The 144,179-nt window shown below is 34.5% G+C and overlaps 3 protein-coding genes across 3 annotated transcripts; 1 reads left to right on the forward strand and 2 right to left on the reverse strand.

Moving 5' to 3' along the window:
* Positions 1 to 18,807: 18,807 nt before the first annotated feature.
* Positions 18,808 to 107,173, reverse strand: LOC111061528 (LHFPL tetraspan subfamily member 6 protein). The gene is made up of 6 exons (XM_022349227.2): positions 107,055 to 107,173; positions 84,692 to 84,816; positions 79,643 to 79,758; positions 28,382 to 28,548; positions 26,573 to 26,671; positions 18,808 to 22,541 (listed from the first exon to the last, which is right to left on the reverse strand). The coding sequence occupies exons 2-6, from the start codon at positions 84,791 to 84,793 to the stop codon at positions 22,423 to 22,425; spliced, it is 603 nt and encodes a 200-aa protein (XP_022204919.1). The 5' UTR covers positions 84,794 to 84,816; positions 107,055 to 107,173; the 3' UTR covers positions 18,808 to 22,422.
* On the forward strand, positions 29,885 to 65,097 carry LOC111061520. The gene is made up of 3 exons (XM_022349214.2): positions 29,885 to 30,034; positions 55,779 to 55,908; positions 62,182 to 65,097. The coding sequence occupies exons 1-3, from the start codon at positions 29,979 to 29,981 to the stop codon at positions 64,942 to 64,944; spliced, it is 2,949 nt and encodes a 982-aa protein (XP_022204906.2). The 5' UTR covers positions 29,885 to 29,978; the 3' UTR covers positions 64,945 to 65,097.
* A 7,837-nt stretch (positions 107,174 to 115,010) lies between the features above and the next one.
* On the reverse strand, positions 115,011 to 133,366 carry LOC120352709. The gene is made up of 3 exons (XM_039434615.1): positions 133,263 to 133,366; positions 118,454 to 118,635; positions 115,011 to 115,207 (listed from the first exon to the last, which is right to left on the reverse strand). Exons 1-3 carry the CDS (start codon positions 133,310 to 133,312, stop codon positions 115,098 to 115,100), a joined length of 342 nt encoding a protein of 113 aa, XP_039290549.1. The 5' UTR covers positions 133,313 to 133,366; the 3' UTR covers positions 115,011 to 115,097.
* Between the last annotated feature and the right edge of the window lie 10,813 nt (positions 133,367 to 144,179).

The raw sequence follows: 144,179 nt of genomic DNA on the forward strand, positions 1-144,179 counted from the left end.
TATTTATTTTGTGGAAGGCAGTTGTTTTACTTATGCCACAGCCCGGCTCTGGGCAAAGGAATGGCATACTAGAACCCCGCTTAGCAAGCTCATCTGCACGCTCATTACCTCCTATGCCTACATGGTAAGGTACCCAACCAAGATGCACAGAGTTGAGCGTTGCAAGCCTGCTGAGCGTTTTGTGGCACTCCCACACCAATTTGGACTTGATTTCATTGGAGTCAAGAGCCTTGAGAGCTGCCTGACAGTCTGACAGGTTTACTATATGCTTGTTGCAGTAGCGCCTGGCAATGCCTATGTTGGCACAAGCCATGATGCCTCAAATCTCTGCCAGAAAGATGGTGCAGTGTTGTCCCAGATTTGCAAAGACATGTGTTCTAGGTGAATCACTGTACACCCCGTAGCCAGATTTCCCTTCAATGAGAGAACCGTCTGTGTACCAGTCAAGGCTGCCTCTTTTGGGATAGGGCCCTTCCTCGGACTTCCACTCCTCTCTAGAGCAGAATTGAACAGAGAAAGGTTTAGTGAAAACCTCGGCGGAGTTAATAATAATTCGTCTTCACTGATATCAATCATGGCTGCATAGTGCAGAACCGGTACAATTAATCAATTACCGACTTTTTAGGTCTGACCTACTTTTGGCGAGCTGCTTACCATCAGCTGATTAGCTAGCGTAAAGGAACTCTTCTGCGCATGCGCGAATTATTAGCAAGCGTAAAGAAAATCTAGTGATAGATACAGATAATCTACAGATAGATACAGATAATCTACAGATAGTTAGCGAGCGAAAAAGTAGATTCTCGTCAGAAATAAGCTGTTTTACAAGGAGAATTGAGTATGTAAATTCTTTTTTCACGCGCAGTTGTAGAAAACTATTATTACCTGAATCGTTAATTAGTCAAACTTAGCTTATGCAATGAATATTCTGTGTCTGAGAAATCAACTAGTATTCAAATGCAGGACTATGATGGAATGTGAAAGAACTTGAAAACTAACTTGAAATCTGTAAAGATGACAACGTAGATTGGTAATATTATTAGCAATAAATTTTTATTGAATTTAGTGTTAGAAGCTGTACTATTATGAAAAGGGCTACCACCGATCTATCTTGGGACTACTCTTATCTTGTTGAGTCCTGCGGGTTGCATATTATGCGCCGTAAACATTATTTCACATTACCAGTACTCTACAGTAAGCAGTTTTCGTTTTATTATGTAATATATTACTGCTTATAATACTTGCAGAAATAACAATTCCCAATTCCCTTGCATAATACTAGAAATACAAATTCATAATTGAGCTCAATAATTCTGAACCTATCTCCTTGTCCGTCCCATAATCTTCTTGCTTTCATGCTCTATTATTATTTATAATTCACCTGCAGTTTGATAGCCAATATTCTATGTTGAATGATTGTATATACACTTCTCTGCGTCATCATTTATCAAGGAATTAAATGTAGTAACTCATAGGCTCCAACCCTTACTTCGCATTCTGCTGGCAGAATCCACTTCATTACTATACAACAAAAAGAGCGGCATTACTCAAATGCACAAGAAAGTATACAATGATTATTCGTGAAGCTCTGAAACGGTGGTAAACCCATTAACACTAATCTGCCAGAGGGCTCCTCACCCTCTTTCCTCCCCAGGCGAAGTTCATGCTTGAGCGTTAAGCCTAAGTGCAGGCCTCCTACGTTTTGTACAAACGCTCAGTTGCTGTAATGAGAAAAAAAGTCACGCGCCATTCAACAAGAAACTGAAGAGTAATGAGTTTCTCGAGGTAGCTGAAACAAGTTGTCTTTAAGTGAACAAAGGGTGGATCAAATTTAACTCTAGAAATTCAATACGTATACCATTTTCTTCCTACCTATACAGTCACCTTAATGTAGGCTACATAATCTTAGAATAGTTAAGATCACACTTATAATCATATTGTAAACTGGTAATTTCATTTTACTACAAGAAATCTCCAGCACGAAATACGAGAGATGGAACGATAGTTCGTGCAGGCCTGGAATCAATTTGGAGTGATTTGAGTTGGGTAGAAATGGAAAGAAACTCTATCAGAAGAACGAACTTCATAGCTTGCAAAATCCGCATCAGTTGTTATGAAGTGTGTTACAAGTGTTCTGAGTTCACATCATGTTGTGTGTGCCAACTTTCTGCTCCTCGTCCTCCGTCACTATTGTTTGAAAACTTGTAGAATCCTGTTAGCACAATCTCTATCGTACCTCAATACATTTTGTAACATTAAAACAGGATATCCTTCAAATTGCACATTCTCATTAACATAATTTAAATACGAAGTTGCTCTCACAGATTAATGCAATGGATATTGTTATTTGATTTTCAATGTAATCCCAGGTCAATAGATTGAACATAATACAGATAATTAGAAATATACTGATTGAATTCCTTTTATTCTCTTCTTTTGGTGAGTTGTATTATGAAGAATATTGGAAATATCTGGAAGATTATACAGTGTTGGAGATGAGAAGAACATGAAGATCTGGATTTTACCCTTTTATTTCAATGATACCATATTACCAAATCGTTGCAATGTGGTACTAAAAGAAGAATATCTTTCTTGTCTGCTCTACAGCCCGGGGTGGACCTTGGCAATCTCTACCTATCTCCTTCACTCATCTCTGTCAGCAGTCTTAGATTGCCATCTTCTCACCTTTAAACCTGCCAAGTCCAAGAAGAAGTATTCAAAATAAATTAGTGTGAATTTTAATATTATTATGATAATTGATGTTTCTGAATACTTATCCTATCATTTGTAAGGGTCAGATTTTGTCCCTTACAAGGATTTTATGTTTTGATGGATATATTTTTTTTCTCTCTTCTCCTTTTTGTACATAGTTTTACGTTGAGTTGGATAAAGGTCTATTTATTGAAAAGGGGCTTATTCATCACCTGCCTGACAAGTGTTCCAAGTAGATGGTTCAAGATAAGACGGGAGTCGAGAGCGATAAGGAGTGATTGTTGCCAGTTGGTTTCTCGGTTTGTCATGAAGGATCATGTACTTTTCTATTTTGGGAAATGACTGCATTTTGTCTACCACGTGGAAGGGTTCAAAGTCCACAATTTGGTTTACTATAAAAGGGCTCGACCTGGACAGCTCCTTCTCTTTCTGCTTCGAACTGTGTGACCAGTAAAGCGAGACTCTGGAAACCAGGTAAGTGGCTAGTATAAGAGTGCTGTTTTATGATTCTCGATTCTATTAGAACCCCTGTTTTATTTATTTGTTATAATCTTGTGTTTATAGGTTATTACGTTTGTAGTTATTGAAGCCCATAAGTAGAGGGTGGTTGAATTGCAACGTATTCTTTGAATTATACATTCAATTATTTCGAACTGTTCCGTATTAGCATTTCGAGTTTAAAGAGGCACATTGTTTGATTCAAATAATCACTCCAGTTTCCAGGCTCTGCTAGGAATTGTGATTTATTTCAACGTTTCACTTATTGGGTGAATATTGATTCCTGATTTATTTTAAGTTTCATTTACTACGTGATTACTGAATTGTGATTCATTTCAAGTTTCACTTATTGGGTGAATATTGATTTCTGATTTATTTCAACGTTTCACTTATTGAGTGAATATGGATTCCGGATTTATTTCAACGTTTCACTTATTGGGTGAATATTGATTCCTGATTTGTTTCAACGTTTCACTTATTGGGTGAATATTGATTCCCGATTTATTTCAACGTTCCACTTATAAAGTGAATACTGAATTGTGATTTATTTCAACGTTTCACTTATTGTGTGAATATTGAGTTGTGATTTAGTTCGTCGTTTTATTTATCAGAGGAATAGTCAACTTTAGATCAGTTTGATGTTTTGTTTATAAAGTGAAACAACGTTTGCTAGTGAATATTTGATAGGGTGTTTCATTCTTTTCGATTTGATAAATTGTAGGTATTAGTAAAAAATCTTTCAAGTGGGTTTCATTTTGAGTTATAGAATGGGTCCCCATTGATAGTTTTGCATACCCATTTGGTTTCGACTGTGTTAGCAGTTTGATTAATTGCCAACATCTGAGTATTAATTGTATCTCGTTATTTGTAGCTTAACTACATTTTCGTTTCTACACAGGGTTTGTGAGATTTATTTATTTATTTGAGATCTTAAGTAGTTTTGTGATCAACTGACTTGATCTGAGTTTTGTTCGAATTCATTGATATTGAATTGAAGTTTTCTTGTACTTTTAGTTACAGTTTGCAAACGTATTATTTTATACCTTGCTTTGATTGTTATTATTGGGCTTTAAACCCATTTTTTAAACAGTTTGTTTGCACTTAGACACTTGTCCACTGCATTGTTCTTTTACCTCCTCTCCTTCTCTTGTTTCATTGTAGTCTAATAGACCCCTCCCATTTGAATTCATCCTCGCCTTGCACCACCACTTCCCTCTCGTTTCGGTTGTGGACGAATAGACCGCTCCCACTCGAGGTCTCCTTTTCCTCTCGTTTCGGTTGTGGACGAATAGACCGCTCCCGTTTGAGGCTTCCTTTTCCTCTCGTTTTGGTTGTGGACGAATGGACCGCTCCCATTCAAGGCTTCCTTTCCCTCTCGTTTCGGTTGTGGACGAATAGACCGCTCCCATTCGAGGTTTCCTTTTCCTCTCGTTTCGGTTGTGGACGAATAGACCGCTCCCACTCGAGGTTTCCTTTTCCTCTCGTTTCGATGTGGACGAATAGACCGCTTCCGCTCGAGGTTTCCTTTCCCTCTCGTTTCGGTTGTGGACAAATAGACCGCTCCCATTCGAGGCTTCCTTTTCCTCTCGTTTTGGTTGTGGACGAATAGACCGCTCCCATTCGAGGCATCCTTTTCCTCTCGTTTCGGTTGTGGACGAATAGACTGCTCCCATTCGAGGTTTCCTTTCCCTCCCGTTTCGGTTGTGGACGAATAGACCGCTCCCATTCGAGGCTTCCTTTTCCTCTCGTTTCGGTTGTGGACGAATAGACCGCTCCTATTTGAGGTTTCCTTTTCCTTCTCGTTTAGGTTGTGGACGAATAGACCGCTCCCATTCGAGGCTTACTTTTCCCTCTCGTTTCGGTTGTGAACGAATAGACCGCTTCCATTCGAGGCTTCCTTTTTACATCAGTGCAAATACACTGTTACCAACATAGACCTAAATTGGTCCATTTATAATTACTTCTTGTTATTCAGTTCAAGTCAGTGGTATTTATTGATTAGAGTTGAGTCCCATTCTTGATTAGCATATTACCATTATCTTAGTCTGCTGGTTGTGGTTGAAAAGCCGCTCCCAATTCCTGCTCTACTGATTACCCGAATAAGATCCCATTTCTCAAAATAGCCACATTTCTGTAGCCGGAGTTTGACAATGATGAGCACTTTGACCAAGAACTAGTTTTCTTCCTTTGGTCCCCGAATAAGAGCTGAGTCTACTCCATATACAAGACACATATTACTCACCAGATCAATTAGTTCCACAGACCCCTGGAGTGTATCCCAACATCCTGAACCATCCGGCACATGGTTAAAACAGGTTGTCCTGTCACATGCTGGGCTAACCAATCAACCACGAACAATCGAATTACACAAGAGAAATTCCACCCTTACACATTGAAATTATATTATCTTCCGATGATTCTGTTTTACATTGATTCCAGCATTGTTTGACTAGGATAATTCAGCTATGGAGAGAAAAAATTAGTGGGGAAAATCCATAGTAATAGAAATAGAAATAACTGTAATAGAAACAAGTTACAATCCACAGGACTTTGAAACTTGCGGAATTGAACTCATTTATTTGTAACTGCCCTTGAACTAAGCCAAACTCCATTCACTGGAACTCAGGTAAAATTCACTACACTGGAGGGATCAAACTCAGACAGCAAACGAGAGAGAAGCTGCAGTAGTATTAGGTTGGATACTGTTGTTCTTGGCGGAACGATTTATTAGAAATGTCATAACAGCTTGTTGAACTTATATGATACAACATCCACTGGCAGCGTTAGTCAGTAATACAGAAACCAAATCCCCTCAAGTTGTGAGCCTCAACTTTGCCACTCTGTGAGGAAAAATTTCATTTTTCTACGCGAGATTTATGAGCCGTAATTTGAAGTCCGACTATGACGGATGGTTGGCGTGAGCTCACGCTTGCTAACCACAAACTTCAAACTGTGGCCAGCCTTGGGCGCATCCACTACACTCTCACAACACAGCATGTATCACACGCCAGTAATTGAGTGCCTTTCTCTCAATACATGCTCCGTTATGATTCAAACATTGAACCATGATCCATGTGGATACTTCAATGATGAAAATACATAAGAAATTCACAAGAATTCAAAAGAATTGTTTCGATATTACATTACTAATTTGTATTGACTGAAGCATGTTTTGAATTTTTTTACCTTGGCCACTTTCTGCTGAGGATGGTTTCCTTTAATGTCAGTTGATTCAATTCGATTCTATAAAATAATTGTTTTGATATTACATCATTAATCTGTATCGACTGAAGCATATTTTGAAACTATGTAACTCTGGTGTGTTTCTGCTAAGGATGATTCTCTTCAATATGGGTGGATTCTACTGTGTACCAGATTTACACTTCATCAAGTTTTGTAACACTGTGAATGATTTTAGTTGCACTAGATTGATTTTCGCTCGTTGATTATACTCACAATTTTCCTAATATTTTACTTAAAACACCTCACAAACAAGACTTAATATCTATCATGAATATGCGCACCTAAGAAGCTGCAATGGAAATTGTGTGTTTTTTATGATTGTATGATAGAAATATTATAAAATATCAGAATCATATTTAAAAAGTCCGTATATTTCACGAAACGTACGTTATGAAACTGCCTGCATTTCTGTTCTCCTGAAGGGAAGAAACGTTAATGGACGACTGTGATCTCAGAAAACGACCAATCCCTAACAACACCCTCTCTTATTGAACTCAGTTCACTACTTTCATTTTCCAATTACCTGGGCACAATCAGCAAGACTGCCAATACAAACTCCGCAAGCAAAACACATTAACACTATTCAGTGGAACGAAATTGATTTTATGTCTCAGTTGAAAATCATTCTGAATCATTTATTAGTATCAAAACCATAGAAAACTTAGTCTGCCCTCAATGTAGCTCCCCCCGGATTAATAATATATACGTTTTCGACTTATTTTACAGTCAGTGTCAGAGGCATAGGTTTTATTTGGAAACGTATTTCTTGAATAAATTTCCTTTGACAGTATGTTGTTGTTGAGACCAGATGCGATTGAGTATTGAGATCTCACATGCCAGTGTACGTGAAGTGAATCAGGCCGCGCTGACAGCCCTATAAAACAGAGCAACCAAAGCAAAGCAGTGGCGGGGTGGCAGACTGAAGAGACTTGGAAAGGCATGCTACATAAATTAGGGATTGGCAACGAATTGGATTTGCCATTCGCTCTTTTTGCAACTTTGTCATTCGACTCGGCTGACAAACAGCCGGATTCCGGCGACGGCAACGCTTTGGCCAACTTTCCAAAATACAAATTGGAAAAGTTCGTCCCATATGGGTCCACCCTGCTCTGAAGCGAGCCACTTACGATCGATTCCTGGGCTCACTTCAGGCTCTGAATATTCCATGTGGAGGTACAGTAGTGGCAAAGTGAAAGTGGTGGTTCAAGTGTAACAAGTAGCATAACTTATGTAGCCTGTTTAATGAAAAAACACTTCACTTTCATCTAGCATTCGAAGTGAGAATTCTGGGAATATTCACAACTATTTATAAGCAGTCTCGAAATTTAGCGGAATTTCCAGCTGAATTTTACTGTGGACGAATAATACATATAGTTAAGGTAACGAATACCCAAAAAAGGTATAGAGGGAGAAGATTGGAACACAATTTTTGACCCCGAAGCTCTTTTAAGGATCGTAAGGGGGTAAACATATCAAAAGTCCTCACTCCCACCCCCTATGCTAAAGGGGTGGGGTGCTTTGAAAGTACCATATTTTGAAAGTACATAACACTGAAGCTGCTATAACAATCGATGAAGAGAGTGATACGACATGTTGTCTCATGACAGTAAATCAAACATAAGGATGATGATGAAGCTATATGAATTCTTTTGACTCATACTCGTAGCACACTTCACGATTTGATCAAATTTGGGATTCTGACAACTGTGCACACTATTTTTCTATATTGTAACAAATTTTCTTCTCTTATATTGTTAGAGACAATGTGGATTATAATATTATGAATGATACAGTGGAGATTATGGCTATGAATGGATAATGATGATTTCTGGATGATTAGAATCTTAGAAATGAAATTGTTAATCGAAACAAAGCGTGCACTTCGAGAGAGAATGGAAATGCAGTGTTGATTGATTGACAATCAAGCAGATGATGAGGAAACGCGAGATGATTCGAGTGAAACGGGTGACAAAGCTTTGATGAAGGCTGGTCGGTTAACAGCCAACAATGCCCGCCTAAATCCACTTGTCGGCCGAGAAAGGAGCTCGTTTTTCAGGCCTCTCTCTTCTCACTGTTCGTTTCAAGCTTTCATCGTCATCCGCATCTGCCATTTATCAAAGCCTGAAAGAATGAGCTGAGCGGTGTCTGTCGCTGAGCTTCCTCTCTGCTACGTGAAAGAATGGGCACTCACGAGTGAGCTTCCTTTGAACAGCGTTGATATGAGTAGGAAAAGCGAAAGAGGGTTTCCCTATCAAAAATGCGGTTGGAGTCACTGAAGACATGCCAAAAAAGTCTTGCAGCTTTCCTTTCGATTTCCTCTATACTAAAATCCTCTCATGTGCATCACTATAGGCAAAAACCATATTCCTATTGCATTTTTCCAAGTACGTGGTTTATCTGGGGATTAGTGGATCCGTGAAAGGGTCGACGCGAATGAATGAATTCAAGAGCTTCGCAAACACTATTGGAGAACGATAGTGACTTCTGGACTCCATTACTAAAACCAATAAGACTCCCATCCTAAACATTATTTTATATGCTTTCCACTTCTAGAGGAGGTATTTATTTATTTCTAGAAGAGGTACCAATTCACCATTACCACTGTATTCAATATTATTCAATGTTAAACTTCTTGAGAGAAATAACTTGAAGAAATGGATGATGGTATATATTTCCACAGACATAAAATATTAAGAGAGAAGAAAACGTTGTTTTTATTTTTAAAACAGGTCGAGTAGATAAAATGAATTTGTATGTATGGGTTTGTAATATCTCATTACAGAAATAGTACAAAAGGTTGCAATTAATTCAAGATGAACTATTAAACGAGTTGATTCCATACATTGCAATTGATCTGTGTGATTAGAGTAGAATGACCAATAAGCTGACAATTTTATCTGCAGGTTATCCCTCACTTTTTCCATTCTCATAACTCTGAATCAACAACGCCGTTATTGATCATTATTCTCAGAACAAATTTCACTCCTCCAAATTTTAAAAACCCTCATCCAATTTATACAGCTCACATAGGAGTTGTCATTGATTTCCTATGAAACGTATCATTTACTAGCTCTTTTGGAACGTCAGTCACTTATTTTCCTAATCAATTCACCAATGTAGCTAATTACTGCGCGCTTTTTCACGATACGATTCATTGCCAATAATATAGTTGATTGCTTGTGTTCACTGACCCGCTTCATTGAGTAGTAAGCTGACCAATTACTTTTTCAATTGTTCGTCTCGTTGACGATGTCCCATGCTGTTTCCAAAATTCAATATATTTGTGAATTGAATCAATAATTCAGTTGAGCTTCAAATTGTTTTGATAGAGTTTATTGATCAATATTTTTTTGAATTTGTTGCATTATTAAATTCTACTCATACTGAGAATTATGTCATTAGAAGGCTTACTTCAACAAAGCAGCTATATAAAAATTCGTCCCAATTTGGTGAGAATACATTTTGATGTTACCATCAGGCTACGTAGGTAACAAATAACTGAATATATCAAAATATAGTAGGACCTATTCTATTTTCTGTTAAATGGGTGATTCAATTAATATTTTTACTCAGGCTGTCCACTAACGGTAGAACATGCATGATAAACAAGTGTGTTCATGCCTGTCTATCATGCATACACACACATATGATATAACATGCATATACACACACAAATCATGCATGTTTTGTCATCAACGAGAGGCTCTAACATGGAAGAAAACAATCAATGACAGTTGATAAACCACTGAAAAATCACGAATAATGATGCAAAATAATTCATCCTCAAATAGAGAGGTGAAGCAAAAAATAACAACAATGAATCCAAGATACAGAATCGTGATCTTAAAAAAATTTGTTCAAGGCCTTTCACTGTGATGACGTAGCAATGTATGACGACATAGACATGTTGTATATACATGTTCATATTTATGTATTTTGTGTACATTTATGTTCAAGTGATCAACACACTTGTCCTCACAGAGAAGAAGTAAGAATGTTCTCCTAGTTTGTGTTGTCCTATAGTTAGTGGATATCCTAAGAGACTATATGCAGTTGAAACACAATAATTTGTATGTATACACATGTTCATCATCCTTGTCCTGTCGTTAGTGGTCAGCTTCAGATCGAGTACTGTATTCATAATCGATTATTTAAGATCGTACTTATCTAGACAATCACGGTTTGTAAGCTTGTCAACTATCTGACCTTTATAGTAACCAACAGTAGAAGAATCATTCATCCAGGTAACTAAGCCGAACTGGGCTTGATTCAATCTAAAGAATAGTTCACAGGAATGACCTCCTAGACATCAAGACTTGTTCCAATCAAATAAAAATTCGTGTTGGAAAATTATCTTTCAAGAAATTCGACCAATGTGAATTGACCTTCTCATAGAAGCTGAAAGCAGAGAAGCATATCGATATTGATCGCGGTTGCTGCAAACTAATTTGTCTGAGTTTATTCATCATTGAGAGGCAAATTGAATTTACTTAATAATTATTGGCAAATTCAAGAGACTGGTCAGTTGAGTGTGGGCGTTGATAATACTCCTAACAGAATCCCTTCTGAACCCTTCAAAAGCTTACTGAGAATTCTATCAACCAACCGTTGAAACAGAATTTCCAAAGGTAGAAAGAGACTTGCACTTATCAGAGTTCATCTAAACGACCCTTTTCCACGAAGTCCAACACTGCAGAGCAAACGGAAACCAAACTAAGATTTTTTACTCTTAGTGAAGTTCTCTTCGCTACTCTTCAAAGTGTCAACTGAGAGTAGAAAACATTCCAAAAAGCTTCTTCAGAAATTTCAATGCTCTTTGAGTGAATGAGCTCCATGCTTACATTTACATAGTACAACCTGGAACTCTGTAGACACTATAGTATAGACAGTATCACAGAGAAGAGGAGAATGTTCTCCTACTTTGTGACAGTATACAAATTTAAAATGCAGTAGTTTGATTTTGGAAGAATTCATAGCATTCTAAGAAATCTAGATCTCTCAAAACATAAATAATGGGATACTTGCTGGAATTCCAACATGGAAGCTGGTAAGAGTGAATGGTGTATCCAAATATCCAACTAAGTGAATTTCATTCTTCAATTCAAATATGATGAATTTTCATTGAGATGTTAATACAAACTAAACAGTCTGATGTTGCATTTATAAATATGCCAGTGCTGAGCTACTATCCTTAGCTTGCAAATGAATTTTCAAAAAGTTAAGGCCGTCCAGCTCACAAAAAATATACTGGGGTTCTGACCACGGCTTTAGCTCAGTGATGCATGTATGAATATTTCCATCATAATGAACCACCATGGGTTCAAGTGACTGATAATCAACAATTCTTACCGCTGCTCTCTTGATGATATTGAAGAATACCAGTAAGGAAATCGAAAAGATAGTCAGTGACTGATTATCAGTAACCATATATTCAATTAAGAATAATGAAAATCAACTATTATTCTACTAATTGAGTTTCAAAACGTTCATCATGAATACAGGTGTGCATTAATTTATCCTTTCGAAATTCCTTGAGACTTACTACGCCAGTTCTAGAAGTTCCTGGATCCTTATATGATATATTGCAGACTTATTACTATAAATATCAGTAATTATTTGCTGACTGGAGGATATTACTATCATCAAAGGATGATAGATATTGGTTGCTCTGAATAAGATCAATCTTGAATAATTCACGGATAGTATATGCTGCAGAATAAAAATGCTTGGTACCAAGACAGCTCAAACTGTATATCACGAGATAAATTAGGAAAATAATAAAAACTTCTGATATTTTGTATGCTGACAATAAACATAGATATATTCCCATAGAATATATAAATATAAATTTTCATAAATATAATTCCATATAAATAAATTCTTTACTATCTCAAATATCACAGAAGTTGCTAGCATTCACAATACTGTGAGCTATAAAATATATTTTTAATAATACTGATATGTGAAATTTCAGGTTGATTCAGAATTTGACAAATTGGAACCTGTTCTGTCTATGAGTTCAATAGAATATTTCAATCAATAATTAATAATTAACAGTATAATCATTCAAATCTCAGGGTAGATGGATTCGTGCCATGCACGGAAATAAGCTTCCTACATATATCAAATATATTGATGAAAAGAGTTCTTATTAAATATATTACAGTGTTCGACACGTTGCGAAATTTTCAAAATTGAACCAAATCTATATAGTGCTTTCAAATAATTCACTTAAATGCCTTAGTGTTAAATGAGCTCATTTAAACTTTACACTCACTCAAACGACGTTTGCTGAAGTTCTTATAGAATAATTAATTATCTCCAATAATTAATTAGTCGAATCCTTTCGACTCCGCTGGGCTCATGTATGGTCCAGATTGTTTGCAATTTTCTATCAGTATATGGGAATATTCTACAATAAGAACTCTTAACAATCACTGAGTTCATTAACAATCAAACCTTAATTACAAAAACTTGACATTTAAAAAGGGACTGGCTTGATGCTTTTTAAAAAATTAATTGGAAGGAACCCTATCCTCATGTGCTGCCATATCGGTCAAGATCACAAGCCAGAGAGAGCATTTCTTGGAAAAATGTTCATCTCTTCCTCTAAAATTTGTAAGCCCTCATCTGATTGGTTTTCTAGTCTTTGTAAGACGTGATGTGATTGGCTATTTAAGATTCAGGGTTTCCTTAGCTTTTGTTATACAAGATGAATGAGATTATACTTGAATAAATTTTATGATAGACTGTAAGCATTCCAATTGAATAAGTCTTAATAATATACTAATAAAATAATGAATACATTTACTTTTTTATGTGAGCTTTGTAAACTCTTGTTTTTTTCATACTTTTTAGATATCAATAAATATTCAAATAAATATAATAATTGTTGCTTTTCCAGTACATAAACCTTTCTCTACATATAATATTTAATAATAATTATTCAAATAAAATTTATATTCAATTCATAGTAGTCGAGTGATCAGTCAGCTGATTTGCTCGCATAATAAATCAATACATATTGTCGACTGATCTAAGATCATGTGACATGCTAAATCAAAACAAGTATTCTAACCTCAAATCGTGCAAGTGTTTCTCTTTTTTATAATCTGCCAATAAATAAACTAAGTCGCTTTATAATTTTATTTCTGCCAAAGAATTCTCACTAATGCATAATTATATTTTCCATGGTTCTCTTATCGCTTCATAGATAGTACGACTGCTCCTTATCAGAAAGAAGATTCGATTTTATTAGAGTGTTACCTCGACTAGGCTAACTGTTCTTTCAATTTCATGATTCTATTAAAGATAGTTTGTTTCTTCTGAATTATTTTATTGTCTCAAACGGATCGTCATAACAGCTATACAATACATGTTATGAAGATTCGAATTATCATTGAAATAAGATGAAGGATGAAGGAGCTTGAACATTACTATTATGAAATATTGATCGTTGAAAGTAAACAAAATATAAAATAACACAAAATAAAATAACAAACAAAAATCTCATTCATGAAATTAATCTATATAGCATCGAATTTTTCATCAAGCTGTTTACCCTGTTGTCAATATTTGCAGTAGCAGAAGTCTTCGGGTTGAAATAAACATTTAATTTGGATTTTCGTTTAATACTGGAAGTTAATTCATTAGCATTTGAATAATAGCAATATCTCAGTGATTTCCATCTGTAGACTGGCTGTCCGCTATGGCTTCGTTTAAAAATGAGCGCTGCTATCCAGAGATGGTCAGTTTGGTGTGAGGGTAAGCATTCCTGACCGGCAATTAGGAGGTACTGGGTTCGATTCCCGGGCTGACAAATAATTTTTGAACAGTGTCACTCATCAAATTTTCCATCAAGCTGTTTACTCTGTTGTCAATATTTGCAGTAGCAGAAGTCTTCGAAGTGAAATACAGCATTCAATTTGGATTTTCGTTTAATAATAAAAGTTAATCTATACAATCCTAGTCAATCGTGTACCCCTATATCCACAGAATATATATTTTGAAGAAACAGGGGTTCTCGCGAATTTTTCGGGAACGGCTCCAACGATTTTAATTAAATTTATACCTAAAATAGTCATTGATAAGCTGTATCAACTGCCACAAGTCCCATATCTGTAAAAATTTCAGAAGTTGTGTCCCATCTAAGCAAGGTTTGATTTTAGATTCCTAATTATAAGGCTTCAGATACAATTTGAACAAAAAAAATCGCGTGGATAAGAATGAACATGAAAATCTCTACAATTAATGTTTAGTAACATTAATTGTCACCTAAAATGAAAATAAGCTCGAAATTCGAGAAAATGTGATTATCCAATTGCAAACTGTTGGCAATTGTTGATTGTTGATTGTTGATTCTATCGAACGATTCACTGTAAAGAGATAGCAGACCTCGTATGTCTCCAGCGTTATTGTCCTGTAACCAGCTGGCTCAGATCTTTGTTAATAAGTAGACTTGAGATGCGCGTGAACACTAGCGTCAGGTGATCATCTCTCATAACGGCAAGGAAAGTTGTGTGAGTGCGCCACACCAGATTTTTAAATGTTGTATCATCATGAATATCGGTCGCAAAGATTAATATCACGTATCACTTTCCTTGCACTATTACCATAGGTAAGGAAAGTATTGCTTTCTGAAAAAAAATTAAGGTACCCCAATTTCTTGAGTCCAAAAAAGTGGTTTTCGGGCATTGGTCTTTATGTGTATGTGTGTGTGTGTGTGTGTGTGTGTGTGTGTGTGTGTGTGTGTGTGTGTGTGTGTGTTGTGTGTGTGTGTGTGTGTGTGTGTGTGTGTGTGTGTGTATGAGTGTATGTGTGTCTGTGTACACGATATCTCATCTCCCAATGAACTGAATGACTTGTCATTTGGAAAATAAGTTCCGTACAATATAAGAAATGGACACGAACAATTTCCATCAAATGCAATTCAAGATGGCGATTAGAATGTTGTCAAAAATGGAGTTTTTTGCGGTCTTCTCGAAAACGGCTCCAACGATTTTGATCAAATTTATACGTAGATTAGTAATTGATAAGCTCTATCAACTGCCACAAGTCACGTATCTGTAAACATTTAAGGAGCTCCCTTTGCAAAGTCTGATTTTAGATTCTCAATTAATAGGCTCCAGATACAATTAAAACAAAAAAATTCAAGTGAAATAGATTGAGCATGAAATCTCTACAATTAATTATCAGTAACTTTTTCACTTCACCTAAAATCAGAAATAAGTTGGAAATTCGAGAAAATGTGTTTATTCAATTGCAAACTTTTGATAACTGTTGATTCTTTCAAAGCATTTACTATGAAGAGATAGCAGACCTCGTGTGTCTCCAGCGTTATTGTGCTGTAACGAGCTGGCTCAGATCTTTGAATAGTAGACTTGAGATGCGCGTCACTAGCGTCAGGTGATCAATTTCCATAACGGCAAGGAAAGTTGTGTGAGCGCGCCAAACCAGATTTTTTTGTTATTAGGAATGATATAAAATAATTTGTAAAATTAGATTGTAAAGAACTGACAATGCTAAAAATAAAATAAAAAATTATACTGTTGAATTGAACTTAACTTTGACAAAACTTGAACATAAATGACTAATCGTAAAACAAGATAACAAACTTTTAGTCTGAAGAGTAGTCAAGGCAACGAGTGCTAATGACATGGAAGCCATGAAGGGGATTCCCTTCACACTCCTCCACCGTTGAAAGAGAACTATGATTGTTCATTCGTCTCAAATTATATGACGAGGCTCTTGTGATGGTTTGATCCCTACCCCCGGGAACTTGAGGTATGTCATCCTCCTCCGGCTCTGGTACTACCTGCTCCAGGTTGTCTTGCTCCTCCTGTTCATCAATAACTTCTCCAGCAACGTCACTGGAACTTAGTCTCTCTTCATCCTTGGGTTTTAGGCAAGGTTTCAAGCGGTTCACGTGAACGTTGATCTGGTGACCATTGGGCAAGATCACCATATAGTTCACTAGAGACATCTTCTTACTAACTTCAAATGGTCCCACCCAAGGGAGATGGAATTTGCACGATTCTCTGGGCTTCACTGCGGGATGTGCAGATAAACTGTATCTCCAGCTTCGAATTATCTTGGTTTTCTGCCTTTATTAGCGGTTATAAGCCGTTTATCTGCTGCTTTCGAGGAATTCTTGACAGCTTGTTGATAAGCCTCACCCAGTCTCATTTTCAATGTCTTCAAATGCTTTCCTATTGAGCAACGCTTTGGGTGTTGAAGTATGGGTAGATTGGCAGGTAACACCATTTCATGACCTCGGCATAGAAAGGATGGGGAATACCCTGTTAGAGAATGAGGAGCTGAATAAGCCATTGGAGCATAAGGAAGCCCATTGTCCCAGTCACTACCATCCTGTTGAACAAAGTGAGCCATGCTCTCATTGAGGGTGCGATGTAATCTCTATTCTCCCATTACCTTCTGGGTGGTATGCAGTGGTCTGAATTTTTGCTATTATCTGCTGGTTACATACTTCCACAAACAGCTTTGACAAGAAGTTTTTGCCTTGGTCTGTCATCAAGTTGGTACACCATGTCTGGATATGATTTGTGTAACCAATGCTCTGGCAATTGATTCAGCAGTAGTTTGGTTTGGTAGTAGAAGGGCTTCTGCAAACCTGGTAAAGTGGTCTATGAAAATCACATGGTAACGATTTCCATGAGTGCTCTTAGGCAAGGGACCAACCATATTCATTGACACTAATTCCATGGGAAAAGTTCGTTCATAGGCTTTTCCCAATGGCAATCTCAAGGCACAGGGTGTTTTACGTATAGCACAATTGCTGCATTCTCTTACATATTTATTTATTTATTGAAGTTTTTCGGTTTATCTTTTAATAGTTCGACACCTTGTGAGACCGGACTCCCCAAAAGCCACCTACAAACTCTTCCAAACCTTGACTTGTATTGTTCAACCTCTCTTGCCATTCCAGGCCAGTAGTTGTGACTTGGAGTCAGTTTCACCACACTCATCACTGTCTGTCCATGATTCGGTTTATTTGTGCTTTTGCCCAAGCGGCTTCCTGTGGGTCTGCTGACATGGGAATAGCCTGCCTACAATGCCGTTTCCAAACACCTATCAGCAAACGCTCTAACACTTTCGTCTTTTTTTTTTTTGTTTAATGCGACTAAGAGTGAGTAACCACCTTTCGAAGTCAAAGGTTTCCTTAATCCTTTGTATCAAAATTCTCTCATAGTCCTGAAATGATGTACCCTCCTCTACTTCACTTCACAATATGATCTACAGCTGAAGATATGTGATGGTTTCAACACGAAACTGCAGTCCTGTGTACAAGCCACCTACAAACTCTTCCAAACCTTGTCTTGTATTGAGGTGCCAAAATCCTTTGTGAGGGAGCTCATCAACAGCTAACCATAATATTATTCTCGATCAACCAAGTTCGTCTAGAAACTTTATAATTGGAGGCACGTACTGTGAAAGAGAAATGTAGAGGCGACCAGAGACAACACATCCAATTAGTTGAATTTTGTAATTGAACAGTACTTTGAATTAAACTGATACAATAACGAAGGGATACCTACAACAATAGCGCGCATATAGTGAGCATCAAAACTGTCAGCATAGCTTATCAATAATGTCAATAATTTCCATTAAACCAATGCTGACATATTGATTCATATCTCTTTAAAGCAAATATCTATTGTCGAAGGGGTGGATTATTATGCTACTGCATAATTAACAAGGAAGATAATACGTTATCCTGATTGCTGATTAGCTGGTTGGTGCCTATCAATTGCTCAATGATATATTGCTCAGTCGACAAGTCAATAATGCAGTCTGTGGTAGCCTATATCAGCATATAAACTGTGAGAAATGACAGCTCTTCAGCATCTGTCTGCGTTTGAATCGTAAATAGTTGCGACCAGTCGGATGCACTCTATTATGAATACGTCATTGCTATCAATTCTCACGATGATCATGGTTATTGATGCAGTAGGCCTATATAAGGTTATTGATTGATCATCGACGATTAAGAAAATTGTATTGATCTGGAGTTTCATTGACGCACCAAACACTTGAATTCAGCCATGAAATGTAATAATTTTTTCTTCACATTCGTCAAACCTTCTCAAATGGTAATATAATGGTGATACAGAGGAGTGAGGGATTACTCTACAGAGAAGAAAAATCACATATCGAGAATGGATTTCCATTCAAGATAATCAGTTAAACTTAAATACACTGTCATTCTCTCACTAAGTTCAAATGATATGAAGAATCATGGTACTCTTTAGGGGAAACTGTCAATGAGACGATGATCATTGGCTTTTTTCCATGTATGATGCTTTGTAGGAACATTAAAAATTCTTAGTCCACTTGAAAAAATAATCATTTTTATTATTAAAAAACCTTACTCTTCGACCAGAAACAGAAAACATAAAAACAACAATACTCTTATTTAAAACAATGAACATTGATGTCATTCGATTTTTGATCGATAAAGTATAGTAGATCAGGTAGTGAACAGGTATAATATGAAGCGTATTCCTACATTATTTTGATCTTATCAATATTGTTATACCTTGAGGAAAAGAAATCAAATATCATCAGAGCAGAAATATATCAGTTTAAAATAGGCTACTAAAAATACAAATTTCAATTTAAAATAAAAACATTAATCAGAGATATTTCCACAGTGAAAGAGATTGAATCCCAATATGTACACAATATTGATTGAACAATATTCTATATATTACTCAATGAAAGTTCACTACATCTGTTCAACAATAGGTTATTTTTTTCATGTTCTGTCATGAGAATATTTAAAGTTATTATAATTTTCGAATTTTTATTATTAAAAAAACACTGGAATAACTCATCTCCAGGTTTTTTATGGAAGGAGTATAGTTTCGGTTGGAAAATAGCTTTATTGGTTACAATCAAACTACATCAGAGATATCCGTAAGATAATAGAATTAACAATCAAAACCTACATGATAAAGTCATCAAATTATAATGGGAATGATGAAATTATTGAAGCTCCTGTTGAAAATATATTTTCGCTTCTGAAAAAATAAATTTTTCAACAAGCATGATTATACTAGTATATAAGCCAAATTACAATAATTATTGTAGTAAATTGAATAAGTATATTTTTATGAAATATATAATAATTCAAAGAATCAGTCCATAGACATGAAAAAGAGCAAGCACACCCGCAATATATTGTAGTTATGATTTTTTCAAATCTATTGTTTGGTTACGTAAAGAGAGGTCAAGAACCAGTTTGTTTAAGCAAAATTTCCTTGTGCTGAATACAGAATGCCTCAAAGGCCTTGAATTTTCTGTTTATTTTCCAGTTCTTTACTATTTCTGGCCAATCCACCAATCGAACAAAAAAATACGCTCTCTTCCTTTTTTTATTATAAATTTTCAAATAGAACTAAATCATTTGGAGATTTCTATCTTCAATGAGTAGTCTACTGAGTTGGAATTTTTCATGAATGAGTAGAATTTGGACAAAAAATCAATTTTCATGAATTCAGTTTCTGATCAACATTATCTTCCGATTGTCACCATTTTCATGTAGAATTCGAAATTCCTCAGGGCATAATAATTCTGTACTCTACAACCTGATACCAAATGAAGCACTTTATCTCATATAGATTTTTAGGTACACCTGATAACAATGCTCCGTGTATTTTGAAAAACACCTAATTTCTGGTTTCGACCATCATCACTAACTCCATTTTCTTCAATGAGATTCCGCACAATGATACATCAAGGATCAAAATTTCAAACACTCATAACTTCTGACACAATGATCGTATCTCTTCATACTACAGATTATTCTACTCTTATTATATCACTTACCTAGTACAAGGAAATCTTGCAGGAATAAATTTGTTCTGGACTGTTCTCAGGTATCCAAATATATTAATGAACCAGAATTACAATTTACTATTATTTATTATACAGTATTATTGCAAGCACCAATGTATAATTATAGTGACTAGACTAAAAAAAATATTGATTACACGTAATGCAACATTCAAAAACTTCTACGTACAAATAAATAACATTCATTATAATTTTCAGGGATGTGTTAAATAACTCCTTTTATTCAATTACAGGTCACTATAATTCAATACAACGCGATTCAAAATTCTTTATTGGTTCTTCAAAAACAATAAAACAAAACCGTTTAACAAGAATATATAAAAATACAGACACTATAGGGCAGCACTATATGGCAGAATTAGAAGTAGTGCTTGTCCCGTTTACAAGACAAGCCTCTCTTGAATTCATGGTGTTCAAAATACCATTTCATTTTAATAGCTGTAATCGGATACTCTACTCATATAGGAAATATTTAAATTGTCACATCCATCTCAAATCATGTAACAATAGATTATGATTTGGCTTCATATTCACAGAAACAATAATTATTTACATAATAATAGTTATGAAAATGATAGACTCTCTATATTTACATAAAAATTAGCTATCTCCAATCCAACTGCTCTTTCAAACAGTTGAACAAAACCACAACATGATTTATTGTCATTCACATCGAAATATATTATTCAATTCTTAGTTTTCCATTTAACAAAACAATATTGACAGCTTCGACTCAGGAAGAAAAATACCATCATCATTCTTCTTTATATATAAGCAATGGTTATTGATGAGACAGAAATCTTAATATCTCTATCTTTATCAAGTATACAATGGTATCTAGTTTTGACACTCTGACGCTCAATTTGGCATAAAGTATTTCAGTGATACACACGGATGAAATAACAATATTCTATATTCTGAGATCCGTGAGTAATCAGTGATAAAAAGGGTATAGGTGTGTTTGAAAATATGCTCCCAACATGACAACTATTATGAAAGAGACATGACAATAATAAAAAACTGTGACAATGATCAAAAACAGATCAGTTATATTGAAAAGTCGGGATTGTATGAGGTTTGAAATAATGTATTATAAGTGGATGCATTTAATCCATCCACAATAATATTCAGAATCCATTGAATCAAATTAATTCTTGATTGCAATCTATTAAACTTTCGAGGATCATTCTTCTTGACCTGAAAAATTGAAGCTGATAAAAAAGGTTTGACAATTGAATTCTATGATTTGGCAAGTTTTACAGTAATAAGTTCATTGTGATAATATTCCTCATAAAAAACTATATTTTTCCATTGCAAATTGTTTTTCCGCTTTCCCCTCTATTGCCTATTTCCACACCTCCCTCCATACCATTTATCCTAACAACACACTCACACTCTTGTACTACACTACTATTGATAAAAAAATAAATAAAAACTTGTAGTACCGTTTATTAAAAAAACTTTCAAATATTTTAACGACTAGTTTCGACCATAGGTCATTTTCTAGTTAAAATGTAAAAAATAAACAAGTTGATACTAGATAATTTATGAACATATGCTTATTTTCATAAGAAAATATCATAATCTATCTATCTATTCATCTTTTATCTATTATTAATCATTATCTTACATCTTTTACATTTTAACTTGATAATGACCTATGGTCGAAACTAGTCGTTAGAATATTTTGAAGTTTTATCAATAAAGGGTACTACAATTTTTATTAATTTGAACAAAAGTAGCCCAAATAAGTGCAGTATATGTTTACACTATTATTGTACAACCGACAGTCTTTAAAACGTCAACTCCCTGTACAATTTTAATCACACATTCCTCTTTTAATACTGTTTTTTCAGGTTTCTAGTGAACTATTCATCACCAACTGACATTTTCCACCTTTCAAGAAGTGCCTGAAATCTTACAATTGCGACAAAAAATCCCCAATGTTGGTCGTCGCACAGAATTTAGGCCACAATTGAGTTCGCGCTGAGTAGTCCAATAGCGAGAACATAAAGTCACGTGATGAAGTGAGCGGGTCACGTGACTTTAGAGGTGCGACACGGGCTAATCGGGCCGGAGCATTCCGGCGCTGTACACTCAGATGCGGAACGAGCCGGGAACGACCCGCGATGCGCAGAAACTCATTGTGAAACAGAGCGCAAGCAGAACCACGGCCAGGCCCAGGATGTATACCGACCACGACAATTGACAGCTACCTGACAACACACACAAAAAAGGAGTTCTCAAGTGGTGTTTAACAATAGTTTCGAAAAAGAGGTTGATCTTTTTTAACAGTGTCTTATAAAGAGGTTGGAATTGAAAACGAATGGAACAAGGGACCGAGTGAGATTTCAAAGTTCAAAAGCTAAAAGTTTTCAGATCCAAAAAGTACCATAGTCTCTTATGAAGAGGTTAAATCTGAAATAGTATCATACATTTTAATGGTTCATTACTTATACCGATGTAGCATACCTCACGTTAAAGGGACCGTTTCAATTCGATTATAAGCTTACTGCAGATCTTCAGGGCGGAAGCTGGAATAGTGTCATATTTGAAAGCTGCACCATTAATGCCGATGTAGGATACCTCATGTTCAATGGACCTTTTCAAATTCATTATAACCTGTAGATAACATTCAGGACGGTTTACACTGAATTGGTCTCCAATCGGGGACCAATCAGTGGTTTGATTTCGAAATATATATCAAATTATAATGGCACTTGATTAACCTGACACTTACTGCAGTTCATCTTCAAGGCTAGTCTCCAATTGGAACAGTGCACAGTGTTAGTGGTTTAATTTCGAAATGTATCAAATTATAATTGCTATTTGAGACTTTACAGCTTCATCCAGTCTCAGATCGATTGAAACAGTTAGGGACCGTTCCAATTCGATTAACCTGCCACTTAATGCAGATGATCTAAAGGGCGGTTCTCACTAAATTAGTCTCAAATTGGAATAGTGTAAGTGGTTTGATTCCGAAATATATCAAATTGTAATAGCTACTTGGGACTAAGCAGTTTCTCTGTTGAATATCCATACTTTTTCGCTATTAAAATTAAACTTGAATTTCAAAAACACTTTTGGAGTGAAAATGCACTTACATTGGTAGTGACGATCCTTTCGACCTGTTGTTGGTCATCAATGACAGTCTGATGATGACCAACAACAGGTCGAAACGATCGTCACTACCGATGTAAGTGCATTTTCACTCCAAAAATGTTTTTAAAAATCAAGTGTTTACAGTCTCATTGAGTCTCAGCTTGATTGGAACAGTTAACGAGAACGTTTCAATTCGACACTCACTGCAGATGATCTTCAGGGTGGTTTTTCCTGGATAAGTTCTCAATTGGAACAGTGTTGGTGGTTTGATATCAAAACGTACCAAATTATGATAGCTACTGGAGACTATACAGCTTGATTGGAACAGCGATAAAGGTTGAAACTCAAAACTCGATTGAGTTCAAACTGGATGGGCTAAAAAAAGTTGAAGGTGGAAACTCCAATCATATAAAGGATGAATGTTGATGACATTATACTGGAATCAATCTTGTTTAGTTCCGAGTGGCTTCAGTTTGAACTCGATGGAACTGTAGGTTGATGTTTTAGACTTATAGCAAAAGAAAGAATGGTACCATAGCTGGGTCAACTTACCAACTATCCGGATTTAGTTTGATCTTGACATGTGCAATTGGACCTTCGTACATTATAGTTGATCAGTTTGAATAAAATATGGTGAAAACATTCTCTTGTACAATGGGAGTTCTCTTGCATGATTATGGAGGGGGAATTGCCGCATGATCATGCAATTCGACACAAATAGAGTAGAACTGAAGGTATGAAGGCTTTGAAAACGAATGAAATAAGGGACCAAGTGAGAATCCAGACCAAAAATCCAAAAGCTGTCAAATCTTAATGTTTTGAGATCAAAATAGTTCTAAGCTGAATTCTAATCTTTATCAATACTAAAAACTTTATTTTATGAACTCTAATCAGGGGAATGTGTACTAAAGGAGTCATAACGGATTGTTCAGTAGCTGAGATCAGAAAAGTGACGTCCTCTCGGTACTCCTCCTATTTGAGCAGAATGGGGGGGTGACTGATTGAGGCCCCCTATACCAACTGAGAGATTTATGTGCTTGAATATATCTCAACTTCCCAGTTCCCAATGATTTGAAACTCACCTCAAATTGAAAAAGGTTTAGATCCATTCATCTCTCATCACTATCCATCCTGCTGAGTATCCTAGAGGTCTCATGTGGATCTTTAGCGAAATTAAAACATTCCTATGGAATAAAAGGATTTTCTCAAGCTATTGTCATTTATGATGTAATATCAAGGTGATCTTCAATCAACTTCAAACCACATAGAATTTAATTTCTGCTTTGTTATTGGATGATGTGATATTTTCATTTCTCTCACTCTCTTCATGTGAAACAATCATGAAAGAATACATAAAACAAACCGAATAGAACACAATAATAATTGTGAATTTATTGCAGGGAATCTCTGCAGTTGAACTTCAGTTTATTTATCACTTTTTAACAAAACGTTGGAACTCGCGTTTAGTGAATTTTATGCTCTGTTTATGTTTTTGCCACCGCTCCACTAGCACAATTGAAGTTGTTTTTATGCGGTTACCTAACGCTGGAGTCTTTCGTTTTATTGATGATAAAATTCATACGCCGGGGAAAAACGTTATGACCTAGGTACTGCGTTTCAACCCCATAATGCGGGAAATTGTGTTCTTCTGTTGGCTACTCTCGTATAAGTGAGTGAGAGTGACGGGATCGGTAGGAGAGAAAGGGAGATGAAAATACGTATTCAAGAACCCTTACCTAGCGCGGACAGTAATTTCGTCCACATAATAACGTGGCAAAAAACAGTTTATGCCAGAGGGAGAGTGGAGACCACGATCTATTGTGTCTGGCCTTTATATGCTCAAAACGACGAGAGAAATGAAATTTCCACTCATGACAGACTACTAAAAAACTAGTTAGACGAGATGTGATTCATATGAAATTGATGAAAATTGAAATTAATATAGCTCAGAGCAAAGTCAGACTGTCAAAATTCTGTTGAATATTTATAATAACTTTTCAACTACTCGTCCAAATCCCTCATATTTCCTCTGGTATCAGCTGTATTTCACTACCTGTTCTTCATGATGATAGAGATTTTTTTACTTCAATCTATATAGTTCCTTTATGGAATCGATATGAATTTATTCATTAGAAAAAACAATGAATATATTGATTTTTGGGGGGAAGAAATATTTCTGTTTTATTTTAATTTTTCTCTGAGTATTGATAAGATTCATCTCTTCATAGATTGATTCGTACCCATAGATTCATTTTAACTATGAGTGTATACAAATATTTTATTTCTTTATAATTTTTAGAAGGAATCACTGACCGCTAGAGGAAAACTAAAGATACTCCTTGTACTATTTTTCTCTCAAATTTAGATAACATTTTAAAATTCCGAAATAGGGTTATGATATCACTTTTTTGAATTTAGTCCATTTTCACTCAAAAACAACAAATACTAAGAATTAAAAAAAATCAGATCAGAATGAGTGTGGTTTTCAGTACAGTAGCTATATAATCATGAGTTATGGTACTATAGCCAAGCCATATAACTTATGGTTATATAGTTACTGAACTTTTGACTAACTTGTCGTTACAAGAAACAACTGCCTAATCTTGGCCAGTTAACTATTGTAATATTCCGTTAAAGAATATATGGCAATATGGCGGAGTTTGTTTACCATTTACTACAGCTTCTCCCACTATCTATGTGTTGATACGAATAATTATATGGTATTCAGGAGTATATTCAAATTTCAAATGAATCATGGTATCCAGGAGCAAATCTGTTATCCATTCTAATTGATACGAAAACTTATATCAATAACCAACCTAAATGAATTATCAAACTATGTTTAATAAACTCATTCATATCTAAAATGAAAGTAAACCTTAGTTCCTGTAATTTATTTGACACTGTACGAATCAACTAGGAATACGAGAATACATCAAATGATAGAGAGCTTGATGAATTCGTTTCTGCAGACTACAAGAAGAAACAAACACGTTTAGAAATACAATGCCTGCCTTTATTTTGGAACAAGAAAGCACACGTGCGTTTCTGAAAGTTGAATCTTGGTTTTTAGGATAGTGGAAAACGCTCTTTTGATAATAATCAGTATTCAGTATCAGTGTGTATGGTTGAAAGTTGCACTTACCAAGTTTGTAGATGTGCGACGCATTACCGCAGCAGTCCCTAACTTCCCTATTGTCCCAGCCAACCGGATAAACTGCCACTCCACCGCTCACAAGGAAAGCTGCAACACAAACAAATAACGTATAACGTTACTCTCCATCCTAAACCACTTCCAAGATACCCACTGAAACATCCCAAGTTCGGCTTCTGTGTAAAGTTCACGTGGAAGCCAGTTCCAAACATTCAAGAGCATTTTTGTGTTTTCAATATAGCTTTACAGCAAATTTCAGTTAGTGATACTTTCAGTAGCTCTCTATAAACCAGCAATACTTATCAATGGTAAACTGAATATCTGTATGACATTTTTGTATTGTAAAGAGTTGCTTTTTAACGGCAATTTATTGACTTTCACTGTTCAAAAGATTTTTGTAGAAAAATGAACTGGTGTCAACGTCCATTGTGAATGATATTTTTGGAAATAGAGAGATACCTGGTATAATATTAATAACTATTCACCACTCTTCATCATTATTTCTGATAATTTCTATTGATATTCATTTGTTTAAAATAATATTGATAATATTAAAATTTAGGAGTCTTGATTCAGTTCTTAAATTTATTATTATGGAATAGTTACCGCGAATCAATAACTGCTTTTTTATAGAATTTTTTATACAGACCTGCTTTCACAATATTATATTAAGACAAAAAAGTCAATAATCATCGCAATCATCAAGCAATAATAATTGTGTTGGTATTCATACATCTTCATTATTTGTTCCTGATAATCATTCACGTCAAAATAAGTATACTGAACTGCAATATTAACATAAAACATTATTGATATTGCAAACATTTTTAACGATTTGACAGTGTGTGTGATTCAGTAGGTGGAGGTGCTAAAATTAATGTGAAACTGACTGTTATAGAATTACGTCGATACTACTAGGACCAAGAATTGATGTTTTGCGACACCGTTTCAAAACAGAAAAAAAGATACACGAGTATGAAAAGCGTTCAACTCTATAATCTTAAGGTCAGGTCTTGACAAAAGGGTATATGGCTGTAAAAGTTTCAAATTAATGCACTTATTCTACAAATTGGAATGGCAAAACTCATCTATTCGTTCATCCGCTCACCACTTGGGAAAGGGAACTAAAAATATTCTAGACTAAAACTGATAAATATGGCAGGGATGTTCAGTTGTCCATCCCTACAGATTCGTCACGCCCTGGGAACAAGTTTGAAATAATTCCAAATATGCACACAATACCGGAGTTCCTACGTTTTCTCAGCTTGTACGAAAATTATAATGATGAAATTAAGTTCTAATTTGGTGATACAGGTTCTCAAATCTCTAAGGATTCAAAAGGATTTTTAGATAGGATATTATCGTACATCATGCTCATTATATGGTACGCATCTCACACAAAGTCAAGTTATTTATGTTATATGGAGTTGAAAAGGATAACATTCATTATACAAGTTAAAATATCAAAGTGAAGATCGAATTGGAAAAAGGGTCCTTTGATTATTCAATTATTACATTATTACAAGTAGCCCTCAAGAAGAAAGTAAATTAGGATAGCATTCATATTTCATTGTATAATATGCTTGAAAATGTTTCATATTGTCATGTTTGTATTGTTGCTATATGTTTGTAAACTATTAATATAAATTAATTATGAATATATGTTGCCAAAACTACCATTACTGCCTCCAGCAAACTGGATTCATTGCTCTATATACTTTTGAATTCAGGACGGCAAAATAATAGTATCACCTATTACAAGTAGGTATATGTTTTGAGTATTTAAATGTGGGTACTCACCAGCCAGCAGCTGAATGCATCCGGCAGCGCGCGCAGTGGCAGTGTGTACGACATAGCTGATGCAGCAGGCAGCCAGGGCAGTTACTGCCACCAGCAGGCTCAATGCACTGCCAGCTCCCACCAGCACTGTGCTCGCCTGCCACCACACTGATGGAATGTCGCGGAATCTGCAACGCAATCATCAAGTCAGCAACCATTTGATACACATACATTTGATACACATGGAGAAGGGTCTGTCACCACACCGATGGAATGTCGCGGAATCTGCAACACAACGTAACCATTAAGTCACCAGATAAGAGGTGAGAGTAATTAAGTTACTCTAACTAAGTAATTAAGTAATTAAGTAGGTAAGAGTAAATTAAGTTAATAATATACATAAATACATCAGGCTTGTGTATTAATATAACGCAGTTTGAAATGAATAGATGAACCTATCTTCTAATATAACTAAATTCAATTCATAATATAACGCAGTTTGAAATGAATAGATAAACCTATCTTCTAATTCTTCATCTGCAATTAAGAATTGAGAAGTAAAGCTTGAACAAGGGAAACAGTATGAACTACAGTATGGCTTGGATTCCATTAGCCTACATCACTTATGTACAAATGTATACTACAATAATATATATGCAAGCTCCAAGTTAGTAGGAAATAGAAGATGTGGGTTATGAAGAATTGTGGAGAAGTTTGGGAAAAGAGGAGCTACTTCACAACAATTTGGCTTATATTCCATCACATCATTTATGTATACTACATTAATATATTCAAGCTTTAATTCGGATAATTCAGAAGATGTTAGTAATAGGGAATTGTGAAAAAACTTGAAAAAGTAGGAGCTACTTCACAACAGCTTGGCTTGGATTACATTCGATTTCATCATTCATGTATAACTACAATAAAATTTTCAAGCTTCAAGTCAGGAGAAAATAGTGGATGTTCGTAGAAATGGATAATAATTGTGAAGAGAAGCTTGGAAAAGGAGATACTACTTTACAACGGTTTGGCTTGAATTTCATCACATCATTTATGTATATTTCACTTACATATCCATGATTCGCCTCCTATCCTAGTTGATGAAAACTATGTTCTAGTTTATAATAATATACAATATTCCTTATCAAATTGGAGACTAGTAGGATTCACACAATGATGAGAAGCGATAGTAAGTTATGTTAGTGAGCTTATTAATAATTCTCAATGAGTGATATTGAATTTTATTGGACGAATATGAATACAAAACGAATACCGTTTTGGGCTTATAAGCCTGTGCTACTTTTCTGTGAGTTGTGTCATTCTGAATGATTGAATAAATGAATAAAAAAATGTGCTCATATTCTTCCCAATTTCAAATATAAATACATATACAAAAACCGATAAAAAATGAACCAATAAAATATCTGAAACCGATAGAAATAAAGAAACTTGACCCCTGACTCATAATTATGTAGAAGAGCTGGTCAAGATAGAGACGTATCAATGCATATTATTTGTTGTATTCACACTAGATTAAAAATAGCTTATCACTTCTTGATAACTGGTTGGTCTCTCTTTTATTCTTGAAAATAATCATTATAGTTCCGACTCTGGTGAAATGTATACGTTACGAGTTCACATAATTTTCCTGCTTCTTTCAATTGGATTTGAGTGGTAGGACATATTTTTATATACAATAATATTGTATTAAATTAATAAATTCCCTTCAATTATCTGATATCATAACTCACTTTTATCAATATCCAAGATCTCATTAATAATAATCTGTCAATGCAAAATATATATATCAACTGTTTTATCACGGCATGACAAGAATTCTTGAAATATTCATTTTCAATTATTAAATATTAACAAAAGTAGCGTTCTAGAAATTGTTATATTTTCATTTTATCCTGCTTCTACAAGGACAATGTTTTGAATTATTATCGGTATCATCCTTCACATTGAAATGATTCAATACAGTAGCCTAGTCATAATAATTTATTTTCTTCTACAGATTCAAAGTGCACTTAAACATGAGCTTAAAACTGTTGATTCATTTAAGTTGGAGTTAATTTGTTACTTATAAGCTTGGATCTACTTGGAAATTTAATAGAATAATCATAGTTCATTATACTTAGTATCATTCGAGTTTTCATACAGTAACTTGTAGTCTAATGTCTAATATCAAACTGGTTTCTAGTGAAGAATGTGAATTCGAAAATTATTTCAATCATGCTAATTCGGGCTCAATAATATTGTAATAGATTAATATATTCTCTTTAAATTATTCGATATCATAACTCATTTTTATCACTATATCCAAGATCTCTATAATGTCATTAATAATAATCTATCAATGGAAAAAATATATCAACTATTATGCTTCACGATGTTGTGTTGTCTAGTAAAACAATCATCAATGCACATACCAGACTACTTTATAGAAATGTTAGTATTGCCTAACTTGTGGCAATCGATATTCTTGAAATATTAACTTATTGGCAATTACTCATTTCAGATGGTAATACCCAAATCGTAAAAAACACTGCGTTGTATGATAAGAATTTAAGTGGAAGCCTCGTTTGATTGTCAAAATCTTTTCCTCCAATAATTGTTGGGAAAATCATGTTGGAAACAAATTTATTGTCAAGTTTAAATAATAGAAATGTTATCTATGAGGAACTAAGATTGACCTTTCATGATTCATTAATCACTTTAACTGATTAAATAGCATCATTGCTTCCCATTTATACAATGTTGACAAAGATTGTGAATCTTTCAATGGCAGTATTTATTGACCGAGCGGAGTGAGGTCTAATATTCAAGTCGACGGTTTGGCATTTCTCTTAATGTTTAAATGTTTGAATGTTTAAATGTTGAGATTTTTAAATAATTATTATTAAAATGTTTATTTAACATTTACATTTGAACAGTTGAACATTCAAAAATTAAAACATTCAAACATTTCAACATTTCAACATTTAAACATTTCAACATTCAAACATTTCAACATTTAAACATTTAAACATTTAAACATTCAAACATTCAAACATTTGAACATTTAAACATTTAAACATTTAAACATTTAAACATTTAAACATTTAAACATTTAAACATTTAAACATTAAACATTTAAACATTTAAACATTTAAACATTTAACATTTAACATTTAAACATTTAAAATTTAAACATTTAACATTTAAACATTTAAACATTTAAACATTTAAACATTTAAACATTTAACATTTAAACATTAAACATTTAAACATTTAAACATTTAAACATTTAAACATTTAAACATTTAAACATTAAACATTTAAACGCATTTAAACATTTAAACATTTAAACGCATTTAAACATTTAACATTTAAACATTTAAACATTTAAACATTTAAACATTTAAAATTTAAACATTTAAACATTAAACATTTAAACATTAAACATTTAAACATTTAAACATTTAAACATTAAACATTTAAACATTTACACATTTAAACATTTAAACATTTAAACATTAAACATTTAAACATTTAAACATTTAAACATTTAAACATTTAAACATTTAAACATTTAAACATTTAAACATTTAAACATTAAACATTTAAACATTTAAACATTTAAACATTTAAACATTTAAACATTTAAACATTTAAACATTTAAACATTTAACATTAAACATTTAAACATTAAACATTTAAACTTTAAACATTTAACATTTAAACATTTAAACATTTAACATTTAAACATTTAAACATTAAACATTCAAACATTCAAACATTTGAACATTTAAACATTAAACATTAAACATTTAAACATTTAAACATTTAAACATTTAAACATTTAAACATTTAAACATTTAACATTTAAACATTTAAACATTAAACATTTAAACATTTAAACATTAAACATTTAAACTTTAAACATTTAAACATTTAAACATTTAAACATTTAAACATTTAAACATTAAACATTTAAACATTTAAACATTTAAACATTTAAACATTTAAACATTTAAACATTTAAACATTTAAACATTTAACATTTAAACATTTAAACATTTAGAGAAATGCCAGACCGTCGACTTGAATCTTAGACCTCACTTCGCTCGGTCTTACGTTGATGGAAAGATACATTTTCAAGATGTTAGATGTTTTTGAACGGGTAGTATTACAGTCAACTGTCTACTAACGTTCATGTAAAGATACATTTTCAAGATGTTTGATGTTTTGGAACGGGTAGTATTATAGTCCACTAGACAGCTGATTTATGATAAATAATTCTATAGTCTGATTTCCACGGTAATATTGGCGTATGAAGGAGGCTCCGTTTTCCTTTTATATTATCCTTGAAATGCAAAATTTTCAAAAACCTTGTACATACGTCGACGAGTAATTTAAAAAGGAACATACCTGTCAAATTTCATGAAAATCTATTACCGCGTTTCGCCGTGAATGCGCAACATATAAACATTTAAAAATTAAGAGAAATGCTAAACCGTCGACTTGAATCTTAGACCTCACTTCGCTCGGTCAATAAATTTATAATAAAGTTTTTTTATTATATTACTTCGAATACAATCATATAGCAAGGATGAATAATCGTTATCGAGATAACTGTACCGGCATTCATCATTCTAATATCTAGGACAATAGGGGATTTTAGCTTCTATAGCTAGTGGAGTAATCCTTGATGAGAGATTTGCATTTCACTGTACATAGTCTAGCCAATCGTTGTACATGTTCAGAGTGTAATATATGAAACTCATGCCGTTTATGAGCGTTTTATGCCCAGTCTACATGACAACGATATCTGCGCAAACCTGGTTTGAGCCAGGTTTGCGTCGTGTATACGGGAGATTGTTAACAACAGGATCATGGCGAGGAACAGGACATATTGTGCTTGTATTAAGTTGTTCAAATCTCGAATGCTGTCATGAGCTACAAAATTGCAACTATACAAAGCATTGGTGAAGCCTGTGGTGTGTTACGGATCGGAAACATGGGTGCTTACTGCTGGAGATATGCAAAGACTGAGAGTTTTTGAAAGAAAGGTGGCGAGAAGAATCTTGGGCCCTGTTTTTTTAGAATGGTCTCTGGAGAGGAAGGAAAAATTTTGAAATAGAGGATTTCTTAATAGAGGAAGACATCGTGCAATCGATAAAAGCTGGCAGAATAGGATGGGGCATATGTTGAGAATGGGAGATGGAAGAGTGGTGAAATGTATATGGAAGGAGAAAATATATAACAGAAGAAGAAAAGGTCGACTAAGAAATAGATGGACGGATAATGTAGAACGCGATCTAAGGACGCTTGGAGTTCGTAACTGGAGGAGGCAGTCCGAGGATCGAGACAGGTGGAGAGGCTATGAGAGGGAGGCCAAACATTTAACATTTAAACATTAAACATTTAACATTTAACATTTAAACATTTAAACATTTAGAGAAATGCCAGACCGTCGACTTGAATCTTAGACCTCACTTCGCTCGGTCTTACGTTGATGGAAAGATACATTTTCAAGATGTTAGATGTTTTTGAACGGGTAGTATTACAGTCAACTGTCTACTAACGTTCATGTAAAGATACATTTTCAAGATGTTTGATGTTTTGGAACGGGTAGTATTATAGTCCACTAGACAGCTGATTTATGATAAATAATTCTATAGTCTGATTTCCACGGTAATATTGGCGTATGAAGGAGGCTCCGTTTTCCTTTTATATTATCCTTGAAATGCAAAATTTTCAAAAACCTTGTACATACGTCGACGAGCAATTTAAAAAGGAACATACCTGTCAAATTTCATGAAAATCTATTACCGCGTTTCGCCGTGAATGCGCAACATATAAACATTTAAAAATTAAGAGAAATGCTAAACCGTCGACTTGAATCTTAGACCTCACTTCGCTCGGTCAATAAATTTATAATAAAGTTTTTTTATTATATTACTTCGAATACAATCATATAGCAAGGATGAATAATCGTTATCGAGATAACTGTACCGGCATTCATCATTCTAATATCTAGGACAATAGGGGATTTTAGCTTCTATAGCTAGTGGAGTAATCCTTGATGAGAGATTTGCATTTCACTGTACATAATCTAGCCAATCGTTGTACATGTTCAGAGTGTAATATATGAAACTCATGCCGTTTATGAGCGTTTTATGCCCAGTCTACATGACAACGATATCTGCGCAAACCTGGTTTGAGCCAGGTTTGCGTCGTGTATACGGGAGATTGTTAACAACAGGATCATGGCGAGGAACAGGACATATTGTGCTTGTATTAAGTTGTTCAAATCTCGAATGCTGTCATGAGCTACAAAATTGCAACTATACAAAGCATTGGTGAAGCCTGTGGTGTGTTACGGATCGGAAACATGGGTGCTTACTGCTGGAGATATGCAAAGACTGAGAGTTTTTGAAAGAAAGGTGGCGAGAAGAATCTTGGGCCCTGTTTTTTAGAATGGTCTCTGGAGAGGAAGGAAAAATTTTGAAATAGAGGATTTCTTAATAGAGGAAGACATCGTGCAATCGATAAAAGCTGGCAGAATAGGATGGGGCATATGTTGAGAATGGGAGATGGAAGAGTGGTGAAATGTATATGGAAGGAGAAAATATATAACAGAAGAAGAAAAGGTCGACTAAGAAATAGATGGACGGATAATGTAGAACGCGATCTAAGGACGCTTGGAGTTCGTAACTGGAGGAGGCAGTCCGAGGATCGAGACAGGTGGAGAGGCTATGAGAGGGAGGCCAAGGGTTGTAGAGACCTGTAGAGCTGAGGAGTAAGTAAGTAAGTAACTATACGGGAGATTGTTGCAAATTTCTGAGGTTTGAAGGTTTGGCTTTTCTCGATCAATCACAGCCAGTTTGCAGCGATTTTTCTAGGAAACGATTATGACTCATCCTATCCATCAAAACCTAAGTCGCTTCAAAATGAAGATAGATAATTCGCGGTTTCAGATTCGGAATCAGCACCCTCAAATAAAATGTGCGAGGTCAATTCTCAAAAATACTCAAAAATGAGGAAGATTGTTTAATGGATAATAATTTTGTCATTTACTCTATAGTAATGTTATAGACAAGGTCATTCACTCCTCACTTGATAAGCAGTATTTTTTTCATCATTGAGGAGGAAGAGGAGGTGAAGGAGGAGGAGGAGGAGGAGGAGGAGGAAGAGGAGGAGGATACTCTCTCCTCTGTGCTACAAGTATAGAATTCATAATAATAATTTCTGCGGATGTTGACAACAGATTAATTGAATAGTTGCAATATCCTATCTCCATCCATCTTCACTTATCAATTTATTCTTTTACAATTAGTCCAGTCAATATAGACATAAAAAAGGGGGTGTGCTTGCAATTTATATTGTAGTTCTGATTTTTTAATATATTATTTGGGTACATAAGAGAAGTTCAGAACCAATTTCTTCATGCAAAATTTCCTTGTGCTAGATACAGAGTGGCCCAAAAACCTAGTATTCTCGGCTCATTTTCCAGTTTTCAGCTATTTCTGCCAAATCTCGTAATCGGACAAAAAAATGTGATCCACCTTTTTTTAGATCATAAAATTCTGAATAAAATGGGATCATCCGGAACTCTCTAATTTGTAATTTAGAATTTAGAAGCACACACAATATAACTTGAAAAAAGGGATGCTTGATAAACATACCTAGTGCTAGAGAACGGGGAATCCAGAAATGACAAGAGAGACAACGAAATAGAGAAAAGATATCAACTATATTGTCACCTCTCACAGTTAAATTCAACAATTAATAAAATAAAATGAAGTTACATCATGAAAACCGAAAATAAAATTACTAAATTTAGAAAGTTATCTCTCATATAGATAATTCGGTAATAACCTACTCTGTCTGCTTTACATTGGAAACGTTTTAGATTGAATCATTAGAAGCTTAAAGGTCTCTAATTTCAGAAACAAGAATTGAAAGTTATCATAGATATTGCTCAGAAGTTAATCATAAAAAAAACAATAGATATTTCAAGAAAAGATCCACATAAAATTCAGAAAACCCTTAGCACATTTAGAACACACTTGGAAACTTTTAAAACACTATCAAATGTTAATAATATCCATTCTGTATCTTTATAATTATTATGAAAGCAGCAAAGACAAAATATTCCTAAAAAATCACATCACGGAATTCTACCTTGGGAAACTATTCAAAAAATGTGTGATTTCAAAACAAATTTAGAAAAGGTTGGGGTCCTTTAAACTTCATTTGATCCTTTACAACTTTAATATGAAAATTATTTTTAAAACATAAATTTATCAATAAGGGACCTTTAAACATTTCATATACTTATTCAACATTATTATTCAACATAGTAGATTATAAAATATAAATTTAAAGAAAACTGAAATTCCCAGCTGGATCCTTACAGAGAAAATATGGCCTCACATTTCAATGTAAAGATACAACCAAAAATCTATTGTTCAAACCAAATTAATAAAATTAGTAATCTATCTATTCCCAATATCCAAAGTTACGATTTAACAAAAAGTCTAATCCCGCACGTTTTAATTGATTGGATTGTTCGCACGTCTCACACCCCTCCCTTTTTGGAAGTCTATAGTTACTAAAACCCATTCTGTCACATCCGGAGTTCCTGGGACGTTCGTTTAATTTGGAAAAAGTTGTTACCTCAAAGCTGTTTCTTCAATTTGAATCTAGGCTCGGTGATCAAGCTCTACACGTCCAGATGGACAGGAGACAGCATACCCCAAGCTTCTAGGACTGCCATCGATTCAGAGGCGTCTCAGCGGCTTAAAGACACACGTTCATGAACTTGTAAATTGATGGACTCGTACATTGATGGACCCATACTATGATGGACCCGTACTTTGATGGACCCGTACATCGATAATAATTTTCTTAATTATATTATAAATCTATGACATACCTTTAGTAGCGGTTATAGGAGGAAAATCCCCATTGTGAGGTGACAATTTGATAGGCTATCCTCTCTCCTCAATTAAAGCAATTACTGAGGCGGAAAAAACTAAAAATGCTACTGGAACAAAAGGTTCCAGAGCCAAATACTAAAAAGCCTAAAGCTGGCATGAAAGCCATGATTAACACAAAATATTGATCAGACTACATTTTGTACTGCTTATGACAGAGGACAGACGCTGAGTGAATGCACCATGCTTCTGTCGTCCCGCCGAGGACAGCTGCAAACGGCCTCACTGGATGGGAACCCAACCAATTTGGCTGCGATTGGCAGCCACTATTTTCTAGAAAAATTTCCACCAATAGAAAGTAACGGTACAACTATAATTTTAGACACCTTCTCCCACCAGGTGACAGCTATATTTTTCCTTGATAGCTATGAATTCCTTGCCTTATAAGGTCATGAACCAGACTGATGCTCCAGGAAAATCGTTGATTTTCTTAGCACCATAACTTCTACACACACACTAACAAAGTCGACACTACACAACGCAGAAAAGCAAAGCTGATGCTCCAGGAAAATCGTTGATTTTCACAGTACTATAACTTCTACACACACACTTGCAGAGTCGACACAACACAACGCAGAAAACCAATACAGCGAAATCCATTTTCATAACAGGCTGACTTCTCATGATAATTTGCAAAATCCTCATCGTTCACAATTGGAACAATGAAAATTGTTACAATTCTTCTCTGCCCATGTTTTCTATTTTAGCCATTTCCTTCACATCACTATTGAGGTGTTTTATTAGTTTAAATGTTTGTTACTTGCGAATTCGATTGAACAACCAACACTTAGGATTTTGGTATTGGTTTCACTACTGGCTTGCATTGTTTAGACGATTCGTCATGCGGTAACGATTTAATCTGCCTTTCGATGAATGAAACAAAATCAGTATATGTGGGGTCATCCTTAATATGAACTGAAGCTTCAAATGCCTTTCGAGAAACAGGATCTAAAATTTTCAACGCTTGGAACAGAAATATTGCATCAGATACATCTTCACCTCGTAGGCGTTTTAAAGCAGTAATTGAACCACAGAACTGATCGACTATAGAAACTAAACCTGCACGAGACTCCAATTTTAGACAATTGAATTCGAAAATTTGTTTCAAGTACACATTTGAGAGTGAGCGGGGGTCATTGAACCGCTTAATTAATGCATCCCAAATAATTTCATAATTATTAGCAATAGGTGGTAGATGACGTGAAATATTAGCCGCTTCTCCAGATAGTTTGGACACCAGATATTGGACCTTTTGTTGATTTGGAATCGATTTGTTGTCATGAATCATGCATTTAAACATTTCGTAGAATACCGCCCATTTTGATTGATCTCCGTCAAACACAGGAATTTCAATTTTCGGTAAAATATTAGACGAATCCTTATTGGAAGATACAGGTTGAGCCGGGGTAGAAACACTAGGTACAACCTGACTGCGTTTTTTCAATTCACTAGCAATTGCTTCCATATGTTCGAACATTTCCATATGTGAACTACTAATTTGGGTACAAATTCCGGGTCTTTTTCCATTTCAAGCTCCTGTATTTCCATTTCAACAGCTTCATAATCCTGAACAGTTTTAAGAGTGGAACTATAGAGAATTAGAAATTGTTTAGCACTAACTTCTTCTTTTAAAGCCTTTTTCGACAATTCGAAAGTATGTTGAATACAATAGAAATATTGCTCAAGTTTAGCTCGTTTGAGCTTTAACTTCTTTTCACTCATGATTGGATATTGGAAAGGTCTTAATGATTTTCATTTACTAATTTTCGAATAAAATTACGAATGCAACAATGAACGATTTTCATTGATGATTCAAGCAAGCAAATGATAATGTTAGTACAAATTGAACAGAGAAAGCTCAATAGACGAAGCAAGCTAAGCGATAACGTTATCAGCATTGCAAAGTAACGGTCGACTAAGAAATAGATGGACGGATAATTTAGAACGCGATCTAAGGACGCTTGGAGTTCGTAACTGGAGGAGGCAGTCCGAGGATCGAGACAGGTGGAGAGGCTATGAGAGGGTTGTAGAGACCTGTAGAGCTGAGGAGTGAGTAAGTAAGTAACTATACGGGAGATTGTTGCAAATTTCTGAGGTTTGAAGGTTTGGCTTTTCTCGATCAATCACTGCCAGTTTGCAGCGATTTTTCTAGGAAACGATTATGACTCATCCTATCCATCAAAACCTAAATCGCTTCAAAATGAAGATAGATAATTCGCGGTTTCAGATTCGGATTCAGCACCCTCAAATAAAATGTGCGAGGTCAATTCTCAAAAATACTCAAAAATGAGGAAGATTGTTTAATGGATAATAATTTTGTCATTTACTCTATAGTAATGTTATAGACAAGGTCATTCACTCCTCACTTGATAAGCAGTATTTTTTTCATCATTGAGGAGGAAGAGGAGGTGAAGGAGGAGGAGGAGGAGGAGGAGGATACTCTCTCCTCTGTGCTACAAGTATAGAATTCATAATAATAATTTCTGCGGATGTTGACAACAGATTAATTGAATAGTTGCAATATCCTATCTCCATCCATCTTCACTTATCAATTTATTCTTTTACAATTAGTCCAGTCAATATAGACATAAAAAAGGGGGTGTGCTTGCAATTTATATTGTAGTTCTGATTTTTTAATATATTATTTGGGTACATAAGAGAAGTTCAGAACCAATTTCTTCATGCAAAATTTCCTTGTGCTAGATACAGAGTGGCCCAAAAACCTAGTATTCTCGGCTCATTTTCCAGTTTTCAGCTATTTCTGCCAAATCTCGTAATAGGACAAAAAAATGTGATCCACCTTTTTTTAGATCATAAAATTCTGAATAAAATGGGATCAACCGGAACTCTCTAATTTGGAATTTAGAATTTAGAAGCACACACAATATAACTTAATAAAAGGGATGCTTGATAAACATACCTAGTGCTAGAGAACGGGGAATCCAGAAATGACAAGAGAGACAACGAAATAGAGAAAAGATATCAACTATATTGTCACCTCTTACAGTTAAATTCAACAATTAATAAAATAAAATGAAGTTACATCATGAAAACCGAAAATAAAATTACTAAATTTAGAAAGTTATCTCTGATATAGATAATTTGGTAATAACCTACTCTGTCTGCTTTACATTGGAAACGTTTTAGATTGAATCATTAGAAGCTTAAAGAACTCTAATTTCAGAAACAAGAATTGAAAGTTATCATAGATATTGCTCAGAAGTTAATCATAAATAACAATAGATATCTCAAGAAAAGATCCACATAAAATTCAGAAAACCCTTAGCACATTTAGAACACACTTGGAAACTTTTAAAACACTATCAAATGTTAATAATATCCATTCTGTATCTTTATAATTATTATGAAAGCAGCAAAGACAAAATATTCCTAAAAAATCACATCACGGAATTCTACCTTGGGAAACTATTCAAAAAATGTGTGATTTCAAAACAAATTTAGAAAAGGTTGGGGTCCTTTAAACTTCATTTTGATTCTTTACAACTTTAATATGAAAATTATTTTAAAACATTAATTTATCAATAAGTGACCTTTAAACATTTCATATACTAATTCAACATTATTATTCAACATAGTAGATTATAAAATATAAATTTAAAGAAAACTGAAATTCCCAGCTGGATCCTTACAGAGAAAATATGGCCTCACATTTCAATGTAAAGATACAACCAAAAATCTATTGTTCAAACCAAATTAATAAAATTAGTAATCTATCTATTCCCAATATCCAAAGTTACGATTTAACAAAAAGTCTAATCCCGCACGTTTTAATTGATTGGATTGTTCGCACGTTTTACACCCCTCCCTTTTTGGAAGTCTATAGTTACTAAAACCCATTCTGTCACATCCGGAGTTCCTGGGACGTTCGTTTAATTTGGAAAAAGTTGTTACCTCAAAGCTGTTTCTTCAATTTGAATCTAGGCTCGGTGATCAAGCTCTACACGTCCAGATGGACAGGAGACAGCATACCCCAAGCTTCTAGGACTGCCATCGATTCAGAGGCGTCTCAGCGGCTTAAAGACACACGTTCATGAACCTGTAAATTGATGGACTCGTTCATTGATGGACCCATACTATGATGGACCCGTACTTTGATGGACCCGTACATTGATAATAATTTTCTTAATTATATTATAAATCTATGACATACCTTTAGTAGCGGTTATAGGAGGAAAATCCCCATTGTGAGGTGACAATTTGATAGGCTATCCTCTCTCCTCAATTAAAGCAATTACTGAGGCGGAAAAAATTAAAAATGCTACTGGAACAAAAGGTTCCAGAGCCAAATACTAAAAAGCCTAAAGCTGGCATGAAAGCCATGATTAACACAAAATATTGATCAGACTACATTTTGTACTGCTTATGACAGAGGACAGACGCTGAGTGAATGCACCATGCTTCTGTCGTCCCGCCGTGTACAGCTGCAAACGGCCTCACTACATGGGAACCCAACCAACGCCCACTGCGATTGGCAGCCACTATTTTCTAGAAAAATTTCCACCAATAGAAAGTAACGGTACAACTATAATTTTAGACACCTTCTCCCACCAGGTGACAGCTATATTTTTCCTTGATAGCTATGAATTCCTTGCCTTATAAGGTCATGAACCAGACTGATGCTCCAGGAAAATCGTTGATTTTCTTAGCACCATAACTTCTACACACACACTAACAAAGTCGACACTACACAACGCAGAAAAGCAAAGCTGATGCTCCAGGAAAATCGTTGATTTTCACAGTACTATAACTTGTAACATATTAAATCTGGGTAGACAAAAAGCCCTAACAGAAACAGTAATAGGTCTGAAATAAAGTAACTGGCTAATATCGCCAAATAGATAATAACTAAGATTAGATAGCATCAGCTTATTCTGGCTAAATGGTACAAGAACCTAAAAAGGATTTGAAGGATGTTTATTGCTCATAAATAGATTATTATATAAAATATTTGAAGATTGAGGTTATGTACATGTATTCACGGATCGGTGACCTAGAGATCGATCAAACCGAGGAACGTAGAATCTGACCAAAACCCCTTGGCAGAGCTTTATTGCAATCAGATGGTGTGCAATATGAAAAAACACCCGTCCACGTGGCTAATTATTAGGTAGCATGGAATTAATATTAATGTATAGAATATTAACTAGCATGCAAAGAGCATAAATAAAAAACCAAATAAAAATAATTTAATGTATTCAGGAAATAAGAGTTACCAGGCGCATGAATACCGAATAAAATTTGCATGCACCAATAGTAAAACGGCAGTTAATAGGCGGCAACTGTAGGCCAGTTCAAAAATATTTCTATATATTTATATAAATGTACTAGATTTTGTGTTAAAATTTGTGTAATCTATGTTATCGATATGGCTCGAATGCAAAGAAATTATTAATCATATAATCTAAGCAATATTTTGGTATTTTTTGTAAGATCTATTTGAACCTAAATGGCGGAGGACTAAGATATTTAAATTTTATGCTAATTTGAAAGTCGGAAAGAGGATCTGTAAAACTTGAGAAGGAAGAACCAGCACTCGCCAGCCAAATGCCACCATAAGAGGACCCCAAATATTTTAGAGCGAAGTACCTTACTAATGATTTTGTAAAAGTTAAAGTTAAAGTAAATTATTAAATTTCTTAAAAGACTTCGTGATGCTATTGTGAAGCAGAAGTCATTTTCATTTTTAATTAAATTTATAACCCTTGGAGGAGACGATTCCGGCTACCATATTCCCGGACCACATGGAGTTGGATCGACATCGGCGGCTTACAAGAAGATTTTCGACACGTGAGTGATTAAATTTGAATTAGTGATGGGCGCCCTAGTGCTTCGAATTAATCTGATGATCAAAGCTAGCTCGCCGAAAGGGTTTTATTATAAATTGAGAAATTAATAAGAGTAATACTTGCGCAAGTAAAATTAGTATTAAAGGTATTTATTTGAAAGCAAAATATAGATCAATATTTTAGAAATTCTATTAAATCAAAGAAGTACGAAATCTAGGCTATTAAAACATATGCATATAATATTTAATTTTTGCAATACAATTTGCGATAATTTATTATAGTTCTAATTCACTAGATGAATGGCTCTACCATTCCGTCAGGTGCCGAATCTTGCACCTGAGATAAAAATATATATTCGATACAAATAAATCTACTAAATACTAGAGATTTTAATATATATATATATATTGGATTATTAGTGGCTAATTTATCAAGCTGATCTTAGAGCACATTTTTTGATTGAATTATCCAAGTCGACAAGTATTAGCAAGTGCATATCGCAGCTACATGCAAAAGAATGCATATGATTTTAAGATAAAGGCACATGGTAATGATTCGTGCCATAAATCTAGAATATAAAGTTAGCCTGTGATATTTTTATTGATTTCAATTATTGTTCTATTTTTATATTATATTTTTTATCGCTCTATATATATTTTTTGCCTCGATTGATCTTTGCATTATTTGTGTAATATATGTATGAAACTTTCATGGTGTGCAATTTATTTTTTATTCCTCAACACTATAGTATAAGTATCATTTATATATATATTTATTATTTATTGAATTACAAGAGTTATAGGAGAAGCCCATATCTAGGCCTATCAAGATTTTTTAAGACTGAATACTATTAGAAAACCACGACCTAATTATATCAAATCTCATGCTTTACCGACTGATGCCAAGCAGGAGGCTAATCGTTATTTAAATATAAAGAATAACGTGACACAAAGACATGGCGCCAACGTGGGGCTGATGATGAGAGCCAAGCTCATTGAATAATTATTTGAAATTAAGTCAATAACCATATTGAAAATTATAGATAACTTATACGAGTTGTGAGGAAAACTGGCGAAGGGAAATTTGTATTACTTTTTGGGGAAACAAGAGCTTTAAATAGAGAGAAATTATATGTTTTAAAGAAAATTTTATATTATTAGTACTGTGAAAAATTACATGTTTATAAAGAGAGATTATATTTTATAAGCCTAAACTGCTATTACTTTCTAGTCAAAAATATATTAGGTGTTTAAGCCGGTTGGAAAATAAGTCGCAGCCTGTAAACTAGCCAAGAATAAATCAACAAAACATTGGGGGCGCTAGAGCATTGTAAAAAACTTAAGTATAAATACCTTGTTGTAAGAGTATCCAAACACTTTACACATCACTGTTCACTGTAAGTCCCGGTTTGTGTCTCTTTTTTAAGCATCTTCGCTTATCATTTTTGTCACTGTTTAATTAGCATTTATCATATTTGACATAATGAATCACACTCCCGCAAACTCTGAAGTTTCATATATGTACGGCGGTTGCACAGATCCCACTTTGTCGACTCCAAGCACATCAAACCCCACCACGGTAGATGCCAATACGCCACGAGAAAGGGAACCAGGAAGCGTCGGGTCGATAGTCTTCGATCCACCAGGTCTGCAACCTCTATCATCCACTCGAATCGACGCCGCTGACACACCATTGAATCAACGGATAGTAGAGATCAACTTTGAAGGGGGCGAGGAGCAGCCTGCCGAACCCGCATCTCCAGAGGCCGAGTCACATCTGAGCAAACAAAGTCTATTTTCAGTCACAGAGCTAGATCCTTTTCAAAAGGTAATGATGGAACAAACTAGCAGTATGTTCAATATTATGCTACAAAACACAATGGACAAAATGATGCAGGAGATTAAAAAAGAGAATGTGGAAATGAAAGAGGCAAATAAGCAAACAATGGAACAGGGCATGAAAGAGACAGCGGGCGCTATAAAATCAGTAGAACGACGGTTGGATACTATTGAGGCTAAAGTAGAGAATCATAGGGAAGAATTAAAAGCAATGATAAATCTACAGAAAGAAAGTCAGGATAAAGTTACGGCAGGATTATCGGAAAGGTTGGATACGGTTACATGTGAGCTCAACGAAAGGATAGATAACCTAACCATACAAATCACTACACCCATTCAGGATATAACCAATAACATTAAGGCCGATTGCCACCAAGAAATCCACAAACAAATTACCGTTGCCAATCAAACATTAACAACTACAGTTGACAAAAATATTAACAGTATTAAAGAAATACAAAATAAACAGATTAATATGTCCACAAAAATGAACCAACTGCAAGGTAGCATCAATCAAAATACTGAAACCTGTAAAGCTTTAAACGGAACTCTACTAATTCAAAAATCCACTCTGACTCAATTAAATCAAGAAGTAAACGCAAATAAAATTACACATAATAGTCAATGGCAGATAACACAGGAAAAAATAACAGCATTAGAAAATCATATTCAACAACGACCTCAAGGGATTCAAACAGACAACCTCAACGTACATAGTATATTACAAGGACTAGGAAAATTTGATAATACTGATCGCCATTTGCAACCTCAACCATTCATTGATCAGATAAAATTAGTACAAACTCTTGCACCTACCTCTTGGAATTTTTGGCGTCTTCGTTTGACTAATTTATTGATTGGCGAACCCCTGATGTTCTTTCGGAGTAGAGCCCATGAATTTACATCATTGGATGAGTTTGTAGCTGTCTTCCTGGAACAGTATTGGAGCAGAAGTAAACAGTTGGACGTGCTAGCGGACATCATATCATGCGAGTTCAACCCTAACTTAGACGGTGCATGTACCACTTTCGTCACTGCCCTACAGTTTAAAAATTCTCAATTGAGCGAGCCCATTAATGAATCGGCATTAGCAAGTATTATTTTAAAGAAGCTACCGTATCAAGTTAGAATGGCACTCGCCACACAACCCATTACTGATTGTAAGCAGCTGATAAATCATTTATATGGCATACAGTCTGCAATGGCAATATCAAACCACCGCTCAGACCAGAGATACGCACCAAATCAACATAATTCAAAATTTAATCAGCATAACAGCCAAAATTATGAACCGGTATCATATGATCGCTACCGATCTGCTCCTCAATTTGAACGCCGCTATGAGCACAGGCAAAATGGTAACTGGAATAATGAAAAATTTCAAAATCGCACAACCAACCACTATGCCCAGCAGAGCAATCGTAAGAATCACTATGATGGCCGTGATCGATTAAACTCACATAATAATCACACACAAAACAATTACAACAGAAATTATAAACCGCCACCTCAACAAGTAAGTACAAATTATACATTAGCACATGCAATAGGATTGAATCAACAAAAAACCCGGAACCCAGCACCCAACGACCCGCCACCAGATATACAGAAAACTACAGCTAATAAACCAGGACTATATGATACCCCGATATAACAAGCACAAGCTCAAATGAAACAAACCAAGAAAAGCAGGATATTTCAACGTCATACACCACATTCAGAAGTGATTTACCGAAAACATTATTAGAAGAACCGAAAATATTAGAAAAACAGATGTTAATACAAGATAAACCACCACCAAAAACCACCCGCAAGCATCAACCTCTATTAAGTTTCCTGTTCCCCACCGAAGAGCAACCTGCCACCGAAGAATCACTGCTAAAAATAAACAGTCGCCAGGAGGAGACCGTCACCATACTACCCGCCTTGAACGTCACACTCGCGCATCAAGAGACCGCCACCGCACCCGCGCATCATTCAACCCCACCAAGGCACCCCAAGGAACCCAGGATAGAGGACCCAGAGGACGACACCAGAGAGGACGGCATGCAGGACCGGAGGAGCGACCACCGCAAGGCCCGGAGACGGAGGCGCCCGAGGACACCCGGCCGACATCAGGACGAGGAGGACGGACTACATGACCGAAGGAGCATGCATCGCAAGGCCCGGAGGCGAAGGAAACGGAGGAACCGCGCGCGCCGATGGAGGCCGCACGCACGGTTCAAACGCCCGAGAAGAACACCGGACCGACACCGAGGAGGACAGGAGCGGACCGACGGCGTGCATCCGCGGCACATACGTTTTAAAGGCTATAATCAGCGATGTGACCGGAATAATGGGCCAACGAAATGGGATAAAAACAGAGCTACTAAAAGGAATATTACGGAATCATACATGGGCAACAAGGAAATGGAAGATGGACTAATGAAGAATGGAAAGTGGTTAATAAGAGTGGAAGAAATAAGAAATAATATTAAGAAAGTGAAGTACCTGGATATTATGCTATTGAAAAGATGATAAATGTTTGGATAGTGTGTTAATATTTGTTATAATGGCTGTGATATTAAAAAAGACTGTGTTGTAGATATGATGGAAAATATTATAGTTATTATTAAAAGAATCTATTATTGATAATTGGAAGCTAATATTATAAAGATGTTTATTGTTGTGAGCCTATAATTTATAATGAACCGAGATCAAGAATATTAAAGAAATAAGAGGAAAGGGAATTAAAATTACAGGATGATTGGAATGGATTGAAAGGAATTACAATTAAGAATCAAGGAATTGTTAAAAGTATACACAGATACCAGGGCTTTATATTCATGATGAAAAAATTATCAATTAGGACAGCCTCACAAATCAACAGCAGATAACCAACGGCCTACAGTATAGCTACAAGCAGAAGCCAAAGATACGGAAAGCCACGAAATTTCTACATGCTATATCGTCAAATTTGAAATAAATATGATAAGAAATCAAGGAAAACATTATTATCAAACGATTACTGACCTTCCTTAATAAATTAATCTTGGCATAGGACCGCGTGGCAACAATCCAATGTTTTAATTCCTTCCAGCCGTTAGAAGCCTGCAATAAGGAAAAGAACAATTTTAAATATGTAATTAATTATATACATCAGATAAAAAAGGACACAAGCGGGGATAATAAAATTAAAATTTGTTAATTACCTTTTTAAGAGAAAAAATTGAGCAGTTAGGTTAGTTATGAAAGTCGACAGCAAATTCTGATGTAACATGTAGCACTATGAAAGGAACAGCGACCAGCATGAGCAAGCCACCTAAATCAAATATGTGACGTCTGTTGAACATATGTTTATAAAAAGAATACTGTACCCAAAAAGTTATTTATTATTGTTATTTATTATATTTATTAATGTCGGTATATTTATTTATATGTTTTATATTTATTACTTTTAATTATGCCACGTTTGTTACCTGAAAAAGACTTAAAGTGAATACCAGCTACAAAAACCAAAGAGCCATTAGCAAAAGAAAAGTATTGTACCTGATGTATAGAAAATTATTTATATTAAGACCTAAGAAATACTATAAGATATAAGCCCAGAAGTTTTGTGAATCGAAATTATTGTCTAAAAGGAATATTTGTGAGAATTATGAAATGTGTGTAGTTAGGTTGGCGGCCCTGCAAGCGGCGAATTTAAAAATTACTATATGTTAAGTGTTGTCAGGAGGAGTACGTTTAGAAGTTTATATTTATGATATTTTATGTGTGTTGAGGAGGAGAATTTGTTATTGTATTTGATAAAGGTATAAAGGAGATGCAGCAAATATGTCTGCGAACTGTGATAGAAGTATGAGAGTATAATTTATAAATAAAGTATAGTGTATATCGATGTATTGAAGGGTGGGTTTTCATTAAAAACATTGTGATTCTCAAATATTTTGAATTCAAACCCAGGGCGCGTGTAACATATTAAATCTGGGTAGACAAAAGCCCTAACAGAAACAGTAATAGGTCTGAAATAAAGTAACTGGCTAATATCGCCAAATAGATAAAACTAAGATTAGATAGCATCAGCTTGTTCTGGCTAAATGGTACAAGAACCTAAAAAGGATTTGAAGGATGTTTATTGCTCATAAATAGATTATTATATAAAATATTTGAAGATTGAGGTTATGTACATGTATTCACGGATCGGTGACCTAGAGATCGATCAAACCGAGGAACGTAGAATCTGACCAAAACCCCTTGGCAGAGCTTTATTGCAATCAGATGGTGTGCAATATGAAAAAACACCCGTCCACGTGGCTAATTATTAGGTAGCATGGAATTAATATTAATGTATAGAATATTAACTAGCATGTAAAGAGCATAAATAAAAACCAAATAAAAATAATTTAATGTATTCAGGAAATAAGAGTTACCAGGCGCATGAATACCGAATAAAATTTGCATGCACCAATAGTAAAACGGCAGTTAATAGGCGGCAACTGTAGGCCAGTTCAAAAATATTTCTATATATTTATATAAATGTACTAGATTTTGTGTTAAAATTTGTGTAATCTATGTTATCGATATGGCTCGAATGCAAAGAAATATTAATCATATAATCTAAGCAATATTTTGGTATTTTTTGTAAGTCTATAGTTACTAAAACCCATTCTGTCACATCCGGAGTTCCTGGGACGTTCGTTTAATTTGGAAAAAGTTGTTACCTCAAAGCTGTTTCTTCAATTTGAATCTAGGCTCGGTGATCAAGCTCTACACGTCCAGATGGACAGGAGACAGCATACCCCAAGCTTCTAGGACTGCCATCGATTCAGAGGCGTCTCAGCGGCTTAAAGACACACGTTCATGAACCTGTAAATTGATGGACTCGTTCATTGATGGACCCATACTATGATGGACCCGTACTTTGATGGACCCGTACATTGATAATAATTTTCTTAATTATATTATAAATCTATGACATACCTTTAGTAGCGGTTATAGGAGGAAAATCCCCATTGTGAGGTGACAATTTGATAGGCTATCCTCTCTCCTCAATTAAAGCAATTACTGAGGCGGAAAAATTAAAAATGCTACTGGAACAAAAGGTTCCAGAGCCAAATACTAAAAAGCCTAAAGCTGGCATGAAAGCCATGATTAACACAAAATATTGATCAGACTACATTTTGTACTGCTTATGACAGAGGACAGACGCTGAGTGAATGCACCATGCTTCTGTCGTCCCGCCGTGGACAGCTGCAAACGGCCTCACTAGATGGGAACCCAACCAACGCCCACTGCGATTGGCAGCCACTATTTTCTAGAAAAATTTCCACCAATAGAAAGTAACGGTACAACTATAATTTTAGACACCTTCTCCCACCAGGTGACAGCTATATTTTTCCTTGATAGCTATGAATTCCTTGCCTTATAAGGTCATGAACCAGACTGATGCTCCAGGAAAATCGTTGATTTTCTTAGCACCATAACTTCTACACACACACTAACAAAGTCGACACTACACAACGCAGAAAAGCAAAGCTGATGCTCCAGGAAAATCGTTGATTTTCACAGTACTATAACTTCTACACACACACTTGCAGAGTCGACACAACACAACGCAGAAAACCAATACAGCGAAATCCATTTTCATAACAGGCTGACTTCTCATGATAATTCGCAAAATCCTCATCGTTCACAATTGGAACAATGAAAATTGTTACAATTCTTCTCTGCCCATGTTTTCTATTTTAGCCATTTCCTTCACATCACTATTGAGGTGTTTTATTAGTTTAAATGTTTGTTACTTGATTTTGAAATGTGGAATAGCATTTTTTCTTTCATCTGCTGTGAACGATTCATGAAAAAATATGTTCGTAAAGTGAGATTTGATTGTTGAAAGAAATCCGGAAATTGTAGATATTTTTCTCATATTAACAGTTTTGGCTAGGGATGGATATCGAAAGACAAAACATCGATGTTTCGAACATCGGTGTTTTTTCATCCTAACATTGATAAGTGAAAAACATCGAACAGTAAACATCGATGTTTTTGAACATCGATGATTTTGAACATCGTTTATTGCCCTACGTTTTTATGGATGATACTATCAGTCCAGTCAATATAGACATAAAAAAGGGGGTGTGCTTGCAATTTATATTGTAGTTCTGATTTTTTAATATATTATTTGGATACAATCCATAAGAGGAGTCCAGAACCAATTTCTTCATGCAAGATTTCCTTGTGCTAGATACAGAATAGCCCAAAAATCTCGTATTTTCGGCTCATTTTCCAGTTTTCAGCTATTTCTGCCAAATCTCTCCCAGATTATAAAATTCTAAAAAAATGAGATCACTCGGAACTCTCTATCTCCAATGAGTACTTAGTTATTATTTTTCAAAAATGATTGAAATTTGAAGGAAAAAAAAATTTTGATGAATTTTAGTTTTTGATCAACAATATCTTCCGATTGTTACAATTTAGATGTATATTTCGAAATCCCTCTAGGCGTATTTTTGTGCTATACAATCTGAGATCAGGTAGAGCGCTCTATGTCATAAGGATTTCCAGGTACACCTGACAACAATGCTCCTTGTATTGTGAAAAACACCTAATTTTCAGCTTCAACCTTCATCACCATTTACTTTGTCCTCACATTGATATTTCGCACAATGACATAAGTTCATGGGTAAGAATCACCCGTTAGATGCACTTCATTTCAGTATTTCCTAGTAGAGGCACGGTTAAGGACACCTCAAAAATCAAAATTTCAAACACTTATAATTTACTTTTGACACAATGCTCAGATTTCATCGTACTACACTTCATTCTTCTCGGCTCGCCAAGGCGGTTCAAAATCATGCATCAACAGTCAAATTCGATCAAAAAATAGAAAATTTATTGTTGAGTGTAGGTACTTAAGCCCATATTCAATACATAAAAAATGGCCAATTTCTATATTCAAAGCTATGTATCTCGGTAACCCCTCATTATAAAAATTATTACATGATCTTGAAATGTACAATAGAATTTTCTATTTCATCTGCTGTAAGCAATTCATGGAAAAATATGTTCTTAAAGTGAGATTTGATTGTTGAAAAAAATCCGGAAATTGTAGATATTTTTCTCATATTAACGGTTTTGGCAGTTCTATGATAGCGAAAAGTGATTCAAGATGGATTTTAGGCAACTGAGCTCGTAGAGGATGAATTTATCCACAATTTGTAATCAATCATAAGTTTCTATGATCTATCAGACTCGTTTTAGAAACTCTTGATCAACAGTAAAATTACGAAAAAAAATGTAAAAACTGAAATCGCCATTTTTAAAATCTTAGCTTCCAAATTGTTTTGGAATCGAAAGTATTATTTATTGAAGTGGGTAGAGGGGGACAATTTTCACATTCTCACTAGATTTGGAAATTTTATCAGAAGTATTTCACAAGACATGCAACTTTTAATATAGAAATTGGTCATTTTTTGTGTATTGGAATATGGGCTTAAGTACACTCAACAATAAATTTTCCATTTTTCGACCGAATTTGACTTATTATGCATGATTTTGAACCGTCGTGACGAGCCGAGAAGGATGAAGTGTAGTACGATGAAATCTGAGCATTGTGTCAAAAGTTATGTGTTTGAAATTTTGATCCTTGAGGTGTCCTTAAGCGCGCCTCTCCACTAGGAAATACTGAAATTAAGTGTATCTTACGGATGATTCTCATAGAACATAATCTCAAGAACTTATGTCGTTGTGCGAAATATCAATGTGAGGACAATGTAGTTGGTGATGATGCTTGAAGCTGAAAACTAGGTGTTTTTCACAATACAAGGAGCATTGTTGTCAGGTGTATCTGGAATATGAGATAGAGCGCTCTACCTGATCTCAGATTGTAGAGCAAAAAAAGAGCTTCTCAAGTGACTACAATTTTATCTGGAGCTATTGTTCCAATATTCTAACAGTTACTAACTGGAATCACAGCAATTTTGGACTTGTGGTATTCAAGTAACAGTCTTTCGAATAATTGAAGTCAGGTTGTGACTAGAAAGATACATCAACTCTAGTTCACAAGATTTGTCATCTTCATGGTCTAGTCTGAAACCTCTCGGGATATCCTTGAGGATTCGGTCTTGAAATTTCACCCTAAGCTAATTTTAGCAATCATTGATACTCATATCGTATTCATTCAATACCTGATAGATTTTTTAGGAAATGGAAATGGATTAAGTTTTTTTATATTGATATCTGCACTCCTTACAATACGAGGACCTCTTTTCCAGAGCTAGATTAATTAGTGTTAAACACATGTTGAGGAAATAATTGTAGTAAGAAAAAACTCTTTCTTCCTAAGAAACGAAGAATCCGACCTCTTATTCAATTCTAAATAACTAACTATCTAACCTTGACACGGACCACAGAAGTAATGTAAATCTTCAAGAGTATCCAACAGTCTCACATAAAAATAGAGAGAGCCTGATTGAAAAATAAGAATAGCAATCTGCAGGAAATCAAAACTTATGCGAGATCTTTCACAAGAGTGATCTATATTCACGAAAAACACTAAACAGAATACTACTATAGAGAAACGATAGCATAAGTAGATATGCCATGGTATAGGGCGTTTATGTCGCAACTTTTACTGTTATCCCAAGCCTATAGTTCACATAGTTCTTTCCTATGCAGCTGTGTGACGCTGGTAGTTTCTCAAATTGTGCCGTTCATACACTATGACCCCAACAAAACAGTAAAAATTGACAATAATCGACAGTAATCGGCTTGAGATAACAGAAAAAGTTGCGACATAAATTCCCTATACCATGGGATATCTTCTTACGCTATTGTTTCTCTATGATACTACACTAAATATGATAAAGATAATGATTATAATTCTGTTACTATTGCTTATTGCTCTCAAGATAATCCTCTTCTAACAAAAAAAAAAAAAAAAAAAAACTTGTATCAAATTAAAAAATTAGTATTGTTCTTACTTTTTAGTTGGGAAAAACATCGGATGACCGATGTCTAGGTAAAACCATCGATAAGTGAAAAACATCGAACAGTAAACATCGATGTTAAAAACATCTATGTTTGATGTTGAAACATCGATGTATCGATACCCATTCCTAGTTTTGGCAGTTCTATTATATGCCAGAGTGATCCAAGATGGATTTTAGGCAGATGAGCTCATAGAGGATGAATAATTTATCTACAATTTGGAAGTAATCGTGAGTTTCTATGATGTATCAGACTCGTTTTAGAAACTCTTGATCAACAGTAAAATCACGAAAAAATGTAAAAACTGAAATCGCCATTTTTAAAATATTCTGTAACTTTCGAATTGTATTGGAATTGAAAGTATTATTCATTGGAGTTGGTAGAGGGGGACAATTTTGACATCCTCATTTGATTTGGAAATTTTATCAGAAGTATTTCACAAGACATGCAGCTTTGAATATTGAAATTGGCAATTTTTTGTGTATTGGAATATGGGCTTAAGTAAACTCAACAATAAATTTTTCATTTATCGACCGAATTTGACTTATGATGCATGATTCTGGACCGCCTTGACGAGCCGAGAAGAATGAAGTGTAGTACGATGGAGTCTGAGCATTGTGTCGAAAGTTTTAAGTGTTTGAAATTTTGATCCTTGAGGTGGCCTTGAGCGCGCCTCTCCACTAGGAAATACTGAAATGAAGTGCATCTAGCGGGTGATTCTCATAAAACATGATCTCATGAACTTATGTCATTGTGCGAAATATCAATGTAAGGACAATGTAGTTGGTGATGATGGTTGAAGCTGAACATTAGGTGTTTTTCACAATACAAGGAGCATTGTTTTCAGGTGTACCTGGAAATCTACTCGAGATAGAGCGCTCTCCCTGATCTCAGATTGTGGAGCACAAAGATACGCCCAGAGGGATTTTGAATTATACATCTAAATGTTAACAATCGGAAGATATTGTTGATAAAGAGCTAAAATTCATCAAAATTTATTTTTCCTTCAAATTTCACTCATTTTTGAATGAGTACTCATTGGAGATGGAGAGTTCCGAATGATCTCATTTTATTCAGAATCTTATGATCTAAAAAAAGGCGAAAGCATATTTTTCTGTCCGATTTGGCAGAAATAGCTGAAAACTGGAAAATGAGCTGAAAATACGAGGTTTTTGGGCCACTCTATATCTAGCACAGGGAAATTTTGCATGAAGAAATTGGTTCTGAACTTCTCTTATGTACCCAAATAGAATATTAAATAATCAGAACTACAATATAAATTGCATGCACCAATGTATATAGTGACTGGACTAAATATAAATTGAGTCAAGTTCTAGTAAAATTGAATAGTGGGTTCACATTTCCTGGTTCAAGAAAACTGAAGTCAGAGCAGGGCTGCATTTACATTATCATGAGCTGATCGGGCTATAGCCCAGGGCGGTAGAATTCAGGGGGCTACAAATTTTGGTAAAATGTATAAATATAAATAGATATTGAAAATACCAATTATTAATAATAATTAATAGTCACACTTCTTTTGTGGTGTGATTATTAAGATTTGTGAACAGAGGTTTGCGCGAACCTGTGAATTTGTGCAAACCCAGGTTTGCGTGAACGCTTGCGCAAATATCTTTGTGGTGTAGACCCGGCTATAAACCGGCTCACCTTTGAAAATTATACATTCTTGGAATTCAAGGCTATTATAGTGCTACTCTCATCCAATTCGCCAGATATAACAGCGAAATTGATGAGTGATATAATGTTCTCATCCAATACGGTAATTCAAAATGGTACTGTAATAAGATTTCTGATTTCCCAGGTCTTCAGCCTCTCCTGCTGCTTTTGAATTGCCATTACCAGTCTCATCACATGTGGGAGAATTTGACCTGCCATTGGAAACATTACATCAAGAAGAATTGGAGAGACACGATGATTCACAAACAATTGATGTATGTTGATAGATTTGATAAAATCATGGAAAAATTTTGAAAGTTTTTTTGAAAGCCAGAAATACTTCAACTCAATTGATTGGACTCTGTAGTGATGCGTAGGTGAAGATAAAACTTTTATCGAAGATAAAGAACGTTAATCGGAGATAAACGGCCAGATCGTCAATAATTAAGGCTGTGCAAAAGGCTGAAAAATTTTTCTACTCTTGATATTTTCAATGTTTCTCGATTTGTATACCATCAAACTATCAAAATAAAAAAGTTTTCTCAGGAAAACACTTTTTACTTTCCTTGCCCTATTACCATAGGTAAGGAAAGTATTGCTTTCCCAAAAAAAGGTACCCTAATTTCAAGTTTTCTATACGTTTCAAGGCCCCCTGAGTCCAAAAACATGATTTTTGGCTGTTGGTCTGTGTGTGTGTATGTGTGTGTGTGTATGTGTGTATGTCTGTGAACACGATAACTCCATTCCTAATTGACCGATTGATTTGAAATTTTAAACTTGAGGTCCTTATACCATGAGGATCCGACAATAAGAAATTCAATGAAATTCAATTCAAGATGGCGGAAAAAATGGCGAATAATTACTGGAAAAACATGTTTTTCTCGAAAACGGCTTTAACGATTTGCTTCAGATTTATATCATGCATAGCTATTTTTAAGCCCTATTTACTGGCATGAGTCTCATTTCTGAGAAAATTTCTGGATCTCCGTAATACAGTACTCTTGAGAAAAATGGCGGATAATGACTAAAATACTATGTTCTTCACGGTTTTCTCGAAAACGGCTCTAGCGATTTGCTTCAAATTTATACCACGGATAGCTATTCATAAGCCCTACCAACTGGCATGAGTCTCATTACTAGGAAAATTGCAGGAGCTCCGTAATATTCTTGAGAAAAATGATGGATAATTACTAAAAACCATGTTTTTCACGATTTTCTCAAAAATGACTTGACCGATTTTTTCAAATTCATATCCTGTATAGTTATTTATCAGCTTTATCAACTGGCATGAGTCTCCTTTCTGGGAAACTAATGGGGGGTCCACCCCATCCTTGAGAAACGGACTTAGTAACCTCCTTCTCGTGCATGAGGTAGGTAGGTAGCGCAGTTCATGAAAAGAACACAACCATAGTCGAGAGATATTATTTCATCTGTAGAACAGCTGTTTTGACGACTAGAAAAAAAATTATCGAATTTCACAATCTACACAAAGGAAAAAGTACTCTGAAAACAATTATACAGGGTGATTCATAAATATGGTAAAATAATTTAATACGTGATAGTAGAGGTAAAAATAAGAAAAAAAGTTCTTATAAACATATCCATTTACGCTTCATTAGCGAGCTATACAGGGTGAAAGATTTCGCCCGGAATTCAGTTCCTCTGGTGAAATACACCGATGCTGAATTGTTTGGGGACTAGTTTTTGAAAAACTTATGCTGGATTCATATGGAGAAATATCTGAAAAATTGAATGAAACTAGTCTGGAAGCTGTATGCAAAAATTCCAGGTAGAAAAACACAGACTTCTTCGTTTGATGCCCAATAACTTTCTTTAATGACCAGTAAACAAATAATTTTTCGCAATAAAAATTGTAGAGAATTCAATTCTGAAAAGGATGATGTAAGCTGTGTAAACTAAATTCAAATAAAAGTTGGATAAAATGTATTCTTATGTAGTACATTACACCACAAAAATTTGCTGTTTTATGAGGAGAGAACTAATAATTCATAGGTTGTAGCTGATTGCCAATAGAACATGGATTTTAATAACAGCTGTTCCAAAACAGCTGATTTATTTTGTTTTAAATAAGGAAATATTTAAAAGAAATTATCAGCTGAAAATTATTTTCAGAAATATTTTAGCTCACTGTTGAACAAAAAAACAAACTGTAAGTTAGGCCTACTGTTAGTAGCCGCGCTGTGTTTTTTGTTTAATCTATCAACCAGTTATTTGTAACCATTTCACTTTGCTTTTGTGTTAAGTGTTAACTTTTAAAAAAATGGCAGGTAATAATTTTAGACATTATTGATACTCCGAATTAGCTGACATGCATTTAATGTATGGAATGGGACACTACTGTAATAGCACTGAAGCAAGACGTTTGTATCAAGAGAACTTTCCTAATCGAGTATGTCCAAGTTCAAGGTTTTTTGCCACTATTCATCAACGTCTGTCTGAAACAGATTCTTTGATATCCAAAGAGCATATTTATGCAGGCAGACCCCGATCTACTAAGACTGTTGAGTTGGAAGAACAAGTTCTTAATGAAATTTATGAACATCCCGAGAAGAACACAAGAGAATTGTCAGTGTAGTTTAATGTCAATCAATCTATTATTTGGAGGATACTAAAAGAGCAACAATTACATCCATACCACCTCCAGAAAGTTCATACTCTATTGCCACGAGACTGTATTCCCTGTGATGGTATTTGCCAATGGTTTTTAGTAAAACTTGTTTACCCAAACTTTTTAACATCCGTTTTATTCACCAATGAGGCACACTTTACAAGAACAGCTATCGTTAACGTCCACAACTAACATATTTGGGCAGCTGAGAATCCTCATGCCATCAATCCTAATCTTCCACAACATCAGTTTTCAGTAAACATTTGGGCAGGAATCATAGGAGATCATCTACTTCTGTTCGAGCTTCCTCCCAGGCTTAATGGCATAATCTACTAGTCTTTTGGTATAAGTTTAATGTCATTTAGATATGCTAATTTCATATAAAGAAAAAACTTTTCATAAAAAACCGAATATTTTATTTGCAATCAGCTACAACTTATGAGTTATTAGTTCTCTCCCCATAAAACAGCAAATTTTTGTGGTGTAATGTACTACATAAGAATACATTTTATTCAACTTTTACTCAAATTTAGTTTACACAGCTTACATCATCCTTTTCAGAATTAAATTCTCTACAATTTTTATTGCGAAAAATTATTTGTTTACTGGTCATTGAAGAAAGTTATTGGGCATCAAACGTAGAAGTCTGTGTTTTTCTACCTGGAATTTTTGCATATTTCAACTTTTTTCTCAAAAACTACTCACACTACAGCTTCCAGACTAGTTTCATTCAATTTTTCAGATATTTTTCCATATGAATCCAGCATAAGTTTTTCAAAAACTAGTCCCCAAACAATTCAGCATCGGTGTATTTCACCAGAGGAACTGAATTCCGGGCGAAATCTTTCACCCGCCTGTATAGCTCGCTAATGAAGCGTTTATGGATATATGTTTATGAGAACTTTTTTTCTTACTTATACCTCTACTATCACGTATTAAATTATTTTACCATAATTATGAATCACCCTGTATATACACATATACAGGAGTCTGATCGTAGTTTCAAATATGAGCAAGGAAAGTTGTGTCAATGTACCACACCAGATTTTTTCTCATCATTACTTTTCGAGATATGAGCGCCTAAAGTTTAAATTATTGGGACAGATCATTGCAAATTCGGTAAGGGATAAATCCATGAAATTTCGAGGATAAATTTATCATGATATTGTTGATTGAAGAGCTTAGAACAAAAAATTTCTGAGACTATCAATTTTTGAGAAAGTTATTTATATCCTTTTTTACCAGAAATTACCAATAATATACTCAACTGAGATTTAATAACTTCCTCAAAAATTGAAATTTTCAGGGAATTTCGTTTGATTCTATCAACAATACCATTAATAATTTATCATTGGAATTTCTTGAATTCATCTCTTACTGAATTTGAAACGATCTGTCCCAAAAATTTGAAATTCAAGCACTCATATTTCAAAAAGTAGTGATTGGATTGTTTGATGGTGAACAAATCGAAAAACTCAGAAAAATATCACCAGTAGAAAGTTTTTTGCTTTTGCCCAGCCTAAATTGTTGAAGAATTATAGACCCACAAACATAGCAGCCTCAATTCGTCTCTTGCCAAGTGCTAGCTGCGTATCGTTATCGTTTTAAAAAGTGATAGTTCAGCATAAATCTACTGAAGGATGATCGAAGCTATACGCAGAAAACTTGAAAATTATGGATGATGATGTGTATGGGTGGTGTCACAAAAAAGTCAGTTGAAATGACTTCCGGAACTCGTTCTCACAGTGCTGGTGCAGCCGTTTGGGCTTCTTCATCAAATCAAATAGGATATTTGTAGCATACAAATCTCACCTTGGTCACCAGTAACTTATATCTTTTCCCTAAACATGAATTGGAGGACAACTCTTCCAAACTAACAAGGAACTAGCCCACATTTGGTGGCAACATTTTAGGACAGAATTCTAGTAGTTGACCCACTTGTAGGATGAATTGCTCGTTATTCACAGCAATAATTATGCTGAAGAATAATCATTTTTGTTTGTAATATTACAACTGGACTTTCAACTAAGGGCCGGTTTCCGAGCTCGGATCTATAAGTTCTGGACTTACAGAGTCCAGGACTAAAATAAGCGCTCGGGTCTAAATCGACTTTCTTGGTCACGGGTTTATCTTCTAAACTCTGGAGTCTATTAAGTTATCGTCTTATTTGAGTCCAGTACTTGAAGAAATAATCAAGTGGGAAATTCTCAATATATCACTGTTGTATTGTTCGCATTATACCAGAAGAGCTGATTGGAGCGGGCTAATTCAAATGAGCATGCTCTCCAAACTATTTTGTAACAATTATATTGTGAAAATACGTGTCGATTTCTTTGTAGGCCTATTCAAAGCGAAACCTCACCTTTTGAAACATGAATGAATGAACATTTTATTCTACGTTATGCTAGTATTGATCCTAACCAGTAATTTTGGAATAAAAATTTTAGTAGGCTATTTGAGTTGGAGAATGTATTTGTTTTGAAAACAACTGAAATAAAAATATATTATTGTTATATTCTTATTATTAATATGCTGGATATGACATTGATTAATAACATTCACATTAGAAAATAAAATTCCAAAGCTATCTTTGTATTATTTTTCTTGAAAATTCTTAGGTTATGTCACAGTCGTAGAATAATAATAGTTTTTTTGCATAATTCTGATATAACTTTATTCCAAAATAGACTTGCAAACTATAAATTATGAATTAGGATGTACCAATCAAAATAATTAAGGTATTCCAAGACACCTATTTGGCTAGTCATCTACTCCAAAACAATAACTGAGATTTGTTTGCTCAGTTTAAGTACAAAGCTTAATTTTAAAACCTACCTCAGTCAGGGTTCAAAATCACACTGTTTTAAGTTCTGGACTTGACGATTTTTGATAAATCTTTGACTCGGAAAGAGGCAAGGATCTAATTCATGTTCTAAACTTATAAGCCCTTCACTCAGAAAGCGAAATTATAAACTAAGTTTAACGAAGAAGAGTCTAACGAAGATCTGTAAACTCCAGGGTTAAGTCCTTGACTACGTTAACGCTCTGACTCGGGAAGCCAATTTTCTGATTCCAGAGTTAAAAGTCTAGAACTTATCTAAATCTCGAGCTCGGAAACCGACCCTAAGTATCAATACTTTTGTATCCAGATGAAGTGACTTTTGTCAATGCAATTTTGTTTGTGATAATAAAACATTCTTGATTCTTGATATATATATATATATGATTTTATATTGGTAACTTTCAATGTTATAAAATTATTTTATTCCACTAGATTCATCTCTTGTGTATGTACAATAGGAGGTTGAAAAAAAATTCAATCGTATTATCCGCGGCAGTGCATACCAAATTTCATTGAAACGCGTATAAATGAAACGCTCTCACTCTGGAACATTCTGATAGATAATTGATGTGATTGGCATGCAATTAAATTCATGTGATAGTTCAATTTTATTTATATACTCAAAGCTTGTTTCAGTTTTTTTTTAATAATTTGAGTGTTGCAGTTGCAAATTATGTATTTTCCAGTGTCAATGTTCAAAGTACATGGTCATACTCCCAGTCTGGATGAATTTTCCCTTAAAAGTTCAGTTTTTTTTTGTAATTGTAATTCGTTATTCTGAGGACAGAAACTTATATTGACTCACATTTGAATTTGAATTATAGTGTATAAATTGGATATGGATAGTTCTGACCATGAGCCTGTTGTAACTTGTGCTGAGTCAGTTATAGTGATTATTGTACATAATGAGCTGAAATTGATGAATGAAATAATGCAATTTCTTCATGTTTTTTGTTTGTACTTTGCGGAAGGGAAACATGTTAGTGTTCTTCCCAGTCTATTTTCGATAATTACATGAACAAACTGATAAAAACATATATATTGATGTTATAAATATGAATGACTTATTTGTTGAAGGAAAATGGGAGAGAACAACATTTGGACTGCCTGGCTGAGTCAGGCTACATTCAGGAGCAGATTTCGCTGATCACAAAAATGCTGAGCGATGGCGAAAATTTTGTACAGAAGCAGAAGGATTCGCCAACAGATGAAACCATTCTGGTGCTGGGCAGAGCAGGCAGTGGCAAAACCAGTTTGGTCCAGTTCCTGACCGGAAATCTCAAACTGGAGTCAAAGAAGGTGAGATCAGACACCGGTGAATACATAATTGAAGATGGGGAAAAAATTGGAACATCGGCCACTGAGTCCTTCACACTCTATCCTGAGTTTGTCAACTACAATTCAACTATCAACTTCTGTGATTCCCCGGGTTTCCATGACTCCAGAAGTTCTGCACATGAAATTGTCTCCATGGATGTCATGAAGTCTGTTAGCAAAAAAATCACGAAAGTGAAGATTTTACTCCTTGAAAAATATTCTTCACTTCAATATGGTTTCTCAAAAGATAGTTTCATCAATACTCTTCATCATCTGAATGATTTTTTGGTTGATATTGATAAATACAAAGATCATATTGTGCTTATTGCATCCAAAATGCCTTTTAGTTATAGAATGACAGATGAGGTTGATAGCACAATACCTGAATTGATAACAGAAGAAATGCATATTGAGAGCATTATGCATTACTTGAATCACACTGAAATATCTCTTGCGGAAAAGCTTAATCAGAAAATAGGAAAAAGTAAGCGTGATTTCTATCAGAGAGTGATAAAGCTACTACAAGGTCTCCAAACCAGAGACAATACTGGAAAAGCAGCTAGAATCAGTATATTCCGTCGCCCATACAAGTCAGGGTCCCTTTTCAACATGTCGTTGCTTGGCAAGAACAAGGAATCACTCACGAAGACAATCATGAACTTGGATGCTGTTGAGGTAGCCAGCAGTGACTTTGACTTCACATTGTCCAATGAAGCAAAAGTGTACCTGGAATGTCTTTTAAAACTGACAAGTGACAGCTTCAAGCATAAAATCAATGAGCTATCTTTCAAACTGAATGAATCGATGATGCAGAATATTCAGAACTACACAAGTTTTCATCAGGTGTTGTCAGACTTGGAATCATTCTCCACCGCCTTAAAACAGTTGTCACAAAACCTTGATGAGACGAAAAATTACAATGAGTTTTTTGAAAAAATTAATGCTTTTATTTCAGAACAGAATATATCATCAAAAATCAACTACAATGAACAGATACATGTACTTGGGAGATATGAGGAAATGCTGATGAAATTCGTTGACACAGATTCGGTGTTCAGTCCATCATCATGGACGCTTCCTATTAGACAAATTAAGAAGTCTGCAGATGATGAGTTGCAATGGTACAGATCGCTCAACAACTTCATCGACGGACTTGCAAGCTACAAGATTCAGAAAAACAAGACAGAAATCCACTCAACAATTTTCCATAAGGGTTCCATTGTGACAAATGAACTGATGAATCTATTTGTAGACGTTACTGGGGGAACACATATTAAACAGTTCATCGATGCACAAGGTAACAGTAAAAGAAGGGCAGAACTTGAGAGTATCACAAACACCATGCTTAATCCGAGTAATATTACTTGTGATGCGAATGGAAGACTTGTAGTTAAAGGTTTCCAAATTCGTTTCGCAGAGGTAAATTCTGAAGCTTTGTTTCGATCCTACTGCAACAACATTACTGTGAAAGAAGTTGCACTTCTAGCTGTTGATACAGTCTACCTGGATGAGGACACCAAGGATTTATTCAGAGGAGTGAATTTGTTTATAGCAGCCCCCAAATGGGAAGTGATTGGACAAAGAAGGATAGTGCTTAGTGGTCAGCCTGGACCCCAACATTTTTGTGGTGAACTTCATGTGAATGATAGCAAAAATGGGAGACCAGGACTGCCAGGCGACAATGGTGGAAGCTTCTTTGGAATTGGTTTGCAATTTGGGAATGGTGGAAATCTGTTGATTGAGTCAAATGGTGGTAGTGGGGGGCCGGGGGAAGATGGAGCTAAAGGTGAGAAAGGGCGTGATGGAAGAAATGCGGCTGAAAAATTAAAATTAGGACTCTATGATCGTAGTTATGAATTTGATAGAGGAGTAGATACATGGGATGTCAAGATAAGTTTAGCTCCGAATTCTGTTGATACTCGTTACAGACTAACTGCAGAGCTTTATAAAGGTATTGTTTATGTTTATGCTGAAGTTAAAGTTATCACAAAAGATGGTGAGTGTGGAGGTGAAGGGGGAGGAGGTGGTTTTGGCGGAGAAGCGGGAATGGGAGGTCTTGCAGGTGATCAACAGCTTATTGAGTTGAGTGACCCATCTCAGATTGGAATGCAGAATCAAAATGGCAGCATAGGCGACCGTGGCAAAATGGGAGATACTGGAGATCGTGGTAAGGATGGCATTGGGATGATTTGTGTGCAAGTGAAGAGGGAAAACTTTTTCTCATACTGGAAATGCAAACCAACTAACACCACATCGCCAGCATGCAATACTTGCCAAAGAGGGGCTAGAGCTGATGAACACCAGTACATGACATCAGGAATTGAGCAGCCAGCGCTCAAAAAGTCTCCCGACTTCAGTTACTACCTGCTCGACTACACAGTTTTGCTCAGAACTCACACTAATCATATCATTTTCAATAAGATTATAACTGACTTTCAAGAAGGAATTCAAAGAAAATTCGCTTACTCTTTAAATGACTTGGGATTGTTGTTTTTCAAAGGAAAAATCAATAGGAAGTTCTGAAAAATGCCATGAAATGTAATTTATTATTACAATGTAGGAAGTCATAGCTGGAAATTGAGATTATAAAATGTCATTATTATAAAGATGATTCTAATTCAACATAAATATTTGATATATTATTATACAATAAATATCAATATCTTTTAATGCATATCTGATTTTATTCTTCAATTTATTGATTTTTCCTTTCTCCTTGTATGATGCAAACTGAAGCTCTTGTTTGTGCGTGGGAAATGAGATTGGATAGTGGAGAGTGAAGCCATGTCATCCAGTGGAGATCAAACCCATGACAGGGTATACTAGCCTAAGGTTGCAAAGCTGAAGATCAGTTAGCAAGGCTAGCCTGCAGGAATTACACTCTCAACCTTTTAAACCTTGAATTTATGCTTATAGAAATCGAAACGTTACAGTACATTACATCTTTAGCGAGAGGCTCTTTAGGCCCCAACTATACGGGCATCTTAGAAGCGCTGAATTTATTTCGTGTTTCTTTAGAATGCATGGACTCTTATGCGAACCGTCTATTTAGCTCGTATAGCTCACCCCATAACGGTGCAAACGAGTGAGTCGCAGTCGATGCCACTAAATAGCTAGCAGTGATAAAAACATGTGGAGTAATTGTAATAGATATTATAAATATAGATAGATATAGAAGGTTGATAGCAGAAATCTACTCATCGACCCTATAAGTGGGAGAATGAAGAAGGAGTGCATGTAAAAGTTCTGTCAGTCTCTCAGAAGGGGAAAATGAGTGAGGTACGAAGAAGGAGTGCACTGAAATGATGCGCGCCTTATTCATACCTCTACGATTCTAGTTTGACAAGGGTCAAAAATTCAGGTTGAGTATATAGCTTGAAACGTCAGTCTCCACATTTACTTGTAATATTTATAATAATTGATCAAGCGTTAGCGAAGTTCTCACTTTTGGATTACTGAAGGCAATTTCTGTCTGTTTGTATGTTCGACAAGAACTCTAGAGAGAATTCATCAATAAGCTTCAAATTTTGAACACGAACAATTCGAACCTCTTCACAGGTCGTAAAATCATAGTGGTCAAATTCCATTCAGTTTTTTCATAATTGCACATGTACACTGTACATTGCAGTATTGCACATGAATAACCTAAAAACAATACAGTGAAAATGCTTGATAGTTGCAATAATTCCAACAACATAGAAGTCTTAATCACTCCTATGCTTTTGAATTTTTCGCTGCTTTCAAGCAGCATAGTAAGCAGCAAGTAATTTAGCAGAATCGTACTCTGCAGTTAAAATAGTATATTTCGCACCTGGGTCCGGCTCGAAATCAGTTTTCAAGACCGAGGCTGTAGGCCGAGGACTAGAAAAGATTGAGAGCTGGAAATACATTTTTGCCTATGGTGCAAACGCTATTTTTCGCCACACAAAAAAAACTATATATATATATATATATATATATATATATATATATATATTGTGGGGGGTTAATTCCTGTTTTGGGAAGTACCCTTGTCACACGAAATAGGGAAAAATGTCTAGAGTATACTAGATTATTTTTCTGACAATTAATCAAAGGATTAATTGTACTATATTTCCTCAGGATCAAGTAACTCGATGATGGGTTACTATTGACCTCTGAAATGAATATGATATTAGCAAATAAATAAGCTATAAGCAAGGTCGAACACAGGGTCACTAAGGAACAACATGTGATGACAAGTTGCATTTATTTGAATTTACTAAATCATATAAGAATATTGTTTGTTCAATAATAATTAATAAATGAATTTGATAATGAAGGGTTAAGCCCATAAACAATATAATTTGAATTTTAAAGAGTTCTTTCAAGTTAATAAATTTATTAAGGATGAGCATGTAGTGCTTTCACCCAAGGGTTGCCCGACTCAAGTTTGGACAGTGTAACGTCAGAATTTTTACAAACGATTCACCAGTTTGTCTATGGAAAATTGAGTCGAAGAGATTTTGAAGTAATAATAATATTATAAATCACTCACATTTATATGGGCCCATAATATACGCGCACTCACTCATGAAGATTTGTTCACTGCATGGCTGGCATCTTTTGTCAGGTTGCATGGCATCATATTAGGCTTCTTTATTTGGCTCGCGATTTTAATAATTGATAACTCCTTTTTAACTGAGACTTGGTAATCAAATTAAATTCTAACGTTACGGGAACTCTACATTAATTGAAATTTAGCACTCTTACAAAAATTTAACAATGAAACATTTAAAATGACAAAAACTAACAAATAGGAGTTACAAACGACTCTCCATTAGCGTGCTCAGTTAATCTCTCTCTTTCTTCCTTCTTCTCCGAAATTGAGAAGCTAGGTTTGGGGAAGAAAGGGTCACATGACCAGTTAATGACCAATCACTGGTCAGAAAAACGAATCTACCAATAGAACTCAAACTGCAACAATAACTGCACCTGCCCTACTATAAAAAAGAGTCAAAAGTACCAAATATCTAGGTGTCCAAATAGATGAAAATTTGAAGTGGGACATACACATAAAATTTATTTGCAGAAGAATGAGATATCTATCCTATAAATTCTACGAAGCAAAAAAAATTCTGAACTCAAAACATCTAAAAATGGTTTACTTTGCACTGGTCCAGTCCATAATTCAGTATGGTATATCCGTATGGGGGGGCTGTTATAATTCTCACTTAGAAGAGCTTTTCATAATTCAAAAATCAATAATCAAAACAATTTTAAATAAACCCAGACTTTACCCAACCGACTTGACTTTCAAAGAGTTTAATGTGTTAACAGTTAGGCAGTTGTACGTAATAAATGTAGCGAAATATATAATCAAACATAAAGCTAATTTTCCTTGCACAAATAACACAATCAATAACCTGTACAATCTGAGACCCTCCTCAAATAAGTATCTTATGTACAATACAAACATTGAAACCATCAGAAGACAACTTATATATTTAAGCACTAAATTGATAAATAAAATTCCTGAAGAATATATCTGCTGCGCAAAATTGACTAAAAAAATAAAACATGATATTAGTATTTGGATTAAAACGAACTATTTCTTCTACCTGTAAATTAAACAAAGTAAAAGAGGAACTTAGTGTTTTTGTGTGCTCACTTACCAATCTAGTGTGGACCTTTTTATTTATTTTTCTTTATTAAATTAACTATCCTATCATCCCACCTCACCTTTTTTCCTAATCCTTTATTTTCCCTCTGAAGGATTGAAAGCCTTCCTAGTATATGGGTAACCATAGTTGGAAGAGCTTCAATCCCACCCCTTTACACCAAATTCTGAATTAGCATCTTGTACGGACATTTTTGTTTTTTTTGTACTAATTTTGCTAGTTGTTTGTTCTTGTTGTAATTTAATATTACTTGTATTTTATGTATGTGTGTAAAGGAAAATAAATTGAAATTGAAAAAAAAGAGAATGGCTACAAATGAAGAGAATTTGCTCAGGTGTGCCATATAGAATTAATAAATAATTTCACAAATAAAAACGAGAAAACAAGCAAAACAAATATAGGGGAACAATGAGCAGATTTTTCAGCAGGTCAGAATGTACAATAAACAACATAACAAAATTGAAAATCGAAGCAAGCAGTCAACAATCAGAAACAGACACACCGGTTATCAGCTGACTGATAAGGTAGCCGGCTCAGTTGCATCGAGAAACTAACCCTTATAGTAAACAAACATTCATTATGCTGTTATAGGTTATTCGAAAACCATTTACAACTGTTTGTGAATCTGGATCTTAATAAATGAATATGTCATAGATTTTGTTGTTATTTCAACAGCCAATAAAGGTGGGTAGTCGTAATTTTCAGCTTTTTAGTATAGAAAGTTGCTTATCAAAGCTGTTTGGCGAATCTCACCGTGACAATATATATATATATATATATATATATATAATATATATATATATATATATATATATATATTATATATATATATATATATATATATATTGTAAAGCTTTTCCTGGGGGAGTCACTCTCACCTCCAAGGATAAGTCGATACACATATAAAGAATCAGATGTGGAATGTAAATAGTCCCACGTCACTGGCCAAATCATGTAGTGCTGTATCCAAATGCCTCACGTTGGGCCGGCAAATCATGTAAAGCGTTTTTTAACGGCTTCACACATGTAGAGTGAATCTTGCACTGAATCAATGGTGTTGAGGCTATAAATTTGGTAACTGCGTGCGTGGACGCTAAGTGTACACCAGTCTGATTGATTCACCACAAGATTCAATACAATTGTCGGAATCGCAGGAGGCCTAAACGCTCGCTCACCCTTGATTCTTCTTATGACAGATTGTATGGTGATGAAATTATTATAAGTAGTGTAGCGGACGCTAAACACTGAATACGGATACCTTAAAATTATTACCTGTGAAGAATGAGCATACAAAATCATACAGGTCGAGCAGAAATCCCGATGTAGATAATTTACGGGACTGCGTCTCTAATAAGTTCTGAAGGATTAAAAGACGGTACTTGGACCAAATATCGTTCAGAATATACTTCGAGAAAAGAGTCTTGTCGGGTTTTAAGCTCTATTGTAGGAAATTATATGATCTCTGGCTGCATCTGCGGTACTGTTGATGTATTCGCTCCTAAGTCGAGGTTGGTAACAGATAAAAGCTGATATATGAGCAGGTAAGGACAAAGAACAAATATCTCGATCTGACCCCACTCACTACATCCACTTAGACCTGTTCCAATATCCAGCTTAATTCAATTATTTCAATGATCGTATTCGATCGGTTCTTGATGATATAGAACGTATCAGACACAATAATTGACAGGCTTAAGAAATAATCGAACTCAGAAAACGAATTAACAAACTTGAAATATATTGTAATAAAATATATGATCTCACAGTGCAGATTCAGAATATGATTTACAGATTGGAAGTGGTTTAACATTAACAAAAATGATTAGCAATTTTCTTGTACTTGCATGACACCATGCATGATTCGACAGAATTTTACAAATTATAAAATTTAACAGTTTTGAAAAAATAGTGAAAAATGAATAAAAATGTTTTTTTTTTAAATTGTTCGGGTCGTGGTTCTGGCAGCGGAGGATAGTTAATCAACTACAAATTCTTAGAAATTCTATATGAATAAATTCTAAGCTCTTAATAACTAAAAGCGCTTGTCGGCGTGGCCAATAATTTAACGAAGAAAATTTTATATTTTTCTGCACTGAAATATTTTCGAAGCGTAGATTGGGGCCCCTTTAAACTTATAACTCACGTGAAATTCCTTGGCGGTCGTGGTTTTCTTCTTTGGATCAAAATCGTTTGGTCGGCAGCAATCCAGGCTTCGGTCTCAGCACGTGGGGAATTTTAATTTAAATATTTCCTCCACCAAATTAATTAAGGGATAAATTAACTTTAAACTTTTAATTTATCGATTGATGAACATAGATTTACGAATAACAAATAGAATAGCCCAAAATATTGGCTCACAAATAAAACATATAAAATCGAACGAAAATCTTACAGATAGGTCTTGGTAACTATAACGAGATCTGAACGGTGAGGATTTCAAAAGGGAAGTGCCGTCTTTTCTCTAAGCTTCTTGGCTAGAACCTTTCTTCTGAGAATCTCGGTGTAATAAATTTGCATAAAAATTTGCCATTGGTAGAACGGTTGTGACGTAGACATGACGTCAGTGGCAAGCAATAGAATATAATTCCTTTAATCACGATAATAATTCAATTTATAATTCTTACAACTGCTTAATCTCCTAGACATAGTTCCTCTTATACAATGTACATGTGCTAGCGTATATGATAAGGCAGGTTTGTTGTCTGATAGTAGATTAACATGTGTTGTTTTCAAACGATCACATTTGGTGCTATTTCTATGCACTATGATTGGCTTAGGCTTGCCAAAGAGATTTAATCACCATGTGGTTCAGTTGAAGTAATAATTAATAAATTAATATTCTTATACAATTTTTATTATGTTTGAGACTGTTATAATTAATTTCTGCCGTTCTTATCAATAATATAATGTTCATGCTATGACCTAGTTAGTTACAATAATATTTGACATTATAATATAGTTTTTTAAGTAATAAATAATTTCAACAATAATACATACATTTTATTTTTTATTCGAAATTCTTGGTCCTTTATTGATAGTTTTTACTTTTTTAGAAATAAAATTATAGCTTGCATGAATCTGGCATGACATTTTAAAATTCGTTGAATCAGTCAGCTGTGTTTGGGCTGCTTTAAAACATCTGATCGGTAGTAAACAAAGTGTAACCTCAAAATTCAATGAGCAGTTCATAAATGGTTCGTGCTTTATTTGCAGAATAATTATAGTTTTATTAAATAATTTTCTAAAAAATATTCAGTACAGAACGGTACTCTTATCTAATGTACAGTTACTGATAAGGAAGCTTTATCGCTCGGTCGCTAACCGTTCCTTTAGCAAATTCTTTCATTTTAAAAGGTAATCACAATTTTTCTCTCTTCTTATGAGGTCTATTTAATTGTTTATCGTGCACTGCCAAAATCAAAACTGAAAGGTCATAGCTCTAGCAAATCTGAGGTAATCTGAATATCAGGAAATTGTCCAAGTATTTTTATTTTTTTCATTTTCAGTGGATACAATTACAAATCATATAAATATGATCGGGAAAGAACAACAGGCATGGCCCAAAACTATTCTGTTCGCAAATTCTCATAATGAATAACATGTCCGAAAAAATAGGTTGTTTTTAGTAGTTTTAGGTAGTTCAAAAACATCAGGTTTAGTGGTAAACGCAGTACTTAAGCTTGTTTTGGGTAGATTTCAATTTGTCTGAATAACCCAAAAGGTTATGTCCAATTATGTTTTCCTCCACCTCCTGTCTGAAGTGCTTACTTTAGTCCCTGGAACATAATACTAAAGTGTCACTTTTTCGCTCTAAGCAGGAAAAAACTCCCTAGAGCGTAAAAGTGACTCTTTATATCACTATATTAAAAACTCTGGTGTGACGCACTCACAGAGTTATGAAAATTCCTTGCCGTTATGAAAATTTATCACCTGACGCTAGTGATCACGCGCATCTCAAGTCTACTATTCTAAGATCAAAGCCAGCTGGTGACAGGACAATAACGCTGGAGACACACGAAGTCTGCTATCTTTTATAGTGAATGATTTATTAGAATCAACAGTTGCCAACAGTTTGCAATATTGAAATAATAATATTTTCTCGAATATTTCGAGCTTATTTTAAATTTCAGGTGGGAATGTTACTTAACATTAATTGTAGATATTTTCATGCTCAATCTTTTCCCCATGGAATTTTTTGTTCAAATTGTATCTGAAGCCTGGTTATTATTGGGAATCTAAAGTCAAACTTTGCATAGAAGAAGCGGAGCTCCTGGAATTTTTACAGATATGGGACTTGTGGTAGTTGATAGAGCTTATCAATGACTATTCTATGTATAAATTTGATCAAAATTGTTGGAGCCATTTTCGAGGAAATCGCGAAAAACCCTGTTTTTGACAGCATTTTCGCCATTTTAGCCGCCATTTTGGATTGCATTAAATCGAGATTGTTCGTGTCGGATCCTTATATTGTAAGGACCTTAAGTTCCAAATTCGAGTCATTCCATTAATTGCAAGATGAGATATCGTATACACAGCCGCTCATACACTCATACACACACATACAGACATACAGACCAATACCCAAAAACCACTTTTTTGGACTCAGGGGACCTTGAAACATATAGAAATTTGGAAATTGGGGTACCTTAATTTTTTACTTTCCTTACTAGGAAATAGGGCAAGGAAAGTAAAGATGTATATATTTTTCATTCCATGTAATTCAAAATACCAGCCAACGAATATTCCTCATTAACTAATCAAATTTGAAACGGGAACTTCATCAAAGCTGTAGTTGTGGCGGCCATTGTTGTTACAACTTTTGCCGACAGACAGCGCATAGCTCTGTCGGCGGAGAACTGTGATTACAAGTCGGCTGTTTCTTTTTACTTTTCAGATTATGTTTCAGCACATTGTTTGGTCACGTACGTTTTCAAAAATTATTTCATTTGCAGTTTTTATGGAAATGTAGATGGAGGAAAAAAATGTTGTGTATATCACGAGTGAAAAAGGTTTTTTCCTCCACCTACTGTCTAAAGTACTTACTTTACTCCCTGAAACATAATACTGAAGTGTCACTTTTTTGCTCTCGGTAGTAAAAAACAGAAAAACTCCCTAGGGAGGAAAAGTGACTCCATTTTTTAAATAACATGGGAAGCATCTCTATTTTAAAAACTTACATGGTAATAGGTTAGAAGGTCTAAGCTCAGATGAGAAAGCATAATAGAGGTGTCTATCATTGAGTCAACTGAATTCAATACCACAACCAGAAATTTGAACAACTTATGGAATATATGTTTGTATGATATTATATTCTTAATATTAGTGGACGATAAAAATTTATACAATTTTTAAAATATTCTATTCTATTCAAAATACCAGCCAACAAATATTTTTGATCTGCAATTCAAATCTGAACCGCGTGATCTGGAGTCAGCCATTTTTGGTAGCTGCCCAGCTGATATAATTGTTACAACTTTTGCCGATAGATAGCACAATCGGCAGTGCCAATCAGACGACCAGTTTTTAGGTTTTAGATTTCAGGTTATGTTGTTAGGAAACATTGTCACCAATACGTAAGTTATTAGAATGATTTTATTTGCAGTTTCTATAAAAAAATGTAGATGGAGGAAGAATGTTGTGTACATCACGAACGAAAAATACTTTTTCCTCCACCTACTGTCTAAAGTACTTACTTTACTCCCTGAAACATAATACTAAAGTGTCACTTTTTCGCTCTAGGTAGTAAAAAACAGAAAAACTCCCTAGGGAGTAAAAGTGACTCCATTTAAATAACATGGGAAGCATCTCTATTTGAAAAACTTACATGGTAATAGGTTAGAAGGTCTAAGCTCAGATGAGAGAGCGTAATAGAGGTGTCTGTCATTGAGTCAACTGAATTCAATACCACAACCAGAAATTTGATCAACTCTTGAAATATATATGTTTGTATGATATTATATTCTTAATATTGGTAGACAATAAAAATTTATACAATTTTTAAAATATTTTATTCTATTCAAAATACCAGCCAACAAATATTTTTGATCTGCATTCTGCAATTCAAATCTGAACCGCGTGATTTGGAGTCAGCCATTTTTGGTAGCTCAGCTGATATGATTGTTACAACTTTGGCCGATAGATAGCGCAATCAGCAGTGCCTATCAGACGACCGGTTTTTAGGTTTTAGTTTTTAGGTTATGTTGTTAGGAAACATTGTCACCAATACGTAAGTTATAAGAATGATTTAATTTGCAGTTTCTATAAAAAAATGTAGATGGAGGAAAAATGTTGTGTACATCACGAGCGAAAAATACTTTTTCTCCCTCAGGAAAATTGTTGCCCTCGGCTTCGCCTCGGGCTTCAAACTTTTTCCCACAGGGAGAAAAAGTCTTACTTTTCACTCTAGATATACAACTAACTATTTCTCCCTCAGGAAAGTTGTTACCATCGGTTTCGCCTCGGGCTTTAAACTTTTTCCTCAGGGAGAAAAAACAGTACTTTTCACTCTAGATATAAAAATAACTATTTAATGTGGGAGGTTGAGTTTATACTTTTTCATTCTTGCAAATGGCAATAAGATGATATCATTATGAATGTTTTGATAATTGAATAATAAACACAAAAATAATGAAAATTATTTCGATCAGCTGTTTTAGCCCACTTGAAATTTGGACAATCTGGATGTCATCAATTCTTGTTATCGTCGACTGCGGAAGTTGAGGTTATAAGTCCTATCCTACTCTGAAAATCGAATTTGAATAGTTTATAATATATCTTATTTGTATTTCATTCATCCAAATAAAATGATAGTATATTATTGCAGGTTACTTTATCCAGTTCAAGAAGCATAAACTAATTCCGTTTCATTATTTGTAAAAACGTTCAGCATCACAGAAATTGCCCATGTAGTTCCAAAATTATCCACAAGGTCTCGTGGCAAACGCAGTACTATGAGCTTAGAGATTGGATTCTATAATACTCTGAACATTGAATTTGAATAGTTTATAATATCTTATTTGTATTTCATTCATCCAAATTGAATGTTAGTATCTTATTGCAAAAAACTTTATTCAATTCATGAAGCATAAACTGATTCCGTTTCATAAACTATTTTGTAAACACGTTCACATCAAATCAGAATCAGCTGACTTTAAGGCTATTTCACAGCCTGAACAATCATTTTCGGCCTCAATATGACGCAGCGAAAACCAGCTCATTACATCCAAGTGGAGCGAAAAATAAATTAACACTTGAAATCAAACACAAAAATATAATCAACATTAAAATAATCGAAGTTCACTGGAATTCAAATCAATAAATTTGGTTCAAATCTAATCACTTCAACACACCTGGAGAACACTAACTACAGAAATCCACAATACTAATATTTCACTATATTCACCATTCCTCAACACATCGATTTTTGTTGATGGGGTTTATTGGAGAAAACTAGGAAATAGGTAGTAGCATGTATATTTATATTATCTCAACTTCACAAAAGCAGGCAGAGAGCAGGTAGAAAAATTCATGGCAAATACCTAGGTGCGAAGAAGGAGCACACTGAAATGACGCGCGCCTTCTTCGTATCATCACGAAAATGATTTATGACCAACCTTCAGCCAGGTAGGATGCGCTCCTTCCGCTTCACTTAATCCTGTTTGTATTATCAGTTCAATTATGATTAGCTAAAAGTATTATCATTTCTGAATATTCTGATTAATAATGAATCATCATACTGTAATCTAGTAAGGCCATAGGTGCTGCTCTATTGCACAAAAAATGCATAAGCATTCTACTTATATAGACACTTGGCACTTGTCTGTAAGGGGAGATGTGGAAGCCTATCACTAATATTCCTATAGAATCATTGAATTATTTTGTATCATGGAATCAATAAAAAAATATAGAACGATAGAAAGAGTTTTATTATTGATTTGAAATATATATATATATATATATATATATATATATATATATATATATAGAGAGAGAGAGAGAGAGGCTCACAGAAGAGTGTTGAGTACACTTGGTCTAGCCTTATCATCAGGTGATAACGAAACGCAGCAGGATAAGTTCGGTACTCCGTTATCTCTTTCTTAGGCTGACCTTCAGGTGATAGGCGTAGTAGTGCAACAAATGATTCAAGCTAAGCTTGCCCCATTGAGACAAGAGATAAGCGAATTGAAACAATCTATTGAGTTCATTTCAAAAGAATTCGATGAATTCAAGGTAGAATTTCCTGCTTTAAAAAATAATGTAAAATCTTTGATAAATGATAATGCTTTTTTGAAGAGTGAAAATTCTAAATTGAGAACTGAATAATTATCCTCACTGCAAGAATATACCCGTAGAGACAATTTGATCTTGACTGGAATCCCGGAAACTACGAATTAATCTGTTTATGAAATATCAGTTTAAAATTTGGGTGTCCTCCTTGATCTTAATCTAACATTGAAGGCCCACATCTCAAACTTGAAGAAATCTTCATATTTTGACCTGCGGACAATGTATCAATTGAAGGGAATCTGCAATATCAACACATTAAAAGAGGTATATTATTCTCTTGCTCATGCCAGAATAAACTATGGGTTGAGCTGCTGGGGCAGTATCTACTACACAACTATGCAGCCCATAATCAGGCTTCAAAAATCATTCATAAGATTAGTTCCTGGAGTGGGGCCTTGTGAAAGCTCATTCCCACTTCTCTATAAACTTGGCATCTTCCCAGTAAGACATCTGTATGTGTTTAGGGTGCTCTCTATTTTCTATTTGATAAGTGGAAATGATGGCGTGTCAATAGATTATAGTGATACTATTACAGACCCTCATCGTACAAGCCAGGCTGATGAGGGTTTATCCGGGTATTAGGCCAAACCGCACTCTATTTAGAAAATCGTTTATTTTCCTGACACCTAAATTCTTCAATCTATTGCCCTCTCCTATAAAATAATTATACAATAACAGCAATATAATCAAATAGAAGGGAACCAGAAAAAATGTCTGCTCTCCATCAGCTCTGAAAGATTGAAAGTTCTTTACCAATTCTTTTACCAGTTCTTTCTGTTCAGCAATTATTCTAATTTTCAACCCCGTATAGATAAGCAATTAGCCTAACTTAGTTCCAGCATAAATGTAATGTGTTTCTGACGAAACAATTGAAGTAGTATTTGGAAGAGTAAAATATAACAATTAAAATTTAAACGAATATTGCTGATTAGTTCATATATTTCATTGAAATAACTAAGTTCCATGGAAATTATGTCTAATAAGATTTTCAAAATATTATCTAAAATCAAGCCATATACGCTGATAATTGACCAAAATATTCTACATAAATAACGTAATGATGTAATTCAATATATTATTCAAAGCCAGAATCCAGAATTATTCAGAGTCCAGCAAATATGCTGGTTTACGTGTGTGTTGTTTGGATGTCGATTTCACATGCATAATTATATTCACATAAATGTCATACCACGGAAATCACTGGATTTTTGACCTTACAAACTGTACCTCACTTATATCAGTGTTTAGTTTTTGTTATTGAGGACGTATTTTTGTGTTTCTGTTAGTGCTAAACCGGATGATAGATTGTGAAACTTTGTTTTTTCTATTTTTATTGGTTATTTTTGTTTTTCATTTTTCATCACTTATGCTTACCGTACTTTAAAGAACCTTTTTCTGTTCAATGATGCTCCTGTAATGCGGACGTGACCTTGCTATCAAGGTCATTTGCATGCAGTGTTTTATTTCGTACAATGTATTTTTTAATTTCTATGATTATGTATGTATATTTCAATTATTGAAAATATTTTCTAGTGACTCTGTATTTCGTATTTTGGCGAAATAAAGTTTATTTCTTTCTTTCTTTTACGTATCTTCATCATTCTATAAACTTCATTACCGTATCGATTCTCAAGGCCTACGAAATAAAATCTTTTCTCCACTCTATTCCAGGATTAATCATTAAACTGACTTATAATCTACATAGTCATCACACAATTCACGGCTTATTCAAAACCACTGCGCTATCAAAATTATATTCAATCCACCCGAATGAAAAATCTTCATTGAATGAACAGATCATTGTACTTTTTTAATGTTAAAATTCGATTATCGTATACTTCAAATTTCTTTATGAAGTACTTTCCTCTCGACTGTGAATGAAAGGAAAAGAATTGGATTTCTGCATTTTCATAAGGGGGCGAAGTTGGGGCGCAGCCAGGCCTCTCTTCCCCTCCTAAAGAGAGAGAGAGAGAGATTGATTGATTGATTGATTGTTTTCATTTTGTGCTAGGTCTAGACAGACCCATTGCATATCATAATATTTTACTTCAGGAATTATAAGTATCATAAAAAAATTATAATAATGATATCCTGCATAATAATACAGAAATTATATACATAATATAATTCACGGAAAAAATCAAGATATAAGACTAAGACGTATAACATAAACTAAATGGAATATAAATAATGCAATAACTATGTGTGTAAGAAAAATACAAAATAATGGTTTGGATACTGAATTGCTTCATTCAGAGCGACAGAAAATGAACCATTTGCAATATTCAACTAAAATACACAATGCGAAGAAAATAATTCTGATTGATTGGGATCAGGCGATAAGGACTGATCACTCATCAACTCCAAGCAAGTGTGCAGAAAGAGAGAGAGAGAGAGAGAGAGATAAAAAAGAGAGTTGTAAAAAGCTGGATATTTTATTCAATAAGAAGAGGATGAGGACAATATTCATATTTCATTATTTTTCCATATTCCTTGTTGTAAAACCAAGAATCGACATATTATAGCCTTGTATAGAAAACAAACAGGTTTGTTTGGAAAGAAGACTAAATGTGAGGCTAAACTGAGAAGGTTAGGCTAAAATGTGAGGCTAAAATGTGAAGACTAAATTGAGACTAAATGTGACAAAAATGTAATGAAACGAGAACGATTTGTAGGAGCGGATTAGAATGTGGAGGGAATGATAATAACAAGGTTCGGGGAGGTTGAGGAAGGGCAAAAGATGAAGAAGGACTTTTCAGGATGAAGGACAGGGAGGTATAATATCAAGATAGAGATGAATGAGGATGAAAATGTTTTGAAAAATTCATGACCCTCCAATGACATTTGACTTTTAAATTCCATGATAGCTGTGGGGATTAATTCTTTTTTCTTCGAATGAGAAGTAGGCCTATCCTATGTTTCATTATAAGATGTGAATTTTCCAGTATTGGATGAGATTATTATCATAAACCCTCCAAGCCACTGAGATGTATTAAATTCAACCTGATTCTGTGACAGATTCTTGTTGCTTTATACAAGAAATAATATTACTAAGCTAATCAGGATATTACTCCACCTCACAAATAGAAAGATAGATAGATAGATATAGCCTGATAGGTAGATAGATTGATAGAAAGAAAGATAATGAGGAAGAGAGAGAGTGAGCGAGATGGAGAGTGAGTGAGAGTGGGTGATAAATGGTATGAAAGAGAGGGTGTGAGGGAGAGAGAGATAAAAATAAATATGTTGAGAAAGGGGATGAGAAAGAGAGAGGGTGTGAGAGTGAATATTGTTACCTGGAGTATCGGCCGCACTCGTGGACTATCTCAACAACGCCCTGTTGCGTGACTCTCGGGTAATTGCATCTTCTGAAGGACGAAAAGTAAGCATCCACTTTCCCCAGCAGACGACCCTACAACCAAATGCAATCCCATCATCAATGTACAGGCAGCACTTTTAATGACAGTATCAGATCACGCTATTTAACCTTTGAATATAACACTTGTACTATACCCCAAGCATTTTTATATTTGATCTTCTCCCTTTAAAACACAGTATTGAGATATTCCACAATGCCATTGGCACTGACTGCCAATGTACTACTACTCTGTCAGCAAAGAAAAGTGGTACAACCCAGTGTCATAATAACGTAGCCTATGTAATTTTCCAAGTTTATCGTAATTTTTACCAAGTGTTGAATTTTTGTACATCCAATTTTCCTTGAGAATTCACTTTTTCTCAGATAATTCCTATTGGATTCTTGTGAGTTATCTATGTTCTAGTTTTTCACCTGACACAATTGTTCACAATTGACTGGATAATCCAGTTTCTACTTCTACTCAATTTCTCTAAGAAAAAACTTCTAAATTCAATTAATGAATTAGTTTGGGAAGTAATGGAATGTCTGGATATTCAAAATCATTGATGTAGTATGAATTTTCTTCATATCTCATCAGTTCTTGTATGAAAAATGATGGATATGCATGAGTGTTCCAATCATTTTAATCGAAAAATAAGAAGTTTTAGTTGGGTATTATAATAGAAACCGTTAATTTTATCTCTCTTGCATGAGTACTCGATGGAAGTACTCATTTTGACTATCAGAAATGTAAGTAAATATTGGTGAACTAATCATAGAAAATATTTCCACAAATCAATACATTTTAGTGAATAGAAGTGCAATGATGAGAGATAACCAAAGACAAAACTTATACAAGAATGTTTTTGTAAGCGGTATCAGGTCATCAGAATTTAACAAAGAAAAAATACCTAGAAATAAATTTCAAAAATTATAGAAATTTATAGGAATTATGATAAGAAATGATTTAGGGTGTACCATATCCCAATTTCATGTTAGTGTATCATTTTTATAGGTGTTATATTTGAAGGTTAACGTAGATTTGGCGTTTTTATTGTAATAGTTGCATTCCATCATAATTCTCCAACTTGATATCAATTGAAACTTATCAAGTTCCAGAGCTATTTCAAATAAATCACTGAAACTTCCGATAGAAACACCTAAACGTGCTTGATGTCGTATGAATAAGAACACGCTTGTATGGTAATATGGTCAAGTAAACGTTTTCCATAGTCAATGTTAGTAGACAGACGTTAGTAGTCAACGTTAAGTAGTTGAAGTTGGTACAACGATAGTAGTCTGTCTACTAACTTTGATCTATAGTTGCATCAAGCATTGACATCTCTATCTCCGGATCAGCGACAAGGTATGATCAAATGATTCAAGATAGTTTTAATCCTATTTGATGGAACCAGAGAAAATATAATAAGAGAATATCTCATTGTATAAGGCAGTTGTGTTCCAAATTCCACGGGCATTTCTGTGTTCCAAGCTTCACTTTGTGCTCAAGCCGATTATTGTCTACTAATGTTCATTATTGTTTTTTAATACTGCCTTGAACGAGTGAGAGTGTATTAGAGACTATCGAGTGTATTGGATAGTGAACGGCACGGTATTAGAGACTATCGGCTTCACGAAAAATAACTATGTGAACTATCGGCTACAACAAACAATGCAATTTAAAACATAAACGCCCTACACCATCCTTTCGTCATGGGATATCTCCTTATGCTATCTCTTCTCCATGGTACAACCCAGCTCAAGAGGTGTTGTTACCTCTCACACAGCTACTGTGCTTCCTCTTATGAAAACTTTTCCCCTCATCCCATGAACTTTGAGAAATCTGTTATAGACCTACATTGAGAGCGGTTACAGATTATCAAACTACTGCAAAATGTGTTATCATGGAAATAAATTTCCTGTAGATTAAGAATACTACATGATACTACTTGGATGTAGAGAAGAAGGTAGGGAGATTCCAAATGATTTGTGGAAGTATCAGTAGGACATTGGGAAAGAAAGCTACCACAAGCACGATAATGACATTTTATAAGACAATGGCAGCTCCACTACTACTCTATGGTAGTGAATCGTGGGTAACATCAAAGCCACTTGAGAGTAAAGTGCAGGCAGCTGAGATGAGATTTCTTCGCAGAACCAAGGGCTGTGACAGAAGAGATCACATCAGGAATGAGGATATACGGAAAGAGCTGAATATCTTCTGCCTGAATGAGAGAGTTGCATCTTATCGTCAGCAATGGAAAGAGCATGTGGAACGAATGTCAGCTGATAGGCTTCCTCAAAGAATTTTGAAGTATAAACCGGTAGGCAAAAGAGACATAGGCAGGCCACGAAAAAGATACATATATTTTTATTATAAAATGAGAACCGTAGATTGTGGTGATGCTTATGATGATATTACATTAGATTATATTGGTGTTATTAATTTACAGATTTTATTTATTATCATTTTTTTATTTTAATTACAAGCTGAATGTGAGTCGGAACAGGCAATAGCCTAATCCCTGATTGAAAGAAGAAGAAGATTAAGAATACTTTTTGCGGTAAATTATTTCAATTATAATGATCCTTGCTGCTTCTGGTTGTATCACAACAATCACGAAGAAATGACGAGGAACAGAGCTGAATGATTTTCAAACTTATCTACACTCTCAACGCATCCAAGTATAGAATAGGAGGTCAAGATATGACAAAACCATTATCAGCTCAATTATTCAAATGATTTTCTGTACGTATAATTTCCGTTCATCTTCCATAGCTTCAAAAGTTGTTATTTCCACTAACAAAACTGACCTTCGATACTCTATCTTTTAATAAGTACATGTCTATGAGAAGATATACATCTAAACAATGAAGATTGGCATAAATCTTTCTTACTTCTTTATTGATTGATATAATAAATTATTATCACATGATGCTCATCATGGAGAAGTCACATTCAAGGTTTATAGACAGGGAGCTCATGAAATATATATTTAACAGTCTGAAATATTAAAAGCAATGTCATCAAGAATCCATTTCATCTCAGAGCTCCAGCCAATCCGAATCTCATTATCAATTCTTGATACTCGATCATGATGGAACCATGAACAAGATATTCCGTTGAAATATGCATTCCAGAACTTATAGATTCATGAGTTTTCTTCGGTTTCATCGGGGTCTTCGACCCTCGAGGATAAACCCCTTCCCAAACTCAACTTTCATGTGTACTTTTCGTGAAAGTTACGAACAGAGTACTATCGATAACATCTCCTGAAGGAATAGCTCCTTCCTCAAGTTACACTCTTGTTGCAAAATTAAATGAGGCAGATGCTGAATAATTAAATTTTCTGTTCAGTAGGATTTTAGTGTTGAATGCACGACTTATTATGGAGCGGAAATGTCATTTGTGACATTCAAATATGCATCAGTGACCATACACGAGTTCCGAACCATAAGTTCTTGACTTATTGATACACTGATCGACTGATGAATAAGATTAGTTACTTATTCACTGGAAGTCTCTAATGAAAATACAAATGTGGAGTTACGATACAATTTGAAAGAGCAAGATGAACTGGAGAGTTTGAAAAACATTTTTAAGAGAATTTTAAACCAAAAAAATTTATTCATCATGATATTCCAGCGGTTAAACAAATAATAGTAGGCTCAACATGTAAGTATGCACAATATCCTGTTATCGAATTTTCTGAATGGGAATAATAGGAATCCATTGTTTTAAGGATAATCACTCTTAGAACCAGTGCAAATGAAGAGTATTTGATTTGCTGCCAAAATGTTGTGGTTAAAATACTTCAAACCGAAGCGATACAAGAGCAATTGAGAGAGAGTAGAGAAACCAACCAAACATGACTTTCACCGTTCAACTGGAATTTGTTCAGGGAATTTCACTGGTAGAGGACTTATTCGTAACATGTTTTTTCACGAAAGGCTTTGTGGAAAACAAACATTGTTTTTCAGTTTGGCATAACATTTGGGGTGTACCTAGAGTTACTCTGCGATCGAGTCGCACCATTTTTCCAACTGCAGAAGTCTAGTGTATTGATCAGGTAAAATAGAGTTATGTTGAAGGAATTTATTGAAACATTTGAAACAGCGGTGCACAACCTGAAACCTGCAAGCCGTATTTATGTAGTCCGCCGAGTTGCCAAAAACAAAAAGTTTCTAAGTTGGCTACAAAAGTATTATGCCAATTGAATCAGCAAATCAATGTGAAATTCTGAAACTTTGTTTAAAGGAAGGGTGTAACAGAATGAAAATTAAATGTTATATAGATTCTGTTCCCATAGCCCTTCAATTTTTAATTATTGGACTAACAATAAGTGAAATTCTGATGAACTATTTCTGATCATTTAACAAAAACAGTGCTTTGTGTTTCATTCTAAAATGCTCTGCCCGATGGAGATTCAAAAATATACAAGCAAGTTTGCTGGTACATATTGCCAGTACTTGGCGCAATTTGAGTTTGTAAACAATCCTTTTTTGATAAGAATACTTACTCTAACTTCGACCTTCCCTCTTAGATGAATACTTATCCTTACTTATTGATGAATCGAATATGAGCCTATTTGGTACGATAAAGCTATAAAAGTACCATGCAGTCTTGAACAGTATTCATAAAATAATTAGGATATAATTCATTGAAAATGTTTCAATCTTACTCCAGCTATCGGTACCTCACTATAGTTATATTATCTCTATCATTACAGTCCCATGTACATGTCTACTGTACCGAATGATTATACAAATACATGATTTGAGATGACAACAAAACAAAAACTCTCATGTTCGTGAGCACAAAACGCTGGGATAAGACGTCTAGACCTTCCGATAGTAAGTTACTGGCCCTTGCATCCTTTGTATATCAAAGTGAAGTAATGAAAGCATTGAAAACTTGTAGAAAATTCAATAAATAGAGTATCTATTGATGACCCTTGAGGTCATCTGATTGTAGAATGAAACTTACCTGCAACCAAAAGGGTAGGTAGAATCCTGAACAGCACAGAAGTGAAGCTATTAACGATACGATGGCCCAAACAAGGCCCACACTGGTTAAAGAAGTTGCCATGTCATGCACGGTACAAGTGCCACCTGTAAGGTAATGCACAGGTGATAAATCAATTATTTGAAATCTTTCCCACATTAGATTCTCAAATCTCATAGAATTTCTGAAATAATAATGACGAGATATAACTTGATAAATTTATCTATCCAATTCTGTTACTCAGAATGAAAATATTCAGCAATAATCAGCTTTTTACTAAATACCAATAGTATATTATTTTTCAATGATTTTCCGAATTCACATTGCACAATCATTTTGAATTGAGAAGTTTCAGGTATTCAGCATAAAATAATACACTTCTCTTAAGAGGGATAGGCATATTCAATGGTTGTTTAACTTGATAGACTAGAATTATTTTTATGGCACTTGAAATGGAATCATTTACGTAACTGTAGTCGTGTTAGAAGAAATAAGGATAGTTTGTTTACCAAATTGAAAACAAATTATCAGTAAAAATGTCGACAGTAATTCAAGGCAACTCCATGATTTAGGTGCCTACTTGGTTATACTATTAATATGTATAATTGAGTAGGCCTATATGAATTCTAGGTTGAGTGGTGGAGAAAGACATAACTCTGCCTAATAAATAATTTTTTCAATTTCAATTCCTCATGGATGCTCAATTTAAAAATTTTAATTTACAATACCAGCTATAGGATATCATAATTCTTAAGAGTATTTTCATTCAGGAACGTGTCTTCATCACCATAGTACGCTTACTAAGGAAAATGTATTTATCCTTGAGACATTATCCAACAGGAGCAAGGTTATTTGAACTGTCGAAGGAAGGTGAATCATTGAGGTCCAATGTTCATCAAATCGAATCATTAATTTGCCATACAATAAATACATAACAAATAAATTCAAAAGAAATAAAAGAAAATACATCATTTTATAATTAAAAGTATAAAATAAAATAAAACGTAAGCATAAAAAAATAATACCAAAATCAAAATTAGATACTTTTCATACTATTCATCGAATAATATAATCGCAGAACTCCGTCTCCATCGGCAACAAAAGCTGTCCAAAGTGGACCTCTCCATCACGAAACTCGTTCCAAACCGCCAGCATTGGTCGAATGGAAAGCATTGATGTCATTCATAAGGCATGCTGATAGTTCGAAGTGAATCCCTCAACAGAGCAGTGTGGTGACCGTTTTGAATTCGCAAGGTATCAAAACAGTTCGCACCCAGCTGAAATACCTCTTGATGAATTATTATGACAGGAGCGCGGCAATTTCTATCGCTCGTAATTAACGGGTTTTGCCACGCTCTGAAATGCACGTGTCATACACAAGGTATTGTCACTAAATAGATGGTCCAATTCCTGCTGTGATTTCGTTATTGTTCCCCCCGAGGGCCGGCACATTTCATTCGAATTGTATGTATCTTCAAGCATCGTGGACGTGTAATAGTCTTGTTACAATGCTGAAGCGAACGCTGAAATTTCCATTCTGTGGCCAATAAAATTTCATCGAATCCGTTGTGAAACAAATGAACTTTCCCTTCTAGGACACATGGAGCAGATCGCAATGATAACTGAACAGTTAGTATCAAATGAGTGAAAGAAAGAATGAGAGAGATTAGATTAGATTAGATCTCTTTATTTATGTATGTTACAATATACATTGTTATACACAATGTTACTGGCTTATACACTAATTTACATTAAATGACGATAATGCTAGTTCAAATCAAATCAAATCAAATAATTTTTATTGACAAGAGAACAAAGCATTAAAAACAGCTTACAATATACATCCAAAAATTTCAGATAACAATAATTATCACATGTTCAAAAAAAAAATTGCAAGCTTTAAAACAAATAGACATTAGGAAAAAAGACAGTTTCTTGTACAATAAAATTACTACTTGCTGAATTATATAATATAATTCGCGTGCAAGTAGGAGCACAGCTTAAAAGAATTTTATAATGCTTCATTCACACACACATTCACACTACTTTCACTCCAACAATAGCAATTTGCGCACTCTTGATTTAGTTTTCTTTTTGAATTGACAAATCCTTCATACCTGACCCATATCTTGTACAGAAATGTGCCAGGGGTGATTAGGGAAGCAGAGGCATTTTAGTTTGGTAGTGTTTAGGAAGAGGGTGGACAGGTGGCTGTACCAGATTGGTTGGGAAGCTTCAGAAGAACTACTCCAATCTCGTTATGCTGGGTGACCAACACGACTTCAAGGTTTCCAGACAATTGATTGTTATTTATTTTATCATTGATATAACCGATTTGACTGTTTTGCCTTTCCGGTTTATGCTTTTTTTTCATTCTCTCTTCTGAGAATTTCTGGAATCCCTGCCACTGCGGTCTTCATAAGAATATTCTTTTTTCTTCTTTATTTATTCTTTTAATCAATCAAGGTATTAAGTATACTTATTCCTACATACATATTCCTACATACTCATTCTTAAATATACATCAGCACAATATATTATCTATTTTATAATCAGAATATTAATAATACATCCATAATATAAGTACTGTATTCTCTATTATTTACTTCTATGAGCAGATTAAGCTTATTATGTATAAAGTGGATCTCCCCCCTACACACAGATGGATAGTCCAGAAGGGGGATTCCAAAATATGTTGTATATTGTATTCCTTATTCGTGTATTATGTTTTTTTGGAAATAAACTGAATGGAATTGAATTTTTAATTATTTGTACCTTTAGAAAAAATTAACCTAAAATAGCAAACAAACTCCCAATCGAGTCAGGCGGTTGTGATAACATCCACTTGCCAATTTGCTTTTTTAAAGAATGATATTTAATTTGTCTAATATCAAGGGGTAGCTGATTGAAGAATGTTGGCCCTAAAAACACAAACGATTTTTGAAAACATGTATTATAGGATTTTGGGAGTTTCAACGTATTGTTAGTCATTCCTCTTGTTCTGTATACTGAATCACCCTCACCCATCTGATCACTACAATTACCTGACATCCTGAAAAACAATGAAAGAACTTTAAATATATAAATTCATCGTAATGGCAAGCACTTAAAGAATTGAAATATAGGAAAAGAATGATCAAACCTACTTACTCTTTTCATAACCCGTACTATCCCCTTTTGCAACGTCATTGAAGGTTTTAAATGAGTTATGTATGTTGAGCCCCAACAGCCTATACCATAGTTCAACTTGGAGTGAACTAGTGCATAATAGATCTGCTTGAGAACTGACTGTGGGATGAATTTACTGAGAAAATAGAACTTTTTCAAAATAATAATTAGATAATTTCTAAGATTGGAAATATGGTGAGACCAGGTGAGCTTCTCATCCACCACTAAACCTAAATATTCAATGAACTGTGTTTGCAATACAACATCACAAACACAACCATTATAATTACAAGTATTATTATGAAACTTCAACGGATTATGTAACTGCCAAGAATTAGATAGTGTAAATAATATATATTTGGTCTTGGATGCATTTAGAGAAAGACGATTACAGTTGAACCAAAGAAGGAGTTTAACAAGATCATATTGCATGATATTATTCAAAGTTTCTTTATTATTGCTACAATAAGACAATGCAGTATCGTCTGCAAAAGAGACCTGCATTCCATGAAATTTACCAGAGAAACGATCATTAATGAAAATGAGGAATAATACTGGACCCAAAACTGAACCTTGTGGAACACCAGAGTCCACTCCCAAGACTTGACTGTTAGTACTACCAATAGTGACATATTGTGATCGATCACTCAAGTATGAACAGAACCATTCATTAGCCACACCTCTAATACCCGCCCTAAACAACTTATCAAGTAACACAGAGTGGTTTACTGTGTCAATGGCCTTTTTAATATCCAGGAAAAAACCAGATACAAAAAGAATAACCCTTGAATTAAGACTCTTATAAATAGAAGACATAAAAATATCAAGTGCCATTTCTGTGCTCATTCCTTCACGGAAACCAAATTGTCGACAATAGGAAAAATTGTGAGAATTCAAGAAATTTATGACCCTTTTCTTCACTATTTTCTCTAGAATCTTGGAAAAAACTGATACCAATGAGATGGGCCTGTAATTGTTCAATTTTGACCTGGAACCATTTTTAAAAACTGGAATCACTTTGGCCAGTTTCATCTTAGTTGGAAATCTCCCACTGGAGATGCTGCAGTTAAAGATATCCACAAGTATCGGAATCACAGAAGTGGCGACAGCTTTTAGAAGTTTTGAGGAAACTCCATCGTCACCCGGAGCTTTTCCTTCTCTCAGATTCTGTATGTGGCATTCCTCATAGGTTACTGGTTCGAAGTAGATGGAATCATGAGAAGTGGTTGAATGGAAAAAATCATTATATTCTTGAGTAGCTTGATTGCAAGGATTAGAAATTAAAGCAGTTACCTCTCTAGGAACATTAACAAAAAAGAATTGAACAGATTGGCTAAGTCGAAATGTTCAGTTATAACAGTATTATCATGATCAATTTTGTACTCAACCGTTCTCGTTTTTTTACTGGAACTACCACATAGCTTATTCAATACAGACCACTTCTGCCGAGGTGGCAACTCATTTATTGATGAGTAGTACTTATATTTTTCAGACTTAATCCAAGATTTGATATTCTTCGAAAAATATTTTGAAGATGACTTCATACGCATGTTATTTGGATTATTTCTTACTTTTTTGACTAGCTTATCTCTAGAATGTATAGCCACACACAAACAATCGGTAATCCAGGGTTACGCAAGCTTATCTAAGCTTACGCAAGCCTGTATTTAAACCCTGAATCACCTTGATTGATCTTGACTCATTAATATAAGTGTGCAAAGTTTTCAAAAAATTATTAAATTTATAATCAACGTCATTGTGGTACAAAACATCGCTCCAATCATGACACATTAATAGATTTCTCAGACTTTCATAGTCAATAAACGTTCTTTCTTGTACAATATTGTTATGTCGATAAATATTATTACAAGGATTCAGGGTTATGGCATTATGATCTCCTATCAAAGTCTCAATTACGGCACCCTTGATAAAGTGACAATAATTTTGCGACCTGAGAAATATGTGATCTATACAAGTAGCGGTTGTATCTGTAATTCTAGTAAAAATATCGATGATTTGGTCGAACCCATATGAGCTTAACATTTCAAGGTAGCTATCAGATTTGATATCGTTGTTATTATTAAATATATTAATATTTATGTCGCCAATTATTTTAGAGTCGCAGGCTGTTAGCTTCTCCAATACATGACCAAAGCTGAAAATGAAACGCTCGAAGTTAAAACCATGCCATCTGTAAAGACTTATTAAGTTAAATTCATAATTTGAAATTGTACATTGCAAATAAACCATGTCAGCACCCTCAATACCATCACAGTTATCTACCAATTTATATGTAAAATCTGGATAATCTGTGGTACAATAAACTATTAGGCTGGTAGCACGAGTAAATATGGAAATACTAGAAACTTGTTCATATCCATCAATATAGAATTGTGATACCTCTTCGGATGTATTCAGCCACACCTCAGACAGTACTAAAATTGCAGTATTAATCTTCCAACAGCTAAGGTGAGATAATAAATTATCAAAGCGGCTGTTAATACCTTGAATATTTTGATGAAGTATAGTAAAGTTGTGGCCATCATTTGCAATGTGAGGGTTATTTACTTCTTCAATACTAGTTAGTAGAACACAGTTTTTGGTTTCATCCATTAAGGTTCAAAATGAAAGTCAAAACTATATTAGAAACTAAGTGCACTTAATAAAAGGAATAATAGAATTTAACAACATTCACACGCACATTCACACAAACAAAAAGAAAATAGTGACTCATGAGAATGACAATAAAACGTGAATTTTCCTCAAGTCTCCGTAATAATTAAAAAAGTTTTTCTAAAATTGATGGAGACTACTTTATAGTGTTGAAAGATTATAATGCAATCGCATATGATTTGAAGTTAAAAGCTCTCTAGAATATTATATATTATAAAAAATATGAAGTACTGCAATAAGATAGGAGCATTTGAAAAAGTGAAAAAGAAAGAGGTAGGCTTTTTACAATGGTTTACAAATAGAAAAAAATCCTTTATCTAACTATTGTGATAAGAAAATAGATATAACAATAAGAACAACATAATTATTATCAACAAAATAAATTCACTTTTCCATTGGTAACAACTATTAGTTAATTTTTATACATTTCAATAGAAACTAAAAACATGGAAACAAAATTAAAATGTTAAATTGAATGAAAATCATTGGAAAATTGAAATAATAGGTTCAACGGAAATGAAATAATATTATTAGACTCATTCTTCGTATTCAAAAAGTTCTTGGAATAGAATTAGATAATTCAATTTTCAGTCTTTGTTCCAAATTTCTTCTTCAGGTCATCCAAATCACTCTTACTATTAATAACATGGACTCTATCACAGTCAACCTTCCGCACTAGTATTTTACAGTTCTGTATCCAAACATACTTGACACTATGGGATTTTTTCATTGCTCGAGCTTCATTAAACAATTGCCTATTAGATTTGGTTAGGGATGGATTGATAAAAATAGGATTCTGAGATTCGAATCCCAAATTGCAAGCTTTCATACCTCTGACCAATTTGCTAAGTTCTAACACAGCAAGAGCATCAGTACGTCTTACAAATTTCACTACAATACTGCTGATACTATCCTTTTAAGATGGGAGAGGATGCATCATATCAATCATATCAGGTGAGAATTCGTATTTGAGGAAAGCAAACAGTTTTTTCAATACAGCAGACGAATCCCCTTTATTAATCGGCAAGCCAGCTATTTCTAATCTATTTTACCTACTATACTGTAGAGAGTCATTTAACTCGGTTTTAAGCTTGTCGTTATCGCGTTTAAGATTAGTAATTTCTACACTCAGGTTGTCTAATTGTTTTGTATGGCTACGTCATTCAAATTACTTATAGTTGTTCAAAAAATAGTTGTTCAACGAATTTCACAAAGTATAAATAACTAATCAATGAGAATAAATATAGAATGCAATTAGAATAACGATAATATAATAATGTGATGTCACTTAATAAATCGGCAGTGTTTCAACAAAAATTGTCGATTCTTTTAGAAGGGTATAAAATATCCTTCTCATTAACACACGACCGGGTAACCATGAAGAGAGAGAGAGAAATAGAGACAGTGAGTGAGAGATTGATTGAGTACTTCATTTATGTAGATTACAATATATACTGGCTTTCACACTTATATACAATAGCTTACAAAGAAGCAAAATTATAGATGAATTTACATAATATAGACTAAGAAAATGATTTTTTAGAGTCAGGATGAAGCTCGCTCGGCTCTCGATGGACCTGATAGAAACAGGAAGTGCATTCCATGCACGACAGCCACTGACTAAAAAGGATAAGGATTTTGTGAAAATAGTGGCTCGATGGTTGGGTAAAGAACTTTCTCTGGTTCTTGTATTTGAAGCATCTATCCTCCTACCTTCAGAAACAAATTTGAAATCATCTTTGAAATAGCTCGGATTTCCGTATTTCAAGATATTTCTAACAAGCTTGACTATTCGAAAACGTCTTTGATCGGGAAGCTTCAATGTTGAACTAGCAATGTGGGCTGGGGTGATATGATCATGGCGTTGTAGAGAGTAGACTAAACGTAGACAATAATTTTGGCACCGCTGTAGTTTATCATTCAGAGTGACTTGCTTAAAGTTGAGAACAGAGTTACAATACATCAAATGTGAGAAGATAAGAGATTGAACCAATAATAATTTGATGTTTCTAGGGAGAATATCGTGCATTTTCTTCAATGTGTGCATAGCTGAGAATACCTTTTTACAAGTTTTGTTCACTTGTTCTGACCAGTCAAGAGTATTATTCATAATAATGCCTAAATTTCCAACTGAGCTACAGTAAGGAATGTCATTACCATATCTACACTGATTTTGTGAATTGATTCAAGGTCAATATCATTCAGAGGACGAGAATATCCTATTATAATGGGTTGTGTTTTGATGGGATTAAGCTTGAGGCCATTTTTCTTTGTCCATTCAACTATCGAATTGATATCCTGTTTCATTATCCCAACTGTTCCATTAATTTTTGTTATGGGACAGCTTAAATAAATTTGAAGGTCATCTGCATAAGTATGGAAGCTGGAGAGCTTGATGATGGAAGAAAGGTCATTAGTATGCAAAGTGAATAGGAGAGGGCCTGAAATTGAACCTTGTGGTACTCCATGCATAACGTTTTTCCAATTTGACTTGTTGTCACCAACAGAAACACATTGTTTCCTACCTAAGAGATAGGATTTGAACCAAACTAGGGAGTTGTGACTAAAACCAAGAATAGCCAACTTATTTAAAAGAACTCTATGATCAACAGTATCAAATGCTTTAGAAAATCAAATAGGGTGAGGATGGTGCATTTTCTTTCGTCCATAGCTGACCTTATATCATCAGTGACACGAAGGAGAGCTGTCTCAGTTGAATGGAATTCCCTAAAGCCTGATTGAAAGCTATGAAGCTTTCTATTGTCTAGAAATTTTACAACTTGAGCATGAATAAGTCTCTCTAGCACTTTGGACAATGCAGGTAGAATACTGATTGGTCTGAAATCCTCAACTTTATTGGGTGATGCAGCTTTATTTAGAGGGCGAACTAGAGCAAACTTCCTGTTTTCAGGGAAATCGCCTTCTTCAAGTGACTTGTTGAAAATGTATGTAATGGTTGGTACAACAGCAAATAACATTTTCTTAATAAATTTAATAGGATTTTGTCTACACCCATGGCATTACTATGAATAAGTCGAATTGCTTTGATAGTGTCTTCTTCTGAGATTGGATGGAAATGGAATTGATCAATAAGTGGTATATCTAAGGTTGTAACCTGCTCTTCAAGATCATTGATATGATTACCAATGACAACTTCGTTGCGTTGGTTGGAATGTGATACGAAATGATCATTTATATTGTCCAATGGTGAATCAATTTGGGGATTTGATTTCTGTTCGCCAAGCCAAAATTCTTTTATTCCCTGCCAAAGTGATTCAGAGTATTGTCTATTGTTTGTCATGAACGAATTCAAGTACCTAATCTTTGAGTCCCGTAATTCCTGTTTGACTCTATTTCTAAGGCTCCTATACTCTATCAAACTGTCCAAGTCGAATGTCTTTTCAAATTTTCTATGTGCTTTGTCTCTGCGTCCCATCATCTTAAGTAGGTATGTCTTCAGTCATCCACGGTACTCGTCGTTTTCTATTAATTCTCCTTGTCACAAAAGGTGCATGTTTGTCATACAAAGTCAAAGTCCAATTCTCGAAAGTCTTGACCATGTCATCAACTGAGAGTAATGCTTCAATTTGATGCCATGGAGTCTGAGCCACATCATTCAGGAAGGGGGCTTCATCAAAGTTTTTGAAGTCTCTATAAGTGATAATTTTCTGTTCTGGCTCAGGTATCTTATTGGAAAGTACACAGTAGATCAAATCGTGTCCAGAAATAGCTGGGACTGGGATTTGACCTGTTTCAACAACCTCGTTGGGATCACTAACAATGAGAAGGTCAATGAGTGTGTCTGATTCATTAGTATGATGAGTTGGATCGAGAGGTAAAATAGTCATGTTTAGGCATTAGAAAATTGTAATCAGTTGAAAGTAGTCAAAATTACGATTTGTCATGTTCAAGTCGGTGTTCATATCCCCCATAACTAGTATACGTTTATAACAAGGCATAAGAGAAAGCAAGGCATTTTCGAAATCTGTAAAATGACCTATTTTTGGTGGGCGATAACAGATACTAACGAGTAGTTTATCAGAACTGGATAAGGATAATTCAAGTAGCATAAACTCTGGTCTGGAACAATACTCCTGTTTAGATGTGATTAAGACTTTTGTTTTTATACCATCTTTCACATAAACTGCTACACCACCACATGCTTTATTTGATCTATCATTTCGGAAGAGATTATATCCAGGTGATGCAACAAGATTTGATGGAATACTAGGCTTTAAAAATGATTCGGAAATTCCAATTATATTGAAGTCCTGAAAACGGAAGATTGCTCTGAGTTCATCAATGTGACAGCTGAGTGATTGGACGTTAAGGTGATCAGCCTTGAAACGTTTTTTGAAAGAGTGGAGCTCATTTGATAGAAAAAAACCTGTGTCATTACTACTATTATTGAAATAAGCATACCTACTTGAGGGCGAGCGAGATGACGTGTCAGTGAGAGGCATCATGGAAGCAGCAAACCAACCTTGAACCTACCTCAGAACGACACATAACGGGAAAAATGGGGATGAAACTGATAAAACCTGAATGAAAAATCTTTTGATTCGAGTGCATTCTGTATGCCTTGACAGTTCGGCTCCCTTCACTATTTAAAAACACTAGTTCTAAAATTCACTAAACACAATAAGATATAGATGTTGTGATCTGTGGAGTTCCAGTGGTGAATAATCCGAATGGTGAATAAGATGAAGATTGAGGAAGGGAAGAACTGATCTAGGTAGTTGAAGATCTAGTCCAGATAGAGTGGAGATTCTCCATCTAGTGGAGATAGAGTGATAAGGAATCCAATAGTGGAAGATCGACGCTATCCTATTCCCATCTCGTGATTTGTAATATATTTTAATATAATCCCTAGAAGAAGTGAGAGAAAAAAGATTAATTTCAACTGTACATTCTTCTCCAAATTTCAATAAACTGGAATAGCTGCTGTGTCTGCTTTTGAAATGGAAAACATGTTTTTTATCAAGTGTTTATTTTCATTTGCTAATAGTACTGATCAATTGAAATGATGAGTAAATTCAAATGAATCATCAAACTGGGACTGTCTTCACGTCACTCTTTTAGAGATCCTTTGTTTATTAATTTTATAGGGCAGCTTCTCCTAACAGAGTTTTAAAAACTGGAAGTGTCCTCCTTATAATTTATGTGTGCTTATGATTAAATCAGTTCAATAATTTGATGTTTTAAAATCCTGTCGAAAACATAGTTTTTATTAAAAGAAAATAAGAAGTGAAATAATCCCCACACATCTTATTCTTGTTGCTCCAACTCTGAGTGTTGGAGTTTTTGAGAATTGAATTCAAATTCATCTGGTGTTACCAAACCAGTCAAAACGTTATCATTATTATTACTGGTGTTCTGCCCTAGGGCAGGTCTAAACATGATTCCTCCTTCTCCATTCCTCTCTGTCCAGTGCAATTCTCTTCATCTTGGAGTACTTTCCCTCCTCCCTGATATCATTCATTAAGCAATTATCGTTCCTTGTGATATCATTGATAATAATCATAAATTAATTTCCTTCGATTCCTCTCCTTCCTCTATTTCAATTCTAGAGAGTATAAATCTCATTCAATCCACTCTTCATCAATAAATATGATGGTATTTCTGGAAGCCAATATTGAAGCGGAGAGAGCAATACAGCAATTTCCATAATTATCATTCACGTTAGCTTGGATGACTGATACATTGTCAATATCATTAAGAGGCAAACATATTCATGAGGAGTATGCGTGCATATGAACGTTAGTTTATGTACGATATGTGCTAAGTACATTATATTATATAGTCGGCAAACTCCAAACTGGGGTGAAACTTTGGTGTCAGAGGACGAGGTGAGGGAATTTTGTAAAAGGAATGTGTGAAGCCTGCTTTCCTTACTTGTCACGTACAAACGAGCAGCAGCCCTTTCAGCCATTTTACTAGCCAATACGCATTCGCATACATACATAGATCACAGGAATGCCTGTACGTACTGTTATATTGTATTTTACTTCGAGTGAAATATTTAGGTCATTGAAGGGGCGTTCACTTCTGAATGGGAACCGCCAGGTGAAATATTGCGTAATAAAATGGTACATAGACTTAGAGGTAGGCTACTTATATTACTATTGACTGTGTGCTTGTCTTTATAGAGTTATTTATTATATTAGAGGCCTTAGTATTACCATCCTTGCTGGTTTTGAAAAAGACTGATCCTCAAGAATAACAAATCTCACTCCATCGCCTCTATCAAGTTCCCAATAACCTTAACTTATTATTAACAGGTGTCACTGAGAAAACATTGTTACTTGATTTTTTTCATTATTCTCAATAATTTGGCGAATTTGTGATTTATTCAGGATTTTTATTGCATCGTTGATCCAATTTTTATTCGATAAAAATTTGCTTCCTGAACATAGGATGATTCATAGAGGAAGTAAAGCTTCCATAGAAATAGCCCACAAAGCCAAAACAATAATTTAGTTTCATGGTATGTAAAAAAGAGCTTGAAGAGTAGGCTATAGAAGCCTAGCACTTTTGAATCAAACGATGAATATGGTATAGCCATTGTATTTGAATTCAATCAAATTCTGGCTTACATTAGCCTACCAAATACTCAAAGTTGCATTTTCAATTATTGAAGCTTTTGAACAAAACTTTACAAAAGCATTCAGATTGATAATTTTACAAAGCAGCACATGAGTGGTCAAATTCTGTTCTGGTTGACACTGAAACTTAATTAATTTATTTCCAACTACATGTCTGGAAGTTATCATCGGCTGATTCAATTTGATAGTGACCGGCTAGGCCTGTGACCGGCTGTCAGCACGTAGTATAGACCGCTAGCCTGTGGTTCAGCCATGGTTGAACACGGCTCAAACCATGGTTTATTCTTGTTATCGGATTGTTCGGATTGCTGCATGCACATGGCCGCATGTGGCCACACAAGGAATGTTTGCAGCCTGTGCCAACATAATTAACATTCGTCTACGACTTTATAGCCCAACTGTAGTGTTTGTTTGTAATTAGTTGGCTGGTTTGCTGTGCGATACAATTCTGTCGATTCTGTTTGAGGTCTCGCACTTAACAAAAGTGAAAACAGCACCGTTCAAACTTTTCGTTAACACTGCCAGGTCACGCAAATAGCTCCAAGTTTTCCGGCAGGCATTCAGCCCACAACGGTCTACAACAACAGGTATTACAGATATGATGCAACTAACAACGCCGCTCACTGATTTGTTAACTTACTTTTGTGGATAAGAATACATTGTTATTTAACAATGAGATTTTATCAGGCCCACATCAATCTCTGTGACATGCTTGTGGATTATGAGGCTAGGAATGAAACAATGAATGCCAGACACAAAATAACAATCGAACTCATAGTTGAATCAGCGATGGCTGTTTTCACACTCACTAATAATAGTGTCGCTCACATAACACTGACAATATCCGCCTATTGATCCATTTCCACCAACAGAATTATGATTATCAGCCAATCTGATGGCATTCTTGGTGCTTACGAGAAATTGGTGAGTGTGAAAACGGTCAATTGCAGACTAAAGATAAAACTATCCAGAAAACTTCAATCAGCCTTTCTTCAGTTTTTGAACAGTTCTTGCACAATTATATCCCCTAGCTGACAAATCTCTGAAAATATTTCAGGAACATTATTCCAGACACCTATCAATTACACGAATCATACACTATCAAACGCTCGAAAATTCTTTCAAATATTTTCTCGTCTAACTATAATCCCGAATGAATCAATTAGAATGGAATCAAATTGAATAATCCCGAATTAGACCAATGAATCGCTTTTCCACTCAATTGTTTCTGCTATATGGCATTCAAAAAATTTCTTTCAGCTACGGTAATGTATCAATGTATAGTGTATTTCACTCATTCAGAAAGTATTGTATAACCCTATAACAACAAACATATTTGAATTATCCAAATTTTCCTATCACTCTCTTATGGATTATTCATTTTGCATTGTTAGTTTTCTAAAAAGCCAGGGTTTAATGTGTCTATGACCGGATCTTGAATTAAAATGTCACTCATCGATATTTCCTATAATTCATGAATATAATAACTTTTAAATACGTGAAAGGATTTGGAATTTCTTGATTATATCTTCATACAGATTGTAATTGGATATGGTAAACTATATTTGCACAATTCCCGCCAGAGAGACGTAATTCCTTAAACAATCCTCTTACAAGAACCACATAGCATTCTTCTCTACTATTGTTATTTAGTTCCTTAGAGAATTGCTCGTATTGTTTCAACCATTTTGAAGTGACTGCACAAAATACAATTTGCCTGGTATCCAGCACATAGCAACACACATATAATGCATATATTGAATCACTTTCCGCATCCGAAATGGCTCAAAGATGTCAGCCTGTCTACGTCATTTCCAAATACAGTGAAGTAGTGTTGTACTGCAATGGCAAGCAGAAGGCAGCTAGCTGTTCTTATGCTAATCGTGTCTTTGTTCATTTGAGCTCATCCTCTTTGAAGAAGCCGGCAGCCGCTCTCAGACCAGGATGCCTCAGCTACGTCACAAGCTTTCAAGTAATGAGAATAGTTTTGAATGTCTACAGCTTCTCTCTTCGTTCGGGACTCGGCTTTCCGCCGTTCTTAGGAATTCTTGTGATTTTCTTTCAACTAAGAGCGGAATGGCAATTTAGAGGTACAAAACATTCTAGATTTAACAAAGCCACTGAACCATTTCCAATATATTTTCGCCACCTAAATAGCTTTATACTACAGAGAAGACTGTTTCATGTTTATCAACGTCGATTGGAAATAAGTTAGTTTCTAATAATTTAGAATTTTACCCTTTATCAATTACGTAGAGGAATACAAACCATTTATTCCAAGAAAAGCCAAGTTAAGACTGGCCAGCCCCAGTTTCCTTGCATCTGAGAATACAGTGTCGTGAATGATAATATAATAATAATAGTGATGAGGGGAGCTGTTTCTTAGCTGCACGTTTGAATTTATTTTAGTGGAAATGATATTTCTACAGTCTGTTATGTTCAAATATGATATGTGTTCTATTTTCCTTCAAATTGTTCCTTCAATCTTGTTATCTTTCAGTATCTTGAGTTCTCCGTTCTCAAAAAAAAAAAAAAAATAAAAAATAACTGGATAGTGAAACCACTAGTCAGTCATATTACTATTATCTTCTACCGTTGTTCATCATATCACAAAAGAGACTTCCCTAATCATACCTCGTCACTTCATTGAAGACAATCCCCCAAGAGCCACTGATAGAGTTTTTGACTCACTATGCAATTTGTGTTGCACTCTTCTCCACTCAATACATGCATGAATTGCCCTGACCCTTCATGTCATGTTCTTTTGTGGAGTGTTTACTCCACTCCTGATTCAATCATTCTTGAGCAATTATTATTAATTATTATTGACCGAGCGAAGTGAGATCTAAGATTCAAGTCGACGGTTTGGCAATCCTCTTAATGTTTGAATGTTTGAATGTTTGAATGTTTGAATGTTTGAATGTTTGAATGTTTGAATGTTTGAATGTTTGAATGTTTGAATGTTTGAATGTTTGAATGTTTGAATGTTTGAATGTTTGAATGTTTGAATGTTTGAATGTTTGAATGTTTGAATGTTTGAATGTTTGAATGTTTGGATGTTTGAATGTTTGAATGTTTAAATGTTTAAATGTTTATATGTTGCGCATTTACGGCGAAACGCGGTAATAGATTTTCATGAAATTTGACAGGTATGTTCCTTTTTTAATTGCGCGTCGACATATATACAAGGTTTTTGGAAATTTTGTATTACAAGGATAATATAAAAGGGAAAGAGAGCCTCCTCCATACGCCAATATTAGAGTAAAAATCAGACTACAGAATTATTCATCATAAATCAGCTGACAAGTGATTACACAGATGTGTGGAGAAGCCAGTCTATTGTTGTATTTCCATAAGGTCTATAGTTTCAATCAGGTACTTGTGAATGAGAATACTGCGTGAGGTCTACTGTTCACAGAACTACCAGTTAATATATATATATATATATAATATATATATATATATATATATATATAAACTGTACCACTCACTGGGGAGCTGGGCTCCCTTTGAAAATTTTCGTTTATAATGTAAGTTTTTAAGTGTTTTTAATCTATCTTTGTTCGGTGTATCCTGTTTAAAGTTATATATATATATATATATATAACATGGAAATTGTTTCAGGTGTTTGTAAAGATTGTAAAGATGGAATGCTCTTGCATGATACTTTCTCAGAGATCATGAGCTTTCCGTTCCAAAGTGATCCATTCAAAATACAAGATCATTTTGAAATCTAAGCACGAACTTCAATATTTGGAGCAAATATTTCCAAGCTTTGGTCGTATAATATATTCAATAGAGTCCTTTGAAAGCGGGAATATATTGGAGGCGTTCAGAATCTTGAAAGGGGAGAGAAGGATGGGAGGAAGAAGGGGAATAGAGAGGAAATGAATGGGATAAAGAAGAAGTGGCTCACATCAGCACATAAGATTGCTTTGGCTGGCTTCCTGATATATGAAGAGCATTAAGGCAAAGGTTCCCCTGCATCCCAATGCGAGTAGGTATCGTACTCTGTAGTGTCCGGGTCAAAGGCTGATTCAGAGCCACCCCAATTTCACTCTTTTTACAGCCCAGATAGCGATTTATTCTTTTTCCCGAATGATCAATGACTAGGAAGCGAGCTTTAGGATTCATCTTTACCACGCTAAGCTGGCGAAGTAGTGGATGAAATGGATTTGATAACATACATTACCACGTACTCATAAATAATGATTAGAGCAGAGAAGGGGTTTGGTGGTCACTTCAAAATTACTCAAGTTTTCACTTTGAAGAGTTGCTGAATTTCAAGCTATATAACATATATTATTAGCAGGGCACCCGTGCTTCGCTACGGAAATTAAAAGATAGAATTATTTATTATCTAAATCTTACCAAAATTGTTATAATCGTTTTTGAGATTACGCCACAACTTGGCATTAAAATTATTGAGTCAAATCATTTGAATAATTTATTAATGTGTTGGAAGTGCTCTGTACAAAAGTAGTCCAATTGCAGCGAATTTTGTAGAATATTGGGCGGGGCTTAAGAGTAGTCCTCGACTTCATTCATTGGTAAATAATAATTTCAATATTTCTGTTTTTGCTTGATGCAATTGATCATTGAATTCCAAATCAAGTTGATTCGGAATATGATGACTCTGGTAGCCTATCCATGGATCTCTCGCTTATTCTGGAATTTTTGGCATAGCATGTCGCTTATTTTTCGTTTCACTTATCCAAATATGTAAAAGCAGCCAATCCACTGATTCTTTCTTCCATGGAAGTCCATTCATACATAAGAGGTCATTCATAATAGTTAGTATAACATATTGTGGCTGATTTCTCATGTCCTAAACTTTACTATAATAAATATTAAATTGAGATCATTTTAATGTGAATTTGCATAAATCTGAATAGAGTGTATTCAACCAATTATTATTGACTATGATTATTGACCACCATTGTATGATTTCTTCCTTTGATCTTAACTTAAAACCAAAAGCTTAGGGATGAAAATTTGGATGTGAACTAAAATGTAACTCAATTTAATTTCTATCTAAATTGACAACTTTAGTATTTTCTTGTGATCTACCAATATCAATAGGTTCGTCTAGTGGCATGCAATCCTTTCATTCTCATGAAAGGAAATAGGAGCAGCTGATGGAATATTATGTTTATTTTTTGATTTAGTTTTTAGCTGATTTTGAAACATGAAAATATCAGGCCCAGTAGCACAGAAAGCCTGTCCAATCAGGATTAAATTTCATGAGAATTAATTAGATCACGGCAATTTTTTAATAGAAGGCTTCTCTGATTGGTTCTCGTGGTATTTAGTACGGATTATGAATTAACAGACAGTGCAACTGGCTCTTTCAAAGCTTGGCTGCAACTCGTAGATCGACAGTGGAACCAATACAACAGAAGCTGAAGAAATTAGTCGCATTTCTATCACCTCACAATAAGCAATACATTCAACTACCATATGTTTGGAGAGATCGATTTTAAATTTCTTCTGCTATCATCCGGTCACTTTCTGAATCAATTCTTCCAGATATTCCATGAATACAGCAATGTTTAGAAAAAAGGTCGCCAAAATTGGTAACTAAACTACAGCTATTATAATCTTTTTCATTTGCTCACACTCTCTTACGTTTTCAACAGACTATGGAAAACTTTTTTCTGATCAGCTGCTACTTGAGGGACAAATAATCCTCTCTCAAAGAACTTCTGCGAATTTTCCCAGAGTTGAGACCTGTTCCAAAATAATTTTTTTTGTCGCAAACCCACTATATTCTTGATTTAATCAAAATCGTTAGAGCCATTTTCGAGATCCGTCCGACATACATACATATCCACAAACACACATATATTCAAACAGAAATTGCTTTCTTAGTATAATTGCCTTCAATGATTATGATTTCTTTCAATGAGAGCTTATTTCACATACCTAATGATAACAGCTGGCATCAAAAGCAATAGTCAAACATGATTAAAATTGAAACAGTAGCGATCATCAACATTATCTATTATATTATCATCTAATATTATTATCTTTATCTGATCTAAAGTAAACAAATTATAGTTAGATTCACATCATAGTGTCAGAATTAATAGTGTTTGAATGGGGAGCATTGATGCTATTAATGAGGAATACTGACAGTCAACGAAGTGTTATGCATATTCTCCAATATTTTTATCGAAGGCTACCGTCTATTTTCTTTGGTAAAACAATCAATGTTTGAGAATAATTGGGAGAAGTGCCTCACTTCTATAGAAGATATTTTTACATTAGGAAAAGCAACAACAGCTATTTAGCCGTTTTAATAAATAACCCCTTTCTTTCGCTCAAGTTGAATTTTGACCGAATTTCCTCATTCTTTACAAACAGATTCCACAACGGACACTTCTGAAGTTTTCAAATACCTTTCATATATCATACTGAATTATTGCAAATTTCATCGAAATTGTTTAAGCAGTTTTGGCGATCTGTCGGATATACAAACAAAATTAGTCTTGATAGAATATGATCAAAATTGATAGAAGCAACTCCCGTCATAAAAGTTTGTTTTATGAAAAATAAAAATTATCTATACTCTCAGGAATAGCTCTGATTGAAGCAGCAGTGCACAATCAATTTGTTCTCGAAAAATGCATTTCAATTGGTTCTTTAACTTGGTGCCAACCTAATTAAGTCATCTCAACTTAATGCCAACCTGACAAAATTATTAATTTATTTGCCAGTTAACAACTGTTTCGAAGAGGTACTCTCTCTAGATTATAGTAACATAATGGACATTTTAATTATAACTAGTAGTTCTGTGAACAGTAGACCTCACGCAGTATTCTCATCCACAAGTGAATGGAAATACAGCAATAGACTGGCTTGTCCACACATCTGTGTAATCACTTGTCAGCTGATTTATGATGAATGATTCCATAGTCTGATTTTTACTATAATATTGGCGTATGAAGGAGGCTCCTTTTCCCTTTTATTTTATCCTTGATATGCAAAATTCCAAAAACCTTGTATATACGTCGACGCGCAATTAAAAAAGGAACATACCTGTTTTGTCTTTGGTTCCCAAAGATTGTGTTGGAGCGTCAAATAAAATTGTGAAGGTTACCAATTAGAGCATGATTTTCAAGTTCAATAAACTTTTACCTTCACATTTCTTTCGAGATAAAAGCTTGATTTCCTGTTGAGCAACTTACAGATTTCTATGCCACGCCTCAAGTGTTTCATCAGCTGATTGTATGCTTATCTGTATTTGTACAGATGCAGTAAGATAATACTTACTACTATTAATACTCAAGTATTAATACTTGATAATAAAAACAATATTTTTATAAGAAAATAAGCATATGAACATTATCTATAGTGAGGTCAACGTATTATGACAGTGGATAAACATAGGAGAACAGTGTTGCCGATTCTCTGCCTTAACTAATTATATTTCCACATTGTCAAAAACAGATTTGGCATCGTTGTGGAGCTAGAGAAAGATAGTACCACCTGCTTCTTCGAATAATAGACAAGGAGATAAGAATTAATCACCAGAGAATTACACCAGAAGTTACACCAGAGTTAATCAAATACTGTCATTATAACGTGGACTTCATTATAGTATAAACTTGTTTATTTTTACATTTTAACTTGAAAGTTGCCGAAGTGGGTCGAAACTAGTCGTTAAGATGTTTCAAAGTTTTTAAAATGTTTTAATAGAAGGGTACTACAAGTTTTACATTGTTTTTATTGATAATTTGAATAAAGTAGCCCATATAAGTGAAGTGATTCTATTAATACCTTAGTATTGATACTTAGTAATGCATGTGTACAATGTACACAGGTTAACAATCTCTTTGCTTGCATAAACGATTTTAAATATGAATCAAATTCACAGATATCAATGAATTTTCACCTACTAGCGTCCGTAAATACAACATTCACGCTCAAAGTTTGTATATAGCTCATACAATACATCATGCCAATAAATTATGATATTATTATTACTATCATTAATATCGCGAAAATAATGAGAATGACATCCAATATTGACCAATTTCGAATATTATTTCTTAAGAGAGAAGAAGGTATCAAAGTCGGAATATCGCAAATAAGCAATCATCTACACTTTTTATGGGAAGACATTGAATCTTCCCAACCATGGAGAGATTCGTTATTACTCAGTTTTATAAGGGGAATCACATTTAGTAGGCAACACTTGTTGATGTTTGCAATTTGTCGATTGTTTTAGTTAAATTATATTTTGTTGAAATGTTATTTGAATTATGCTGGGGCTGGGACACCCACGTAATTCCCACTAGAACGCTCTCCTACACCGGCCTACGCAAATGTGGCGCAATTAATGTTTTCCTCAGGGGAGCAAATGAATCCTTCCAAGGATTTTCCTGAACACGGGGACGGAGATCTCGCGAAAATACGTCAAGAGGATTATGAAGCATTGTTGTTCACACTAAGCTCCCAAATGAATAATGGTGTTCCTAGTAGTGGCAAAGCTGATTCAGCTCGGGGAATTCAGCAGTTCTGAAATTCACTGAATAATTCTCCATATTATTTATAGGTACAATCTGGCTAGTGATTGTCTATTCACAAATACATTGTGGAGGATAACACAGTGTTGAAAAAGTAGTATGTTCATCTCTAGAAAGATTTTGTATCTGGAAACAACATTGTTATTTCTCCATTGTCGGTCAGCTAGATGGTAATTGGAAAATTGGGCTTGCATTAAATTATTGAACAGGTCTAGAATTTACTTTGAAATGTACGATTGATGTTGATGCTGATGAGGTCGTATAAGTACAATAGAAAAAAATGTTTGTTTGAACGAACAATAGAATAAATAAATAACAGGAAGGATAGAACGTGTTATAGAGATTAAAGAATTGATATAATAGGTTTCCACACTCAATCAGAACTCTATCAAATACGGAATTCGAAGGTTGAAATAGTCAAAATAATTTTTTTTTTTTTGATGATATAATTCTGTTATATTGAAGCAATATTATTGTTCTTCCAATATTATTATGGAATTCCTCACACGTTTACAGAGTCAATGTACTTTTGTTCTTTTGAGTTCAATGCTAATGCTAATGGTTTTTAAAAAATTACTTCGTTCAATAATTATTCATCGTTTTCTCCATCAATAAATGTTTAGATATTTCTATCTCTCATCATCATATCATTTCTTATGGAAATAACGTTTGGGCCAAGAGACTACAGTATAAAGCAAGCAAACTAATATTTATCACTCAAAAATAACAAATTCTCAATATCACCACTATTGCACTTATCGTAAGGAATAGGATATACGACTTCTCTGCCTTTAAGAACTTTGTTCTAAATTAATTGATTTCACTATTTGCATTCATATAGAATAGAGTTTACGTGCGAACAATGATTTATAAACTTTCCCGTATAATTGTACAATAGAGATTTTACCAAAAAAAAAAAAAAACAATAATTGAGAATTTGTAAAGTGGAAATTAGGAACTGTCTAATAAAATTAAGTTTTACAACGTCCATTGTTCGATGTTTCATATTGTATCGTTGTTTTTCTCTATATTGTTCTGTTGTTGCTTGGATAACATAATATTACCAATCATCTTGGGTTGTTTCAATAATAAAATAATTTTATTTCACGTAATAATTATCCATTCATCCCAATTAACCAGAAACATGAAATTTCATATGAAAAAACGTCCCAAAATTCATTCATCAGCGTTTAGCGGCTAAAAGCATCATCACTTAACACTGAAAAGTTTAGTGGACTTCTATGAAGTGTACTCTTTAGAAGTATTTATCGTATTTTATAAGGATTGTTATGAGGTGATTCATCACCGTTGATTCTTGAATGTGATGAGAAGAATAAAAGCTAGAAAAGTTTCTAATCACGTGTTTACCTGGTTGACGAAGATCGCAGACGAAGTCACGAGGTTTTCAGAGACTGTGTTTCACACCCACTCCGACCGAGATATTCCCGCCAGAACCCACCGACAACTGATTTGCGCGGAAAATGCGTCCGCCGAACATACGCTCCCAAGAATTTCCCGCCAAACTTCCGTTTTTCCCTCTCATGCACTGCGCAGTCGCAGAAAGTCTCTCTGTCGTAAATCTATCAAATTGATATACACTGATGGATTCAAATAACCAGTTTCTACTTTTGAGGGAGAGACGAGTATCATGAATAAAACTACCTCATCACCAATCAGTGATAAATTGAGATTATGTTTCAATTACTCTTAATTGTAGCTTTTCAATAATTGAAACTCGCTTTCCCAGGATTGAAATGTGTAGGTTGTATCTTCTTCATACATAATATGAATAATTAGCTTTGAGCTTGATTTCTTTATATTAAACATTTTGTGAAAATTATATTATGTTTCAACTAACGTACAATTGATACAACCTTTCCATTGCTACATAATTATCATAAATATTATTGTTATTATCAAGTCAAATGAGAAAATAATTCTTTCCTCCTTTCTTTCAGTCTCAATCTAACGGTTACTCCCATTCCTTTGTTGTTGATGTGTACCAAATTGAAGTGAGCAGTCAGATAACGCTAATCTCATTTGAAACACAATACAGATTTATCACTTCAAATAATAATTATATTTCTCCTATACCATTTCAAGTGAACAATCGCTTTCTTCATGATTATACTGAATCGCTTCCAATGAAAAGCAACTTTGATGAAAATATTTCAATATTTCTTTAGAGGAAGGTGAAGTCCTTAAAATTCACTATTTTAGGCTTTGCACTACTTCAATAAATAAATGAATCATGTTATACCATTGCAATACCATTGTATGATTAATTCATTCTTCATAAAATTGTACAAATGACATCAAATGTGAATGACATTGGAAGAGAAATAATAAGGCATTCCCTGTGTTATTTTTGTCCTGAGATTAGGTAATATATAACACAGTCCCAAATGAATAATAGGCTAGTCTCCATTGGATCACTTTGGGGAGAAAATGTTGAGCTCCAATCAAAACCATTACACCATTCTCCAGTGTGAGAATATTAATAAAGTGAAAATATATTACAAAAGAGTATATTATAAAATTTGGAAACGTTGTATCTATGCAAATTTGTAATTGTAACTGGAGCTTCATTTTTGTGTAGAAATATTTCTTCAATTCCAACTTTTCAGGAAGCAATCGAGGTCAATGAAATCAGAAATCATTCATCTTCAATACTACTCATAATAATATCATAACCATAATCCCAAGCATATTGGAATTCCATACTCATGATATCTTGCATGACTTTAGGCTCAATCGTTCCTTCGTATAATGAAGTTTCAACTATACTCACTCATAAATCACCAGCTTCACAACTGTATCTTCCAATGTAATACGGTATATCATTACTTACAACCCGTTCAATACGGCTGTCAACGTCTGCGCCCCTTTCTAGGCCAACTCCGGGTCAAGCTGCTAAACTTGGCATCCCACATCGCTCCGAAATTATTATTCATCTCCCGTAGTCAAAATCCATCTTTTCGCAACGCTCCTTCATCACTGGGGATCATTTTTACTGAAAATCCCATTACACTGTTGATGATCGTAATAATAATAATGATGTTGAATTATCAGGCTCCAGTGTGGGAACAAACAAGTCTTGAATGAAGACTGGAGACTCAGTTTGAGGGCTGAATTCGGGAGACGTCCATTAATCTTGGCTCCATTAGTGGCTCGTCTCGGCCCGGGCACAGACAGAACACAGCAGAGCAGTGAGCCGGCCACGGCATCTTGGACGGATATCCGCAGCTACTGGCAGTCAAATAAATTATTCTCTTCTCTTCGACCGTTCTCACTCCCTCTCAACCTCTCCCCACATACAATCGCTCTATTTAAATTCAACTCTGACACAAATTCACATGATCAAAGCTTTTCTCGATTTCATTAGTCTTTCATTAATCAACTAATCTTTTTCGTATTATCGATTTCAAACTCTCTCAAACATAATACAATTTTCACAGTTGTGTTGGATGTGATGTTCTGGTACTTTTCCGTAATGAAAAACACAAATTGAAGTTCGATGTCAAGAACAAGATGTGACTGGTGAAGCCACGAAACCAGCTCTATTGCCTCCCATGATCAACGCTTTTAGAAGACTATTATTGATTATAAAGAGTAACAGAATAGCACTCTTTCATACTACTCTGCTCTTTCTTTTTCTCTTTCCACATCTATTCCCATTCAATCATATTACATTGTCAGAAGATAAACTTCTTTCTAATTTTCATAATGTTTAGTTTGTGAAAACCTTAGTTTACAACACAGGGATTTATGACCGATTTTATCCCCAATAATATAAAAATAGGAGCACACTGTTGCCACTCTTATACTGATTCTATCGAAAAGGTCTACGCTCTCATTTCCACCCTTTCTCACAATCATATTAAGCTTACAGGCTCTCTGGATTGTGAGGAATTCAGCAGCCCTGTTGACTCCAACTCCATTAGAGCAATGCTGCAAACTAAGGTTAGCAAACACTTAAATATCAGTTTTTAATTTTTATTGTCATTTATCTCACTCCCGATCAAGTTTGCAAATCCTTCTTTTTGTATCACTCTTGATTCCAGCACAATCAACTTTTCCAAAAAAGTGTTATACATTGTGTGATAATAAGTCAAAGGATTACATTACATTATTTTTCAGTTATAAACAAAAAATCTTCAACAAAAAATTCTTCCACTTTTATTATCCTCATCATTTTTATGTTAGTCCAGTCAACGAAGTATAGAGGGAAAAGTTTGGAAGGTATTACAATTTTTGACCCCGCAGTTCCGTTTAGGGTAGTAAGGAGGTGAACAAATCAAAAGTCCCCACCCATACTCATTGTGCTTAAGGGGTTGGGATGGTTTAAAGGTACAATTTTTTTGCTTTCTGGCATATAACTAAAAAAAAATATTCGCCTCACGGACATGACTATCCCATACAAAATTGAAAGCTCTCATAATTTTCTACAACATGAATTCAACAAACTTTTTCGACTCTCCTAGAGTTTTGAGATATCCGAGCCTGAACGTGTATTATTTAAGGAAAAACACGTTCGCCTCCAATGTTTTTCTCAACTCCTAATGTTCTTTGACAATAATTGGTTCCAGACTTGAGATTCTTATTATGTGCAATAATGCGCTTCAAGCTACACCAAATAAGAAAAAAAAATTCCCACTTTCTTTTGTAAAAGCACGGTAAATGACTAGCACGGCAGCAGAAACATGGAACTCAGTTTTATCAGTCCTATGCTAAGGTGTTTCAAGGCGTTAATAAATTACTTTCTTCTTACTTTGATATCTTTGCTTCTGTGATCCCAGAGTCAAACATTTTTATAAGACTCTCATGAATCCGAACCTGACTGGTTTCATTGTTTGAAGTCCTTGAATTCATTTTTAATATTATTAGTTCGTTGTTCTTTGTTCCACGAATTAATTGATAATAATATGTTTGTCTTCGAAGCTGAAATATGGAATTAGAATCTTTCTAGTTTATTTTACTCCGTGCCGACTAATTCCCACAAGCCTTTATGAATTGAACCTTGAGTGTGAATCGACAAAACTTGAAAAATAATGCAAGACAAGCCCTATTCAATCAAATTCAACAATGTAAATAGCTTCCACACAACATGTAGTCTATTGGGCCTGAAAATGACATCCTTCTTGAATGAAGCCTACCTCGAAAAATAAAGAAAATCTATACTTTGTTCGTCAAAATTCATGTGGTATCATATTTTCATATGTTAAAATTCATCACTTATTTGAACATTGAAGTGTTTTATTAATGTGAAGAACTCTTAGGCTACGATAACGGATTACTTATCAACAAACTGTATCTTCAGACTTGCAGAGTGACTTCAGTTCAGTAAAGTTCGAGTGAACTATAATCTACAAAGGCATACAAACATGTGGATACATGGATAAATTATTCTGCATGATGTGTTTTCAAATGAGATAGCATTGGAAAGGAAATTGTGCTGTCATGTTTTGAGCAATACATTTGCAAGATTGTGCTGAGAAGCGTACAAAAGCATCGCTGTGTGTAGAGGATAGCGCCGAAAAAACGACAAAGTTTATGATGTGTCATGTGATGCGCTGGTAAAAGTTTTAAAGGCGCGTGGGAACCCATCAATTCAGGTAGAAAAGAAAGGAAAAAGAAGACGAGAGAGGAGAAAGGTGAAGTAACGAAAAGGGAGGAACAAGGAGGGAGTGAGAGAGTGTGTGGGTGAACAGGCAATAAATGTTGGAAAGTTCAATTTCGCAGCGAGTAAATCGCACCATAATAATTAATTCTCGTATTTTGCGACACTCTACGAGATACGAGGGCCAATATCTCTGGTCCCAAAAATGCTATTCCTTACTGCAAGGTCTGACAGAAAATAAAAACACTTGGAGAAAGATTTGAAATAACACCTTCTATGGTCTGGTTACGTTGCTACTGTGCGATTCAGTTTTGTCGGGACCCACACCACAAATTATTCACTTTCTCTCTTGCACTTCGCAAAACCATCAACTTTGTTTTGTTCTTATTCAAACATTGGCGTTCACTCTCGTGTGAGAATCATAAACTGCTATAAGATTAATTCATAATATAAATTTTATTCATTGGATAAAAATGATAAGGTTGAAGGAATCCAATTCAAATAACAAGTTCTGATCAGTATTTTAAAAGTAAGCTTATGAATACTCCTGAAAGTGTTGGGGTTAGAGTTATTAGTTGCTTGTTGCGATAAGGAACAATATAGGAACGATATAGGATTGAAGTTTTTTTATATTGAAATTATTAAAAATTGATAATACAAACTTATGGAATTAGTAATGATAAATATCAATGTTCTATAAAGGATAATAATTACAAAGTTTATTTTGAAAAATGAAAAACTAATAAAGGAAAAGGATGAAAAATGAATAGCTAGAATATTTACAGTCGAACTAAATTTTCACAATTTTCTACTCCAAAACTAACTATGAATTGGTCTATTGAATTGTTCCTAACTTGGTATTGAATTGTGAATTTTTGGTCCCAAATATATGTAGTTTCTTTTCCCAAATGTAGTGTTCATCATTGGTGCAATCGAACTCGTGTTTCTCTGCTTTGTTTGATGGTTATGATCTGCCAGTCTTATGTGTTCGTTGTTTCTCCTCATTCGTGTGATGATAGCCTGGATGTAGAGTTGTCTTTATAATATTTTGACAATAGTTTATATTGAATGCATACACTTGAGAAATTAGGACTTGATTAAATGATACTGATGGAATTATAGGAATAAAAAAGTATTATATATAATAAAACTGATTAGATGATAGAGAATAAAGTAGTAGGAAGTGCTGTACCCACAGTGCGTTGTTTGGATGACAGAGCAGTGAATAAGAGAGCGTAATAATTATTCAGAGGTAGCTGCTAGAATAGATGACCGCATATGGCTGAGTAGGATGAGTACGGTCCTCACCGAAGTGACAACTTTTTGCTGGTTTCGCCCGGCTTGATTCATGACGAGGGTCTGAAGTGGTACTCAAACGGAATACACTATAATGGCAAAGTCCCTGAATAAATCCTTCTTGATCAGATCAAAGCATTTAAAAAGGATAGTCAGGGGTTGTGAAATGAAATTGAGGTCAAAAATGTCTGGACCTGTTCAAATATCGTCTATCAACTTTCCACTTACACATAAGCAATCTTTTTTCTCTTCGGATGATACCTACATGAACTCCAGGCTTGTGCGTGGGTAATGATATGGATGATGATGATGGAAGATGGGTGGACCTACAGCTTTAGATAAGTTCGAACCACCGGAGAGCGATTTTTAACCTCAAGAATGGTATTTGGAGAAGTTCGGTTTTAAAGTAGTCGCCCTCACACTTAGTGGCCAGTGGCCGCCCACCATGATATAGATGGAAATCAATAAATTGTTATTGTTCTGTGGAAATATTCAAATGTTAATTGAACAGGCGTGAGCAAGATCTCACTTTTGACTTTAGGCCAATAAGACAATAAGTTTTGAACTAGTTGGTCAATTAGCTTAAAACTTTAAACTTTATCTATTCTTCGAACCATTTCACAAATCAACTATCATTGACAATGATATTGACTCACTCCTTCGTCCTTTTAAATGATATAACAGTGCGTTATGCATTGGGAATGCATAAGAAAAAAGATTGTTGTGATCTATCATTTAGTCAGCTTCATAAATAATTGCATGCAATTTCTACAATTATTATTTTTCCATTCAATTGAAATAGCTTATGCTATTTGGGAGCTATCACACAGTGTCGTTTATGCGCTGACACATAATTTCAGCGGATTAATGTACAACTTAATTCACAACTTTTAATAATTTACTAAACTCGTTTTCTTTAATGTCTGTCTTCAGCATATGCGTAATCTATATATATAAAAGCGAAATGGCACTCACTGACTGACTGACTGACTGACTGACTGACTGACTCACTCACTCACTCACTCACTCGCATAACTAAAAATCTACCGGAACAAAAACGTTCAAATTTGGTAGGTATGTTCAGTTGGCCCTTTAGAGGCGCACTAAGAAATCTTTTAGCAATATTTTAACTCTAAGGGTTATTTTTAAGGGTTTAAAGTTCGTCTTTTAGCATGTATATTCTTCTTCTCCCAATCTCTTAATATTATAATTGAAATTTCCATATCATATGTTACTATAGAACTATAATCTAGATAGAGTACCTCTTCGAAATATTTGTTAACTGGCAACTAAATTAATAATTTTGTCAGGTTGGCATTAAGTTGAGTTGACTTTGTTAGGTTGGCACCAAGTTGAAGATTTAAATGCATTTATCGCGGAAAAATTGATTGGGCACTGCTACTTCAATCCTGGGAATATTATATTACTAGCCGTCAGGCTCGCTTCGCTTGCCATATCCGTTTAGCCTCACGTTTAGTCTGAACCCCTGACAGGATTGTCCTAACATATGATAAAAATGCTCTAATGAAAAATGCAGGCGAGCAAAGCGAGCTTGCTGATCTCATTCTTGAACGATCCAGTCGGGGGTCCAGCCCCCTGGCTAGACGGATATGGCGAGCGAAGCGAGCCTGACGGCTAGTTGACAATATATATTACTTGTGATAGCAGTTGCTCCTATTTCTAGTTTAGGGATTTTGAATTTTGATACTACTTTATTCACCCATACGGAGTAAATTACAAAGTTCTATCGTTTCACATAGGCCTACAGGGTCTGTGAAAATTATGGAAACAGTTTAGGCGATATTTTCGTCATTATATCCCGGTGATATATTCCCCAGAAGGAAATTGGGAAGTTACCGGCTTAGATTCCCGGTTTAGGCGAATTTTTTGGCAGCTTCATTCTTAAAATTTCCTTCTGCTATTCAGTTCCCCATCATTTTCATCAACTCTGTAAGTTGTTGATTTCAAAGATCAATACAACAGTTCATGTGCGAGTTCTCTAACCCAGGGGTTTACTAGTTATTTTATGAAAAATTTCATGTGAGTGATACAGTCTGTGGAAGCATTGTGTACTAGTAATAAAATCGTGATGAGATGCGCTGGCTATACCAGATGAAGAAAATAGAATATTGAATCTGAGTTATTCACTTACAATCCATTATAAACATTACGTGATGAGTAAAAACGTATAAAGCCTGTTGAATTCTAACCATGATTAAATCCACAAGATTCAATAAGAGAAGGCATCTCAGATTGGTTCTTGTGTTACTAATCACGGAGAAAATTCAATAGGCTTTGTGTGAGCGGGTCTAAGATTCACCTCTTTTCTCTCCAGTACATTTTTTATGATATTCAACTAATATTCAGAATTCATATGATTGTCAGGGGTGATGAAATAAATAACACAGTTCATGCATTAGACATTATTTATAACCTGTTCTCTGTAGATAGTCCAAGTTTCATGATTCAGATTTTTCTGGAATGTTGATCAATGTTCAGCCACGGTAACGATTACGATGTTTCTTGTATTTTTTACGGATCCATTTTGCAACACTCCATGCTGGCAACATCCAAGCCCTCGGTGATCGCTCAAGATCATCACTCACTGCAAATAACAGTCGAAGTGTCAATAGTCACATTCCATGATCGGGGGTCTGGTTAATGATAATTTGAGCGCTTTGGAATTGCACTCGAACTACACGTTTGGTTTACATCCAATGTACAATTTTTGGTTAACCCTGTTTGAGTCACTTGATTAGCTGAAAAATGTTGAATACAATCAACTATTTTTGGCTGCTGCAACCGGTTGCTATGAAACACTCTAACATTTGTTTCAACTTTAGACATTTTTAGAATATTGCCATAGTCTTGTAATACAGGAACGGTATCAACAATAAAATGAAATTGTTGTTTTAGTAGTTCTGATACTTTCTCCTGTGAAGCAAGTTTTTCAAATCATCATTGGAGTCTCAAAAGTGTCAGTTCTAATGAAAATGATGATTGTTCCACAACTGGACTTTGAATAACATAACATACATTTATCAAGATATTTAATCAAATGGAGTGATATCAGTTAAGTGGGTATGGTGAAGCAGCTTACAAATATAAAATATTCAAAATGACTGGTCTTCGTACTGAACTGATAGAGAATTGAATAGGCTATCGTTTTTATTGTCATTGATGTGCGTTATAGACTTACTGTAAATAATTCATGAAGATTTTAATTGTATTTTTCATATGATTCATTGCACTTCAGAGAACATTGGCCTATACTTATCACACACATTAATCAGTAGTATGGATTATAAACGTTCATAATTAAAATCCATAAGTGATTGAAAACAAACCTGATTACTTCTATAAATGTAACATTTTAAATATTTTTGTGACAAGTGTGGACGAATAAATCTCCAGAATTTGAAACTTGAATAATCACGAATGAAATAATGTTATTCAATCCCAATAAATATTGAATTAGTATTACCTACATAATAATCTATAATATGATAAAGAGAGAGTAATTGGTTTATACCTGTAGGGGATGGGAAATACACGAATGACGCATGATCACGTCTGAACTACTGGACTGATTGACCTGAAATTTTGCATTTAGATTTTTTAATGTACCAAGGTGCATAAAGGCCTTTCTCCAGTTTTTCTAGTTTTTAGTTCATGAAGGTTTTCAATTCGTCAAGTTTATTCTACTTTGTTTGGGAGTGGTCATGGATAAAACTGTGTATTCAACAATTATATCTTCTAATATACTTCTATCCATATACTCTTCTTCTATATCTTTATCTATACTCTATATAAATGGAGAGACTGGCTTATGCATGAACGGAATACGAAATATATATGCTTGATGCATCATCTCGTCTGAAGTACTTACATCATTAGATTCAGAAATTTAGCATAAATATATTTAATTTACCGAGGATGGTATGGGCCTATTTAATTCCCGTTGATCAATAAAGTAATTATAATTTTAATAATTGAAACAAATTTATCCAATTTGTGATACAAAAATAACGTGATATAAGAGCTCCATTTTGATACAGTTCAGCTAGGGTCTAGAAATTTTGTCTTGGGAGTTCAATATTCTATTGAAAGGGCTTTGAAATAAGAAACATAGCCTGAAATCTGCGTTTTTCTACTTTTTCAATAAAAAAAATGACAGAAAACGTTCAAACTTGATAGAGAGGTCAAGATAGGGTGTGGAAATTTTGAGATGAGAGGCCTTCAAAATCACGCCATAGATATATACACCTTATAATAGGCGCTTTTCAGCTTTTTCCAAACGTTCCCAAGCGAGTTTTCTGCGTTTTCTCAGATTTTTCAAGAACTCAATGGGAAAAAATGTTGAAATTTGGTGAAGAAGTTCAGCTAGGGTAAAGAAAATGTTTTTTCAGGACTTTTCAATCACGCAGAAGATACAGCTAAAATCAGGTGTTTCCCAGTATTTTTCTGCGTTTTCTCATCTCTTCCGAAAACTGATTCACAAAAAAAATCAAATTTGGTGAACAGGTTCTTCTATTGGAATGTTCCATTGGAAGGCTTTTTAATAATGCCAAAACATACACTCAAAATCAGCGTTTTTCTGCTTTTTCAATAAAAGATTGACAGAAAACGTTAAAACTTGGTAGAGAGGTTTAGCTAGGGTCTAGAAATTTTCCGATTAGAGGGCTTCAATATTTTGACAAAGATACGCTCAAAATTGGCGTTTCTATGAATATTTCAGCTTATTAATAATTTTATAGGAACAATTTGTTGGAATTTTGAAATTAGGTCTTCCTAATATTTTTTGGGTATTTTCAGTAGGCCTAAGTTTCTCCAGGATTTTCAGGAACAAATGAACTTGAAAGTGTGAACACAAATTTTCACAAAACCATGTGTACAAAAGTTTAAAACTGTACAAAAAACTATCAAACTGGGTTAAAATAATTATCGTAATAATATTATCTTAAACAAAATCTCCAGCTGAGGAAAAACTGGTAAACAGAAAAAGTCTGTGATAATGAGAAGTTTTGCAACACTTCGCTACATAATTCAAAATATCGGGGTACCGAGCTCCGCTCTGGAGTACAAAAGCATACAAAATTTATTACGAAAGAAGAAATTTATTATATATACATAGTTCATACAGGAAGGCTCTATCTAATCACAGTTGATTGAGATCAATTCCCAGAGGAATGCAAAAATTTCTCTCACAAAAGCATGTTAAATTTTAATTGAAATCAGAGAAGACCATTTCAATGAGATAGCTTATAAGATTCGTTCTACTGGGATTAATCAGGATTAAAATTTAACCGGCTCTTGTACAACCGGCACCAAGTACCTGATTGAATGATTACAAAAGTTCAACAGCTGAGCCATAATTATGTCTCAGTTCCACCAATACCTACTATTACTTGATAGTAATTAATATTAATTAGTAATAGTAGGTATTGGTTCCACACACATGCACTAGCTTACTCACATTCATCATCAACAGACGACGAAATTATCAGCTGTTTTTCCAAGGATGAATAAATCCTTTTAATATCTTTCAGCGAGTTTTCCCAGGGATAAGACCTTTTCATATTATAAACCTACTGTTCTGAATTTCGTGAGAATCGTTGAAGCCGTTTTCGAGATCTGGTGAAATACAAACATGTAAACATCTCAACAGAAATTTATAAGATAAAATTGAATCGAGGATGAAAGTCTCTATTGACTTTTTGACGGAAGGAAGCGAGCTCAAATAAAATATGCAGGCGAGCGAAGCGAGTAATAATATAAAATTGAACTTATACAAGAAATTCATATCATTACAAAAAATTGTGGAGAATAATTATTGACAGGAGAAATTTACCTTCGTTCATCATCTCAGCCATGAAGCGTGACTCATCCTGAGAGAGAGGAGACGCCTCAGCAGGAGAGAGATGGATGACGAACAGGACAAAGAGCGCACAGATCCCCAAGGCCACGTGCAGCTTCATCCTCAAATGTTCAACAATCGAATTTGTCTTCTTCTTTATAGGTGTTTCGAGTGGCCTAAATAGATAAACAAGATTCAAGATTTTCTCAAAAACAGGATGTGGAATATAGTTGTTAGTCTAATTGATATGAATGTGGAAAATAATGATGTGGGAAAATATGAATAGTTCAGGAAATCATGGTTAAATTTCATACAGTTACTACATATCACTGGACTCTATTCTAGAAAGGATGTTGTGTGTCTATTTTGAAATGTATTGGTTATCCTCATCCTCTCTAGCTATCTCATATTCTCAGTCTTGGAATAGGAGTATTTCGTGGTTTAGTGGATAGAGTGCTTGCGTAGCAGCATAGAGATCCCGGGCTCAAACCCTCTCATTACCAAAAGTTTTTTAACCGGATCAGTCCCGTGTTATCGGATGGGCACGTTAAACTGTCGGTCCCTGCTGAAGTAAGACAGTCGTAAGGCTCATTCATGGCTTAAATTATGTATTCAGGAGGTGGGACCTTCCCGCAAGGGAGTCCCCACCAACAAAAGCCATACGAATTCACTTTTTTTTTTAATCTTGGAATTTTACCGATAATCAAAAATATCCCTCGAGAACATCATGCAGAGTATAAAAGATCTCAAAGATTTTATGGGTTGAAAAGCTTTATATATATCATAAATTATATACTGCTTATGTATAATATGTTCAATGAATGGTGAGATAAGTGAAGTTCAGAGTAGTTTACTCTATAATATTGTCGTATTGCAAATCCTTTTATGTTGAAAGGGAACTACAAAGCTAACTACCTGGAACACACCATTCACCACTTCATAAGGCAATGCAATTTCGACTTTTGGAGTTAACTAGCTGAAACACTATTTTGATAAACAATTTAATCTACCCTCTATAAGCCGGCTCACGCACATGATATCTTGATTAGTACGGTACCAGTCCGTTTCAATGTCTCACAATTCAGTCGTCGGATAGATGTAGTACATTTGTTCCAAAAACACTTACAAGAGAAAGGGTGTAGAAACCCTTTCAGGCAGACTTTCCTTTGAAAGGAGAGAAAAGCTCAAGAATATATGACCACTCCAACGGTATTTTCTCACCTTACACACGTGTTCCCTTATTTTCGTCACGTAGTATTAGCACTCCCGCGTCCCTTGACATAGGAGAAGGGAAATATTTCGGACAAATAACATATTGGATGATCAAAGCTCAAGAAAAAAGAAATAATTCGGGGACCGAATTATTAGGAATTATTATGATTCGATTACAGGTTGGCAAACCTGACTTGTTTTGTTTGGCTAGAGAAAGTGTTGAGTACTGTATTCTTCAGTTATTCATAAAATAATTATGTTATATGGTGTCCAGTTTCATGTCTTGTTGAATGTTTGAGTTCATGGTTTGTGTTAGGTGTTTCATTCAGGACAGTTACATGAGAGTACAACGAATTATGAACGAAACGAAAGCAGCCATCTAGCCAGGATTCCGATTTCGAAGTGCAATTCAAACAATCATCAGGCGTTATTTGTCTTGTCACTATCTTGGTGTGCTAGTGCTAATGGATAAATACTGTGTTTCAGTCGGTAGTGTGTCTGTTTTGGAGAGTCAAACTTTTTTAGTTGTCCAGGTGTACCAAATAATTAATGTGGACCTAGTATTTGAAGAATTTCTCTGTATCAGTTGTTGCCAAAAATTCCCAAAATTCCTTGAAGAGGAAGCACTTTTCTGTATCCTTTCACATGATAATGTATGTACATTTCTCTCCAAAACCATGAAAGATATCATAATTCTGATTGCACTATGAGAAAGAGAATCATTTTCTTTGTAAGTGGAAATGATAAATACAAACCTGTCATTTATTTTTAGTTCGTAAAAAACACTAAAACAAAAAATTACGAGAAGTTGAAAAAATATATATAATGAATGGAATATATATAATGACAGCCGTGAGGCCCATCGACGGCTTAAATGATATATTCAGGCGGTGGGACCTTCCCGGAAGGGACTCCCCACCAACAAAAGACATACGAATTTACAAATGGAAAAAATTCTCTTTAAAGATAATTTGATATTTTTAGAATTCCCAATTGTAAAGAAATAACATTTGAAACAAAGCAAAAAAAATCGAACAGATATCTTGAATGGTTTCTGAGAAAAAGGTACATAAATTTGAAAAAATATGATTTTGAGAAAATCGCGAAAAACAAACCAGTTAGTAACCACACAATTTTGGTACTGTCCTGGAGCCTAAGACGGGGTGTTTTCGTCTTCCTTTTCAAATTGGTCCTCAGTCTCCTCTTCAACACATGTACTTGTTGTCTGATCTTTATTTTTTCCAACATCTTTTATCCAACGCCAATTATTTTTATCCAACGCCAATTATTTTTATCCAACGCCAATTATTTTTATCCAACGCCAATTATTTTCATCCAACGCCAATTATTTTTATCCAACGCCTTTTATTCAACATCTTCATCACTCTTATACAATTTATCCCAGCCTTGACACACATTTTCCAGAATATCATGAACTTCCCTTTTTGTCCATTATTGAAATTTGTTACCACCTCATATACACTAAATCTCAGAGTATTCAACCCAACAAATGTTTGCTTGGAAATATAATTTCAAATTACATTATTTAGAGATTCATTCATATTTTTCGTTCTACCCTGAACACAGGTTAACAATTCCAATATGAATGAATCAGCTGTTGGATTAAGGTTATGCAATGTATAAGCAGGATCTCCTAAATACCGGACCTGCGCCTGTGTGAAAATTTAGGTAAAATGGCGCCGATATTTGGTGGGGTCTCAACTTAGCTGACACTGATATGTTGTCATCAGTTTTTAGTTGTAGTTAAGTGAAGTTTTTTTACAAATGTCACGGGCTTTATAATTGATCAATTATCATTTCATAATTATTAATATTCAATAGAGATTCAAATTAGATTTTTTAGTATCCAAAGTGTTTAGTAAGTGTTTAATAAATTCAAATTGTTAATAGTAAAGTTTTAAGCTGTGTTTCCACCGGAGTTAATGACAAAAGTATTTAACATTTCCGCTATCAACTGATGTTAATTACAAAAGTCAATAACATGTTGAGTTGCGTTTACACCGTAGTTGATAACATGAGTTATCAATAAAAAGTTGTCATCTCGACTGAATCGACAAAAAATTCTCTTGAAAAAAGTTGATAACTCGTTTTTTCAATAGAAAATTCCTTGTTATTAACAAGATTTTTGTTATCCATCGAGAGTCGGTAAAGATCAAAGAAAATGTGTTGTGTTAATGAAAAAAGCCTCTTTTATCGCATTAACTTTTGTTAATAACAGATTACTATCTACCCGCAACCCCCTCGCCCTGCATCACTACCCTACGACTACAGCTGTTCCCTATAGTTGGCCAAACGAAAATGGGTCCCTCAAGGTCAAAGCTTGCTCTTGACACCACCACCCGTCTCTACAAACACTGTTGCCACTTTGCACAAAGGGTGGCTAGTAAGAGAGAAAGTGAATGTGTGTGTGAGAGAGAGTGTGATAGTGAAGTATTGTTATTGTGGGGAGTATTGTTTGTCTTCTCTGGATTGTTGACTATGACGAGGACAATATAGTTCACAGTTTTACAAAAGTGAATGTGTTACAGAGAAAGTGAATGTGTGTGTGAGGGAGAGTGTGATAGTGAAGTATTGTTATTGTGGGGAGTATTGTTTGTCTTCTCTGGATTGTTGACTATGACGAGGACAATATAGTTCACAGTTTTACAAATGTATTGTGATGTATTGTACATAATGCTTTTATATTATTATAATATAATACATATAACTTTCAACAGCTGTGCTGGTGTTTGAAAAATAATAGAAGCATGAAATGGAGTTGGATGAGTTGAAATGTGAATAGGCCGAGTCATAAGGATATCAATGAGTTTTTCTGAGAAATATAATAGTCACCTCCTCACGCATAAATGAACAATTCTGGAAAACACTATGAATTCCTTCAATCTTTCAACACCATACTGGCTATACTGGCGAGAGGAATTCATTCTGTCATTTGCAGTTCTGTAAGCAATTTCGCTCCGTAACTGATTTATATTGACTGTGAAAAATAGCAGAGTAGTGAGATATGATTTTTTTTAATTTTTGCACATATTAAGTTATGTTCTAAATTGAGTATGAAGTGGTAGAATAGTTAGTTTGTATATTTTGTGTATCACAGTATGCCATCTAAGTTTTTATAGTGTTTTTATAGCCCAAAGATTAATTTATTGAAATGGACTGTACAATTGAAATTGAAACACCGCACAACACCACCACACCGCGCAATACCGAAACACCACCCAACATCGGAATACTGCACACACCTCCAACTAAATCAGGATCACGTAGAGGAAGAAGTGATATTGGGAAGCAAAAGAGGAGTATCATCTCGAATGTCTACAGATTCTTCCAAAAGATAGCCGAAAACCCCGATAGACTTGAATTGATCAATTTTCGAAAAGTTCAACAGGTTACAGCTGAAGCATGTGGAGTTGGTGTTACAACTGTAAAGCGAATACGGAGACGTGTAGATGACTCGGATGAGGAAGTGAAATTTTATACCCTGGATGAAGTGTGATGGGAATCAAATGAGAATTTATGCAAATTGAATAATGCAGAGTGAAGTGGGCACTGCAAGAATATTGACTAAAATAAATAAAACTACATCACTCCACTTCCAATTGATTATTATAAAAGTCTTCAAGTAACCTTTATGAAGTAATAGCTCAGTTTATGAATAGTTGCATTCATAAAGAAAAATCTAATCATCATTATAAAATTGGATTTCTTGATGTCATGACTCAAGAAAGAGTTATACATTATACATAACAATATTCTTTCCTTCATTTCATGATGTTGAAGAATATAGCGGAGGAGGGAAGGAAGTAACGGGGGATGTTATTGTTCTAACTTCAAAGAATGACACAATAGAACTTATAGTAACTTAAAGAACTTATAGTAGTACTTTATAGTAACTACAGCTGCAGACAAAACACGTGACTAAGTTATTAACTTTTGTTGATAACAAAATTAGCAGCCAAAAGAAAATGTTATCAACTTATTTTGAAAACTTTTGTTTTAAACTCTGGTGTAAACGCCTTATAATTCATTTACATTAGATCAGATGAAGATCATTATGTTAATGATCACACACATGTTTCAATTCAAATTTGAAGACAACTTTTTACTTTCCTTGCCCTATTACCATAGGTGAGGAAAGTATTGCTTTCCGAAAAAAATTAAGGTACCCCAATTTCTAAATTTTTATACGTTTCAAGGTCCCCTGAGTCCAAAAAAGTGTTTTTTGGGTATTGGTCTGTATGTATGTGTGTGTGTGTGTGTGTGTGTGTGTGTGTGTGTGTGTGTGTGTGTGTGTGTGTGTGTGTGTGTGTGTGTGTGTGTGTGTGTGTGTGTGTGTGTGTGTGTGTGTGTGTGTGTGTGTGTGTGTTGTGTGTGTGTGTGTATGAGTGTATGTGCGTCTGTGTACACGATATCTCATCTCCCAATTAACGGAATGACTTGAAATTTGGAACTTAAGGTCCTTCCCCTATAAGGATCCGACACGAACAATTTCCATCAAATGCGATTCAAGATGGCGTTGCGATTCAAAATGTTGTCAAAAACAGGGGTTTTCGCGATTTTCTCGAAAACGGCTCCAACGATTTTCATTAAAGTTGTACCCACAATAGTCATCGATAAGCTCCATCAACTGCCACAAGTCCCATATCTGTAAAAATTTTAGGAGCTCCGCCCCATCTATGCAAAGTTTGATTTTAAATTATCAATTATCAGGCTTCAGATACAATTTAAACGAACAATTTTGAGTGGAAAAGATTGAGGATGAGAATCTCTACAATTGATATCCAGTAACATTTTCACCTAAAATTAAAAATAAGCTCGAAATTCGAGATAATGTGATTATCAAATTGCAGACTGTTGGCAACTGTTGATTCTATCAAATGATTCACTATGAAGAGATAGCAGATCTCGTGTGTCTCCAGCGTTATCACCCTGTCACCAGCTGGCTCAAATCTTTGAATAGTAGACTTGAGATGCGTGGGAACACTAGCGTCAGCTGATCAATTTTCATAACGGCAAGGAAAGTTGTGTGAGTGCGCCACACCAGATTTTTGCTTTTTATTCCGGCTGTTATATCGTAATGAATAATCTTGTTGAATTAAAATATATATGTAAGTCATTTATATTGATAACTAGATCCTGTTAATAGCAAGGAATATTCTGTTAGAATCATGAGTTATTAACTTTTGTCAAGAGAAATTTTTGATGATTCAGTAAAGTTAACTTTTCTTAATAACTTGTGTTATTAACTCCAGTGTAAACGCAGCTTTAAGAATTCAAAATGTATAGTGAGTGTTGAGTGTTTGAAGTGTATTCAGTGTTCAAAGTGTTTTAATCAACAATAATTTTATAATATTCAACCGTAGCCTAGATTAATTTTTGTTTATCATCCGTAACGCAACATTCAGCTTTATAACAGCATGCTACAATGAGTAGGCCTATGAACAGTTTTAATTGAACATGCCTAGAAATTGTTGTGTCCCTGGGTGTAAATCGAACTATATTATAGAAAAACCCCCTTAGTGATGATATTCACTTTTCCCAAAGATAAAGAGCTGAGGAAAAAAAGGACAAGGTGTAGAAAGATTCTAAAGTCACCAACAATTAGGCTGCGTGTATCAATCATCTTAGAGCATCAGACATTATTAAAGAAGACAAGTTTTTGTGTGAAGATGGTTCTTATGTGACTGTTCCAAGAAAAAAGTAAAACTACGTGATGGTGCCTTCCCTACAATTTTTCCAAATCAACCTTCTTAAAACACAATTAAATCGTGTGTAAAGGTATTGGGCAATATAATTATTTCTGAATACTTAATGCAACATGAAGAATAATAATCAGGTTACCCCAGCAAGCAAAGTCGCGAAAATTGAGAACATTGAATTCCTAGGCTAGAATAAAATAACGATAATTATAAGCTATGTGCATGTGAATTGCTCTTGAATGCTATGTACATGAGAATAAATAAAGTCCAGTTACCCTATCAAATAATTACTTATTTAATAAACCTTAATTGAATGAATTAAACTAAACCTTATTTCAATTCTTAAAAATCTGGTGTGGTGCACTCACACAAATTTCCTTGCCGTTATGAAAATTGATCAACTGACGCTAGTGTTCCCGCGCATCTCAAGACTACTTTTCTAAGATCTGAGCCAGCTGGTGACAGGACAATAGCGCTGCAGACACACGAAGTCTCTTCATAGTGAATGATTTAATAGAATCAACAGTTGCCAACAGTTTGCAATTGCATAATCTTATTTTTTCTAATTTCGAGGTTCTTTTCAATTTTAGGTGAAAATGCTACTGAACATCTGAATTGTAGATATTTTTATGCTAAATCTTTTCCACTTGAAATTTTTTGTTTAAATTGTATCTGAAGCCTGATAATTGGGGATCTAAACTTAAACTTTGCATAAATGAGGTGGAGATCCTGAAATTTTCACAGATATGAGAATTGTGGCAGTTTATAGAGCTTATCAATGACTTTCCTAGGTATGAATTTCATCAAAATCGTTGGAGCCGTTTTCGAGAAAATCGCGAAAACCCCTGTTTTTGACAACATTTTCGCCATTTTAACCGCCATCTTGAATTGCATTTGATCGAAACTGTTCATGTCGGATCCTTATAGTGTAAGGACCTTAAGTTCCAAATTTCAAGTCATTCTGTTAATTTAAAGATGAGATATCGTATATATATATATATATATATAATATATATATATATATATATATATATATATATATATATTGTCACGTGGTATTTTTGCACCACAAATTATTTTTGAAATGAACTATTGAACTTTAATAGAATTATAAAATGGAAAAGAAAGATAACCTAGTCAAAGAACCACTCAAGTAAAATCGAATGTTGTTAGTGATAAAAGAGTAATCATATTATCTAAAATGATAAGAAAAAACATGCATAATTTATTGTGATTCAACAACTATGAGGATCCATTGGCAGAATTACAAATAATAAAGCGGCTTATTCATTATTGGCAGATCATAAAAAATAAAAGTTTGCATGTACATTTGAGGTTAGAATTATTTGTTTACACTTTTAAATGAATCAATCAATCTAGAATAAATTGATAGTTATTTGAATCAATACCTAACAAATCAGCTGATTGTTCGATCAACCAGTACAAGTTGAATTATAAAGTTCACTCACAAAAGATGTATTATATATACTGAGGAAGATTTATGTAAATAAATAGGGACAACTATTATTGCTGCATAAATATTTATTACAATCTAAAAAAGTACAAAAATCAAGGGTATACAAAACTTGTATAAAAAACTAAATATATGTTACATGTTGGCATAGTATATCACGATTTATTTATCAGAATAGTTTAAGACAGTCACTCCATATATTTATATAAAAACTTTTATTTATTTTTTCTATTATAAAGTTGAAGAAACCCTGAATCTGAAGCAACCAATTGTATTGAGTTTGATAAATTAAAAGCCAATCAGAAAGAAGCTTACAAATCGTTCAAGGAAGAGATAAAATTTTTCTGAAAACCACCTTCTTCTGGCTTGTGATCTCGTTCTGAAAGGATGCACATGGAAATTAGGGTTCTTCCTTCTTGTTAAATTTTAAGATTATCAAGCCAATCCCTTTTTTAAATGTGAACTATTTGTAATTAATGTTTATTTATCTGTGAACTCAGTGTTGTTGAAGAGTTCTTAATTGTAACCAATTCCCACAAATATATCTTTAATACGGAAAGTAAACTATAAGGAATCTGGACCACGCGCGAGCCCAGCCGAAATGAAAAGGACCTGCGTAATTAATTATTGGGAATAATTAATTCATTCTACGAGACCATCAAGAACATCGTTAATGTGAGTGTTAGATCAAACGAGCTCGTTTTATAAAGGCCTTTTCATTAGAGTTGGGGAATTAATCAAAGCGCTATATAAATAAATTCAAATCAAGGAAATTTTGCAACGTGTTGAGTGCTATCATATAGTTTATAAGAACATTTATGAATTTTATTTGATATATGTAGGAAGCTTACTTCCATGCACGGCACGGACTCATTAAAAACCCTGAGATTTTATTTTTTAAATATCAATTTTATTAATTATTATTTGCTAATTGATCAAAGCTTGTCCTATTAAATCTATAGACCGAACAGGTTTTAAATTGTAGAACTCTGAATTGACTTGAAGTCTATGCATCAGTATTAAATATAATATATTCATAATCTTTAAGGCTCACAATTGTGAATGCTAGTAAACCTTGTGATAATTATTCAAATATTAGAAATGAATTTATTCAAGAAAATTATAGATATAGAATATTTTATATATATAATTTGTTTTATGGGAATATATTGTGTTTTATGTCGGCATACAAATCATAGAAGTTTATTTTATCCTAATTCATCTCATGATATACAGTTTGGGCTGTCTCAGTACCAAGAAAAAATATTCTGCAGCATATAAAATTAGTGAGTCAATTAATATTGATCTTATTAAGAGCATTCAGTACTTATCATCCTTTGATGATAGTCACATTAGTCCGCCAGAAAAAATATATTGATAATTATATTAATAAGGTTCCAGTTATATCATATAAGGATCCAGAGAGCTTCAAGAACTGGCATTGTAAGTTCTAAGGAATTTCAGAAGGATAAATTGGTGGATACCTGTATTCATGATGAGCATTTTAAAAATCAACTAGAAAAAACCATAGTTGGTCTTCATTATTCTCGGTTGGATACATGGTTACTGGTAATCAGTCATCAACTATCTTTTCGATTTCCTTATTGGTATTCTTCAAGAACTTCACAGAAGCAGTGGTAAGAATTATTAATCACCAGTCATTGAACCTTGTGGTGATTAATTATATTTGGAAAATTCATGTATCTACCACTGAGCTAGAGCTGTGGTTTGAACCCAGCAAATTTGCGAGCCGGACGGCCTCAACTATTTGCGAATTTATTCACAAATTAGGGACTTTAGCAACTGCTCTTATATATACTAAATTTACCATTTTACATAATATCACCCAACAAGTGGGGCAAAGGTTTACCATTCCACATGATGGCTTTACAACGCTATCATAAACATTATTCAGACTGAGCAAAATAGTATTCCTAATAGAGAAGATATCTCTTTAATTCAAAATTCGACAGATTTCATAACGCCTAGAAATGTTGTAAAGCGGAGAAATGAACAAAGAGTGACTAATAAATCCATCGAGACTGAGAACAGATTTTCGGTGCTCTCTTCGAATATGTCGTCACCCCTGATACTGCCACGCAGACTACAAATAACGGCTGACGTTCACCAACCCTTCTCTACTCAGATTGAACCGGAAATATTGGGTTTTAGTCGTAGTAAAAATTCTTCCAAAAAGAAACAAAAAGTTACAATTCTGACGGATAGTCAGGGAAAGCAGCTTTGCGATCATACGGGAGAATTTGGAGAGGATTTTGATGTATTGGTCTGCACAAAATCAAGTGCCAAGTTGAAGCATGTTGTCCAAGATGGTCTTTGTTTGATAAAGAATTTCACAGAGAAAGATTTTGTTATAGTAGCGGCTGGTTCAAACGACCTACATCGGGATGAACCGTTCCAGTGACATTGAACCAAGCAATGCGGTCGCTCACAGAGATCGATATTAAGTCAAATCTCCTCTTGTGCAGTGTGCCCTACAGATATGATGATCCTTCTCTTAATGAATATATCTCCTATGCTAATTCGTATTTATCAAGAGCAGTTGGAAGCTATATAGGCTGTTTAAATATTCACTACTTGGATATTAACACATTCCTCGGAAAATCTCATTTCACAAGGCACGGGCTCCACCTCAACCGACGCGGGAAAAGGATTCTGGTCAACAGGCTAACGAAATTTGTGAAAGACTTTTCTGTTGCCAAACCTGTGTCCGCAAATACTAAAGTCGAGAATACCAGTTCACGTGCAATCAAATCTCACATTGGAAGAACTGTTGATACCGTGACCATTTCATCACCTTTGTGCCAAACTCTTGATAAAACATTTCATACTCCTCAATCATCCTCAAAAGCCGATCATCAAGATTTATCAAACAATTTCAAGACAATTCACACTCCTGTTTCACAAGCTTATCATAATATTTCAGACAGAACTACCTATCAATCTCAACATTTTTTAGACAGGTCTTCCCATGTAATAAACAAATCAATTTAGACGTACACTGTAAGAAAAATAATTTTTCATTATTCTTTTGTAATGTACAATGTCTGGGCAATAAAATTAACGAGATTGAAATGATTAATAATAATAATAAGAATTTTGATGTGCTTTGTATATCTGAGCATTGGTTGAGAGCAAATGTCATAGATCTGATCAATATAATGGATTTTCACTGGTATCTGCTTTCTGTAGAGCGAGTGCAAGAAATGGTGGTGTCGCTATCTTTGTAGCAAATAAACTTACTGATCATATAAGGGCCATTGATATGACTGCTTTTAACTGTGAAATTCATCATGAATTTGCTGGTATCATTGTAAAGAAACTAAATATTATAGTAATAGTAGTTTATAGGTCGCCAAGTGGTAATTTGAATCTTTTTCTTGAGTCATTGGAAAAACTTATATTATTTTTAAGTACAAAACATACATAAATATCATTTCATAGTTGGTGGTGATTTTAACGTAAATGTTTTATCTAGAAACCCAGACAGATCTGAATTAGTTAATATTTTGAAGTCTGTAAATTTGTATCTTACTAATTTCGAGGCTACTAGACTTGACTCAGCACTTGACAACATCGCTACAGACTTGAGTCCTGACTTAATCTCTGTGAAAGTAGAACCTGTTGCTTTGGGTGATCATGACGCTTTATGTCTCTATCTAAAATCTGATATCTTTCCCAGTCAGGCTAGAGGTGAAAACCCTATGAATAATAGTCTTCAAAAATTTAAATCAAGACCAATAACTGATGCTGGACTTGATAGTTTCTGTTGTAGACTCAGTTCAGTTGATTGGAGAGAGTTTCTTATATATGGAAATTCTGAATGTAATTTTAATTCATTTTTTAATAAGTTTCAAGAATTGTTTATGAGTCTTTTCCACTATTTAATTGTAATTCAAGATCTAGTACTAGTAAGAAGAAACCTCACCTCACTTCTCCTGCCTTGGAGAGTTTGAGATGTTTTGTCCTCATTGCGTATGACAGGTTCAAGAATAATAGAACAGACTCAGCCAGATTAACTTATAATAACTTGAAGAAAATGTATAAAGCTGAGCTGAAAATGACACAGCTGAAATCCAACGCAGACTTTATTGAATCAGCCAATAATAAATGTGCAGCTGCTTGGAAAGTTATTAGAAAAAGTTCCAAACCAACACAATCTAGTAAACATCTGTTTCAGCCGAAGATTTCAATAACTATTTTGTGAAATCAGTCTCAAAAATGCGAGATTCTATTGATCCATCCAATGTGTTGGCTGAGGAGCTTCTGGCCTCTGCCCCTAGATCCTTGCATGAATTTGTTCTAAGAGAATTGTCATGTCAGGAAATTGCTAATATAGTCTCTAGAATGAAATCATCTTCAACTAAAGATATTTATCACCACTCCAGCTCTATGATGAAAACTGTCATAAATTTCATACTGGCACCATTAACAACTTGTTTCAACGCATGTATAAGAGATTCCATTTTTCCACTGAAACTCAAGCATTCCAGAACAGTGCCTATTCATAAAAAAGGTTCTAAAGATCTGCCTGAAAATTTTAGACCCATCTCAATTCCACCTATTTTTAGCAAAATTCTAGAATATGCTATTGCCGGTCAATTGTACGAGTTTTTCGAGAGTAATGGTTGTTCTCAACTTCTCAATTTGGCTTTAGAAAAGAAAGTCTACAGTTGATGCAGTCACCTCTGTAGTGAGCGATGTTGAAAATAGTTTTGACAATAAAAACTTCACAGGAGTTGTACTATTCGATCTGAGTCGAGCTTTCGATGTTGTCGATCATAATATTTTATCGAAGAAACTCCATCATCTGGGTGTACGCAACAAGGCACTTAAACTTTTGAAATCATATTTAAACAATAGAAGTCAGTCTGTATGTATAAACTCCAATCTCTCAAATCCATTATCTGTTCCTCACGGGGTCCCTCAAGGTTCCATTCTTGGGCCTCTACTTTTCATAGTTATGATGAATGATATTGAGTACAACATTGGATCAAAAGTTGTATGCTATGCTGATGATTCATCCATAATTACAATAGATAAAGACCTGAATACTCTCCAACAAAAAATGAACAAGTGTCAGGATGAGGCTGCAGTTTGGTTCAAGGCAAATGGTTTGCTGCTTAATAAAGATAAAACCCAGATATTATTGCTTGCACTGAGACAGGTTAGTGAAGGTGCAAAAAATGCTAAGCTTCTTGGTATTACACTGGACCAAAAGCTTTCCTGGAGTTCTCACATAGATAATTTATGTTCAAAACTCTCCAGGGTAATTTACTTGTTACGCAGTCTCAGCGACTCTGTTCCCAAAAAATACATGAGAACTTGCTATTTTGCTTTCTTCCAGAGTGTGTTTCTGTATGGCCTGGAACTATGGGGGTGTGCTCCAGATGCACAGAAAGTATTCTTACTACAAAAGAAAGCTCTTAGGATAATTTCTGGTGCAGCATATTTGGATCATTGTAGGCCTCTATTTGTTGGAGAGAAAATCATGACTTTGCATGGCATGGTAGTTTTCAGGCTCTTGATGAGTGTAAAGAGAAAGATAGGCTTGTTCCACTGTAGGGATGAAATACATAGCTACAATACTAGGAACAAATCCAAAATTGATGTACCCTACTCAAGATTAAGCAAGGTATTAAATAGTCCAAGTCTCATATCATTAAAGCTTTTCAATGCACTACCATATTCGGTTAGGGTTTTACACGAATCAAAATTTAAATGTTGTTTAGAGTCTCTCCTTTTGAAAACCCCCTTATATTCTATTTCTGATTTTTATCAAGTAACAGTGGAAGATTTTGCCTAATTATGAAAACCTTATTAATCTTTGAAGAACCTCAATTAGAAGATATTCTGTGATTTTAGAAGATAAGAACATTATGTGATCTTACCGTACTCGATTATATTGATATGTTTGTGTTGAAAATCAATTAGCCTATTCTCAACTTATGTCTAGTTTTAGTAATATTTTACATGTTTTGACTGTGTATTTATTTGACGTTTCCAATTGCAATGTAAACATGCTTGAAGGAATAAAACATTCTTATTCTTATTCTTATTCTTATTCTTAACGTGGGACTCTATCATAAGAGATGAACCCCCAGGAAGTATGTTTTCACAATATATATATATATATATATATAATATATATTGTTGGCGTTTATAATCTTGAAATCCCAATTTAGAAATATCCACTACTACTTTGGCCTATTTTTATTGAATAAATTAAATCAGTTCCATATTTTTATATTTTAAAAGGTTCATTGTATTTTGTAATTGCTCCGAATAACTCAATCAATTACTAGGCCTAGGTTACACATGTGGTGGTGATGGAATATGCAGGAAAATTTGGCAATATATATATTATTGATCAACTCACCGATATATATAGTCCTCATAAAACTGGTCGACACGATACGACAGCGACATATATGTGTTATCTCTCCTTCACATATGAAGCACGTTCAGTTCTCAGCACATCATCATACGGCACGATCCGACACACACCGACAAACGATAAGATTTTCTTTCACCGCACTTCCGAGATGTGACGTCACACTCAATTGCCAAATTAAGGAAGGAAATAGGATAGTTGGTGAATGGAATTTGATATTTTAATTTATTTCGAATTACTTTAATTTTTTCATAATTTGGAAAATATTATCAACTGTAGAATATTTTTGTTTTTGGATGATCAATCTATCAGCTGTATGGAAGGATGATCAATCTATCAGCTCTCTGTTATTGGAAATAGGAGATAATGAACTCAGAAATTGGCGCCTACTTTCAAAATTCTTTTGATTTAGGCTGTTTCTATTTTTATTGGAAAATATGCCGTGACAATATATATATATATATCTGTATCATATATCATATATATATATATATATATATATATATATATAGATATATATATATATATATATATATATATATATATATATAGACCAATACCCAAAAACCACTTTTTGGACTCAGGGGACCTTGAAACGTATAGAATTTAGAAATTGGGGTACCTCAATTTTTTTTGGAAAGCAATACTTTCCTTACCTATGGTAATAGGGCAAGGAAAGTAAAAATATTAGAGAGAGCTGGAACCTAGCTGATGGCAGTAAGTTAGTCCACCAAACATGGCGGCCATCTTGTTTGTATGCTCAGGTTCGGTATTCAGGAGGTCCTGGTAATAAGTCCTTAACATTTAAATAAATGATGAGATATTCAACGAAAATAGAAATATATATTAAATTCATTTACAGTAGAATCTGAAATGAATAATCCGTAATAATAATTGCATGTAAGGCGTTCTTTAAAAAAATAATTAAAATATTTCTAGACAACTAATCGACATCAAATCCATGCCATTTTGAAGAGGAAGATTTAAACTTGTAGATAGAGCAATAAAATGGAAGCTCATAATTTTCAAAAGTTTTTGAAAAGTGGTGCCCTGAAGCAGCCTGTCTGTAACGACAATCATTGATGTTATTATTATTGTTTACAAAACAGATCATCAGTCACGAGCTTCATCACGGGATTTGTATAGGTCAATAGGAAATAAAGAGGTTTGAAAGGCTTTTAAATAATTATCCAACTCATAGCTATCGCTTATCGAACTGCATTTAGAAGTACTATTTCTGAAAAATACAAAGACAAATTGAACTATTTGTGAGAAATTCCAAACAAATAACGCTTCTTTGTTTTCATACAGTCTTTTTCATCCTCCTGTTTTTATCCTATCTATTCAGGAGCTTCCATAGCTCTCTTCAAAGCTACGATTGCTCTCGCAGCGTTTCTAGAACTTCCTCTGTTACCTTCCCTTTCCGAGACTATTCATTATTCATGCCCATAATTCCAAAACGATAATAATTGGAAAATTGATTACTTTCCAAGGTAACGATCAATAAAATTGTCCCATGATGGCCGATATAGACATGGATACCTCACAGAAGGTGATTTCAGAAAACTGAAATCGTAAATAACACCATACAAGCTGTTAGGGAGGAGATAGCAGCTCTAAATATAAGCTCTTTGCTCACAGATCAAAATACGTAAATTGATACGCTTGCCAAGGAGAAAGATAAATCAAAGCAAAAGATTCAGGAAGAAAATATTCAAACTGAAAACTTGAGAAGAGGGAATAAAGTGGTATTCTGTGGTATTAGCGTGTCTGAGGCTAAGGGGGAACGTGATGAACAGTGCATGATCAACATTTTAGATATTTGTAATGATGTACTTTCGGTCGAGCTCAAAACTAATGACACCAATTTTGTTCGAAGAATCGGTGAGAGAAAGGTGAGTAGCAATCGTCCGATCCTGTTATCGCTAGTGTCAGGATTCAAGTGAACATCGATTATGCAACGGAGTGGGAAGTTGGAGAAAAAATATTTTTTTGGCCCACGACTTGGATGAAAAGTCACGTGAGAGACTTAGGTAACTAAATAAAATAATTAAGAGACTCCGAGTTTCAAATCGAAATGTCGGAATGAGGAAAAGCGGCTTGGAAATCGATGAGAAATTTTTCACCCATGAAGAAGTGAAGCAAGAGTTTGTAGAAAAGAAAGAGTTAGGAGGTGGTCAGGGCGGCAATGATAATGGTGATGGGATGGAAAATCAGGGGAAGCCCAGAAGAGAGGGAAATCAGCCGAAAAAAATGGAGTGAAAACAAGAGTGGGTCTGAAATTACTTAGTTCTCTCGTCACTCGTGTGAATCGTCACCCGCTAGCAGTCAGTCAACTCAATAAAGATTCTGATGGAACAGACAATATTGTCGCATTAAAATCATCTCGAATAACATTGCTGGTATCAAAATAGTTATAATATGATTCTGATTTTATGAGCTTCGTACAAGAATTTGATAATAATATTCGTTTTGATGGAAACTTTCTTCTACGATGAATAAGTGTTTTCTAGAGGTGCATTTTCGTTTGTGCGTAAACTTCTACAGTCGACGGCGACAAACATTGTTGACATTCATATTGTCCTTCATATAGTTGACATTCATATAGTGCTGAAACAGCTGATCAAATAACTTTTCATTATTATTTTGTGTTTATTATTAAAGAATCAAAACATTATTAATATTTTTCTTTCTTATTTTCTTAATTCACAATGCAAATGACACTAATGTAATAACATTGAAAGATAAAATAATAAGGTAGTCCTTGTGCTATTTTTCTTAAAATAGTATAACATATTGCCATTTGAAAGTATAAAAATGTATAAACTCAACCCCCCTTATTAAAGCATGATTGAAATAATATTTTAGGTTATTCAGACAAATTGAAATCTTCCCAATCTGGTATCCTTGCCATGTCGTGGTCGACGACGGCATTTACGCACAAACGAGAACGCAGCTTAAGATAAGATCAAGACTAAATGACTATGATTTGGATTGGCAACCAGCTGTACGCTGTACGCACGTCAATTTATGGTAGGAGCAAGTGCAGGATTCATGGGATTAAGAGAATTGCAACAATGTTTTAGTAGTTTTCTAGTAGTTGAGGGTTTCACTGTCATTGATATACTTCTTGATGGGATTTCAATATACTTGGTACCATGTATATAAAGAAGGCTAGTGAGTGGAATAATAATTGTAATCAGTTTTTTGATTTTCATTAGCCTATCTTCCATGACCAAAATGCGACGAAATTGTCAGATGTTTTTTTCAAGGATGAATAATTATCCTTTGAATGTCCTACGGCAAGTTTTACCAGGGATGAAACCTAGTGCAATCGAATTTCTATATCATAAACCTACCATGTTCCAAATTCCGTGAAAAACTAATATCATCTATTCATACAATAAGCCAAACACCTTAAAACACCAATTTGCCGTTCTTTGGTATCCTTCTACGACTGAAGTATTATTTTCTCTGCTAGCGTTTTTTTCCATAATTTGAAAAATCTGGTGTGGCGCACTCACACAACTTTCCTTGCCGTTATGAAAATTGATCACCTGACGCTAGTGTTCCCGCGAATCTCAAGTCTACTATTCAAAGATTTGAGCCAGCTCAAACACGAGGTCTGCTATCTCTTCATAATGAATGATTTTATATAATCAACAATAATTTGCAATTGAATAATCACATTTTCTCCAATGTAGAGCTTATTTTTAATTTTAGGTGAAAATGTTACTGAACATTAATTGTAGAGATTTTCATGCTCAATCTTTTCCATTTGATTTTTTTTGTTTAAATTGTATCTGAAGCCTGATAATTGGAAATTTAAAATCAAACTTTGCATAGATGGGGTGGCGCTCTTGGGATTTTTACAGATATGAGACTTGAGGCAGTTAATAGAGCTCATCAATGACTATTCTAGGTATGAATTTGATCAAAATCGTTGGAGCCGTTTTCGAGAAAATCACGAAAAACCCTGTTTTTTGACAACATTTTAGCCGCCATCTTGAATTGGATTTGATCGAAATTGTCTGTGTCGGATCCTTATAGTGTAAGGACCTTAAGTTCCAAATTTCAAGTCATTCCATTAATTGGGAGATGAGATATCGTGTACACAGACGCACATACACTCATACACACACACAATTACGGCACCCAAAAAGGCAAAAAAAAATTTTTTGTCGATTTTTGAATTTTGGCGCCATTGAATAGATCTTGGTTTTCTGAATGCATTCATATAAGATACTTGATATTTGCATGTTTATTTCACAATGAAAATTGGTATTTTTTAATACTCTACAATCCTTTTTCTAACTTTGATTTCAAGAAAATTACCAAATATTTCAAAACAGTATAACTTTTGAATGCATCAAGCGATTTTCACAATTCTTTCGCTATGATGTACATTGTTATGTTGGCAATGATACGAACATGTGTAGTTGAAGGTGAATAGTGTTGTTGTTATTGAATTGCGGTTTGCGGTTATGTTGGATGCGATTTTTATAGTTTTCGATTTTTGGTGTTTGGTTGTGTCTAAAAAAACAAAGTCAAAGTGATTTGTAAGTACATTTTATAGTTTTATTGTGTAATACAATGGGAAATAAAAAGAAAGTTGGAACAAGACGCTTGTCTTATAAACGGAAGAAAGTTGTAGCCAAATCAACTGATGAAGCAGCTACATCTACACCCATCCAGAAAGAAAAACATGATCATTATCAACCTTCCAGCTCAAAGATAAAACTAAGTCAGAACCTTGACAAATATAATGATAGAAATGACATTCAGTGCTACGAAATAATTGATTTAGACGTTCTTGAATTGATGCTACATGACATTGCAGTTTGTAAGTTTTGTAATCATCCACTACACATAAGTAGGAAGTCAATTGTAGGCCTAGCTTCACAAATAAAAATATTGTGCAAGAACTGTGAATCTGTAAAAACATTTGAGAACTGTAAAAAAGTTGATAGGCCTATTCAGGTGAATAATGATGATAATAAAAGTCATACATTTTATGACTTGAACCTTAGGCTCATATTAGGTATGCGAACAATTGGTAAAGGATATAAAAGTGCTCAAAGTCTGTGTGGAATCATGAACTTATCTGCTCCACCGACAATGTTTTCCCTTCATGAGAAAGCCCTAACTTCAACTGTGAAATCTGTGTGTGAAGAGTCGATGAAGTCTGCAGTTGAGGAAGCATGTGCTGAAAACAGTGATGATAGAAATCTGTGTGTAGCTTTAGATGGCTCTTGGCAAAAGCGAGGCTTCTCTTCGCTAAATGGCATAGTTTCTCTCACATCAGTGGACACTGGTAAGGTTCTAGATATTTGTGCTTTATCAAAATATTGCAAATGCCCACAAAGGCTTGAAAATATTCACGAAGATGACTGCCAAGCCAACTACCGTGGTACAAGTGGGGGGATGGAAATTGATGGTGCCATCAAACTTTTCAGCCGCTCCATGCCCAAGTATAATGTAAAGTATACCGAATATTTGGGTGATGGAGATTCCAAAGGATATCAGGCAGTTTGTGAGGCACAGCCTTATGGTCAGGATGTCTCTATACACAAACTTGAGTGTATTGGCCACATCCAAAAACGTATGGGGACACGACTTTTCAAACTGAGAAATGAAAAGTTGAGTGACGGAAAACCTCTCAAAGGAAAAGGACGTCTGACAGGTGAGAGAGTAAAAAAACTCCAAATTTTCTATGGGTTGGCAATAAGAAGGAACACTCACAGTGTAAAAGATATGCAGAGAGCAATATGGGCTACATATTTCCATGTTCAGTCAACAAATGAAAATCCAACCCATCAACTTTGTCCCAAGGATGTCAATACCTGGTGCAAATTCCATAAAGCTGCAATGGAAAATGCAGTATATGACCACAAGAACCACTTCCACATACCTGAAATCATCATGTCAGCGATAAAACCTGTATTCAAATCATTGGCTGATCCTCTACTTCTAGAAAAATGTTTGAAGGGCAAGACGCAAAATCCCAACGAGTCCTTGAACAATCTGATTTGGACTCGTGTACCAAAACGTACTTTTGTGACCCTTCCTGTCCTTGAGTTAGGTGTATATGAAGCTGTTTCGTCTTTCAATGAAGGATATATTTCCAAAGTGAAAGTTATGGAAGAAATGGGTTTGGAGGCTGGAAGAAACATGGTGCTGGCAATGAAGCGGCTGGACAAAGAACGCATAAGAAATGGAGAAAAGGCATCTCTGGAACTCCAAAAGAAAATCAGGCAGACAAGAAATGTACAGAAAAGAAGACTGGAAGACCTTTATGAAGCAGATGAAGACCCTGACAATCCAGCTTACTGCGCAGGAGGATATTGATCTGTGAGTTACAACAAATATTCTATTTTTTTGGTTTTCTTCGCTTCCTGAAAAATTTGATTTTCAAACACTAAATGACATGTAACTCAATAACTATTAGAGATAGAGCTCTCAAATTTGTAACACAGGTAGCTTAGGTGTATATCTAGTTCCTCTCACAAGATTTTTGGACAAGGTTTATTAAAAAAAAAAATAGAGTACATTGAATGAGAAAATTATGAGAAAAAAATCGTGTTTTGAAAAAAAAATCATAACTTTTTTTTTTTATTGTTGATTTGAAAAAACCTGTGGTAGGAACTAGATATTTTGATTATCTTTCGAATAAAAAAAAATTCAAGGCTCTATCTTTAACCATTCTTGAGATATGTGTCATTTAGTTAACATTGCTTGTATAGGGCTTTCGGGTGCCCTTAATTAATAGAGATTTGATTTGTTTAGCTTTGTCAACTTGCCAAGAAGGAAAGCAAAAACGCCTCTTATGGCTTGGCCCCTATGCCTCAGAGGCGTTTTTCAGACGAGTCGGTAGGGCAGGGAGCTCTCCGATTGGCTGATCGAGTTGGCGTTGATGTGATGATCATCGGAGAGCTGCCCTGCTAACTCGTTTGAAAACGCCTGAAAAACGCTTTGTTGTGGAGTAGCACTTATTCCGTCGTATTGGTTAAAGGAGCTTCTCTTTGTCACAGAAACAGAGTAACGGCCAGCAACAGTCACAGTTATTCAAAAGTATTCTTTGAGTATCTATAGTGAGGTCCACGTTATAATGGTAGTGTACGATTTGCAATAGTGTTGCTATCCTTGTCTCGTTCAACAAATGTAAAAGAGTTAGGGGTTAGTTTTTATTTAGGTTATATTTAATAATGTTTTATTAGGATAGGTTAGGTTTTTGCTTTAAAATTGCAATATGCTAGAAGGGGCTAGGGTCTAGGTGGAGTTATGTTTTTTGATGTTTCAAAGCACAGAATTACAAGGAGTTTTATAGAATTATTATAGGAGTTTTCTCTGTTTTAAAGGTGAAAGGATAGGTTAGGCGGTTAGGATTTTGCTTTGAATCACATGTTTGTGAACATGTTCATGAAATGAACCACATGTTTATGTTTTGTTCTAAAGATGACGAATAAATCTAAAGTATTAAATGTGAAAGGTTTAGAGGTTAGGTTTTATTTAGGTTATATTTGATAATGTGCTATTAGGATAGGTTAGGTTTTTGCTTTGAAATTGCAATATGCTAGAAGGGGCTAGGGTGCAGTTAGAGTTATGTTTTTTGATGTTTCAAATGTGAAAGGATAGGTAAGGTGGTTAGGATTTTGCTTTGAAATCTAAATTATTAAATGTGAAGGGGTTAGGGGTTTGTGGTTAGGTTTTTTTGGATTATATTTAATAATGTTCCATAAGGTTGAGTTAGGTTTTTGCTTTTGAATTGCAATATGCTAGAAAGGGCTAGGGTCCAGGTAGAATAATGCTTTTTGATATTTCAAAGGTGGATAGATAGGTTAGGATTTTGCTTTGAAATTGCAATATGCTTGAAGGGAATAGAGTTTTTTCAAATAGTTATGTTTATTGATGTTTTAAATGTAAAAGGGGAGGTTGAGGGTTCGGTTTTTGTTTTGAAATGACAATATGCTGACTTAGTTATAGTGTTTTTTAACATCAGTTGAATAACAACTGTTATATTTTTCAAAAGTACTCTTTCTTTTATTAAATAAAATAATAATAAATTGATTATTATATTGAATTTAATGATAAATCATCATTGGATAATAATATCTTCATCAAATAGAATGACGATTGGCTCCAGTTACAGTGCTCGGTAACCATCATCACAAAGAACGTTACATTCAAAGATCTGACTAAATGGAACGGGAAAAACCCGTTGCTAAAGCATGCGCGATACGGTGCTGTCTGAGACAAGGAGTGGTTTGTATTGGTTAACGACTTTCGAAAATACATAGTTCTCTACTCACCCGCTAGATGGTAGAACCTGTCCAATTTACATCAGAAGACGTTCTAGAAACACAGCCTACCGATTTCCGCTCAAATAGTTGGATACTTAGTTCTCCGTTTACCTGCTAGATGGCTGAGGCTGTTCGATCTGTATATAGAGACTATACAGAGTGGGTGAGAAGTCCGAGAACGGCTCAATATCTCATACACAAAGTTAATTTAATGGTGGTCATGCGATACATGACTTCGATACGAAATTTCAAGAAAAACTGAATGGCTGGCTAAACCACATATCGATATCTCAAGTCGTTTCGAAGATATTCACATTATTAATCAATTCAAAGCAGAAAGAGAAGAAAAAAGTATTGGAATGGCTTATAGAAAACTTAGTATCTTATGGGAAAATGTGATTTCAAAGGGGGTGAGATTGGGAATCCCAGTCAAATTGGAAATACCACTTTACCATGACTTTAGAAATCTGGAACGCCATCTTGGATCTGCCATTTTGATTGCTACTTTATTTTTACTTTCCTTGCCCTATTACCATAGGTAAGGAAAGTATCGCTTTCCGAAAAAAATTAAGGTACCCCAATTTCTAAATTTCTATACGTTTCAAGGTCCCCTGGGTCCAAAAAAGTTATCAGGCATCAGATACAATTTAAACGAAAAATTTCAAGTGGAAAAGATTTATCATGAAAATCTCTACAATTAATGTTCAGTAGCATTTTCACCTAAAATTGAAAATAAGCTCGAAATTCGAGAATCAAAGATTATTCAATTGCAAACTGTTGGCAACTGTTGATTCTATTAAATCATTCACTATGGATAGATAGCAGACTTCGTGTGTCTGCAGCGCTATTGTCCTGTCACCAGCTGGCTCAGATCTTAGAAAAGTGGACCTGTGATGCGCGGGAACACTAGCGTCAGTTGATCAATTTTCATAATGGCAAGAAAAGTTGTGTGAGTGCACCACACCAGATTTTTTTAAATAGTAAGGTGGTCATGCAATACATGATTTCGATACGGAATTTCATGACAAAATAAATGGCGAAAACCGCACATCGATATATCAATCCGTTTGGAAGATATTCACATTATGAATCAATACCATGCAAATCGGAAATGGAATGAATTAGTAGTGGTATTGAATTATAATCAAAACTGTTTGAAATATCGATGTGCGGTTTCCGCCATTCATATTGTCTTTAAATTCTGTATTGAAATCACGTATCACATGACCACTCTCCTATTTAAAAAAATGAAGTTGTATTTAGAATGGCGGATCCAAGATGGCTGACCAGTTTTTTTAATACATAGAAAAGTAGTATTTTCAATTTGAGTAGGGTTCCCAATCACACCCACCATCAAAATTACTTTGCTTATGAGATATTAAGCCATTCTCGGACTCTTACCCACTACCCACATTGATTGATTGATTGATTGAATTGATTGAAAAAATCTTTATTCATAAACATGTACAGGTACATTAGGAACAGCGTCAATACACAAACAACATGAACATAAAATGTAGTAGAAGAGTAAGTCTTAAAACCTCCTATATAAATAAACAAAAATCTATATTCAACAATCACAAACGCAAAGTGCTATCTGCAAACTCCTGCAGGGAGTACAGACACAATGATATTAAAAACTCCTTGAGTTTTATACTTAATTTTTTAATGTTCTCTATTGCCTGTAATTCTAAAGGCAGCATTGTGAAGTATTTCCTTCCCATGTAGTGCGTCTTTTTCTTAAAAAATTCTAACCTATGTCTTTCCGTTATCCTCCCAAATCTAGTATTGTACCCATGAGTCTCATTCCGTAGCTCTTCTACAGGGTAATTCCTAACATACATGATTACATCAAAAAAATATTGTCCGTAAACTGTAAGAATGCCAAGCTGCGAAAAAACCAGTTTTACAGAGTCCATTCTTTTTAAATTCATCATTATTCTGAGTGCTTTTTTCTGTTGAATGAGAATTCTATCAAGATTGCTTTTGGTCGTGGCTCCGTAGATGCATAAACCATAGGCCAGATGGGAGTGTACCAATGAATGATAAAGCGTTTTCATGGTTGGAAGACTGCATTTATTTGACATTTGTCATAAAGCATACAGCCCAGGGGAGATTTTTTTGACTACCTGACAAACATGACTATTCCAGGATAAATTACTGTCGATTTCTCAACCCAGGAATCGTGTACCGTTTACTAATTCCAACATTTCATTATTAATAAGGACATTTGGGAAAATTTCATTTTTTCTCTGATTCGTCGAAAATGAAATTACGACTGACTTCCCCCCATTTAGAAGAAGGTTCCTGTCATTGAGAAATTTATTCATAAGAGAAAGGTCAGTTGCGGATGTCTCTTCTACACTTTGCAATGTATTACCTGAGAAGATGACATTAGCGTCATCTGCATAGAGACACAAAGTAGCTTGCTCTTGGAAAACTCTAGGCAACCCCTTGATGTAACAGATAAATAACAGCGGGCCCAATATTGTCCCCTGAGGCACACCATAATTCAAATGTCTAATGTTGGAGCGATATTTGTTTTTGTAGCGCAGCGTTTCAGTTTCATCTATATGTTCAATCTCTACGAATTGCTGCCTAT

The sequence above is a fragment of the Nilaparvata lugens genome, chromosome 8, assembly GCF_014356525.2.
Source record: "Nilaparvata lugens isolate BPH chromosome 8, ASM1435652v1, whole genome shotgun sequence".
In the NCBI taxonomy this organism is placed as follows: domain Eukaryota; kingdom Metazoa; phylum Arthropoda; class Insecta; order Hemiptera; family Delphacidae; genus Nilaparvata; species Nilaparvata lugens.

Bases quoted from the DNA above. Each gene is read 5' to 3' on its own strand.
- LOC111061520 (XM_022349214.2), top strand. From the start codon at position 29,979: ATGTATACGTTACGAGTTCACATAATTTTCCTGCTTCTTTCAATTGGA. The intron at 30,035-55,778 runs GTAGGACATATT...CTGATTTCCCAG, and splicing joins CTTTCAATTGGATTTGAGTG to GTCTTCAGCCTCTCCTGCTG. The intron at 55,909-62,181 runs GTATGTTGATAG...TATTTGTTGAAG, and splicing joins ATGATTCACAAACAATTGAT to GAAAATGGGAGAGAACAACA.
- LOC111061528 (XM_022349227.2), bottom strand. From the start codon at position 84,793: ATGGCAACTTCTTTAACCAGTGTGGGCCTTGTTTGGGCCATCGTATCG. The intron at 26,672-28,381 runs GTGAGTACCCAC...TTTGTGTTGCAG, and splicing joins ATGCATTCAGCTGCTGGCTG to CTTTCCTTGTGAGCGGTGGA. The intron at 22,542-26,572 runs GTAAGTGCAACT...GTGTGTTGTCAG, and splicing joins GTCGCACATCTACAAACTTG to GTAGCTGTCAATTGTCGTGG.
- LOC120352709 (XM_039434615.1), bottom strand. From the start codon at position 133,312: ATGTCGCTGTCGTATCGTGTCGACCAGTTTTATGAGGACTATATATAT. The intron at 118,636-133,262 runs GTGAGTTGATCA...TTATCTATTTAG, and splicing joins TATGAGGACTATATATATCG to GCCACTCGAAACACCTATAA. The intron at 115,208-118,453 runs GTAAATTTCTCC...TGTTATTTGCAG, and splicing joins GGCTGAGATGATGAACGAAG to TGAGTGATGATCTTGAGCGA.